General features: G+C 41.7%; 2 protein-coding genes across 2 annotated transcripts in view; both read right to left on the bottom strand.

Moving 5' to 3' along the window:
* Window positions 1–61,332: 61,332 nt before the first annotated feature.
* On the bottom strand, window positions 61,333–127,212 carry LOC137620658 (DDB1- and CUL4-associated factor 10 homolog). The gene is made up of 6 exons (XM_068350995.1): window positions 126,784–127,212; window positions 114,914–115,027; window positions 96,815–97,012; window positions 77,040–77,211; window positions 67,774–67,983; window positions 61,333–64,481 (listed from the first exon to the last, which is right to left on the bottom strand). Exons 1-6 carry the CDS (start codon window positions 127,008–127,010, stop codon window positions 63,267–63,269), a joined length of 2,136 nt encoding a protein of 711 aa, XP_068207096.1. The 5' UTR covers window positions 127,011–127,212; the 3' UTR covers window positions 61,333–63,266.
* A 10,277-nt stretch (window positions 127,213–137,489) lies between these two features.
* LOC137620871 (DNA ligase 1-like) overlaps window positions 137,490–144,179 on the bottom strand; it is a 13,404-nt gene continuing 6,714 nt past the window's right edge. Inside the window, exon 2 of the mRNA XM_068351316.1 lies at window positions 137,490–137,606. Coding sequence (XP_068207417.1) covers window positions 137,490–137,606 — 117 coding nt within the window. The remainder of the gene's footprint in view (window positions 137,607–144,179) is intronic.

Here is a 144,179-nt window from a genome sequence, read left to right as displayed (position 1 = left end):
CATTTTATAACCATAACTTTTTTTCTTTCTACTAATACCTCCAGTTTTTCTCAACAGATGTCAGTGATGTCTGCTCTGACTCAAAAGAGTGTCAAGACATGGTAACATGCCTGTCTCCTCCTTCCTTGCCTAATCAGAAATGGTTTGCTCATTCTTCGCTTGTGATTGGTTGAGAACTGCTAAAAGTATTAACTATTATGGGTCCCTAATGAATCTCCACAGTTCGAGTTTAGTCAGTTCCTGGGTTAACTGCACGAAGGTAAGAAACGAATGTTTTAGTATTTCTGACTTTAGATGGTGTTTATAGTCTGTGTATTTATAACATCTTTATAGTGTTTTGGTTTTGATACGTTTAAAATAGTGATGCAATTAGTGAATATAAATTTATGTAGGCTATAGCCTGTGTCACACCCTCAGCACTTGTCATAGAATCATATTTGTCGGTTAGTCACGTTGAGGAAAGCTTCTTGGCTAAGTATCTTAATTTAAAGTTTATATTGCCTTTTACGCTCGGATCAGTGGAATGTTTGAAAGTGTAGAATCTTTTATTGAATTTTAGGTTTAACTGATTAGTCATTTTTTTTTAGACTCGACAGTGCCGAAGTTATTGCACCTTTGTCTTTTAATATTCTTAGCACTTGTCCAACTTCTGCGATAAAATAAAACTTAACGATAGCTTTCAGCTCTTCTATTGTTATCTGGTTATATTCAGAGGCTCCTTATTAACTGATACTTAGGCAGTATCTCTAAACCGTTTTAGCCAAACCTTTTTCTTCTCTGGCCTTCATTTCCATTTCTTTTCATCTTCCTAGCCAACTCGTTTAAATTTTACTTCTCAGTACAACTGTGATGTTCCCCATCATTAAATTGCCTCCCTTGCACTAATGCCAGAGCATATGCTTAAATTCATAGTAATTTTTATACACATTGCCAGTGGTTACATTCGGTTGCTTTAAATGTGGCACAGTTTGCTATTTTTGAAAAGAGGCCATGAATGTGATAAGAGAAGGGTAATTACCCTGGTGTGGACCTTAGTTTCCACGATGAAATCAAATTGGCCGTGGAAACCGTCCCCACTGTTCACGAACATAATTGAAATTCATTGTGATAATTATATTTATAACTTGGTTGTTGCAATTTTGTGTCTAAAGGTTTCGAAAGTGTTATTGTGTGTTTTTTTTTTAAGTCTAGTTAGATGAAGTCTTGGTAAATGTCTAGGAGAAGGCCGCACCCGTTTTTCAAGTATTAACGACGAAAAACGGCCAAAAACAACCGATTATTGTTGCACAGTGCATAGAAACATGAGGAAAATTAATAAAAAAGAAACTAAGACTTAACTCTTACACACACAATGTAAGCATAAACCTACTACTAGAAGTATTGTTCTTCTGTCTGGTCATCAGCTGCTGATTGTCATCTTTTTTTTTTTCGACAAGAACTAGTCTCTTAAATTTCTTATTATTGACCTAGATATTAATCTGACACTGTCGTTCAATTAGTTTATTATGCATGTTGCATAAGACTTTTCCTAATCATGACCATCCTCTACATTCATATCTTCCAGAAGAGTACCATCCTGTCCGTGATACTAGGTATGCAGTTAAGTTTCTTAAGGCCTGTCCACACACATGGGACTGATCAATGTGCTCCGGGGTTGACGGGCAAATTCTGGCAGGCGTACCTGTGAATGTTGTCCACACGGGCGAGTTGGAGAGGTGGGTGTGTTCAGTAGAAGATATTGTGTAGCATGATCATTTCTTTTGTGTGTGATGATAGAGAATATGGTGCAAAGAATGGCTCGGTTAAAGAAATGTATATATTAACGTACCTCTGCCATCGGTCAATTGGTCAGTTTCCTAATCAAGTGTGCTCGTTAGAAGGAGGGGGGTTCGCTAATCAGGCCTGGTCGTGAGGACAGGCCTTAAGTCATGCTTTCTCCATCATTAGGCTCAATATTACACATTCTTCTAGAAGTTTTACTCCAGCTGTGACCAAGTTGTGGAATGATCTTCCTAATTGGATAGATGAATCGGTAGAACTAAAGTAGTTCAAACTTTCTCCAAATGTTTTTCATGCTGAACAGGCTGACATAAGTCTCTTTATAGTTTATTCATGAAGATTGTTTTAATGTTCTCAAATATTTTATTTTGATTGTTCATTACTCGTATAATTTATTTACTTTCCTCACTCGCCTATTTTTCCCAGTAGTAGCCCTTGGGGTTATAATGTCCTGATTTTCCAACTAGGGTTGTAGTTTAGCTATTAATTAATAATAATAATAATAATCCTCTAGATCTACAAAGGAACAGAAGAGCTTCCAGTTTCCATCTAGCCTTCTTTCGTGTAGCTTCAACACTCCCCCCCCCCAAAAAAAATGGCATCTATAGTTCCTCTCCCCCTCATAAATCCATACTGCTGTTTCCTAGTCTTTATAATCTCTGCCATCTAGTACGCTATCAAAAACTTTTCAAACCATGTTCAGTTAGTTTCATTCCCGTTTGGTAACCACATTCCATGACATTGCCTTACTGTAAATTTAGATACCATTAGACTTGACTCCATCTTCAGACATTATTCAATCTTCCCTATAGTACTCTTCATAAATCCAGCATCCATCTTTTGCCCTTGTTCAATTGCTTTACTGCTCTTCCAATAGTTACACCTGTTTTCCTCTTCTATGTACCATCCCTCTGCACCCTGTGCATGCTCAACTTTCCAGTACTTAAAGGCCTTCAATTTTCTTTTAAATCCTCTGTGCTACCAACATTTTTCTCCTTTCGACAACATATCTGCTGGTTCTTCCCACTACTACTGTTTCCCCAACACAAACTAGTTTCACATCCACCCCATATATTTTTCAGTTGCCCTGTCAAATCTCCAAGTACCTTTCTAGTCATCTCTCACAATCCTTCTAAATTGCTCACTTTTTTCCATCTAAGGTACCAAACCTTAATTCTAGGTATCCTCTTTCTCTTTGGTTTTATAACTCATTTTAAAATTCAACACTATCAGTCTGTTTTTTATTAACACTCTTCCCCCAAAATTACTTTTAGTTCATCATATTTTGTCAACACACTAACTATAACATAATCTATTTGGCTTTCCACTCCTCCACTTTCATAAGTTATCAGATGCTTATCAAATTCTTGAAACCAGGTGTTCATATATATAAATTCAAAACTGAGCCATCTGTAAAATATACTCCCATATCTTATTCCAAACCCATGTACCTCCAAATACCCATCCCTTCCCTTGCCTATTCTACCATTTGTGTCTGCCCCAATGATTAGCTTCTCTTTCACTCTTCTAATAGCTATCTCAAATGCTTTTAAATCATTCTTTCCCTCCTTAGCAACCCATCTGAGTATCATATGCTGAAATTGTATATACTGTCTGATCCCCTTTTATCATTGGAATCTTTAAAAGCCTATCATTTACTCTTTACTTCTACCACTTTTTTCATTTTAGTTAATAGCTACTATAATCTGAACTCTGTTTTTTCCCTCTTGTGACCCATTTTAATGGAGCTTATACAGTTTTCCTATATCCACTTCCTTTCCATCTAATCTCCTTCACACACAGGATATCTATCCTTTTCTCCACCACTTCCACTGTCAAAGTACCTAATCCTAAATATTGTCACTAGCTTTCTTTGGCTACGTGAACGCTGTAGTACCCCGAGTTCATTTATCACACCTTAGACTATATTACATTGTAGTCCAACATTATTCTCTGAATCTCCTATAAATTGTCAGAATATCATCGTTGGAGGCGTTACTTTAAGTCTAGACTGAAAGATGCATGGCCAAGTTAGCAGTGTTCTTGTGGAGTCTAATGAAATGTGGATAAAAATCTAGTTCAAGAGAAGTTTACCAGTAATTTGGAGGGATTTTGATTGTGTACCATGATATTGTATTTCTGATAGGCTAAATTGTAGACATGAATTCCTGTGAAAGGTTAAGTTTTTCGTACGAACTTTGAAATCTGGAGGATGCTTGTCTTCTACTTTAACATTTCAATAATTCCATGACACTAGTTATCTCCTGAAGTGGCCTTTTCTCTTAAAAACTGTACATCCACAATACTCCATGTAGGTCTTGGCATCAAGCTCATTTCCATGAATTGGTCACTGTTCCAAGAGTTTTGTTGTATAGCTAGTTACTTTTATTTGATATTTGTTAAATAAGTTACTGGTACAGGCAGTTTAATCAGCTAGACTAAATAAAATTAGGTTATTCAATTATAATTTGAGCTTAGTTCTTGTTTGGTTAATGAATCTGCTCTTATCAAGTTCCTTTTTTCCTTGTCCATAAGTTGAAGTTGCAAATTGTTGATGTAGGCAGTAACTAATACAGTACAGTTTGGGTAACCAAGCTTTCCAACTAGATAAGGTTTTGTTGCTATTTAGGTTAAAGACTTTTAAAATTGGTTTTTGTAAATTTCTCTTGTATTCTCATCTTGAGTGTCATTACATTGTACTTTTGTATTATGCAGCTACCTCAAAAAATGATTTACATTGGACTCATATGTATATACTATATATAACTCATATGTATATACTATATATATTATTAGATAAAATAAGTATTTTGTCATTTTATGGAATAAGGCTCCCATATGTGAAGAGTAAATTGAGCACATTTATGGAGTAACTTTAATAAAGCTAAACATTACAGTAATTAATCTAGATTGTTTGGTTCAAAATACTGTAATTGCTTATGCAATTCACAGGTAATGTGTAGGCCTATGGAAGTTACCACTAAATCTTATTTTCTTTGTTTTATAGCTTACCCTGACAACATACTATTGGAAAACCTGGAGACCAGTACAGTAAAGGCAAAATATACAAAATCCACTGAGAGATGAGTGGGTAATTTTAACTTCAAAATTTTAGAAATAATGCTTCATATCGGCTCGATTACTTTTGAAAAAGGGAGTTTTCTGTAAAAAAAAACTAGATTCATATCAGTCTAGAACTTCTACTTGATACTATAATGTATTAGTTTTTACTCTCCACAGTCCAGTTTAATAAATTTCATAATTTTTTACTATTAAGTCAAATTCCAAGTTAAAAATATTATACCAATTCTCGTAAATTAACATACCAAAATTAACATTTGAATTCAAATCAATCAATCAATCAAATGTATAAATTCATAACATTTACTCTAGCATCCAAATATTAAATTTAGTTAAAACTACTACATTCACTAAATTACAGAAGTATAATTGATAACAATAAAAGTATGTTTTTTTTTTTCTACTTGAATGTGTATCTAAGAAATCAAATTATTACATTTTCAGGTCTGATTGAGCAAACCCCTCGTGTAGAATGTTAATAGTACACCGTACAAGACTTCATTTTGCATCACACTGTATCAAGAAATTGTAAATTACCTGCATACAAGTACATATACAGAAGCTATTTCCATCATTATAAATAGTTTTATGGAGTACTGCATTTGTTGATCATATATGACCACATACAATGGTCATGACTGACAGCAGGTCAAACTTTGCATATGCTTCTGCATCAGTGGCTTCATATCATCATCCTACTGTGACCATTATCTGCAATAATGACAAAATTATTGTTATATCAACAATACTGCATAATGGATGAAGCTGTCTGCAACATTATAAATAGTTTAACTGTACTATCTACATATACTATAGAGTATTAAAATCTGCTTACAATCGATCCTCCATCAGGCTATTCCCACTATCATCAAATGTGATATAACTTAGTAAATATATAAAAATACTACAATCAAATTCAATCTATAAAAATACTACAATCAAATTCAATCTAGAGTGCCTGAGTTCTGCAGTATATAAATTTATATAAAAAATAAACTGGGAGATATGACTGACTTAAGGAATTCTGAACTGCTTGCATAAAATGACATTAGTATAACTGCATATGTAATAAAATAAATACAGTACTGAAGTGAAGACAGCCCTGAAGTGAAGACAGCCAACTGCATGAAAATACAAGCTACTGCTGTTATGAAGATGACCAACTGCATGAAAATGAAAGCTGCTGCTGCTCTGAGGAATAGCAGACTGAACAAATACAAAAATTTGTTCCTCTAAAGATAGCATACTGCATGATGAAATATAAGCTGCTGCTCTGAAAATAATCTAACTGAAGAAAAAATAAAGGCAACTACTACTCTAAGAATATCTGACTAATATATTTTTATATAAGCTGCTGCTCTAGAGATTGCCAATTGCATTGAAATACATACAAGAAGCTGCTGCTCTGAGAATAATAGCAGACTGATGAAAAAGTACAAGAATCAAGAAGTTGCTCTGAGAAAAAGCGACTGAGTAAAAGACACTGAGAATAAGACTGATGAAGTACAAAGAACCTTCTGCTCTGAGAATCTGAGATTAGCCAATTGATGAAAAAGTACAAGAATCTGCTGCTGCTCTGAGAGTAGCAGACTCATGAAAAATTCCAAGCTGCTACTGTAACAGCTCTGAGAATTGCAGACTGATGAAAAAAACATACAAATACCTGCTGCTTGGAGCAGAATAATAACTTACAAGAATTTGCTACTCAGAATTACCGACTTTTTTTAAGAATGTGCTGCTCCGAGAAGAGTGAAGTGATGAAAAAAAATGATTAAGCTGCTGATTTTGCTCTGGAAATAGGAGGCTGGTTGCTCTGAGGTGACTGAAAAAAAAGTACAAGTACCTGCTGAGAAGAGTAAAGTGATGAAAACAAGCTGCTGCTTCTGCTCCTAAAATTATCTGTGATTGATGAAAAAGTTGAAGTTGCAGCTTTTGCTCTGGAAATAGCAGACTGGTGGAAAGGTATAAAATGCTGCTACTGTTCCGAGCTGACTGACGAAAAAGTACATGAATATGCGACTGAATTTGTGAATAGCATACTGCATGAAAATACAAAAATTCTTTACTACTTTAAAGAGAAAAGATCAAAATTGACGTAAATTATCTATTTGGCTGTCAAGTCAACCTGTGGAGTATTAGCTGCATAGAGATATTGGTAAGAGGGAGATTACAAGATCATTGAAGAAACTAAAATGCCCTATTCATTATTTATAGCAGTTGATTAGCAAACGACTCATGGATGTTCATGTACATGTTAGTTTGAAGAGTGCCACTTGCTGCATCAAGATGATGAATTAACTGCAAATCATTACACCATCACTCCCTACCAAAATTATGCATAATGTATACTAATTTCCTGAATATAATTAAATCATATATCAGAATAGCTAAAAATAGTAGAGTTTCTTGAATGGAATGGCCACCAACTTTAAGAATGGTTCAACATTCAAGTCTTTCATCAATACAACTGGGAAATAGCTACCTGCAAAAAATATTTTATACATCCTACACATATTGCAATGCTGTTAAAGTAATATTATATACATTTTACCTATAGTTATATCCAGTTCATTATATTTGCATATCTCATCTGAATATTCAAATCTCTTCTCTAAACCAAACAAATCCAACAAACTGCCATTTTATACATTGAATAAGTTGCGTTTTATCTCCTCATTCTCATCTTTGGGTACTTACTGTACAAGAGATTATGTTGCATCCAAAATCCAGTCCTATCTTTACGGACCTGGTATGAGTCATAGGTGGGAAATATAAGCCCAGTTTTGCTGAAAGATAAAATAAGATGCCATTGTTAAACATTGTTACAGTTCACAAAAATGTATTGTAAATGACTATGATAGATAATGCTTTTTTATTTATTAAGTATATTAGAACCTTCGACTTAGTTTAACTTAAACGAATGACTAACATTGACCAGATATGAAATGGCTATTTCAGCCAAAATGACTAGGAAACAAAGTTATATTACTGCAAAAACTGCTGTAATAATATAACTAAGAAAATACTACCAAAATAACAGATTAAAAATTCAATTTAGCCAGACTAAAAATATTCCTCATTTCAGTAGATAAATTTCTCTTCTAAATCATGGTTGATCTTTCTGGTTCATCTTTGAACGTTTTTTTTAAGCTATACTAATTTGTTTTTTCATAATGGTAAATGTATTTTTTAAGCTATACTAATTTGTTTTTTTATAATGGTAAATGTATTTTTTAAGCTATACTAATTTGTTTTTTTATAATGGTAAATGTAAAGTTATTTTGAACACCACATTGTTTCTCGGCACCAGACATTTTACTGCCTTTAAAATGGAAGTTACTTTACAAAACACCATGTTGTTTCACTGCAGTAAACCCAAACTTTTTCTGCACTGGAAAACAATCTGACAATTCATTTCGGCAAAGACCATATTATTTTACTGAACTGCAGACAGATACTGTACTGCAAACAAATTGACAAAAAACTTGAAGATGCTATATGTTCAATATAGCAAACTACATTACTGTACCATCCAAATACATACCAAACAACTATAAATATACTACACGATCCAAATACTAAACAACTGTGAAACCACTGTACCATTCATGTTTTTAACCAATAAAAAAGGAACCTGCCAAAAACTGTTTAGTTATTTCCCAACAGAAGAAAGCAATTTAAAAAGTATTACTTACTAGATGCATGACTGAAATAAACATGAAAAAAACTGTCATGGCGTTGAACTTAGACTAGATTGACCCTTACCAAGCAATGTACGAAAAATATAATCAAATTTTCTACCACAATGCATGGCAATTAAAAAGCTTCCAGAATGCATGCCAATTAAAAATCAGCAGAAATGAAAACCTCTGCTATCAGCAAGATGAAATGAAAATGGCAGAGTTTTTCTTGTTATGTGTTAAAGTAACGCAACATTGATATCAGCTAGCATAAAAAAGTAACTCGATGGTGAAATAGGCTAACATAACATGAAAAACTTTGCCATCTACAACACAAAATGAAAATAGCCACCTACAAGATAAAATGAAAATGTTTGACAAAGTAACTCGACGTTGAAATCGGGTAACATAGCATGAAAAACTCATCCATCAGCAAGATATAATGAAAATGTTTGACAACGTAACTCTCCGCCATCAGCAAGATAAAATGAAAATGTTTGACAACATAACTCTCCGCCATCAGCAAGATAAAATGAAAATGTTTGACAACATAACTCTCCACCATCAGCAAGATAAAATGAAAATGTTTGACAAAGTGACTCCGCCATCAGCAAGATAAAAAGAAAATGTTTGACAAAGTAACAACGCTGAAATCTGGTAACAGCATGAAAAACTCCGCCATCAGCAAGATAAAATGAAAATGTTTGATAAAGTAACTTGAATGTTGAAATCAGCTTAACACAAGAAAAACTCTACCATCGGCAAGGTAGAATGAAAATGTTTGACATAGTAACTTGACGTTGATTTCAGCTAACATTACATGAAAAACTCTGCCATCCTCAAGATAAAATGCAACTGTTTGACAAAGTGACACAATGTTGAAATCAAATAGCATAACATGAAAAACTCTGCCATCAGCAAGATAAAATGAAAATGTTTGACAGAGTAACTTGACGTTGAAATCAGCTTACATAACATGAAAAACACTGCCATCCGCATGATAAAATGAAAATGTTTGACAAAGTAACACAAGGTTGAAATCAAATTGCATAACATGAAAAACTCTGCCATCGGCAAGATAAAAAGAAAATGTTTGACAGAGTAACGACGTTGAAATCAGCTTACATAACATTAAAAACTCTGCCATCGGCAAGATAAAATGAAAATGTTTGACATAAGTAACTCAATGTTGAAATGAGCTAAAATAACAAGAAAAACTCTGCCAAAGTAACATAACGTTGAAATCGGCTAACAAAGTAACCCAACGGCGAAACCAGCTAATACAACATGAAAAATTCTGCCATCGGCAAGATAAAATGAAAATGTTTGAGAAAGTAACTTGAACGTTGAAATCAGGTAATATAACATGAAAAACTCTGCCAATATAACTAAATGTTTATATCAGCTAACATAATATGAAAAACTCTGGGACACAAACTGGTATTAAACAATCACAACTTCAACAAAAACCTCATGCTTGGTACTGTAGAGAAATAAATACGTGAAAAAGCAAGTGGAACACACAACCAGAAGCTAACAAAATTGAAAATGAAATACAAAATACTGTACATTAAAGACAATCTGACAGAAACACAGACACCTGGAAATGAAACAACCATTAAGTTTAGCCAAAGATGACTTGACTAATATGTGGAAAGAAAGAACATCAGAGACACCTTGACATTTGGAAGAGGTAACCAAGAGAATCGCCCCCTAAAAAAACAGGAATTTAAAAATATTAACCTGAAAACTGGGCGTCATACAGTAAATGAAATGAGGGTCAAGAAAGTGTGTGCGTATGTGGTAGCAAAAGCAAATTAGTCTCTCCCTATGAAAAAATACATAATCTGATGAACGAATGCCAAAATCGGAAACATAAAAAGCAGTGGGAATTCAGAACACAAAGACCCAAAGGAGTTTCTGGCATTAAATCTTAAAACTCCAGGATTGACTTGCTAGTTAAGTTATCATAACACCACAAAATTAATCAGTGTTAAGCTAATATTGTATTTAAACATCCAAGAGCATAACTGGTCATCCCTCTGTTAAACCTAATTCATTTCCTCTAAGCAAGTGTTTCAAGTGAATTTTATAAACTAACTGGTGATGCTAGATGTATGTTACATACATAGTGCATCAAGCAAGTCAGAACCAACCAGAACAGTAGTGGTAGAATTTAAGGTTTAAACATTATAATATACAAAAGCAATCACAGTATTCTACAGTGAACCAAGCAGGTTCATCATTATGAATTAGTTCCAACCTCCATATAAATGACTCAGAAGTTTGTATCCACATAGGAATAACCTGTAATTGCATACAGCATTGATTGCTAGTGAGATAGTTTCCTACTATCAGAGCTAAGAAAATACCTAATATTATTCCAAAGCACTTTATCGCAGAAGTGAACTTAGAGCTCCCATGAGAATTGAATGAGACATGAGTCTAAGAAAGCCTTCAAAAAGATTTTGAAAACCTCATAAATCTAATATATACTTTTATTAGGCCTATCTTGTGCCATTAAAATTTAGGCTCACAGCTGTTAGAACATTTAAAGGATATAGCAGCCCTATCTCAAAAGGCAAATTGGTCACAAAATATACAGTACAGTGAAATAAAGTACATACTGTATTTAACATTCTACATACAGTACATAGCATCTTCTAGCAATGGTTGTATCAACTCTGATCTAAGTTCCAAGGGTAAGTATAACTAGGAAAATGATCTCATACAGATTTAAGAAATCATCAAAGGCGTACGTATACCGAGATTCAGCCGATGAACACCAACCATTGTTACAAATCATATTAATTCAAGACTACCAAAGTGCAAGTGAAGAAAAAGCTAGAAAAGAATTGGACTTTGCACACCACATAATCTTATAAATAAGGGACAAAAGAGCATATAAACCCAATCATCATCATCATCATCACCACCTCCTGAGCCTACTGACTTAAAGGGTCTCGATTAGGTTTCACCAATCGTCTCTATCTTGAGATTTTAAATCAATACTTTTCCATTCATCATCCTTCATAGTCCTCAACCATGTAGTCCTGGGTCTTTCAAATATTTTAGTGCCTTCTGGAGCCCAGTTGAAAGCTGGTGAACTAATCTCTCTTGGGGTGTGTGAAGAGCATGCCCAAACCATCTCCGTCTACCCCTCATCATGATCTCATCCACACATGGCACTTGAGTAATCACTCATAGTTTCATTTCTAATTCTGTCCTGCCATTTAACTCCCAATATTCTTCTGAGGGCATTGTTCTCAAATCTACAAAATCTTTGATATTGTTTCATTGTCATACCACGACTCGTGTCCATACAGTAACACTGATCTCACTATACTGACATATGGCCTAATTTTTATAAGTAATTTTAGGTTAGATTTTCAAATTTTACTTAACCTAGCCATTGTCTGATTTGCTTTTTTCAATCTTTCATTAAACCCAAATTCTAAAGACCCTGTATTAGAGATCACAGTTCCTAAATACTTAAATGATTCCACTTTCTTAATTCTTTCTTCTGCAAAGAATATTTAATCTTCCATTGTGTATTTCGTTCTCATCATCTCTGTCTTTCTTCTAATTATCTTGAGCTAAATTTCGTGATTTTTCATGCATTCTAGTAAGCAAGCTTTGCAAGTCCAGTGGCGTTTTGCTAATAAAGACAGCATCACCAGCGTAATCTAGGTCAGCTAATTTCCTGTTACCAATCCAGTCCAATTCTTCTCTGCATCCCCAACTGTTCTTTACATTACAAAATCCATGAGGAGGATAAACAACATTGGTGACCACACATTCCCTTAGAGTACTCCACTACTAACTGTTAATTCACTTGAGAACTCCATTAATATTAACTTCTCACTTGCTATGTTCATGAACAGGCAATCAAATATGACAAATTCATAGATAATTTGTATTTATCCTAACTTTACAAATCTTAACTATTTAAAGTGGGTAATTACTTTCGCGTAGCTGAAAGGACGAGCCATAAAATTTTAACGAGGGATTATTACCCCACCGCTGGGGAGGGTAGCTAGCTAGCTACCCTCCCCCCTCACACACCTGTGTTGTAGCTCCACTTTTGCTTAGAGGTAGGACTTCATGGGGGACAGGGGTGGCGGGCAAGTTTGATTAAATAGCTAAGGTTTGTATAGTTAGGAAAAATACAAATTATCTACGAATTTGTCATTTGTTCCGTAACTGGAATGCAAACCATGCTATTCAAAGTGGGTGACTTAACCCTTAGGAAGAGTGGAACAAGTCCCAGCCATACTGGCTTTTGGCTTTGCCCGGGGACTCATTATTCGAGTGTGTCAGCACTCAACAATAAAGTCCCTGCACCTCGCTCGCACCTTGCTATGCAAGGGCTGCGGCCTACGTAAGATGTGTGTGAAGGAATGTGTGACTCGTCCTAGGAAGTTGACCTGAAGTTCTTTAGATGGAAACTTAAGGCTAGGACTCTCCCAATACCACCTCGTCAGGGAATGGGATCGCGACAGTATTAACTTAATACTAGGAACACAAGGGAACATGGTTTACTGCAGAGATTTGAGGTCAGCTGTGCAGAGAACCTAGGATGCTGCTTTCCCCAAGAGAGGGGAGGATGAAGAAAAGATTAAGGGCCAGGCATACCTTTTCATTCATGCAGACTAAAACCGGGTAACAATGCCCTCAACCCTCTGCTACTTGTCCATTAAGGAGCCTGATGTTTAAACCAGCTGTTGTGCAGCCACCACAGGGCCGATAGAAAACGTATCGAGCCTCCTGTGGGTCACGTCTTGCAGGTAGTGGGCTGTGAAGGTCGTTTGATGCTTCCACACCCCTGCTTGAAGGCCAGGGAGGTAGCTACTCCCCTGACATCATGACCTCTAGGGCGACGTGACGGAGGAGGGTCAGGATTCAGGGACACATGGATGGCCTTGCGAATCCATGCCAAGATGGTGTTCTTGGTAACCCTCCTCTTCGTTCTCCCAGTGCTGACAAACAAAGCCTGCACTTGGGGACGAACTGCAGCTGTTCTCTTCAGGTATAGCCTCAGATTCCTTACTGGGCACAGTAGGAGATGGTCTGGGTCATCTGTTATGGAACGAAGACTCGAAATCCGGAAGGAGTCGAAGCGAGGGTCCGGCACTCCCGGATTCTGAGTCTTAGCAATAAACTCAGGGACGAACCTGAACGTTACCTCCCCCCATCCCCTTGAATGGGCAATGTCATACGAGAGACCATAAAGTTTGCTAACTCACTTGGCTAACGCCAAAGCTAGTAGGAACACCGTCTTCCAAGTCAGGTGGCGATCTGAAGCCTGGCGTAATGGTTCGTAGGGAGGTCTCTTAAGAGACCTGAGGACTCAAACCACGTTCCATGGAGGAGGTCTCACTTCCGACTGAGGGCAGGTAAGTTCATAACTACGTATGAGAAAGGAAACTTCTAGCGAAGAAGAAATGTCCACTCCTTTGAGCCTGAAGGCAAGACTTAAGGCTGAGCGATAGCCTTTCACTGCCGAGACTGAAAGGCGCATTTCTTCTCGCAAATACACGAAGAACTCCGCTATTGCTGGAATAGTGGCATCGAGTGGAGAGATACCCCTTCCACGACACCAACCACAGAAAACTCTCCACTTCACCTGGTAGACTCCTGTGGATGACTTAAGCAGGTGTCCAGACATCCTTTCCGCAACTTGTTACGAAAATTCTCTCTCTGCGAGGAGATGCTGGATTGTCTCCAGGCATGAAGCCGAAGTAAAGGTACGGCTTTGTGAAAGATGTTGGCTTGAGGTTGTTTGAGTAGCTCGTGTCACGGAGGGAGTTCTCTCGGAGGCTCCATAAGGAGTTGCAGAAGGTCCGGGAACCATTCCGCGTGATGCCACAGCGGAGCTATGAGAGTCATTGAGAGGTTGACCGATAGTCTGGTCTTGTTGAGTACCCTCCTCATCAGAAAGAACGGAGGAAAGGCGTATACGTCGATGTTGTCCCACCGTTGTTGGAAAGCATCTTGCCAGAGAGCCTTGGGGTCCGGGACTGGGGAACAGTACAGCGGCAGTTTGAAATTCAACGCTGTCACAAACAGATCCACAATCGGGGAACCCCACAAAGTCAGGACTTTGTTGGCTACTTGACGATACAAAGATCACTCGGTACTCACTATCTGAGACGCTCTGCTCAGACTGTTGGCGAGCACATTCCTTTTGCCCGGAATGAAGGGAGGCAAAAGCGGAATCAAGTGGACTTCCGTCCATCTCAGTATCTCTACTGCAAGATGAGATAGCTTTTCTTAAAAGGTACCTCCCTGCTTGTTGATGTAAGCCACTACTGTGGTGTTGTCGCTCATCACCACCACAGAGTGACCTGCCAGGTGCTGTGGAACTGTTGAAGGGCCAGAAAAACGACCTTCATTTCTAGCAGATTTATATGGAGGCACTTTTCTGATTCTGACCACAGGCCTGAGGTCCTGTGGTTCAGAACGTGGGCCCCCCACCCTTTCTTTGAGGCATCCGAAAACAGCATCAAATCCGGAGGACGACGAGAAAATCCACTCCCTTTCGTAGGTTCTCGTATGCCACCCACCACTGAAGGTCCGTCTGTTCTGCGAGAACCATAGGGATCAAGACGTCCGGGGGATCGTGTCCTTGACTCCACCGGGACTTGAGTCGCCATTGCAGAGATCTCATTCTGAGGCGACCGTTGGGAACTAGACGGACCAAGGATGAGAGATGGAGACGTAACCACATTTGGGCTGGGAGTTCGTCTCGTCTGTGGAAAGGACTTACGACCTTCCTCAGCCTTGCTATCCTGTCGTCTGATGGGAAGGCTCTGTGGAGATTGGTGTCCAATATCATGTCTAGATATACCAGTCTTTGGGAAGGAAGCAGAGCAGACTTCTCGAGATTTACCATGATCCCTAGATCTTGGCATATTCCCAGAAGTTTGTCTCGGTGTCGAAGAAGGGTTGACTCCGAGTCTGCTAAGATCAGCCAGTCGTCCGGATAACGGAGGAGACGGATGCCGATCTTGTGTGCCCACAAAGATATCAGGGTGAACACTCTGGTGAAAACCTGAGGTGCAGTGGAGAGACCAAAGCACAGCACCTTGAACTGGGAGATCTTGTTGTCTAGGCTGAATCTTAAGCACTTCCTTGAAGACGGTTGGATTGGGATCTGGAAGTATGCGTCCTTCAGATCCATTGGGATCTGGAAGTATGCGTCCTTCAGATCCAGTGTGCACATGAAGTCTCGCGGTCTCACTGCGAGTCTGACCGTGTCTGCCGTCTCCATGCTGAAAGGGGTCTGCTTGACAAACCTGTTCAGAGCTGAGAGGTCGATGACTAATCTCCAGCCTCCAGACGCCTTCTTTACAAGAAAGAGTCGACTGTAGAAGCCTGGGGACCCGTCGATGACCTCTTGGAGAGCGTCCTTCTTCAACATGGTCTTGACTTTTGCCCAAAGGGCTTGCCCTCTTGCCAATCCCATGGCAAGAGAGCTCAATGACACTGGATTCGCTGTCAGGGGAGGAAGAGATGTCATGAACGGGACGCGATATCCTTGGCTGATCACGGAGATCGTCCAGGAATCGGCCCCGAGTTGCTGCCACCTGTTCGTGCAACTTTGAAGGTATCCCCCCCACTGGTGGACATGCGGGGGACTATCAATCCTAGCGTTTGCGGCCTCGGCCACTCCCCCTAGGATTCTTGCCTCTCCTGTCCTTGACGGGAAAGGGCTGTTTGGACACCGCTGCCTTTGCTGCTATTGCCGGTTTTGTCGTCTTTGCAGGGCGAGGTTGTTGGGGTGCTGGAGGCTTATAGGGCTTTGATGTTAAAGCCCTCTGGAGGAGGGAGTCCTGGTTGGACTTCCTCCACCTCTCAGCTGCCTGCTCTACATCATTCGGCTCAAACAGGCTACTCCTCAAAAGGGAGGAATGTCTGAGTTTACTGACTTCGGTGTTGGGGACCTTCGAGTTGAATCTTTCAGACACCGTATCACGGCGTTTCAGGATAGTGTTAACCCACAAGTTCGAGACTTGGTGGGCCAGAAACTCGATGGTACGAGTATCTGAAAGAAGGAAAATCTCTAAGGCTTTCCTGGTACTCTCCTTAGACAAGTTTTTTGATCGTATTAGGATGCCAAGAGATCCCAGCCAGATATCCAGCCACAAAGTAGCCTGCATGGCACACTTCACTACCTTCTCCTGGCAGAGACTCTACGAGGCCGAGAATGACACTGGCCGGTTGGAGTCTCTCTCGAGAGGGACTCCCCTTGAGAGCTCTTCCACCGAGTGGTGGAGGGGAAGAGCTAAACAGGACTCCTCGATGATTTCAAAGTACAGTGGTACCTCTACATACAAATTTAATTCGTTCCACAACCTACTTCGGATGTAGAAAATGTTCGGATGTAGAAACGAATTTTCCCATAAGAATACATGGTAATTCATTTAATTCGTTCCTCAGCCTAAAAACCCATAATAAATCCTTAATAAATGGCTACACATAACAATAACATAACAGCATAATATGAAAGAAGCATAAAAAAAGATAATTATAAAGAAATAATGAATAAAAAATGTGTTTTATTGCCACTTTACCTTAGAGACAGGCCAACGCAGGTGTAGGATTTGCTACGCCAGGAAGAGACGGAGGATCGGCGAGAAGGTAGACATGGTGTTAACATGTTCTTTAAATAAATACTCTCTCTCTCTCTCTCTCTCTCTCTGTTCTTCACTGTTAGTGTTAGAGACGTCTATTAATTTTTCTTCTGAGAGAGAGAGAGAGAGAGAGAGAGAGAGAGAGAGAGAGAGAGATTAAACAAAAATGTGTTGTGTACATATGATTTTTAACAGCGTTTACGAGTTGAAAGACAGTTAAATTTAACTAAAAAAACAATATCAGCGAATGTGAATTCCTTTATTAACTAAAACAAATACTGATACAAACACACTCATGAGCGTATGCGCAAACACACACACACGCACGAGCAGACACGATCGGCAAGGAGGTAGAGATGGTGACTGCGACAACATACCGTAACTTACACTACGGAAATTTTAATCTAACTTAGCTTATTTATTTGTTTTAATTTTTATAATTCATATTTTTTACATTTTTTTTTCTTTTGATTTTTTATTTTCATTACTTTCAGTGACGAGTTACGGTATGTTATCGTAGTCAACATCTCTACTTCCTCCCCGACCGTCTCTCTTATTGCGTAGCAATTCTTGCACCAGTGTGTGTGTGTTTGTGCATACGCACACGAGTGTGTTTGTATCAATATTAGTTTTAGTTAATAAAGGAATTCAGATTAGCTGTTATTACTTTCTTAGTTTCATTTAATTGTTTTTCAACTCGTTGACGCTGTTAAAAATCATATGTACTCTAAACACATTTTTGTTTAATCTCTCTCTCTCTCTCTCTCTCTCTCTCTCTCTCTCTCTCTCTCTCTCTCTCTCTCTCTCTCTCTCTCGGAAAAAAAATAAGACGTAAACGTATCTAACACTATAACAGCGAAGAAGAACAAGAGAGAGAGAGAGAGAGAGAGAGAGAGAGAGAGAGAGAGAGAGAGAGAGAGAGAGAGAGAGAGAGAGAGAGAGAGAGAATTTTATTTAAAGAACATGTTAATGCTATGTTTAGAGAAACAGAAAAAGAGAGAAGTGTTATTTAAAAAGGCTTGTTAATGCTATCTTGGTTTTTTTTCCTTCACTTTTTTCTTTCTTTCTGTTCATCACGCTGGCCCTTCTCACAAATGATCGTTGCCAACAATCTCTTTGTCCTTTATCCCTATCAACAAAAGGTGTTCTATCTCTTCCAGGGTATTGCTACGATGTCTTGTAATAATGGTGATCCCCTTTGATGGTTATTTGCTTTAATGGCTGCCTTCAGCTTGATGATCCTTGAGATCATAGGCCTATTCCGGCCATATTGTTTAGCCATACGGTATCACTCACATGCACACTGCTCTCATGTTTTTCTATAATTTCTTGCTTCAATTCTAATGAAAGAATTGCCTTCTTCCTGTACTGAAATTTAGCTTCTTAGGCACCATGATTATAGGTAAAATCAAAAAGGAAATGTGAGAAAAGGAAGAAAATAAGCACTGTTAATAACAGACCAAACAGAGGACAACCACACGATACACACAAGAACAGAGAACTGAGCACTCGATGCTCAATGGCGTAATGTTTACTTCGTGTGTCGAAATAAAATTCGGGTGTAGAGTCAAAAATTTGCTCGAATTTTACTTCGGATGTAGATACGTTCGGATGTAGAGGTTCCACTGTACCTCCTTTAATGGACACGACGAGGTGGGAGGAGTTTGTTTCTGGCGCTGGAACGGCTGGAGGAGGCTAACTCGGAGAGCTGGCTCTCGACCTTATCTCTGGCACTCTTGACCCCCTGGGACCAGGGCAAAGCCGCGCTGGTTTTAGGGGGCTTTTGAGTACCAAAGACTCGATCCAGAACCGTGTCCTTGCCCTCTCGAGGAGGTATCTCCGGATCCGAAAATCCGTTAAGGTTCCTCATCAGAGCCAAAACTTGCCAAAAGGCATGATCCGACTCCTGCGGCTCTCCTCCAGATGGACTAGCAGCAAGGTCTCCAGTCCCCAAAGGCTCTTCTTGGGGGACTTGTGGACATTCTCCGCGGGCTTAGCTGGTTCTGGTCTGATATTCAACGAAGATTTCGGAACCGTCTTGGAGTCCTTCGACTCCCTCCTGGGAGGGATGCAGGATTCCAACAAAGATGGAAGGGGGTCTTCTCCACCTCCACCCAATGAGACTTCTCGGCGCGAGGTGGGGTTTCTCCCATTGGTGCGATGGGAGAACGCCTCACCTCACGAGAATCCCGAGGACGGAAAACCCTCGTCCACGGGGGATGGAGAGAAAGTCTGGGGAGGGGAAGGAGCCTTCCTCGACAGCTTCCGAGGAACCAGTTTCGGCCTCGTTGAAGTAACCACGTCGTCCACTCCTCTCTCCCTCTTCAGGGGGGCCGAGATAGTCGCTGATTTGAGGCCTAGTTCAGAGAAGGCGGGCTTGAAAGCCTGCGCAACTGCTCTGATCAAGGGCCCAAACCAGGTCAGCCGACTGACAGCAGCACTGTCAGAGACACCCTCTGGAGGGAAGGGGATCATAAGATCCCTAGGAGAGGAAACTACAACTGGGTCTGCCTGAAAAGAAGAAGCTGTAGAAGAGATCCTGGACCTGTCCGGAGATTTCCCTCTCTCCCACGATGAAGATGACCTGATGTGTACTGCCGGATCCTGTGTGGGCACGCACTGGGCATCGCTCTGGGCATCGCACTAGCTCGTGGGGCGATTGGGCGCGCGGGCAAGCAAGGGCACGCGGGCGAGTGCGAGCGGTGGCGCGTCGGCGAGCAGGCGAGCGTGGGCGCGTAGGAGAGTTCGCGCGTTGGCGCGTGGGCAAATGATGCCGCGCAGGAGAAGGAGCTCGGTGGGCGCGCAGGCGTCAGGGTGCGTAGGCGCGTAGGTGTCAGGGCGCGTGGGCGAGTAGGTGACGGGGCGCGTTGGTGCGCGTTCCGGAGACCTCGGATGGAGTGCAGCCACAGGATGATGAAGGGCCTATAAGGGCGAAGCCGCAGGGCGCGTGTGTACAGGGGGAATATCCCTAGCGAGCGGGCGCGCAGAAGGGCGCTCGTCAGGAACTGACAGTTTACTTGTGAACCTAAGTTCTGGAGAGAAGAGGCGAGGCCTTTCAGACCCACTGGTTTTGCTATGACACACCCCTGGCTCCTCCCCCCGACAGCTGTAAGCGGGCACAAACCACGCCCATCGGGGCGGAGCAACCAGAGACATGTGAGTTGACAGGAACCAACCCACCATATTTGAAGTTGCAAGTTGCTATGAAGTATATCTGTACTTACCATTCCATTTTCCTGTTGTGAGATTTATTTGAGATTGCAAATTACTACAAGTAGTAACTCAAAGTTCCAATTGTGAATTTTAACATTTTCCATTCCCCTTTATATTCTAAGATAATATAATGTGACAGTAGTTCACCTCCCCTTTCCAAGATATTCCTATCTTGTTACCTAAAAGTTGCCTTTCCTCTAAGTGCAAGGATAAAAGTAAATATATCTTAAAGAAATTATGAATAATTGAAAAAATGTTATGGTTGGCCTTCAGAAACATGAAAGCTGTTGACTTTGTATGTAATTACTTTAAAAATCCTTTATTTCCTCCAGAATGGTCTCCTCGGTTACGGGGGAAGGGTCGGAGGGTGAACCAGACCCTGGGTCTGAAAGGCCTCGCCTCTTTTCTCCAGAACTTAGGTTCACAAGTAAACTGTCAGTTCTAGAGAGAGAGAGGCTTCAGCCTTTCAGACCCACTGGTTTTGCTCACCCGATACTTCAGGGGGCATGAAGATGAAGTCCTGCAACGACTGCATCGAACGCTCCCTGTAGACCGAGGAGAGCATAAAATGACCCAAATACAGAGTTGCTTTTCCAATTCATTCTAGTCATTATCTCTTGCAGCGTAACTCCATTATACATCATCCTTGAAGCTGCTTGACCTCTGATAGAGTGGAAATTGGTGGAGTGTTTTCTGGCATTGGGATCAGCTCTGAAAATACATTCCCTGAATAGCTGCCTCATCTTTGGAAGGGATATGATCTTGAAGTTTTCATCCAGCCAAATAAAATATGGTCTTTCCTATCTATGTTTCTTTCTGCACATATTTTATTTGTGTACTCCAGATAAAAGTTTAATTGTCTAACTGGACAAATTTTTGGCTTGGTAGGGTGACACCTAAAGCTGATTCAATAGGAGTGTAATTGTTTCTCTGATTCTTGGCCATGAAGGAAGGGTGGTTCCTTAACACGATGGTTTCTGACGTAAAAGTGCTCCTAGAGATACATAGATGATTAAATTGGTTAGCTCTCAATGGGCAAGCCAAAGCTACGAGGAATAAGGTCTTCTGAATCATGAGCAGCGTAGAATCATCTCTTGTAGTGTTGAGGAAGGAAACCACTTTATCAAGATCCCAGCCTGGAAATTGATGAGAATTGCTGGGTCTTCTTCTATTTACTCCATCAAGCATAGCTTTAATGTACTTAGTCTTCTGCTAGACAATAATTGGGAAAGTATCCCTTCAAAACCAGTCCAAGAGCAGCTCGGTATCCTTTTAGTGTGTTGTATGCTAGGCCCTTGTCTATTAATTCGTTAAAATAGAGTAGCACTGATAAAAGGGGGAACTTGTTGTAACCTCCATATTTATTGTGTATGAACTCTTTAAAGCTGCTGAAGAGATTTTGGTACTTGGCCATGGAACTGTCTCGTAAATTGGAAGTAATTTTGTTGCATATCTCTGGAGGAAATATAGAAGGTAGTTGATCTTTTATATTCTGAAGGCGATCAAATTTAAGTGGTGTTGCGCTAAGGGTAAGGTACAGTCCATATGAAGTATCTGGCAGCCTTCTGCTTTGACTTTGTACTTCTGGTATTCCTTGGAGACTGTCTTGACAAGGGGAATCCATGGTTCCGTTTCCTGGGAAACAGTGCAAAAGAGCATATTGTTATTGCATTCGTTATATATCTTAAAAGCAACTTTATGCAGTAAGAAGCCTGGGGGAAAAGCATAAAGAGGAGAAGAACCTTCCCAGCTAATGTGAAGAGCATTATTACTGATTGCTTTTGTGTTCGGTACGGAAGAACAAAATCTTTTACATTTAGAATTAAAGCCATTGGTGAAAATGATATTTTGATTATAAAATAAATTTTTGAATATACTTACCCTGTGAATATATAATAGCTGACGTCTCCGACGGCTCGACAGATTCCAAAAACTCGCGAGCGATCGCCATGAAGGTTGCGGGTGTGCCCACCAGCGCCGACTATCGGTCAGATACCGCATATAAATGTAAACAGCCTCAGTTCTTCTCTTTCCGCTGGGTCTCTATCGGGGAGGAAGGGAGGGCCTTAATTTATATATTCACCGGGCAAGTATATTCAAAAATTTATTTTATAATCAAAATATCATTTTTAAATATCAAACTTAGCCGGTGAATATATAATAGCTGATTCACACCCATGGTGGTGGGTAGAGACCAGTATTAATACAATAAAGGCGTATATGCTTAGAGTTTTTGACAGTTATATCATAACAAAACCCAAATAAGTATAGGTACCTGGTAAGGAAGCTGACTCTGACGATTACTCTGCCTTGTTAGTCCGCTTTCCTCACGAAGCCCAGCCATCCTCTCAGGATGCTGAAAGACTCCCAGGAGCTGTTATATCCAGGGCAGCAACCCATACAACAGGACCTCATCAAAACCCTTAATCTGGGCGCTCTCAAGAAATGATATTTGACCACCCGCCAAATCAAAAAGGATGCGAAAAGCTTCTTAGCCTTCCGTACAACCCAAAACAAGATTAAAAACATTTCAAGAGAAAGATTAAAAGGATATTGGAATTAAGGGAATGTAGTGGTAGAACCCTCACCCACTACTGCACTCGCTGCAACGAATGGACCTAGTGTGTAGCAGTCCTCATAAAGAGTCTGGACGTCTTTTAAGTAAAATGAAGCGAATACCGACTTGCTTCTCCAAAAGGTCGCGTCCATAATACTTCGCATAGATCTGTTTTGCTTAAAGGCCACGGAAGTTGCTATAGCTCTTACTTCGTGCGTCTTGACCTTAAGCAAGCAACGATCTTTTTCACTCAAGTGAGAGTGAGCCTCTCGGATTAAAAATCTAATAAAATACGACAAAGCATTTTTAGACATAGGCAATGATGGCTTCTTAACTGAGCACCACAAGGCCTCAGATCCACCTCGTAAGTATTTGGTACGAGCTAAATAAAACTTAAGAGCTCTAACTGGACACAGTACTCTTTCAAGCTTGTTGCCTACGATCTCTGACAGGCAAGGTATATCAAACGACTTAGGCCAAGGACGAGAAGGCAGTTCATTTTTGGCCAAGAAACCAAGCTGAAGTGAACATTTAGTTTTATCTATAGAAAAGCCGATGTTCCTACTGAAGGCATGGATCTCACTGACCCTTTTAGCCGAAGCCAAGCAAACTAAGAAAAGCGTCTTGAGGGTGAGATCCTTCAAGGAGGCTGAATGTAATGGCTCAAACCTGTCGGACATTAGGAACCTTAGGACCACGTCTAAGTTCCATCCAGGAGTTGCCATACGACGCTCCTTAGAGGTCTCGAAGGACTTAGGGAGATCTTGGAGATCTTTATTATTGGACAGATCTAAGCCTCTATGTCTGAACACAGAAGCCAACATGCTCCTGTAGCCCTTAATAGTGGGAGCAGAGAGGGAGCAAACATTTCTCAGATGCAGGAGAAAGTCTGCAATTTGGGCTACAGAGGTACTGGAAGAGGAAATGGATGATGACTTGCACCAGTCCCTAAAGACTTCCCACTTCTACTGGTAGACCTTGATGGTAGATGCTCTCCTAGCTCTCGCAATCGCTCTGGCTGCCTCCTTCGAAAATCCTCGAGCTCTTGAGAGTCTTTCGATAGTCTGAAGGCAGTCAGACGAAGCGCGGGGAGGCTTTGATGAAGACTCCTTACGTGGGGCTGCCGTAAGAGATCCATCCTTAAAGGTAGACTCCTTCGAACGTCTACCAGCCATTGAAGTACCTCTGTGAACCACTCTCTCGCGGGCCAGAGTGGAGCAACCAATGTCAACCTGGTCCCTTCATGAGAGGTGAACTTCTGCAACACCTTGTTTAGGATCTTGAAAGGTGGAAAGGCATAAACATCCAGGTGAGACCAGTCCAGCAGGAAAGCGTCTATGTGGGCTGTCTCTGGATCTGGAACTGGAAAGCAGTAAGTCGAGAGCCTCTTTGTCAGAGAAGTCGCAAAAAGATCTATGGTGGGTTGACCCCATGTCATCCATAGCTTCTCGCACACAGTCTTATGCAACGTCCACTCCATGGAGATGACTTGTCCTCTTCTGCTGAGGCCGTCCGCCAAGACATTCATTTTCCTTGCAAAAATCTCGCCAAAGGAGAGATGTTATTTGCCTTAAATGGAGTTCCTTCTGATCCGTGGATCAAAGACCCGAGCATTCCAGACTGTCATTTGGAGCTCCCTAACCCAAATCCGATGCATCTGAAAACAACACATGGTTTGGGTTCTTGATCACAAGAGAATGACCTTCTCGAAGTCTGATGTTGCTGTCCCACCAGGTCAGACATGTCTAGACTGAGTTGGAGATTGGGAAAGAGATACTCTCTAAGCCCTTCTCCTTGTTCCAATGGTTTAGGTGAAAATGGAGAGGGCATAGGTTGAGTCTCCCCAGAGAGATAAACTACTCCAGCGATAAAAGAGTTCCCACGAGGCTAGTTCAAACTCTTACAGAGCAACTGTTTTTCTCTTGCAAGTGAATGACTTTCAACAGAGCTTGTTCCATTCTTGCGGGAGACGAAAAGGGTCGAAAAATCAGATACTGTATCTCCATTCCCAAATAAAGAGTAGTCTGGGATGGGGTACTGTAAGTTACGACTTCTCTACGTTCACTATGAGACCTAGCTCCTTGGTTAGGTCTAATGTCCATTAGAGGCTCTCCAGACAGCGATATAATGATGACGCTCTGATTAGCCAGTTGTCAAAATAAAGGGAGGCTCTGAATCCTCAAAAAATGTAGAAAGCTTGCTACATTTTGCAAGGGCCTTGTAAAAACAAGAGGAGCAGGAATGAGGTCGAAGTACAGTGCTCGACATTGGTACATTACTTCCCCGTCCACAAACCTCAGATGTTGTTGAAAGTTTGGATGAATCGGGATGTGGAAGTATGCATCCTGAAGGTCGAGAGAGACCATCCAGTCGCCTTCCCTTACTGCTGCCAAGACAGATTTGGTAGTCTTCATCGTGAAGTTTGTCTTGACAATGAACACATTGAGCGCACATACATCTTAAGTACTCCTGCAGAGAACGTGGCTGCCAGATCATTGGAGCCATCCCTGATAGCCTTGTTCCTGCAGAGAACGTGGCTGTCAGATCATTGGAGCCATCCCTGATAGCCTTGTTCATGCATGACATAATTGTACAGCAAAACTTCAAACGCTCGAAAAACTCCAAACAGGAGATGGTCTAGCTCTGAAGCCGACCATAAAATCTTGGAGCGTCTCATGGCCAGGCGACGGGGAGAGTCTATGAGGCTTGAGCAGTCTCTCTGGGCAGAGGCAGGAACTCCCAAGCCGAGAACTTCTCTCGTGTCATACCAGACGCTCGCTCTATAAGCCAGTTTAAAAGGAGGGAAAGCAAAGGCTGTCTCCCCCATACTCCTCCTGGTGATCAACCAGTCGCCTAGCAAACGTAAAGCTCTCTTAGAAGAGCGAGAGAGCACTAGCTTAGAAAACAACGGCTTCAAAGTAGCTAGGCCTAGTGTGAACTCTGACGAAGGCGAACGAGGAGCAGCAGTTACAAAATGGTCCGGACAAAGATCCTTAAAAATCAGCATGATTTTTTTAAAGTCCATAGAGGGCTGAGCAGCTTTAGGCTCCTCTCCGTCTGACAAAGTCCCCAAAGGAATATCAGTAGGAGGGGGAACAGCAACTTCCTCATCTGAAGGAACCTCGTCCGACAATTGCCTAGTCTCATGCCTGCCGCGGTGGCAATGCTTGACAGGCAAAGTCCACACGCAAAGGAGCAGCAGTAGCAGTCAAGGAAGCAACGTCATGTCGCTGCTGAAAGGACTGACCAGCAACAACAACAGGAGTTGATGGACGCTCGACGTCAAGTCGAGACTGCCTTGACTGCCTAGACTGAGCAGTCAAAACAACCCTTGACTGCGGTGCTTGACGCTCAACGTCAAAACAAGGCAACTGAGCTGGTTGGCGAACGTCCTGAACGTCAACACGAGACTGCGGCAGCGGCTGAACGTCAACACGAGGCTGCAGCAGCGGCTGAAAGTCAACACGGGACTGCAGCGAGTGAGGATCCAAGTCACGTGACTGATGTGACAAACTACCGACATCACGTTTCATAACGTCAAAAGGACGAGTAAAAGCTCGTTTGGGCGGCTGACGGCCAGAGTCTCGATCAGCATAACGGCGAGGATCATCGTGAACCTGCTCAACGGTATACTCCTCCACAAGAGAGGCAAGCTTAGTCTGCATATCCTGCAGGACAACCCATTTAGGATCAACGGGAGTCGGGACGGGCCGAGACGATGGTAACGTCTGTGTTGGCAAAACATTGCCTTTACTGAGACTCTCGGAGCCCGTGTTACGCTTACGTTTAATCGGCGAAACAGTCTTCCGACGACTGCAAAGGGTCAGAGCTGTCCAAATGGCCACAGCCAGGACGCTGGACCTGTCCTGAAGGGACTGACTTTCGCTTCAAGGGTCTAGAAACCTTGTCGCCAAGGTTTCTTTTGCGAAAAGTCTTCGGATGACGAGGAGAACACAGTCTCACCCGTCTTATGGTAAGGGCGATCTTGACGAGAAACGTCCGATACCAAAGAGGGAACGTCTGTACGTTGGTTAAAGCCTCTCGTGCCCTTAAGTCCTACGACATTACTTCTCCCTGGTGCATGGGAGCCTGAAAGAGGTCTCGGACTAGGGGAGCGACAAGCACGAACAGACGAACCCTCGGTCGCAACACTAAATACACTTTGCGCACTTATCACTTTATCACTACGATTTTCTGCTTTTTTTTGCACTTACTTCACTGATATCGTATTTTTCAATAATTTCACATTAGGCATGAATAAAACTGATTTCTACCTGAAGCACGCAATTTTCCCTTACATCAAAAGGTTATAATAGCGAAATGAGTCGTATAATGTAAGCACATTAGTACAAAATGAAACACACATGCAAAAATCAGTAAACATATATATCGAATAAAACGGAAATATATAAAGTTAAAAAGGATCAGTGACTGGGAAGGAGACTAAACACTAGTTCACTAAAGACTACGTTTTCAATCTCTCACCGTACAGTGCCTTGGGACGAGAGTAAAAAACTGAATCGAGAACAACGTTACTCGCTCCCAAACTCCTTACTTGGGACGAGAATAAAGATCGGATCGTTCTCTCTTTCTCTCTCTCTCTCTCTTGTCACACACAAGAGAATTGCTCATTCACCCTTCGTCAATAAACAGGTTATTTGACCAAAGGAAAAAACTGAAAGGGCTAAGAAATTGAAAATTAACAAGTTCCTTTAAATTAGTATTTAAAACACTTCAGTTTGAAAGAAGAATGAACAAAACGTCAAAATCGATTTACTCTTTCTGCAAAGTGAAACCGTGATTCTCTCTTTCTCTATCGTAACGATAGAGCGCAAACTGCGTAGCATAAATAAACCAAACGTTAGTTCATCTTTGAAAAAAACAGCACGAAGACTATTCAAAGAATATATTTCTTAAAATATTTTCTAAAAAATATTCATTTCATAACTCTTACAGAGCAAATGATTTAACTTAACGAAAATAAAAGTTGAATAGGCTCAACGTTGTTTAACTTCGGTTTCCAAGTTAGGACCACCTACACTCGGACTAGGGGAGGAATAGGTAAAGGCCGCATATAAACAAAACATAAAATTTATCTTGATGTTTAGTATAAATGGAAAGCTAATCGAAGAGGCCTAATAAAGGCGGGTGAGATATAAAATATATAGAGGAAAATCTATAATTATCAACAATAATTTATAACGTGATAAAATAATTACTAAAAGCCTTAAATACACTTCCGTACACTGAGGGAAGGGTCGGCCATCTTTACTCTATGGAAAAACCAGAGATAAAAAAGCAAGGGCAAAACACTTTTCCCCTCCTTTCAAAAGCATTTCTTTTGAAGATAATATTGAATAATCCAACACGGCGAAAGCTATAAAACCAAAACCAAGTACTTCACCAATTCGGTAGAAAACTCGAGGTCATAAAGCGAGTGGAATCAACTTGTCGATGGAACCGACAGAGAAGAACTGAGGCTGTTTACATGTATATGCGGTATCTGACCGATAGTCGGCGCTGGTGGGCACACCCGCAACCTTCATGGCGATCGCTCGCGAGTTTTTGGAATCTGTCGAGCCGTCGGAGACGTCAGCTATTATATATTCACCGGCTAAGTTTAATATTTAAAAAGGTCTATTTCAGGAGAGAAATTCATATCTGTGCAAATTAAATTGAATAGATTGTCGTCAAGAGTGGCTTCTGGATGTATGGAACCAAAGTCTCTCGATAGGGAATCAGCCATCACATTGCATTTCCCTTTAATCCATTTAGTTTGAATGTCTATGTTGTATTTTCCTTTGATGTTTAGTAACACTTTGATGGCCTCCTGTGCCGATTTGTTCCTAATGCTACCATGTTTTTTGATCCAGCAGTTTGTTACTTGTGAATCTATGTGAACTAATACTGTTTTGTTTCTTAGTTTGTCTCTGAAGTGTTTTATACAGTAGATGCATGCAAGTAATTCTCTAATGTTAATGTGCAGAGTATTCTCATTTTGTAGCCATGTATTATTAGTTGAAAGTATGCCATGTTTTCCTACTAATGCTCCACCCCAGCCAAAGTTGGATGCATCTGTGAACAGTTCTAAATCTACTTGATTATTAGGAATGTTTATATCACTATACATGTTAGTCTGTTTCCATTCTCCTAGAAAGGATTTGAAAGAAGGAGGAATGATTCTATATCCCTTAGCAAAATATCTATGAAATCTGTGAAGGAATTTAAGATGGTATCTACCATAAAAGGTGTAGTAGGAACAGAAGTTAAGTGATCCTATCAATCTTTGATATAATTTGAGGTCAGATCTGTTCAAGTTTGATACTGTATTGGCAAGTCTGATACATTTAGCAATATTTTTCTGCATTGGTCTCATTGTTTTGTTTTCCAAGTTATAATGAACTCCCAAGAACTCTATCTTTTGCACTGGATGAATGACAGACTTTTTAATAGATATTTGCCAGCCCAGCTCTGTGAGCACTTCAATGACTATTTGGGTGTGAGCCTCGCATTTGTGAAAGTAATCTGCTAATATGAGTATATCATCTAAGTAGTTCAAGATGAGAATATTATATTCCTTCCTAATGTATTTAACTACTGTGTACATTAGTTTGGAAAAGATGTAGGGAGCTGTCTTTAACCCGAAGGGAACAACCGTCCATTTGAATTTGCGCTTTCCTAATTTGAATGTTAAGAATCTTTGAGCACTTGAATGAAGGGGGACGTGCCAATAAGCGTCCTTTAAATCAAGTCTACATGCCAAATTGTTTAAATGCAAATAAGGGAATAAAGTTTTAGGTTTCAGCATGGAGAAAGAAGGTTTTTTTATCATAGTATAAAGGCATTTCATATCGAAAATTAGGCGAATGCTCCCATCGGGTTTCAGCTTGTAAAATATGTGGTTAGAGTAGTAGAAAGAATTCCTGTTAATTTGTTCTATTACCCCTAGGTCTAGTAATCTGTTACATTCTCTCTCTAGTATTATTCTCTTGCTAGAAGGATAATATCTATCAACCCCCTAATCTTTTCAAAGTCTTTTGAGCCTTATTTTTATTGATAAATGGGAGTCTCACACCCTTACTGATCAAGTTGCATGCAAAAGAAGAATTTGGGAGTTTTTGCCAATTTTTTTATTGATTTGTCAATGACCTACCTATCCCACTTACTGGAGGGGTGTGAGAGGTTTCCTTGGAGCTGGAGGCTTCTGAAGGGAAATTTAACTTTCCAATATCATTGAATTGTTAGTGGGTACATTTGCCAAATTTTTATCTTTACTGTGTAGCTCCAGGTTATTTTCATCTTGGTCCGAGCAGGGCTCGATGGTAATAAGAATTAAAGAATTATTAGTTTTGTTTCTTATCTTTGACGTCTGAATTAATTGCTGTCTGTCCCCCTGTACTCCTTCCCCCTCTTCGGCCACCTCTCTTGATACCTCGCCTGTAGGGATTGAACCTATTCCTGAACCCAAAGCTTCCCCTGAAACCTCTGTAAGAGTTGAATTTCCCTCTGGGGTAGCCCTGATGCTTGCCAAAGTTGAACCTTCCACCTCTAGGGAAAATGTCCCCTCCTCTAGGATGGGGACCGCCTCGAAAGCATGAAGCAATAGCTTTCCTATGATCATCTGATAAGACCCATATATCATTAGTTTCAGCTTTAATAATAGCATCTCTGGTATCTAAATTGAGGTTCCTGGGTAAAGTTCTACTTCTGAATGAGCGGATTAAACTTTTAATTAGATCAATGTGTTTCCTGAAAAGACCAATTATCACTTTAGTAATAAAATCAATATCGTTAATCTTAGAGGGGTAAGCTAGTTGCGCCAGAGCTGCATGCCCTTGAAAAGAAGATATAGCCATTTTAATGTTTTCAATATCAAAGTGAAATTTCTTATTGAAATCTTCATTGAACAACCTGCCACTTGGCCAAAAGTTCAACTTTGGCAAATTTATCAATTTGAAAAGGTCTGCAAGTTCTTTATTATGATTACAAACAAAGAATTGATCATGAGAGTTCTTGTCTCCTTCACTTGATGTTAATGCAATTAGGGAGTCATTTAATTGTATTTTCCCATCTCTATGAATGGAGGGCACAGCATTGAAATTGTTAGATATATAAGTAGGAATAGGTTTGTTAAAAGTAAGTGGGTTAAATTCTTCATAGTCACTACTATCTTCATTATAAGTAGTAAATAATTCTTCATTAGCATTCTCAGGTAAATCTACTTTACGGCGAGGGAGCTTGGAAGGAGGAGTATTGTCATTCCTTTTTGCAGTCGAACCACCTCTGCAATAGGAATGAAAATCTAGACTCAAATTTGATAATAAAAGTTTAACTGATGTCTATAACATGGCTCATGAATTTACGAATCAGGTTGGACAGCAGCAGACCTAGAAGGCTGAAGCCAGGCAATCGGGTTCTAGGCTCAAATGGCCTTCATCGGTTAATTCAGGTCAATCGGCATCCTCTCACTAATATCCCATGCTTAAACTATATAGCCTCTACAGTAATAATCTTATATTATTTATATAGCCGGCCTGTCAGAAATTCTTAAGACGCAGTTCCTCATGGTAAGGGGTAAACCATTATATCGAAAGGAAACTAGTGTGATATAAAATTCTACCCATTAGCTGAGGTAGGCGCAATTATACCGCCTTTGACAGGAACCCCTCCAGTTAAATGTCGACGATAGGATCTCGGTGGGATAGGCGCAAGCAGCGGCTAATAGGTAGCCTAGATTGACGTAGTATATTAAACTTAAAATAAGAAAAAGTTAGGCTAGTTAGGCTACTCAACTCTTTGGAACGAAAGGCAAACCTAGTTAACACCTCACCTTACTGCATAAATTACCTTTGGCACATAAGTATCTAGCCCTAATAATGTTTAGGCTCACTTTACACCTAGTTTAGGATTATATGATAATGTACTTCGGTCTCGAAATTTATCTATTTTCAAACTTTTACGATTATCACTACCGCACGGTCCGTACCGGCTCATTGTTTACCTTTTACTGCCATGCTCGTGACGTCATCAGTCTATATCCGCTGCTATCCAAGACTTTTTTATATAAAAACAGAATATTAAACCTTACCCTTTCTCCACTAGTTTCATTAATGTTTGATTCTGTAATAATAACAATTGAAGAATTTCACCGTTGGAAGGTTCCTGGCTGGTTACTTCCGTTTTGGGACATCTCTTCTTTTTGGGTTGTGCCGGTAGAATATGGTCATCATCGCCAGTTTCGCTAAGATTATGCACATCTGCTGATACTACGACTTTTTTGGACATTTTAATTGGTTGATTAAGGCGTTGTCCCTCGTAACAATAATTAGGGGAGGGTTGTAGTAATGGTGAGGTGTAACAGGTGTTACCTGTGTCCTGTCAACTTCAAATATGGTGGGTTGGTTCCTGTCAACTCACATGTCTCTGGATGCTCCGCCCCGATGGGCGTGGTTTGTGCCCACTTACAGCTGTCGGGGGGAGGAGCCAGGGGTGTGTCATAGCAAAACCAGTGGGTCTGAAAGGCTGAAACCTCTCTCTCTCTAGAACCAAAGTTCTGGCAGTGGGTGCGTGATGGAGACTGCGGGCGATGGCGCGTAGGCAAGGGATGGCAAGCAGACGAGGTCTGATGGCGAGTCGGCGATCGTGGAGGAGAGCGCTGGCGAGCAGGAGAGGAAGAAGATTTCTCCTTGGAGCCCTGATCCGAAGATCGAGGGCAAGCAGGCGAGCGATGACGAGCAGGCGAGCGATGACGAGCAGGCGAGCGATGACGAGCAGGCAAGCGATGACGAGCAAGAGAGCGCTGGCGAGCAGGAGCGCGCTGACGAGCAGGAGAGCGCTGGCGCGCAGGAGAGCGTTGACGAGCAGGAGATCGCTGACGAGCAGGAGACCGAGGGCGTCCATGGCGTGTATCAGGCCGAGGCCGCGCAGAGGTCTGTGGGCGCGTAGTCTCTGGAACTGCAGGGTGAACAGGAGATCGTGGGCGTGCAGGAGCTCGTGGGCGTGCAGTAGGGCGCTGGCGAGATGAGGCAGCAACCGGTGAGCACTTGCGTGCAGGCGAACATTGGCACACAGGGAAAACCTGGTGCTTAAGGGACTTACACACAATGTGAAAGCCCCTTTTGCCCCGAAGGAACAGGTGCCCGATTGAAAACGGGATGAGTGGGCACCCACAGCGCGTCAGCAGCCAGGAAAGGTGAAGGCAGGTCAGCAGTTCTGGCAGGCGTAGGAGATCGCAAACGATCTGCGGAGAGGTTAAGGTCCAAGGAAGTAGCAGGAACGGATAAAGATCCGAAGAGGCGCCTCCAAACACCCTTGTGAGGAGAAGGAAGACATCGGCGAGGAGGAGGAAGGCGAGCCTTACGACGGATGCGTCCTCTGGGAGCAGCAGGCAAACCATCGGCAGTCCTCCGAAGAGGAATCTCTGTCAGTGAACTCCCCCCGGAGGAGGAGGAGGAGGAGGAGGAGGAGGAGGAGGAGGAGGAGAATCACCCGCAGGAGAGACCGTAGGACTTAGATCCTCCCTCGAAGGATGTTTGGAGGGGGGAGCTAAGCCTTCAGCTACTACAGGAGCAGGGGTTTGAACACTCTCATTGGAAGCGTCTGTCACAACAGCCTCGACAATAGACAAGAGGGTCCCCCTCTGCTACCGCCGGTGACTGTTTGACAGCTGCACCCAACCTGATCATGTCAAACAGGGCTTCCTTGGAGGGCGAACCCTGATGCCCCAAGGAAGCCCAAAGCTGCAAAAGATCATCATTAACAGGAGAAATAATTAAATCCTCCCCCGGGGGAGGAGAAGGAGCTGCCTCGCTATGGGAGGCAACTCCCTCTCCCAAACCCCGAGATCAGTCAACAACATTACGGGCTACGCTACCACTCGATGGCCTCTCACAAGAGGCCGACCGAGTGGGAGCTTCGGAGGAGGTTTGGGCTACGGAAGAAGAGTCCTTAGGATTTTCCTTCTTCAAAGCAACCTTTGAAGGAGAAATATCCCATCTGGACTTTTTCTTCCGGCGCCGAGAAAACCTCTCCCACTGGGAGGTAGGCCACTCCCTACATTCCATACAAACATTATCACTATCACACCGCTGACCCCTACAATAAGGGCATAAGGTGTGAGGATCCGTCTCGATGGAAAACATGAAGGTCCCATAAGGGCGGTCAGGTAACCCAGGGCACTTCCGCATTGTAGAGGCCAACTTCACAACACTCTGAGAAAAAGAAAGAAAAGCAATGATTAATGGCTGTCAAAAAGGCGAGGGTGAAGGAGGACATGTCCGATCACCACCCGAGCCAAAGTAAAAGTGGAGCTACAACACAGGTGTGTGAGGGGGAAGGGTAGCTAGCTACCCTCCCTAACCCCCGCTAACTAGCGGTGGGGTAATAATCCCTCGTTAAAATTTTATGGCTCGTCCTTTCAGCTACGCGAAAATAATTACCCACTTTAAATAGCGTGGTTTGTATTCCAGTTACGGAACAATTACATAATTAACAGGGACTCCATAATAACGCAGGACTCTTCACAAAATTGGCCGGTGCACACTATCACAGGCTTTTTCAAAATCCACTACATAATGCCATCAAAAGTGGATTTCTAAGTTCTACAGATTGCTGTACAGCATGTGTTTATATGAAAAGCTGGTCAGTATAGCTTCTACCTTTTCAAAACTGCTCATTCATCTCTTAGCTTTTCATCAATTTTTCTCTCTAGTCTTTTTAGTATGAGCAAACTATATACAGTATTTTCATGACAACTGACTTGAGTGTGATACCTATGTAAGTATTGCAAGCAGTCTGATCTCCTTTTTTTACCATTTTCACCAACATTCTTGACTCGCATTCATCAGGTTTTGCCTCTTCATGCCACATTCTACAAAATAATCTTGTAAGTATTCTGGGAGTCGCTTCACTTTCGACCAAAATCATCTCGGCAGTTATTCCATTGTATCCAGGGGCTTTCCATCTCTTGAGTTTTTCTTAGATAGGTGTAACTTCAAACATACTGAATTTATTCCTGAGGATAAACCAAATAGGTGAAAAAACTTGTGGTTTTCTCTCAACTTTTTTTATGAAGTGGGAGTAGAAAATAGTAAAGGAAAATGCAAGATATTTTGTCTAATTCCAATAAATTCTATCATTAAGAGTATGGATCTTGATGATATAGGCTGACATACCAAGGAAAAACTTTCAGTGCTTACAAAGTTTCTTGCATAAAATTCCCCTTGCCTCAGAAAATTCATTTCAATATACCCTATGCAAAAAAATGGAAGTGCCCAAAGCAGATACTGTATATAATAACAATATAACTGAGAAGAGTAGGGATACAGGTGTACCATCCATCAGTCAAATGTACTGTACGAGCAGATACCAGGAAAACTTAAAACTTACCCGACAAGACATTCCGAGGAGTTCTTGCCAACCACACCTCATGCCCACCCGCTGAAGCAGATTGAACGTTGGGCAAGCAGCAGAGGTAGAGGCCAAAGGCCTCTTGCTACCTTTCTTACACGAGGAACCAGTGTAAGGAAAGCACCTCAAAAGAAACGGACATTTTATTAAGCATTAGGCCTTTTGCTTTTAACAGTAACCAGTTAAAATGGTTTGGCGGGAGAGAAAGACTACGTATTTACTGTACCATGCCGAAACAAAAAGTGACTGTTAATCGCTAGTGCTGGTGTGAGCGGAAGGATTAACCTACCCTGCTCCCCGCCGCTAACTAGCAGTGGGTAGTTGAACTTTGACAAAAAACGCTTATAGGCTGGTTTCAGCTTCGCTGAAATAATACTCCACAGAATAAAGTGGAAGGTTTGTATTTTGCACAGGAATAAAATCTATTTCAGGTATAAATGGATATGAGAATGGTACAAAATCATGAATATCTCTCTTAAAAAGCCATATTTCACCAGCGTTATAACAATTGGTAAAGGCGCACATAATTACCACTCACTTTGCTTAAAAGTTTTAAGGTTTCTCCGACAACTAAAAAATATTAAATACCAAGAAATTTTGGAATATATTCACCACTTAAGATTGAAACATGTTACTCCAACCCCCCACACAGCATAACACTTCCTTACTTACCAATCTTAATAAATGGGGTGGATTTCAACCACCAGCAACCTCTCTTGCCTATGCTGAACTAATACAATCTTATTACAGTACATTGTAGTATCCCAAAGTAATGCAAAACTTATGCTTGATACAATTATATACAGTACTGTATACAGTATAAGAAAATGGGTTACTTCACACAAAGAAAACAAATGTATATGATATCGGTAGGGTATAAAAGACATGGAAATGTGTACGTATTAAATACCACTTTTCACCAGTGTTATTACAACTGATGAAGGCATATATAATAAGGAACCAAAGTCATGACGTCAGTTACCATGGCAACGGCCAAGCTGGTTCAAGCATAAACATTGTTCAGAAGGATAACCGTTTGGGATGGTTGCTTTCTGTATTATGTAGTTGATTTACTACTTATCTGATGACAAAAAACACATCGCATTTTAAAAAAGCCAGTACATTTCAGATCTTATACAGTTCTTTCCCTAAACAAATGGGATAATGATTAGAAAAGTCAAGCTAAAGGGTGTCTGTGTTAGAATACTGTACAGGCAAGTTCCTAGGTCTATGAGCACCTAAATGAGTCATCGTCTACCAGCACGGGGTAATTTGATTTGAGACTTCGGCTCTCATTACCTTTTACTTTACTTATATCATAATTTTAAGAGATCTGAAATAACTAATAAATAGTTGGAGAAATCCTAAAAAAAACATTCACCACTCAAGATTGAAACATGTTACCCCACCCCCATTCAGTCTAGGACTCCCTCACTTTTCCCATCTGGATGGGGGGGGGGCTTCAACTCCCTCTAACCTCGTTTACATAAACTGCCATACAAAACTTTTAAGGCAGCCATATAAATTGGGCAAAAAAATTAGTTTAACAGTCAGATATATAAGAAAATTGGATTCTCTCACCTTACCCATCTGGGTGGGGGGGGGGGGGTTATCAACCATCAGCAACCTCTCTCACCTATGCTGATTTAAGGCATTTATTTAAGTCTATAGAGTCCTTTCATTGTACGTCATCAAACTTCCGGTCCGCCATCTTGGAGGACAAACAAAGACACGTTTAGTGAATAGCTGTGGATGAACTATCGAATAGTTAGCCATCTCATCACATTCACACAATGCCCAGTTTTTGCGCTATTGTTGGCTGTGGGAATCGAGGACAAAGAGATGACAAGAGTTTCTACCGCATACCGGCAGTTATTCAGAATCAGGACAAAGATACAGAAGAATTATCCAAGCGCAGGCGCAGATGTGACTTGTGGTTGACCAGAATATCACGGGCTGATCTACGTGAATCCTCACTACCCTACGCACGTATCTGTTCTGATCATTTCATATCAGGTCAGTCTCGGCTAGGCCCTAAAAGTATCATTATTCCTGTGTAAACATGCTATATCCGATCGCAAGGGTGACTTCACAAGTATCATCGTCAGTTCAGTGAGTAGTGTGTGTGGGGGAGGGGGCATCTCAATTTTTAAACATCAAAAGGGGCATCTCAGATTTTCAAAACAAAAATTAAAAGCACCCATATTGGCTATATTAACAAAAGCTACTTACCTAGGTCTGTATTTCGTCAAGGTGCTCATGCCTATATATAATTAAGTGGGTGCTGTTATAGTATGTGGCCTACCTTTCGAGTGTGGCCTACGGAATTTTGTCTCTGATATAGTATGTGGCCTACATACTGTTATTACAAATATTGATCATGTAAGTACACATGGATTTCAGTATTTAACTATGTAGTTAATGTTAATGTTGTGTAAGGGGGGGTCCGGGGTTTAACCCAAAGGGGTCTTCGGTTTATATATGAAACATCGAAAAAATAAATAAACTTGCACAATTAATTGCAAGGAGGCAAAACAATCATCCAAGAGCATTACAAGAGAGTTTGTCCATCATATGTTTATATGTATTTAAGAAATTATAGCATTTGTAACCAAACACAAACACAATGGTTAGGCATGAACTGATAGAGATTTGACATTAAAATGCAAAACTTTTACATATATTTTGGCAATCAAAAATTATAATACACAAGGTTAGGCTAAATTATCAATATTAGCTTTATAATTATAAACACTCTCTTCATTGGCCCAGTCTTTATCTAATTTTGGACTTAAAAGCATTAAAGGAAAAACAACAAATTCTGGAAGCAGATTATTCAATGGAAATGTATGCCCACTCATGTTCTACCTTCGTAAGTTTAAAAAGCATCTGAATTGCATGCGCCATAAGCTGAATGAATTCTGCATCTGATATGGATCTAGGCCATCAATTAGATAGAGTTTCTGCTTGTAAAAACGCTTATCATCACCCGACAATTGTTTAACAAAGTCGCTCTCATTGTCCATATTCGCTGTAGCAGCCGCTATGATTTCGCTTTGTATGTCCTCCAGCATGGCCGCTGGCGATTCCCAGTGATGTCATTGAAAGGACTCTATTGTGCAGCAATCAGATAGTTATGCTGTAAAAATTTTAGCTTAACATACACAAATATTCAGAAAATTTGGTTAATTTGTGAAAAAAACAATAATTAGTATTAGTAGAGATAACCGAGGAGATGCAAGGGACATGGCCAGGAAGGGCACGCCACTCTAGGTAAGGTTAGGTGGAGCTATTTTTTGCTAGCCCATATTGTTGATCTCTAAAATAAAACAGGATCAAACTTTGCTTTATCTATATCTTAACTGACCAGTGTTTGCAAATCTACCTCCCCTCTAAAAATTTTAATCCCAAGCCCACATAAAATACCAGTGTCCAAGGCTATATTTCTTACCAATGACTCCACAACTAAAAAGATTCATGTAGTTATTTGCTGTCTCCTACCTAATTTTACCCTATTTTATTAGAAATAAAATTGATGAGTGCCCCAAACTTTCAGAAAATGATCTTGCAACCAATTATTCATAGTTTGAATTTATGGTCACCACTTCATGAACTCTGAAACTCCAATTCATTTTCTACAAATGATGAACGGTAAAGTTTTAAGTCTATCGAGTATCATTTCGCCTAACCTAACCTACCCCATAATAAAGTAGAATAATACCGGTTTGCTATGGAATTAGGTGCGTTTGTAGGGTGACGGCCAGATCCCGTAGAAATCGGGAATATTCTGATCTGTGGCCGTCATTCTAAAAACGATTTTGGCGGGAGAAGTTAACTTAAAAAACCCACCTAACCTATGCTAAAAGCCATATCCTTACTCAGGGGGGCTGCGCCCCCCGAACCCCCCCCCCTTTAGACAACATATCTAAGATCCGTAGACCATTTCCAAACGTTTTTATTCTATACAAGATAACAGTCGGAGCGATAATAAGCAAATTAGGACGCTTGGCCGTAGCGCAACAAACTACCCTGGAATTATAAGGGCAGGGAGTTTACAGCAGTCCAGGTCAGGTTAAGAGGAAAGCACCTGACTAAGACATAACACACTGACTTCATTAAACCTTAAGTAAAAATTACATGTATCATAAGCGTTGACATTATTTCACCTCAATAATATCAGCAGACATATAACATACAAAGTACATAAGAGACGGATTTCTATATCCACTTATTATTTCCACAACGGCTAAAAATAATATGCTCGTAAAATCCTATCTGAAATAATGGGATACCCTCAATTCTGCTTGAGAGCCGCAACCCATCTCTGGCAGATGGGTTTTGTTATTTCCGTCATCCAGGTAACATAGTTCATAATAAAACACTTAAAGGACAATTCCACTTACTTTGGTTAGTCTCCGAGAGATCATTTGCTCACATCTGACCTTGCCACGAACACAAAGACCACCTTTACCAGTAATAACAAAAGCAGAAAAGATTTTCTGAAAAGGTGTTATCGTATCATGGGATGATGGGAGTTGCAACTTGCAAGTTACAGCTGCTTCTGATCTTTTGAAGTCTTGGCCTAGCCCCAATTTCATATCAAATAATTATGATGAAGAAATTTTTGCAGACCCTAAAATTAAAAATGAAATAACTTACACTATTCGTGGAAGGACAATATAAATAAGAGTGCATAACACACACGTTAACGGAAACAATATTGCGCCGATGAAATGGGAGCCTGGACTGTCACTAGTAATGGTAGCAGACGAATTGTTAACCAAGACTTCCAAGTTCCAACAATTCCCATGGGTGATTTAAAAAAATATATAATCTCCTTATCTGATTTTCCATTTACTTCAGTAAATTATAATATATAATTCTTATAATATCATGAACAACATGTGGGGGATATTGGTTCAGTATTACATATAAATACATAACAGGCCGAACTGAAAACCCTCAAGATTATATAGCATTATTATATCATTATATATCCAATATACTTTCTTAGAATTTAATAAGATTATTCAATAATTAGCATTTAACACCAAAATAGCTATAATTAACTAGAAGTAGAAATTTATGACTATTCTTTTATCGGCATGGTTGGGTAACAAAACTAAAATATAAAATACCTCAACAAAGTTTATCTCATCATATTGTGTATCCTTACGTATAAGATTTTTTTTTATTATCTTGTATCTATTTCATCTAATAATTTCGTGATATATATTAGTTACTTTAAGCTTGTAATTTCAATTTTTTATGAACCCTACGATAGTATGGACACCTATTAGTAGTAAAAAGAATTATTATAAATAAACTGATTGGTGTTATTTGGCAAACTTATTTTTCTGATAAACATATTTTGCACAATGCAGGCTTAATCTAATCATAGAAATATACAATTTATATAATAATAAACATACTTTCTTTACATTAGAGTCCAATTTTATACATTTTTTTCAACAACAACTGACAGAATATCCAATTTATGAAGATTGCTGGCAACGTCTATAACTTCTAGAATATGGATAAAAATACCCATTGTCCAGAGTTTATCATTTTCTAGTATAAAATATAATTTTAATAAAAACTGAATGAAATTAATTTTTTATTAATATCTATTTTATATAATATACTTTTAATTCCTTGTTTGACTCCTAATCTAGAACATCATAAAGGGTTTTTCTTAATCTTATCTGGTAAAACAAGTGTCAGACGAATTTCTAGGCTTAAAAAGAAAACGAGGTACCACAGAGCAATGTAATTTTATGCAATGCAATAAAGTGGAATTGAATCAAAATAAATCTCTATTGATATGTATACATTCTAAAAGATTATCTTTTTTATCTAAAACCTCCAATGTTATCTGCTGGGTTCCAATTGCATTCATACAGGGGAAACATAAACTGAAAAGAAAACCTCTAAAATCACTTAATATAAAAGTCGTTTTTAACTTAAATGGGCGTCACTAAAATATTTAATATCAGATTTTTTTTTTTATTTTCATGTCTCTTTATTCAAGAGATCTAAATGCTATTTTTCAAAATCTAAGTTTGTCATTTGTTTAATGATAGCAATGATATAGACATCTACTGTTAGTATAACGATTAAACAAAACATAGGGAACAATTTAGATGATTGGGATCTACTTAAGGTCAAAAGGGAGGATAGGATGCTGAACTTAGTAATAGAAAAAAAACTGCATGGGGAAGAGGAGAGAGGTAATAGGAATGGTGTCAAGCTAAAAGTCAATATCTATAGAACAGTAATAAGACCAGCGTTAGTGTATGAATAAAAACGTGGCCTCTAAAAAAAAGAAAGAAAGAAAAAAAAAAGACGCAAGCTTGAGAGAAATTATATCAGAATGCTAAGGTGAGTTATGGGAATCTAACTGCTTGAAAGATTAAAAAAAAATATAAAATAAGTAGAATGGCGATATAAGGTAAAGGATAGTATGGTATGAAGAGAAGAGGTTTGGTGGAAGAGGGTGCCTTTGATAGAAGGGGAACCAGGTAAGCAAATGTCTAATATAGAGACTATGCCTAATGATGGGGGTAGGAAAGAAGAAGAAAACAATTAAAAAAAACAAACAAAATAGTAGTTGGCAGATTTTTCTTACGATGAACTTTGTCCTGTAAATTACAGGTAAATTAAATGAACTTCTATCAAAGTAACATATAAATAGAATTAATAATTACTTTAACTTTATTTCAAGTACAAATATGTTTGATTTCTATTACTTAAGCATAGAAATAAATTGAAAGATATAAAAACTAGCAACCTTTATGTTCGAGTTAGATTAGTAAGTAACTATTGTATTTATATTAAAATTAAGCATGTAAAATATATTTTGAATAGTAAATTCACTGTTATTATAACTAAGATAATATCAAAACAAGTAAATAATGCTACCAATGGTCTATTTGTTCTAATGCTAAGAACATATTTAAGGGGCTCTGCCCATCCAATTTGGTAACATAGGAAGCAGGCAAATTCTGCATTTTGTTTTTACTAAACACCTTAAAATTTCTCATTTTACTATGAAGTACGATATCCATGGTAGAAAATATTTGTCATAAGTATAGTCATTATCATCAACTTAATGACATGAATTTGAATATATTTCATATGCAAATTTCATAATTCAAACAGACTACCTAGTTACCAAGTAGGGGATAGGTAAAAAGTTTTTTTCTATTTCTTTAAAAATATTTCTTTTTTTTTTTACTTAACGTGGTATGTTTAGACTTCAAATTAAATAAGATAAAATTTGCAATTAACATTTTATATTGCAGATGAAATTAATCGTCATTTTTTTAAATTCTAGGTTTGTTTTATATTGCAACTGGTTGTTGCAAGATTGATGAGATTTAATTTTTTCCCCTTGGTATCGTTTCCTCTCTTTATCTAAATAATAAATTGTAATCTTCTGTTACCTGCAAGACTTACTCTTTTCGGTGTTTATCTTGATTCAGTAAAAAGACATCCTGTTCCATCTCTATGGATTTTCTTTAACGTTATATTGTCCTTTCTTACGTCTGTCCGTGTTGAATCAAGAAAATTATCTTGTTTCACGCAATAATATTAATATTAGAAAATGGTTAATTGTACAATACTCTTGTTACACATGCGCGCGCGCACTCACACATACATACACACAAACGCACACATACACACACACGCATATATATATATATATATATATATATATATATATATATATATATATATATATATATATATATATACCATGTCATTTCCCCTAATTTTGGGAAGTAGAAGACAAAAAAAAATAGAAAAGATTTTTTTTTTTATCGTCATTCTTCTTTCCTGACAAGGGAGAGACTGGGCAAAGTTTAGTTGGCATTCACCCTCTTTTTCAGTAGATGACCATTTTCCATCCTCTCTACATGGCCAAACCACCTCAACACATTCATATTCACTCTATCTGCAAAATAATTTCTCACACAAGTTCTCACCCTCACTACTACGTTTCTAACCCTATGCAATCGAGATACACCAGCCATACTCCTCAGACACTTCATCTCAAACACTTTCAATTTCTGTCTCTCCATCACTTTCATTCTCCACAACTCCAATCCATAAACCACCGTTGGTACAATTACTTTCTCATACAAAGATTTCTTTACATGCATCCATAACACTGTTGTTTACCATTCCCTTCACTGTCCCCAACAATTTACATCCTTCATTCACTCTCCGAGGTAGTCTGCATGTTTCCACTTCACCATTTGCAGCAATAACAGAACCAAATGCTTAAACTGATCTACTTTCTCAAGACACCCTCCATTCAACCTAGCTCAACCCTCCGTTCTTGTGTATCTCATTATCTTACTCTTACCCATATTAATTAGTAACTTCATTCTCTCTCACTCACTCTTCAGAACCCTCTTACTAATCAACAAAGTTTCTCCTACAAGCCTATAACCAACACAATATCTTCCATAAACATCTGATTTCCCTCCTTCTCATGATCATGCTAATCTATGTTTCAATCCTTGACAGCGCACTAGAGCATTCATTTACAGCTCCATGAACAAATTGAGCAACCATGGCGACATCAAACATCAACATATACCTCCTCATTTGTACTAAATGTTTCTGGCATATTAGCCTAACTATAAAAAGTTGATCCATGCATCCTATTCCTCTTCTAAAGCCACCCTGCCCTTCTAAGATTACATTCTGTTTTATCTTTAATCCTATTAACACTTTACCAAAAACTTTTCCAATTACACTCTACAAACAATTATTCACTATTGAATATACATACATACATACATATGTATATATATATATATATATATATATATATATATATATATATATATATATATATATATATATATATATATATATATATATATATATATATATATATATATATACTGTATATGATTGATTGAAATAAAATATTTTAATTTTCTTGTGTCAGTAAACAGCCATCACATAAGATTAATGATTTCTATGTAAATATACCCTGAAGGAAAGATACAGAAAACTGGAAGTGTTGTTTTAAAATAGTTAATGACACAAGTGCTGTAGAATTTAATGAAAATTGCCTAAGAGGAAGACTTTGCCCAAAGAGTTTGATGATTTTCTTCCTCAAACGAGTTGCAATCACAGATTTTCAGCTTGGGAACTTATAGGGTTTTGGGTTTATAGGCCATCATGTGTATTCCCTGAACTATTTTAGGATTTTGCAACACAACTTATGTTTTTTTTTTTTTTTTTTTTTTTGAGTTAGTTTTGAGCCTGGGGTACTTGAATTCGATTAAATAACTCCAAAGTCCAGTGGAAAACTATCCCCAGAGTATATATCTTCAATTTTGAAAAGAAACAACTTTGAAGCCGACTTTCTTCACTAAACTACAATTCTGACAACAGAAGAGTTAATTATACAGTAAGCAGTGTTCATTTAATTATTAACCATATGTAGTTTTTAGGTCACTACGTATTAGGCTGCTTGCAATATTTGATATTTTGTGTTACTCCATAATGAATCCCTCGTTAGGCTGGGAGGAGAGGAGAAAGGAAAGGCCCCCTTTTGTTCCTCTGTTTGATGTCGGATAACCCCCCAAAAAACAGATAGACTTCATAATGCAAGTGTGAACAAACTGTTGGCTAACGTTAATGAAATTTCCCTTTGGGACGAAGAGAAAAAAATATTAAGTTCATTGGAATTATATTTAGACGAGAGAGAGAGAGAGAGAGAGAGAGAGAGAGAGAGAGAGAGAGAGAGAGAGAGAGAGAGAGAGAGACTTCAATAGGACATCAGAATATAGTTTCATCTCTGTATATCCCAATATCCTTAGGCTCCTCAGAAAATTCTGATTTTAATATTACTGATACTGGTGTTTATGACCCCTCATTTACCCAAACTTCAAATACCGGTAAGAGCTATTGCTTTATGTAATACTTTCAATCTTGTTGTCCATACAATCCCAATTTTATGTTGTACATACTACAAGTGTATTGAAATATATTGCAACAAATGAGTTCATAAAATATTTCATAAGATATTTCTAATGCACTATACAGTAGCCTACTCATAAAAGTTTATATTTTTAGTCTTGTGTATTATGACTTTCATATTCTTGTTTAACTTATGCTCTTATTTTTCACTTAAAATATGTCTTAAGCCAGGATAGTTTACAAGGTGAATGGGGGTGGTAATATGATGAGTATGGAGGCCTCAATGGGTAGAGGCCATTTTTGCCTAGTAGGACCTATAGAATGCCTAGATCACCAGACTTGTTTGGAGGGTCTAAGGAGAGCTTCTGACCCTGTAAGACTACTAGAAAGAGGAATGGGTATGGGAGATGATGGACAGAGATTGCAACGTCACCATAGCTTCACTACTTTTAATGCCCGAACTCCACTACCACCCATTACACATAGGCATCCAAATCATGGTCTGCAGTTAGATCAGGTCTCAGAAGACGAACCTAATGAAAATGAATTAGTGCTGTCAGATATGGTCGACTATCTCAAACAGGTTAGGAGATTACACATACAAAGGAATAATATATTTGTTTGAAAAGTTTGATGATGATTAAGAATTATTGAAGTACTCATATATCTAGTTATGTCACAATGATACATTAAAAAAAAAATTTCATAGTAAAGTTTAATTTACCAAAATTATTCATCATCCCACTTTTCTTCTCATATAGTAATAAAATGGCACAGTACTGTATAGTAATGTTAGGTAATTTTCCCTCAATCTTTATTCCAATTTTTCTTTCCTCAAAAAGTTGATGGTGAGATGAAGAAATTATTACTATTATTATTATTATTATTACTAGCTAAGCTAGAACCCTAGTTGGAAAAGCAGGATGCTTTAAGCCCAAGGGCTTATAGCATCGTCGTCAAGGAAATACACCAAACCACATTCACAATCAACAGATGTCTTTCACTGCATATAGTGGAAACACTATGCCCAGTCCAGCCTATTCAAATCAACCTATGCTAAGCCTTGCTTACTTCAACCAGTCTATGCCAACTCTAGCCAGCAACTACCAGTACCTACAGCCAACACCTAGGGATTCAGTTCCTTCTACCCATCCCCATGGATATGGTAATCAGTCCAGGACAGGTGGTAGACCCACACAAAAGTTTAATGCCTCAATCCCATCTCTAGCCCCTCCAGCTCCAACTCAGGTGTACAATCAGAAGTCTCCAGCATATCCACAATTGGCTATGGCTTTATCAGTTGCCCTACCAGCCACAGTATACTCAACAATATGACCAACGAGGACAGATGATGAGGCAACATATATATGAACCTAAGATGCAGCAGCAAACAAGCTACTGTATAATGGCATCGTAAGACCCCAGGGAATTATGGCCCTGTTCATGCTTGCGGTCATCTTGCGCCACCTCATCTCCCTCTACGAGCCTACCAAGCGCCATGTGGAGGATGTCACAATGTAAGTGGAAATAACAAGGGACACAACCAATTACAGTACTATGGCCAACAAGGCCCAAGGGGCAATTGGCAAGGTTCTCAAATGAGTGTCAATCAGTATCCGGGACAACAGTATGATTCACAACAGCAGCTCAATATGATGAAGCAAGGTGGACTTATGAGTTACATGGGAATGGGTGCCTCATACCTAAGCCCAATGACCTCATCTGGAGGTATGATGCCAATGTCTTATACAGGAACTATGGGAAATGATGTGTCGTGATGTTAGTCAGTCTTCTCAAACAAAGTGTGGCAAGTCAAAATCTGGAGGAAAGTCAAATACCAGTAGCAATAATACTTCATCAGCAGCAGCTACAATAGCTGGGGGCACTACAAATAATGGTGGTGGTGCAGTTAATAATATTCAACAATGGTCAGCTGCAGTGGATACAGGAACTGCAGTACAGCACCAATGGACACCAAAGCAGGAGAAAGTAAGTCTATGGACACTAGAATTGTAAGAAATTCATGAAACCTGACACACATGAGAACACTGGAGTATGTTCAGCAGTGTCAAAGTTGGAGTTCTACAGTTGTGAAAAAAGTTACCAATACTACAACCCAAAAGTCCATACTAAATCCTAATGGTACAGTGGTTGATTATATTGGCCCAGGGTAACAAGGTACCCATAATGCTTCTGTTACCCAACAACCTGCACCTCAGCTCCTGTCACACAGTACCTCAAGGTTTGCTACACCAATTTCTGTTACTCTAACAGACTTAAAAATATGGTTAAAAATGACTTGACATCGTTTCTTACTTCATTACAGGAAGAAAATAAATACCTCCAAATGATGCAGTGATACCTTTCCTTGGTTAAAAAGAACTTGTGTTCTGTACTGATCTCCAGTCAAGTTAATGTTACGTGACAGCAGAGTAATTAATGTATCAATACGGTTGACTGGGATGAATTAAATTATAGAAATACTGTACGATCTATCATAATACATTTGTACAAACGTCATGTAATGAAGTGTTCTGTATCTGAAATTTCAGTATACCCAAATTTATACCAGTGGTATTCACAAGTGCCTAGGCTGTTTACTACAACTTTTGAAGCCACTTTGGAAATGTGGGGTTATTTTGCAATTGTTGGAAGCCCAAGGCCAATTAGTTGCAAAACTTACTAAAGGACGAAAAGGGAAAATAATATTTTGTTTGGAATAGCTTTCAGTGGCAGTGAACATGAAACTATCTGATGGTAAATGAAGATACCTACAAACGTGTCATCTATTCACTGACTATATTTAAGATGTGTGAACAATCCTTTGAAAACCTTCGATGAGAGTCCACATTACCCTAACAGTTTTACTTAAAAGTGATAATCTTGTTTCCAAAACAACACTAAATCATGAACATATTTTAGTAGGTGTATGTAGTGCCATAAAATGTACCATCATAGTGCCAAACAACAATGAACCCGTCCTTAAAGGTGCCATACAAGAATTCACTAAATGTTTAATAGGAGAATCATCAATATGTGGGAGGTAGCTCCTACAACCATACTGACTGGTTAAAAAGTCTGGAATCTCAAGACACCCCGACCGTAAGAGCTGCAGGTCGTTGACTACTTCTACCATCTAATTTGGTGGGAAGTCTCTCAAGAGCTTAAGTTAGGTTTCTATCTACGGACATATGGTCATGGTAGAACCTAATATCCTTGTAAGGATATGCTGTCAAAGTAGGGCCCATGTAAAGTAATGGGTTCTACAGCATATACAAACCATCCTGGCCCTCCCAAGGAGGATGAGGGAGATATCAGTGCTGTGGAATCTCTCCATAATAAATGGGCTTGGTAGATTAGACCCTAAGGGAAGTTTCCTTGGAAATTCTATCAGGAGCATCAGCAGGTCTAGGTACTACAGTATTCTGCTCGTGGCTAATTTGGAGCCAGTAGGGTCAGCCTGAGATTTCAGGTAATCAGTATCATGTTGATTACTCTTCAAATCAGAAAAAAACCTGGCAGAAAACATAAGCATTGAGGCCATCCCATAGGCATTAAAAGGCATCCTCTAGAGCTCCTGCTGGGTCCAAGATCGGTGAACAGTTGACTAGAAGCTTGTTGTTGAGCTTTGTGGCAAACAAGTCGATTAACAGAGAACCCCACAGTCAGCAGCTTCTTCGCTACTAAAGGATGAAGCAATAACTTAGCTTCTACTACTTGATCCTGGTGACAAAGCTTGTAGGCAATTACATTCCTCTTGCCCAGAAGGAATCTTGCTGACAGCTCCGTACCTCCTTGCTTCTTGACATGGGCCACCATGGAGGTGTTGCCGCTCATCAACAACAAGTAGTGACTTATCAGATGGCGTTAAAATGACTAAATCAAGGGCCAAAATTACTGGTTTCATTTCTAAGACGATATACAGGTGTCTTTCCACCTCGGCCCAACAGCCTGAGGCACCCTTATTTCTCAGGTGGGCACCCCAAGCTTCCTGCGATGGGTCTGAGAATTAATGCATCTCCGGAGGAGGGCATTATCAGGGTGCTCCTTATAGTAACTTCTCATCCCTCAGTGACTATGCTAGATCCTCCCTTACTTCCTAGTCTACTGGAACTAGATGGCTGTCGCCTAGTGTGCCTTAAGGCACCATTGAAAGAAATGCTGATGGAGTTGCCCTTGAGGTACAAGCTCCTCCTAGGACAAAAGGAGTCTGAGTAATTTCTGTATGTTTTACTGTGATAAGTTTTGATGAGGAAGGTCTGCACTACTCTCCCGAGTCTTCTGATCTCACACTCTGAAGGAAAGATCTTTGCCTTCTTAGTATTTATCAGCATACTAGGATACTCCATCCTCTGCTTGGGCCCAAGACTGACTTCTCCCGACTTATCAACAAGCCCAGTGTCAACTAGTCATCGAGGTATATCAGAAGATGAATGTCGTTGGCATGAGTTCAAGCTGAAATATGTGCAAAGACTTGTGTGCAGTCGATAGTTCAAAGTACAGCACTTTGAATTAAAAGACTTTCCTCTTAAAGATGATGCAGAGGATTTCCTACTGGACCAATGGACAGGGATCTGAAATTACACATCCTTCAGATCCAGAGACAAAATGAAATCATTACTCATTACTGCTGATCATACGGCATCTTGAACAGTGTCTGCAATATGAACTTGTCCAAAGGGAAGAGTTTGATGACTGGTCTCCAGACCCAAATGCCTTCTCCACTAGGAAGAGGTGGGTGTAAATGCCTGGATATTCATCCCGCACAATCTGTAGCACACCCTTGTCCAACAACTTCCTTATCTCTAGATGGAGGGAAGGGTATTTTGACAAATTTGGGAGATAAGACATAAATGTCTTCAGTATCTGCGCGAGAGTAAGAAGAAAGCCAATAGCAGAATATGGTACCCATCCTGTAGGACTCTCATCGCCAGTTGGCTGCACTGTGTTGCCACTATATCGCCCATGGTTTGCCAGGCATCTCCCCACTTGTGGTAGTCTGAGAGTTGTACACGATCACTTTGTTAACATTGTGTGGTCTGTCAACATGTTCTATAAGAGTGAATTGGCAAATACAATGCTTGTTAAGAGTACCCATGCGTAGGAGATCACAATGATGCCATGTTGAGTGCCATGATGTGCATCACAGTTACTGGAGAGTGCCATGATGGAGCGCATCGCACATTCACCGTAGAGAGCGATTTGTGTAACTGAGACACATGAATAGTTGAACGCATTACCGTATTTGTCCACGAATGGAGTGCACAGTGACAGCTTGCATTCAAGAGGACACAATAAGCACACCTAGATAAATAACAGTGATGAGCCAGTAAAGGTAAGCTCACAAGTGCTCCAATAAGGGTGAGCGAGATGAATGCAGGAGAGTTTCCGAGTTTGCTAGGCACGTATACATGGAACCAGAAGTGCATGCGAATACAGTACGGGTGACAGGAATGGACATGCGTCTATAGGCAAGTGCGATGGGTGTGCACAAGATGGTTGCGCTCACTCAGTACGTGCTCTTAAGGCATTGTACTCTGGAGTGTGCTCTTTAAGTATTGCACTCAGGAGCAGACTCTTGTGATATTGGTCATTTTTCAGACGTATTTCAGGCAGCAATGGCCTTCCCTTCCCTTCCTATCAATGATGCTTCTATATGGTGCACCTGTTTTTTTTCATCTCTGCTAGGTATGTAGAGATTGGCAAATCCAAAGCAGATGTGGAATAGGTAGGCTAGACTATTTGGGGAAGAAGTACTAGGTCATATCCTCTATTATTTCATTGTCATCGGCGACTCTTTGGGATGCACCCATGACATTACAAAGGAGGGGGATCCACATCAGGTATATCTTCTGCTGGTGCGGCAGATGGGGAGATACTGGCCTGATACCAAGGGCTTGTAGCAATAATGCATGGAGGGGACGCCCTTCAGGTCTAGGGAAGGTCTGAACGTCCATATGGTCATTTCCTTAGCATTATTGGTAATTTCAAGCAGCTCACTATAAATCAATGCCTCCCCTATGGAAGCCGCTATCGTTTCTTTCGTAGCTTACCGAGAGGAATGTCAGCCATAGTCATCCGTCTTTATCACCAGCCACCTTCTAAGGCAGTTATGTACATGATCAGGTACTTCGACATGGAGACATGACACCAGTGGGGGAACCCATATAAAACCAGGTACCCTACCTTATCTTCCATATCTCACTGCATCAGGTATACTTATTCTACAGTAATTTAAACAGGTTACTTTATTACTTCCAAATTTTCTTCTTGCTGTTAGTCTGCTGAATTTCAGGGTAGATGAGATAACTGGAACAATAAAAAAACCAAATTACACAGGATGAGGAGCAAATGACATAATGCAGCTGGTGATGAAAGGGATGCAGTAAGGAATCATAAAACTTACCATGCAGTACAATAAATTTGGCACAATATAATGCACACATTTCCATTCAAGGGAAAGTACGGTGATTAGAGGAAATAGCTGAACACTTGCATTTCCACAATTTAGAAATCTTTTAGGTGAGGCCTGTAAGTCTAGATATAAAACTTGGTCTTAATAAAGTGCTTTAAAATAATAAAAACAACCCTACCACTAATGTGCTAGATACGTGAATGACATCCTACAAACAAAAAGCAGCAAAAGTTGACCAATAACTAAACCAATTCCACATTACTGTATATAAAACCCACCAGTGAATTGTAAGTGCTGCATTTACCTTCATACAAGTATTTGTAGTTCTGATCCTAACTTAAATGAGTAGTGTACTGCAGGAATCATTAATTCAACGAGAATGCCAAGTTGTAGTTTAAATTCGCCAAGCTGACACTAATTAACAAAAAGGCCTCCAAGACATAATCTCTTACATTGTAAATTCCTGTTTTTGGAGTTTGATCATTAATTAAGATTAAAAAAATCTTTTAATGGATTTGTTTCTTAAACTTTGGAGTTTTTAATCATAATAACTGAATAAAATATGTTCCACTATTATCACTAACGGAACTCCTTTTACTGTAAATAAAAGGGAATGTGCATAAAAGGATACAGTACTTCAATTCAAAATATGTTATTTTCATTAGTAAAATAAATTTTTGAATATACTTACCCGGTGATCATATAGCTGTCAGCTCTGCTGCCCGACAGAAAAACCTAAGGACAAAATACGCCAGCGATCGCTATACAGGTGGGGGTGTACATCAACAGCGCCATCTGTCGAGCAGGTACTAAGTACTCCAATGTCAACAAAGAACCAATTTTCTCCTCGGTCCACTGGGTCTCTATTGGGGAGGAAGGGAGGGTCCTTTAATATATGATCACCGGGTAAGTATATTCAAAAATTTATTTTACTAATGAAAATAACATTTTTCAATATTAAACTTAGCCGGTGATCATATAGCTGATTCACACCCAGGGGGGTGGGTAGAGACCAGCATTATACGTTAACATTAAGAGCTAAGTATTTTGTATTTCATTTTAGCAGTTATTCAAAATAACAAACATAAAATTAATAAGTACCTGGTAAGGAAGTCGACTTGAACAATTACTCTGCCTTTTTAAGTACGTCTTCCTTACTGAGCCTCGCGATCCTCATAGGATGCTGAGCGACTCCTAGGAGCTGAAGTATGAAGGGTTGCAACCCATACTAAAGGACCTCATCAAAACCTTTAATCTAGGCGCTTCTCAAGAAAAGAATTTGACCACCCGCCAAATCAACCAGGATGCGAAAGGCTTCTTAGCCTTCCGGACAACCCAAAAAACAACAATAAAAAACATTTCAAGAGAAAGATTAAAAAGGTTATGGGATTAGGGGAATGTAGTGGTTGAGCCCTCACCCACTACTGCACTCGCTGCTACGAATGGTCCCAGGGTGTAGCAGTTCTCGTAAAGAGACTGGCCATCTTTAAGGTAAAATGATGCGAACACTGACTTGCTTCTCCAATAGGTTGCATCCATTACACTCTGCAGAGATCTGTTTTGTTTGAAGGCTACTGAAGTTGCGACAGCTCTAACTTCATGTGTCCTTACCTTCAGCAAAGCATGGTCCTCCTCATTCAGATGGGAATGAGCTTCTCGAATCAAAAGTCTGATATAATAAGAAACTGCATTCTTCGACATAGGTAAAGAAGGTTTCTTAATAGCGCACCATAAAGCTTCTGACTGTCCTCGTAATGGTTTAGTACGTCTAAAATAGTACTTAAGAGCTCTTACAGGGCATAGGACTCTTTCTTGTTCATTTCCAACCAAATTAGACAGGCTTGGAATATCGAACGATTTCGGCCAAGGACGAGAAGGAAGTTCGTTTTTGGCTAAAAAACCAAGCTGTAAAGAACATGTAGCCGTTTCAGATGTAAATCCAATGTTCCTGCTGAAGGCGTGTATCTCACTGACTCTTTTAGCTGTTGCTAAGCAGACGAGGAAAAGGGTCTTCAAAGTGAGATCTTTAAAAGAGGCTGATTGAAGTGGTTCGAACCTTTCTGACATAAGGAATCTTAGTACCACGTCTAAGTTCCAACCTGGTGTGGCCAACCGACGCTCCTTCGAGGTCTCAAAAGACTTAAGGAGGTCCTGTAGATCTTTGTTGTTGGAAAGATCTAAGCCTCTGTGACGGAAGACTGCTGCCAACATGCTTCTGTAACCCTTGATCGTGGGAGCTGAAAGAGATCTTTCCTTCCTTAGGTATAAAAGGAAGTCAGCTATCTGAGTTACAGAGGTACTGGTTGAGGATACTGATACCGACTTGCACCAGCTTCGGAAGACTTCCCACTTCGACTGGTAGACTTTAAGAGTGGATGTCCTCCTTGCTCTAGCAATCGCTCTGGCTGCCTCCTTCGAAAAGCCTCTAGCTCTCGAGAGTCTTTCGATAGTCTGAAGGCAGTCAGACGAAGAGCGTGGAGGCTTGGGTGTACCTTCTTTACGTGCGGCTGACGCAGAAGGTCCACTCTTAGAGGAAGTGTTTTGGGAACGTCTACTAGCCATTGCAGTACCTCGGTGAACCATTCTCTCGCGGGCCAGAGGGGAGCAACCAACGTCAACCTTGTCCCTTCGTGAGAGGCGAACTTCTGCTTTACTCTGTTGACAATCTTGAACGGGGGGAATGCATAAAGGTCTAGATGGGACCAATCCAGAAGAAAGGCATCTATGTGAACTGCTGCTGGGTCCGGAATCGGTGAGCAATAAATTGGGAGCCTCTTGGTCATCGAGGTTGCAAACAGATCTATGGTAGGCTGACCCCACAAGGCCCATAGTCTCTTGCATACATTCTTGTGAAGGGTCCACTCTGTTGGGATGATTTGACCCTTCCGGCTGAGGCGGTCTGCCATGACATTCATGTTGCCTTGAATGAACCTCGTTACTAGCGATATGTTTCGATCTCTTGACCAGGTGAGGAGGTCCCTTGCGATCTCGTACAACGTCCTCGAATGAGTCCCTCCTTGCTTGGAGATGTACGCCAAGGCTGTGGTGTTGTCGAAGTTCACCTCCACCACCTTGCCTAGAAGGAGGGACTTGAAGCTTTTCAAGGCCAGATGAACTGCCAGTAGCTCCTTGCAGTTGATGTGTAACGTTCTTTGATCCGCATTCCACGTGCCCGAGCATTCCCGACCGTCCAATGTCGCACCCCAGCCCGTGTCCGATGCGTCCGAGAAGAGAATGTGGTTGGGGGTCTGAACAGCCAGTGGCAGACCCTCTCTGAGGAGAATGTTGTCCTTCCACCAAGTCAGTGAAGACTTCATCTTCTCGGAAATAGGAACTGAGACCGCTTCTAGCGTCTTGTCCTTTCTCCAGTGAACAGCTAGGTGAAATTGAAGGGGTCGGAGCTGGAGTCTCCCTAACGCGATGAACTGGTCCAGTGACGAAAGCGTCCCTATCAAACTCATCCACTGTCTGACTGAACATCGGTCCTTCTTCAGCATGTTCTGGATGCTTCTTGGGCTTGACTGATTCTGGGGGCCGACGGAAAAGCCCGAAAAGCTTGACTCTTGAATCTCCATTCCTAGGTACACTATAGTTTGGGATGGGACGAGTTGGGACTTTTCCATATTGACCAGGAGACCCAATTCCTTGGTCAGATCCAGAGTCCACTTTAGATTCTCCAGACAGCGACGACTTGACGAAGCTCTTAGAAGCCAGTCGTCCAAATAGAGGGAGGCTCAGATGTCTGCTAAATGCAGGAATTTGGCAATATTCCTCATCAGTTTCGTAAAAACAAGAGGTGCCGTGCTTAGGCCAAAGCACAGGGCTTGAAACTGGTATACAACCTTCCCGAAAACGAACCTTAGAAAAGGTTGGGAATCTGGGTGGATGGGGACGTGAAAGTAAGCGTCCTTTAGGTCTAACGAGACCATCCAGTCTTCCTTCCTGACCGATGCTAGAACCGACTTTGTCGTCTCCATGGCGAACGTCTGCTTTGTGACAAAGACATTCAGGGCACTGACGTCTAGCACCGGCCTCCACCCGCCTGTCTTCTTCGCCACTAAGAAGAGACGGTTGTAGAAGCCCGGGGATTGATGGTCCCGGACTTTGACTACCGCTCCCTTTTGTAGTAAGAGAGACACCTCTTGCTGCAAAGCTAGTCTCTTGTCCTCCTCTCTGTACCTGGGAGAGAGGTCGATGGGAGTTGTTGCTAGAGGGGGCTTGCGCAAGAATGGAATCTTGTACCCCTCTCTGAGTAACTTCACAGATTGTGCGTCTGCGCCCCTGTTCTCCCAGGCCTGCCAGTAGTTCTTGAGCCTGGCTCCCACTGCTGTCTGAAGAAGGTGGCAGTCAGACTCTGCCTTTAAAGGACTTGGAACCCTTCTTCTTGCTCCCGCGTTGACCTTCGGCACGAGCACCTCCTCTGCTGGCGGCTCTGCCACGAAAGGGCGGAATGAATTTTGACGCTGGAGTGTCCATCCTGGGTCTAGGCACGGAGGGCAAAGGGGTGGCTTTGCGTGCGGATGACGCAACCAGGTCATGAGTGTCTTTCTGGATCAAGGAGGCGGCAATCTCCTTGATCAACTCCTCAGGGAAGAGGCACTTCGAGAGAGGAGCAAACATAAGTTCCGACTTTTGACATGGGGTGACTCCAGCTGACAAGAAGGAGCAAAGGTGATCCCGCTTCTTGAGGACCCCGGACACGAAAGAAGCCGCAAGCTCACTAGAACCATCCCGTATGGCTTTGTCCATGCAGGACATAATGAGCATGGAAGTTTCCTTGTCAGAAGGGGAGGTCTTCCTGCTCAACGCTCCCAAACACCAGTCCAAGAAGTTAAAGACTTCGAATGCTCGAAATACTCCTTTCATAAGATGGTCCATATCCGAAGGAGTCCAACAAATCTTGGAGCGTCTCATGGCCAGCCTGCGGGGAGAGTCTACCAGACTTGAGAAGTCGCCCTGGGCAGAGGCAGGAACTCCCAAGCCGAGAACTTCTCCCGTGGCATACCAGACGCTAGATCTGGAAGCAAGCTTGGCCGGGGGAAACATGAAGGCTGTCTTCCCAAGTTGCTTTTTGGACTGCAACCAATCTCCCAGTACTCTTAAAGCTCTCTTGGACGAGCGAGCGAGTACGAGCTTCGTAAAGGCAGGTGCGGATGACTGCATGCCTAAAGCGAACTCAGAGGGAGGCGAGCGTGGTGCTGCAGACACAAACTGATCAGGATATAAATCCTTGAACAGCGCAAGCACTTTCCTAAAGTCTAAGGAGGGAGGCGTGGTCTTGGGTTCGTCGATGTCCGTGTGTTGGTCGTCAAGATGTGCAACGTCGTCATCATCAGAGAGTCCATCGTCTGAATGTTGAGGAGGAAGCGGCAAAGGAGTAGGTAAAAGCTGGTCGGCTGAGTCCGGCAGCACGGGTGCATGCGTGGCTGCACTGGACCCGACGTCATGGAACTGTTGGTCAGTCTGTGAACTGGCAACAACCATAGCTGTGTGGGGACGCAAGGCGTCTACTCCTGACTGCGGTCGAGTAGCGGAAACCACAGTGGGTTGCGGAGGTTGACGCACAGCGTCAAAACACGGCAACTTAACTCCACCCTCCTGTTGTTGTGGTAGCACGCGAACGTCAACGGAGGGTTCCGTGCGTCGGTGAACGTTAACATGCGTCTGGCAGGGTCGACTGCGCATGGGTGGTGGAACTCTCACAGCTGGAGTGCGGGAGCAGGCAGCCTCAGCGTCTACTGGGCGCACAACCGTGGTTGGTTGTAGGCTAACGGGTGCAGCGTCAACCTTCTCCGCACGATACTCCTGCATGAAAGAAGCTAACTGAGTCTGCATAGACTGTAGCAAAGACCACTTAGGGTCTACAGCAGCAGGTGCGGCAACAGACGGAGTTACTGCCTGTTGCGGTACCACTTTGCCTCTCTTAGGAGGTGTGCAGTCGTCGGAGGACTGCAGCGAGTCCGAACTGACCCAGTGGCTACACCTGGGCCGTTGGACTTGCGCGGAAGGGACCTTGCGTTTAAGAGGCCGTGAGACCTTGGTCCATCGTTTCTGGCGTGAAACCTCTTCCGCAGACGAGGAATGAACGGGCTCACTCGTCTTCTTGTGGGTGGGGCGATCTAGGCAAGATACGTCCGAAACCACGGAGGGAACGTCTGTCCGCTGATTAAAGCCTGTCGAACCCTTTGGTCGTACGACATTGCTTCTCCCCTGGGCTTGGGAACTTGCAAGAGGTCCCGGACTGGGAGGACGACAGGCACGAACAGACGCACCCTCATGCGTAACACTGACACTTTTCACTGCACTAACACTCACTTCACTTCCCACTGCACTCTTACCCTTCAACTCCCTGACGTCAGCCATGAGTTGATTGCGGTCACTCGCCAATGACTCGACTCTCTCACCCAGAGCCTGGATGGCACGCATCATATCTGCCATCGAAGGTTGATGAGTGCTAGAAGGGGGGTCGGGAGCAACCACTACAGGGGAAGGAATAGGTTGTGGGGCATGGGGAGAGGAAAAATCAACTGAGCGAGACGAACTCCTCCTGACTCTATCTCTCTCTAGCCTACGTGAATATTTCAGGAATTTTTGAAAATCGAATTCCGAAAGCCCAACGCATTCCTCACATCGATCTTCCAATTGACAGGCTTTACCCCGACAATTGGAACAAATGGTGTGCGGATCGATAGAGGCCTTCGGAAGACGCCTTGAACAGTCCCTAGCGCTACACTTCCTGTACTTGGGGACTTGAGAAGGGTCAGACATCTTGAATTAGTCAAAGGGGGAATTCAAAATCTATCCAAGTCGTCAACAAATAATCCAAAATTCAATAAAAGAATGCAAGGAAGTATTGAAGATAACCTCTGCACAGCGAAAGCTAATAACCAGAAATGAATACTTCACCAAATAACGTGAAAATCAATCCAGAAAGCAACAGCGTATTTAGTAGGTCTTGCCAGTGGCACGACAGAGAGAAAATTGGTTCTTTGTTGACATTGGAGTACTTAGTACCTGCTCGACAGATGGCGCTGTTGATGTACACCCCCACCTGTATAGCGATCGCTGGCGTATTTTGTCCTTAGGTTTTTTTGTCGGGCAGCAGAGCTGACAGCTATATGATCACCGGCTAAGTTTAATATTGAAAAGTTGGGAATATGCATCTGTGGATCAAAACTTTCACAATAAATATACACAGTAGTGGTACAAGGCTAATGAAGTAAACTAACCTTCAAGTATCATTAACAAGACAAAATTTAGACTTATGTTTGATACTTGAATTCTATAAGCAATAACAAAGATTATTTGCAGTTCTCCTACAACTATGGGGTTGCATTGCCTGGTTTTCCCTCAATTCATATGACTGGTCTCTTCTCATACAGCTCTGTACAAAATCTCCTTTTAACCCTTTTACCCCCAGGCTATTTGGAAATTTCCAACCCTTAACCCCCAGGGGGTTATTTTTTTCCCAGCACATTTTGAAGTATATTTTTTTTAAATTGCTCTAACAGCCTTAATTTTTGTCACAGAGAGGTCAGGTTGGTCTCATTCTCTTGGAAAATGCCTGAATTTTCTCAAAAAAAATATAAAAAATATGAAAAAAAAAAATTTTTTATAGCATATTTTGCGAGGACGTACCGGTACGTCCATGGGGATAAAGAGATGGCTTTTGTGAAACTTACCAGTACGTCCTTTGGGGGTCTATCTATCTATATACCAAGGCACTTCCCCCAATTTTGGGGGGTAGCCGACACCAACAATGAAACAAAACAAAAAGGGGACCTCTACTCTCTATGTTCCTTCAGCCTAATCAGGGACTCGACCGAGTTCAGCTGGTACTGCTAGGGTGCCACAGCCCAACCTCCCACATTTCCACCACAGATGAAGCTTCATAATGCTGACTCCCCTACTGCTGCTACCTCCGCGGTCATCTAAGGCACCGGAGGAAGCAGCAGGGCCTACTGGAACTGCGTCACAATCGCTCGCCATTCATTCCTATTTCTAGCACGCTCTCTTGCCTCTCTCACATCTATCCTCCTATCACCCAGAGCTTTCTTCACACCATCCATCCACCCAAACCTTGGCCTTCCTCTTGTACTTCTCCCATCAACTCTTGCATTCATCACCTTCTTTAGCAGACAACCATTTTCCATTCTCTCAACATGGCCAAACCACCTCAACACATTCATATCGACTCTAGCCGCTAACTCATTTCTTACACCCGTTCTCTCCCTCACCACTTCGTTCCTAACCCTATCTACTCGAGATACACCAGCCATACTCCTTAGACACTTCATCTCAAACACATTCAATTTCTGTCTCTCCATCACTTTCCTTCCCCACGACTCCGATCCATACATCACAGTTGGTACAATCACTTTCTCATATAGAACTCTCTTTACATTCATGCCCAACCCTCTATTTTTTACTACTCCCTTAACTGCCCCCAACACTTTGCAACCTTCATTCACTCTCTGACGTACATCTGCTTCCACTCCACCATTTGCTGCAACAATAGACCCCAAGTACTTAAACTGATCCACCTCCTCAAGTAACTCTCCATTCAACATGACATTCAACCTTGCACCACCTTCCCTTCTCGTACATCTCATAACCTTACTCTTACCCACATTAACTCTCAACTTCCTTCTCTCACACACCCTTCCAAATTCTGTCACTAGTCGGTCAAGCTTCTCTTCTGTGTCTGCTACCAGTACAGTATCATCCGCAAACAACAACTGATTTACCTCCCATTCATGGTCATTCTCGCCTACCAGTTTTAATCCTCGTCCAAGCACTCGAGCATTCACCTCTCTCACCACTCCATCAACATACAAGTTAAACAACCACGGCGACATCACACATCCCTGTCTCAGCCCCACTCTCACCGGAAACCAATCACTCACTTCATTTCCTATTCTAACACATGCTTTACTACCTTTGTATAAACTTTTCACTGCTTGCAACAACCTTCCACCAACTCCATATAACCTCATCACATCCCACATTGCTTCCCTATCAACTCTATCATATGCTTTCTCCAGATCCATAAACGCAACATACACCTCCTTTGGGGGTAAAAGGGTTAAAAATATATGTTTGGTGAGGCGCTGCCAGTCTAAAAATGTGACATTTGCATTTGTTGTTAAACTATTTTAAAATGAAATACAATAAAGTAAAATCTTGACCTCGATTCACTTTCCTCAGCAATCAAAACAAAACTTTAATTGTTCTGCTGAAATATAGAAAAAATTCCAAAATGACAGCTTATATATAAACTTATCTTTATGTACAGTATAAATATATTCAGTGTCTTCAGATACTGAAATAAACTTTGAAAGCTCACAAAAAAGGACTAAATTATTCCCACATAACATGATCATTAATACATATACAGTATATTATTTGCAAAGTTCAATTTTATACATATACAGTACTAATATCAATCAAATTATTTTGGCAAAACCAGCAAAATGAAAATGGTAAAAACATAAAAAAATATTTATCCTAATTTTCATTCAGCACTTATAATTTTCTAGACCACTAAAAACACAGCTTCACTTATGCTACTGCTCTGTTTTCCCTCCAAATACTAGTGGCTCATAAAAAAATATAGGATTTTAGATAAAAAGTATTTTTATTAACTATATTACATCCTTTTAATACAAAGTACTTATTACACTACAAAAAAGTTCTAATTTGGCTTGTATGACAATAACCCACTCACACATGAAAGTTCAGTAGTCTGGGTCTAATGTACAGGATAAAGATATATGATAAAATTATTCCAATGACAACTCAAAACCCTCATCTGTGCCTTCACGCAGTGTTACTCTTCATGGTTAACTTGTATAATTCCCTTGGAATTTGGCGGGAAAACTGTCATATCTTAGATTTTCCTCCCAAAAAAGTTTTCATACTACCAACAGATGGATTAAAAGCCTCAAAAATAAGTACCATAAATATACTTTGAAAGGAATAGAAAAGAAAAAGAGAACTCCAAAAAATCAGCAGTAATGGAGCATTTATACCTTATATAACAATTACTTAAATAAAAATGTTTCTTTATGCTCCAAAAAATATATAAAATTACAGGCTGAGTCTGGCTCAAACATGACAGACCTTTGCCCAAAGTAGTGTTAATTGCACCAATATATACTTGATAAAACAAAACAATGCATTACCATAGAGCATCACAACTGCTAATACTGCTATTCAAGGGAACTGTTCTCAATGCAGTCACAAAAATTGTTCTTCACAATATCCATCAAAATATTACAGCAAATTTCTGAATAACCATCAATTTATATCTTATAATAAAATGACATAAAATTAAGTGTTAAAAGTTGGTGTAAATATGACAGATTATGTTAATGTGCAAATTACAAGTTATGAGTCATAAAATTCAAATATTATAGGTCTCTATAAACTGAAAATGAATAGCCTTAAATTCCAAATTTCCAATATTAAAACAGTAAGTTTTACATCTGATCTACCAAACTACAGAAAAGTAGTTATGCAAAAACTACAGTGCCCGACTCATGAAGCTGCAAAAAGCAAAGGCTATACAAGTTTCAATCACAAAAGATATAAATGGTTTTCACCAACAATTCATTTAAAGAAAGATAAGTGCTACCAATATTATATTAGAAATGTGGGCTGGGGTGGTAAAGAGATTGTCTATTTTAAGGCGATTTGCTTAAAGTACAAATAACCGTAAAAGATTTGAAAACTTATGCCAAAATTCTTTAATATTACAAAATGTTATTTTCTCAACATTTAAAAGTACATTAACAAAATTAACAAATGTAAGCTCTGATAATTTACAAATACAGAATTTACTTAATGGTATTCTAACATGGACTGTGAAGACCACCAACAATAAACATTTTCTAATGAGAACAATACAAAAAATACACACAAATTATGTCCTTGGGAAATGCGAAGTTTGCAAGGTTTTGTAATAATAAACAAACAATATAAATGAAAACACTATCACAATTTAGAAAATGCATAAAAAATATTTCACACCTGGTCCTACATCAAACACACCTAGTGGATACTTTCACATACCTATCATCAGCAAGTCGAGCTGAAGACATTTTACAACAAAATTAACTGTACAAAACTAAATCTACTACTCTTGAATTTATCCTTAACAACATGGTAGGGTTCTTTCACTTTCTACATTCACTGTTTTCCCAACAATACACACGGCAACTTGAAAAGGGAAAAGGAAGACCATCTTACTTCTGAAGATAAACTGTTATGAAGTGCAACATCTGGTGTAACATGCAACTCAAAAATAGCATAGCTGCTTTTTTAAAGAGGCATGTTGGAAAAACATTAAGGGATCCACAGTGAACTCCGTTCATATATTTTTTTCTTTCTTTATATAATCTTCTTAGAAAATGTACACTTAAAATGCTTGGTAGTAAAATTTTTGATAATTGCCCTGCAACAAATTACAAAGATGCAGCAGCAGGAATAAAAAACAACACATAAAACGAGACAGCACTACAATATGTTAACTAAAGCTGTTATAACTTGTATTAGAGAACTGGCTGGTGCCAAACTATCTTACCGTTGCGACAGCCAGAGACTAGAAGGCAATGCGTGGGAGAAAACTTTGTGCTCAGAACACAATTGGCATGACATTTACTTGTTGACACATCATACAAAATTTGTGGGTTATCCTGCACACAAGTTGAGAGTTCTGAACAGTTTTGGTCAAACATCATAAGTCTGACACCATGAGCAAACGGAGAACAAATTAATCTACCATCTGAGTTGAAGCATAATTCCTTGATGAAACCTGGCCCAACATTTGGTTCCTGAATGTAGTGTGTTAAACGAGGAATATTTTTTGCTATTTTATGGTTTGGGTCAACAGTTCGAAGATATCTAGGATAATTCTGTCCAGATCGAAGCAACAATATGGCTCGATGGTTACCAGAACCAGGTCTTATATAAAATGCATTTCTAGAGTCAATGACATTACCACTAGTCCTTCCCGAAACAGCATTTTCTCTTGGGGAGTCTCTCTCCCTTCTGTTACGCACACTAAACGTCATATTACGGCCTAAATTTTGTGTGTTAGATGATGACGATGATGAACCTTCACCGCTGTTATTGCCTTGAGAATTTTCATTCTCTTCATTAGCATTGGATTGTTGGGTGGGCCGTCGCTGTCGTGACTGTCGTCGCTGTTGTGCACGACGCTCACGGATATGTTCCAAGGCCTCGAATACATCCATTGATGTGAATCTGAATTGAATATCTATACCACTACCACTACCTCTAGCTTCTCCAACCACTATACCCGTTCCATCAACTAAACCAACATTAGCATTTCCATTCCCACTGCTTCTTGACCCACTAGCACTACTGGTACTTCCGCTACTGCTACTACCACTTCCACTACTACTGCCTGCTCCACTATTTTCACCTTCTCCACCACTATCCACTCCTCCCCCTTCATCTGGATCATCTCTTGAACTCTGTCTTAATCGAATAGCAACTCTAGGGCCAAATGTTAGTGATAAGTGCAAGTTTCCATTAACACTTCCAATTTCATTGTTACTATTCATATTGCTATTTGATGCATTCAATGTCTGAGTTTGGGTAAAAGAGCTCTGCACTTCAGGTTCACTGGTTGAGGGAATGTCATCATAGGGGTCTAAATCTTCATGCTTATCTTCATATTCTTCATCATCATCTTTACAAGCGGTAACTCCTAATTCTTGTATATCATGGACACAACTCCACTGAAATGAAATAAAATTAATAAATTAAGGATAAAAGGAAATTATCAATTAATAAATTCAGACTTACCAATTAGAAAACCCTGGAAAAAGTCAGTTATAAACATGAATTGTACAGAAGCTATTTTATCTATTTTCTAAAATTAATAATTTCAATAGTTTATGATCTACTATGAGATTCAGGGCCTCTGTAACACGGTTTTTTGGACTTTGCTCCTTATCAATGCATCGGATGTAGCAGAAAGTTGACATATGTTTATTTTACAACCACACACAAATTTTGTCAGCATTATCAATAACCTAAACCCGATAGTTTTAATTTTTATAGAGTAAAAATGATCTAGCCGACGCTATGGCCAGTGATAACGAGCCAAGATTTGAAAACATTCATTACGTAAGCAATGTAAACACCTTTGGACAAAATTTTGCCCCGCCCATCCACCAGACACCCATTCACCTTGTTCCATCGGCTCTGAAACCCCTAACAGTCATGAATGGCTAACAGGATTTGGAATTGCCCCCGTGGTTGCAAAACTGCATTTGTCTTACGACTTGCAACTTTATACAGTAAAGAGAAAGCCCGTGGCCATATTTACTATAGCCTGAATAGGTAATTATTCAGTTTCTAGTTTAAATCCAATGTTTATGGTCTGATTTGTATTTAGCGTAACATGATTATAATACTTGTAATGTCATTCAGGCTTTTGAACATTTCCATTAACTATTCACTAAGCCACCAAGAGAGAGAGAAAGAGAGATTGTATGTAAGCAGTCTTTATATAACTATTTTTGTTAAAATAAGAATTTTGTGCTAAACTCTCCATCAGACCAACTGATCATCCGATATAATTTTTTTTCTTCTTCTTAGGCCGTACGACCGTGTTGGCTATGTTTTGGGCATGACTGCATTTTGTAAATAAATCAGGAATAGTTTTAGGAGTTTTATTTGTACATCTAATGGGAATTTATAGAAGTAAAGTGAACATAATTCCTTTATCCTTTAAAATAATTACTACATGTAGCAAAACAAATAGTAGTAAAGATGATAATGCAATGAAGGAATGATACCACCAACATCGGCAATAACATACCCAGTTGCCATAATTTGTCAGTTTAGTGAAATAACCTATCATCTAATGTTAAACTTAATTTCTGAGGAGGCCATGGCTCATTGCACAGTGTAAAAACATTACAAAGACTTTATGAATGGCGGAACGATACATAAATGTGGGTGGGGTATCTATGCTAGCGTAGTAATACTACTGTAGCAGTAGTGCCGCAACAGGAGTATACATGAATTAAATGTTTAGACCAACTGCTGGGATCCTTGAAGATCATTTAGCACTTCTTAAAACTACTCGAGAAATGAGTTTTTATAGCCAGAAATTAAATTTTCTGATCCAACAATGCCCATGAGAGCCTTCAGTGTTATCCTGAATTATAACCAGGCCAAAGTGGGTGGAGCCTCATGAAGTCATCATTCTGACGATAATTATTGGTGAAGGTTTAAAGCCAAAATACGGTACTGGCTATTTTATTTTATTTTATTTTTTTTTACAGTAAATAGGTAGGTAGATATACAATAAATAAAAATTGCTTGACATTGGATATAGCAGTTATCAAAACAAGCTTGTCTACTACATTTTTGAAAATTACCAACTATTCCCTACACCTTGTCAATCTGATTGTGACCTATAAAGTAGACTTTAATATCTTAGGAAACTTATTTTGGGAGTTACAGTAGACTAATAATCGAAGTGTTTTTGTATTTATTAACATATTTTGTTGGTTTGCTCATTATGACAATTATCAGTGGAGAAGTTTTAGAGTTCATATAGGTGTACTGCTTTGCTTTTATTTAAACTTTGTGTCATTGTTGGCAGAGGTATAGCCTTCGTTACGTATAGCCAATCATCGATCGAGAAAGAGAGAAGAAATGCCGTCATAAGTTACGTAACGAGTGCGTTCGAAACCTTTTCTCTGAGTAAGTTGGCCCGTCTTCAAAAAAACGTCACTTTTACATTATAAGTACCAAATTTATTCAACCTACGTAACGCAGAATATAGTCAAAATTTATGTGTAGATATAATGTGTATTCTGAAGAAGCATTATACTTATGAAATTCATAGATAAAAAGTTATTGCGAAAAAACCGTGTTACAGAGGCCCTGAATCTCGTAGAAAAAATAAATTCAATAGCTTTAGTTATCTCTTCTACAATACCCAGTATTATAAAAATCCAAGATACACATTTACTGACATAGTAAAAGGTCCAAAGAAAATTAACACAAAGTAATAGAGAAAAAATTGTTTATTGTATTTATCAAAAGATTTATACAATAAAAATTAAAACTGAAGGAGAGAATTACTGTAGGCTATCAAAACTATTATTAATCCAAGTGGACCTTCACCTAAAATCAGCTTGGGGATTAGGGAATTAACCTTTGCCACAACAATATCACCAATTTTGTCATCTTGTATGGAGATAAACGAGTAATATGACTAAGAGCAAGGACTACGAGGGACTATTTTAAGTAATTGCAAATCCGGTGCATGTCATGTACATTAAATTACATAAAAAACATGCATTGTTCAATTTCTTTTAAAAAGGATGATTGATTTCTTTTAATGCTGCTTTTAATGAAATCCAGGCCACATGGAAAAAAAATCTTTCCAAGGACTAAAATAGATTAAAAACTTACTTTGAATTTGCAATAGCAAAATATTCACACACAAAAAAACATAAATCTCTCGATAATTTTCAGGTTTAAAGAAATATCAAAATATAATTTCTCATTTCAAAAAAGGTCATCTTTAAAATTACCTTCTTACCCACATAAATTAGTGGGAGTAACTGACAAATCTATCCGTTTTTGCTCAGTGAGATACATATAAGGAATAAAAATATAGTATACCATAGAGATGTTACACTCACTCACTCCCTCCCTCCCAGAAAGAAAATTTCTCCAGCTATATAACATAATGGTTATATTCTTAGCAGTAAAAAAATTTTGTGCTATGACGAGTTAAACAAGACATCCTAAAAAAAAGGGGCTTGAAACTTAATGAATTATCTATAAAGAAAAAAACAACAACATTGATATTTTCCCCTATTTTACCCAGACAGGTGAATTACAAATGAGGTAAGCATATTCAAGAAATGCAGCTACAGGTACCAGGAGTTCATGCGTAGGTAAAGTAAGAGGTTTCTTTGTTGTATTAGTGGTTGGTATTTATATGATAAGAACTAATACCTGCAAATACAAATTAACAGGAAAAAATTTACAGTAACATACCTCTGAAGAATCATCCATAGATGTATTTCTAGAAAGCACGCACCACCCCTGAGGATGAACTTGTAAAGAATGGATCACTTCAGCTTCATTACTGTGGGGGAAATCGGAGATGAATTCCACTCGGTTCCGCTGAGCATAAAAGAGCTTTGTAAACATGGCTGCCTGTGGCAGTGGAGTGTTGGACAGTTGCATCAGGCGATACATATTAGGCTGTAGAAAAGTATAGAAAAAAATAAAAAATTATATACATTTTTAAGATATTCAGTATAAAAATATAAAAATACTTGAGATCTCTCTAATGTTAGTCAATGGAACACCACTTACTAAAAAACACATTAAAGTAATAAAATCTGTCCATCATTTAAAACTTTTGATTTGATTATTATGGGCCTGAGGGCAGAGAGGACATTAACGACAGAGCTACAACTCTGAGAAAACCCTGTTGTATCATGAAGCTGAATAAGGAAGGATATGATGAAAGAAATGAAGGAGGAAATGAGTTTATGTAGGAGGCTAAAAAGTGGCTGCAGTTAAGGGATGCTGCATGGACCATTTAGTAATTGGTGCACCGACAAAAAAAGAATTTTGATAATAACCTGGTGTTCATATTGCTTCTTTAGAAACTTGGTTTAATAAACATTTACCCTTAAAAATTTTCCATTTTCTTTCCCTTCAATAGCTATATGACTTTAGTCAAGTAACGGAACATTCTAGCAATAAGTGGTAAAGAGCTGAATACTAACATGCCACAATCTCTGTACTTTTAGTTTCAAAGTCAAAATTACAGTATCCCTTTCCTCTTCATACCACAAGTCAATGGAGGAGGAGGGTGGTCATGTATATGAACAAGTGAGCATAGAAAAAATAAAGAATTTTATTATTAAAATTCCATTTATTTTTATGAACCTCGTCTGATGTTCATAAAGCCGACTCCCACACTCTGCTGGAGGTGCGATACCAGTGAAAGAAAGATATAGGATAATTCTAAGTAAAGGCAATATACCCTGGTTAAGATTTACTAACCTGGTCTAGACTAGTTCAACTAAACCATCTAAAAATACAGTTTGAAATACAGGATTCAATTTTTTATTAAAGGTATTTAATATACCAGAATGTAGTTAGTCTCTAAATTATATTTTATTCTAGAGAGGAAGCAATACGAACACCAATCACGGTTTATCGAAATTGACATGCCTTAATTGTCTACCTGCAAATTATAAGATAAAATTTTACATGTTATTAATAAAAAATTTTCATTGTAGTAAGCACAACAGATTGTGGAATGATCATCCTAATCTTACAGTTGAATTAGTAAACTTCATAAGTTCATCTTTCCAGCAAAATGTTTTAAGTTGAGAAGATTGACGAAAGTCTCTTCATAATTTTCATGACAGATCTTTTTTTTAACATTTTTACAGATCTTGAAAAATTTTTTACTGTATTCATTACTTCTAATATATAGTCTATTCATTTCTTTATTTCTTCTTCTCTTTGGGCTGCTTTTGCTGTTGGAGCCCTAGGACTTGTAACATCCTGCTCTTCAACTAAGGCTGTAGTTTAACCAAGAACAATAATAACGACATAGAGACCAGTCATTTAAATATAAAATTTGAGAAATATCCTTACCAATTTGATTTTCCATAATAGTACATATAAAAAATTACACCAGGTCTTCTATATGAATTAACTCCCATGGGAATTCATTTCTCCAGTCTTTTTATTTTGGTTGCACCTTCACTATAATTGACATCAACTGATTCAGTATTGATCCTTGTCCATTCTGATCCTTGATGAACAATGAAAATTTATTTCAAAATCCTTAAATATACCTACAAGTGTTTTAACTTTAGCCTGGTTCGTATTACAGTAAAGTAACATGCCTATCTAACTGCTCATCTTGGTTCTCTATAGAAAAACATCTACAGATCCACAAATATGTGGTATACCCTATTCCTATTAGCATGGCATTTCAATAGATTTCTTGTTATGAGGATTGACCATTTAGTTGATATCTGACAAAAAAAAAATACTGGGAAGCATCAATTTTAACCATTTTCACTGTATTTGCTCCAAAAACTAGACCGCCTGCAAATTCTATTTGTCCCTCGCCCAGAAATAGATTTTTCCTTTATCAAAATCGTTTTAATTACTAGCCCCATCTGGTTTTACAAATCATGTGCTAAAACCCTTACAATGTCATTCTTTAATCTTCAACTTCAACTTCTCCATTTGGTATCAAAAATATTTCCTGCTTTCCCCCTTTTGCCAAATTTTTTTGATAAATATATATTTGAATTTCCATATATAATTTTCTAAATTGGTATTAAATGGCAAATCATCTATGAGTGAATCTGTGGTTACCAAATCAGCATTTAAGAATGTTGAATTGTATACATTTCATTATTGTTATTATTACTTGATAAGCTACAACCCTAGATGGAAAAGTAGGATGCTATAAGACCAAGGGCTCCAACAGGGAAAATAGCCCAGTGAGGAAATAAAACACCTGTTATATCAATTTGAAAAAATTATAACTACAGAATATGTATTCTATATTTTGGATTATAAAATTGTTGTTTGATCAATTTTACCTCTAACGTATTTTCAGTTATCTATCCTCACAGACTTGGTCAGATAATAATAGTTAAGGGAATTTACATGCAGGTTGAAAAATGATATTTTGATTATAAAATAAATTTTTGAATATACTTAGCCGGTGAATATATAATAGCTGACGTCTCCGGCGGCTCGACAGAAAAACACAAAAATTCGCGAGCGATCGCTATGAAGGTTGCGGGTGTGCCCACCAGCGCCAACTATCGGCCAGATACCGCATATACATGTAAACAGCTCCAGTTCTTCTCATCCCGCTGGGTCTCTATCGGGGAGGAAGGGGGGGGCCTGTAATTTATATATTCACCGGGTAAGTATATTCAAAAATTTATTTTATAATCAAAATATCATTTTTAAATATTTAACTTAGCCGGTGAATATATAATAGCTGATTCACACCCATGGTGGTGGGTAGAGACCAGAAATAATACAGTTTACAGCATATATGCTTAGAGTTTTTGACAGTTATATCATAATAAAACCCAAATATATATAGGTACCTGGTAAGGAAGTTGACTTAGACGATTACTCTGCCTTGTTAGTCTGTCTTCCTCACGAAGCCCAGCCATCCTCTTAGGATGCTGAAAGACTCCCAGGAGCTGAAGTATCAAGGGCGGCAACCCATACAACAGGACCTCATCAAACCCCTAATCTGGGCGCTCTCAAGAAATGACATTTGACCACCCGCCAAATCAACCAGGATGCGAAAGGCTTCATAGCCTTCCGTACAACCCAAAAACAAGATTAAAAACATTTCAAGAGACAGATTAAAAGGATATTGGAATTAAGGGAATGTAGTGGTAGAACCCTCACCCACTACTGCACTCGCTGCAACGAATGGACCCAGTGTGTAGCAGTCCTCATAAAGAGTCTGGACATCTTTTAAGTAAAATGACGCGAATACCGACTTGCTTCTCCAAAAGGTCGCGTCCATAATACTTTGCAGAGATCTATTTTGCTTAAAGGCCACTGAAGGTGCTATAGCTCTTACTTTGTGCGTCTTAACTTTAAGCAAGCATCGGTCTTTTTCATTCAAGTGAGAATGAGCCTCTCGGATTAAAAATCTGATAAAATATGACAAAGCATTCTTTGACATAGGTAATGATGGTTTCTTAACTGAGCACCATAAGGCCTCAGATCCACCTCGTAAGGACTTAGTACGAGCTAAGTAGAACTTAAGAGCTCTAACTGGACACAGTACTCTTTCAAGTTCGTTGCCTACGATCTCTGACAGGCAAGGTATATCAAAAGACTTAGGCCAAGGATGAGAAGGCAGTTCATTTTTGGCCAGGAAACCAAGTTGAAGTGAACATGTGGCTTTCTCTGTGGAAAAGCCGATGTTCTTACTGAAGGCATGAAAGGCTCAAACCTGTCTGACATGAGGAACCTTAGGACCACGTCTAAGTTCCATCCAGGAGTTGCCATACGACGTTCCTTAGAGGTCTCGAAAGACTTAAGGAGATCTTGGAGATCTTTATTGTTGGAAAGATCTAAGCCTCTATGTCGAAAGACCGAAGCCAACATGCTCCTGTAGCCCTTAATAGTGGGTGCTGAGAGGGAGCGAACATTTCTCAGATGTAAAAGAAAATCTGCGATTTGGGCTACAGAGGTACTGGAAGAGGACACAGATGCTGACTTGCACCAGTCTCGAAAGACTTCCCACTTCGACTGGTATACTCTGATGGTAGAAGCTCTCCTAGCTCTCGCAATCGCACTGGCTGCCTCCTTCGAAAAGCCTCGAGCTCTTGAGAGTCTTTCGATAGTCTGAAGGCAGTCAGACGAAGCGCGGGGAGGCTTTGATGAACATTCTTTACGTGGGGCTGACGTAAGAGATCTACCCTTAGAGGAAGACTTCTTGGAATATCTACCAGCCATTGAAGTACCTCGGTGAACCACTCTCTCGCGGGCCAGAGGGGAGCAACCAATGTCAACCTTGTCCCTTCGTGAGAGGCGAACTTCTGCAGTACCTTGTTGACTATCTTGAATGGAGGGAATGCATATAAGTCCAGGTGAGACCAGTCCAATAGAAACGCGTCTATGTGGATCGCCTCTGGATCTGGGACTGGTGAGCAATAGATCGGTAACCTTTTGGTCAACGAGGTGGCAAAGAGGTCTATGGTGGGTTGACCCCAAGTCGCCCAAAGACTCTTGCACACGTCCTTGTGGAGGGTCCATTCCGTGGGTATCACCTGACCCCTCCGACTGAGACAGTCTGCCAAGACGTTCAAGTCCCCCTGGATGAATCTCGTCAACAGGGAGATGCCTCGATTTCTTGACCATATGAGAAGGTCCCTTGCGATCACGTACAGCGTGTGGAAGTGAGTGCCTCCTTGCTTGGAGATGTACGCCAAAGCTGTGGTGTTGTCTGAGTTGACCTCGACCACTTTGTTTCGAAGAATGCTTTCGAATTTCATCAAGGCCAAGTGGACTGCTAATAGCTCCTTGCCATTGATGTGCATGCTCTTCTGAACTGAGGTCCACAGACCCGAGCATTCCCGACCGTCCAGGGTCGCACCCCAACCCAAATCCGACGCGTCTGAGAACAACACGTGGTTTGGGTTCTTGACTGCTAGGGATAGTCCCTCTCTCAGACTGATATTTCTGTCCCACCAGTTCAGGCATGCCTTTACTGGTTAGGAGACTGGGATTGATACCATCTCTAAAGTCTTGCCCTTGTTCCAGTGAGAGGCTAGATTGAACTGGAGAGGCCGAAGGTGTAGTCTCCCTAGCGAGACAAACTGCTCCAGGGATGAGAGAGTCCCTACAAGACTCATCCAACTCCTGACTGAACAACGTTCTCTTTTCAGCAGGGCTTGTTCTATTCGGGTGGCAGACGGAAAAGCCCGAAAAACTGGACTGCGAATCTCCATCCCCAAATATAGAATAGTCTGGGATGGGATCAGTTGGGACTTTTCTAAGTTGACCAAAAGTCCCAACTCCTTGGCCAGACCCAACGTCCAATGTAGATCCTGCAGACAGCGATGACTGGACGATGCTCTGAGAAGCCAGTCGTCCAAGTACAGGGAGGCTCGGATTCCCGATAGATGGAGGAATTTTGCCACATTCCTCATGAGCCTCGTAAACACGAGAGGAGCAGGACTGAGGCCAAAGCACAGGGCTCGAAACTGGTACACCACATTCCTGTAAACAAACCTCAGAAACGGTTGGGAATCCGGGTGTATAGCAATGTTGAAGTACGCATCTCGTAGGTCGAGAGAGACCATCCAGTCTCCCTCTCTGACCGCTGCTAAGACGGACTTCGTGGTCTCCATCGTGAATTTTGTTTTCGTAACAAAAACGTTGAGCGCACTGACGTCTAGCACCGGCCTCCAACCTCCTGTATGCTTTGGGACTAGGAAGAGACGGTTGTAAAATCCCGGTGATTGAAGGTCCGAGACTTTCACCACCGCTCCCTTCTCTAGCAACAGAGACACTTCTTGATTTAGGGCTTGTCTCTTTGACTCCTCTCGGTACCTGGGAGAGAGGTCTATGGGAGTTGTTACTAGAGGAGGTTTGCGTACAAACGGTATTTTGTACCCCTCTTTGAGCAACAGAACAGACTCTTGGTCTGCACCCCTCTTCTCCCAGGCCTGCCAGAAGCTGTTCAATCTGGCCCCTACCGCTGTCTGAGGCTGTGGGCAGTCAGACTCTGCCACGGGAGGACTTGGCTCCTCTCTTCTTACCTCTCTTTCCCTCGGCACGAGAGCCTCCCCTGCTGGGAGCTCTGCCACGAAAGGGCGGGATAAATCTAGACGCAGGAGTCTCGATCCTGGGTCTCACAGCAAAGGATGAAGAAGGAGCCCCTTTGCGAGCAGAGGACGCCATCAGGTCATGTGTGTCCTTCTGCACAAGCGAAGCAGCTATATCCTTAACCAGCTGTTGTGGAAACAAGGCCGCTGATAAGGGAGCAAAGAGCAGTTCCGATCTCTGACAGGGAGTAACTCCTGCCGAAAGGAAAGAGCAAAGGGTTTCTCTCTTCTTCAAGACTCCCGACGTAAAGGTGGAGGCGAGCTCATTGGAGCCATCGCGGATGGCTTTGTCCATACAGGACATGATAAGTAAGGATACATCTTGGTCGGCAGACGAGATCTTCCTACTTAATGCTCCTAATGACCAATCAAGAAAGTTAAACACTTCAAAGGCCCTGTATACGCCTTTAAGTAGATGGTCAAGGTCCGAGGAGGGCCAACAAATCTTCGATTGTCTCATGGCCAGGCGACGGGGAGAGTCTACGAGGCTTGAGAAGTCACCCTGGGCAGAGGCAGGGACTCCCAAGCCGAGAACTTCTCCCGTGTCATACCAGACGCTCGATCTAGAAGCAAGCTTAGAAGGTGGGAAGGCAAAGGCCGTCTTCCCCAAACTCCTCCTGGTATCCAACCAGTCGCCTAGAAGACGTAAAGCTCTCTTAGAAGAGCGAGAAAGCACTAGCTTAGTAAAGGCTGGCTTGGTAGCAGCTAAGCCTAGAGCAAACTCAGACGGAGGCGAACGAGGAGCAACAGCAACAAAGTGATCTGGAAAAAGATCCTTGAAAATCATCATGATCTTCTTAAAATCCATCGAAGGAGGAACCGCCTTAGGTTCATCTACATCTGAAGGATTATCATCAGGATGAGGATCAGCAACGTCCTCATCTGAAGGAGCCTCGTCCGACAACTGATGAGTCTCAAGCAAGGGAGAGACCTGCCTTGGTGGCAATGCTTGACAAGCAGAGTCCACACGCACAGGAGCATCAGTAGCAGTCCAGGACGCTACGTCATGTAACTGCTTAACAGACTGACTAGCAACAACAACAGGAGCGGGAGGACGCTCGACGTCAACTCGAGACTGCCTTGACTGCCTAGACTGAGCAGTCAAAACAACTCTTAACTGTGGTGCTTGACGCTCAATGTCAAAACAAGTCAACTTCGCTGGTTGGCGAACGTCCTGAACGTCAACACGAGCATGCGGCAGCGGCTGAACGTCCACAAGCGGCTGAAAGTCAACACGGGACTGCATCGAGTGAGGCTCTACGACACGTGACTGACGTGACTTTGTAACGTCAACAGGACGAGCAAAAGCTCGTTTGGGCGGCTGACGGCCAGGATCTCGATCAGCTAAGCGGCGAGGATCATCGTGAACCTGCTCAGCAGAATAGTCCTCCATAAGAGAGGCAAGCTTATTCTGCATGTCTTGCAGTACAACCCATTTAGGATCAACGGGAATGGGTGAGGTACGAGACGAGGGTAACGTCTGTGACTGCAAAACATTGCCTACACTAAGACTCTCGGAGCCTGTGTTACGCTTCTGTTTAGGCGGCGAGCAGTCTTCCGATGACTGCACAGGGTCAGAGCTGTCCCAATGGCTACAACCAGGACGCTGGACCTGTCCTGAAGGAACTGACTTTCGCTTTAAGGGTCTCGAAACCTTGCTCCACGGTTTCTTACGTGAGAAGCCTTCGGATGACGAGGAGAAAATCGTCTCGCTCGTCTTATGGTAGGGGCGGTCTTGACAAGACACGCCTGAAACCATAGAGGGAACGTCTGTTCGTTGGTTAAAGCCTCTCGAACCCATAAGTCCTACGACATTACTTCTCACTGGGGCATGGGAGCTTGCAAGAGGTCTCGGACTAGGCGAACGACAGGCACGAACAGACGAACCCTCGGTCGCAACACTGATAACACTTTGCGCACTAATCACTTTCTCCCCACGATTTTCTAATGTGGCACTCTGACACTTTAACTCTTTTACATCCGCCATGAGTTGATTACGGTCCGTAGCTAACGACTCAACTCTCTCGCCCAAAGCTTGAATGGCACGTAACATATCCCGCATTGATGGTTCATGAGTGCTAGTAGAGGGTTCAGGCACAACTACTACTGGGGAAGGATTAGGTTCAGGGGCATGGGAGGAGGAAAATTCTAACGATCTAGAGGAACTTCTCCTCACCCTATCTCTCTCTAGATTACGAGAATACTTATCAAACTCTAGCCAGTCGAATTCCGAAAGTACCACACACTCATCACACCGATCTCCTAATTGACAGGTTTTACCCAGACAATTAGAACACACAGTATGTGAGTCAAGAGAGGCCTTTGGAAGACGTTTGTTACAATCCCTAGCATTACATTTACGAAATTTAGGAATTGGAGAAGGGTCAGCCATTTTGAAAAGTCAAAGAAAGTCCAAAAACAATCCAAAGTCATCAACAATTAAATCTATCCAAAAAAGAGTTCAAGAGTTTATTGAAGATAAAACACCTGCACTGCGAAAGCTCAAACCAAAAAGAAGTACTTCACCAAGACTGTTGAAAAACTCCAGGTTAACAGCGAGTAATGGAATCAACTTGTCGATCAGACCGACAGAGAAGAACTGGAGCTGTTTACATGTATATGCGGTATTTGGCCGATAGTTGGCGCTGGTGGGCACACCCGCAACCTTCATAGCGATCGCTCGCGAGTTTTTGTGTTTTTCTGTCGAGCCGCCGGAGACGTCAGCTATTATATATTCACCGGCTAAGTTAAATATTTAAAATTACACTGACCATGTAATTACAGTAGCTAATAAAGGCATGCAACTCAAAACTAAATATCAAAACCAGTTTCGTCTAATAGTCAGTAATTTTCATATGATTTACTCAAATTCTAGAATTCAAACACCTCTGGAATCAAACTAACCTTAAAATCTAATAAATCCTGGGATAAGTGCTCCAAACTCAAATTGTGAACAAGAACCATGTAACCACCAGTAGTGCACATGATGAGTTTACTGCAATCTGGAGTCAACCGCATTCTCATGAGGCCTTGCATTTTGAAAAGTTCAGTTGGAAGAAGACCTTCCTCTGTGTACCTGAGGAATGAACAGAAAATAAAATAATTCTATTACAGTAATAATCAAACCTTAATGGAAACAACATAAGAACCAATAAACTATCTAATTTGCTGGAAATAATTTCCTGAGGTTATCTTAGCAGTACTGATAAACAATTAGTAAACAATGTAGGAACAATTTTTCCATCATAACATCCAACTACCAGGATTTGCCAGTAATCTACACTGGAAAACAATCTGCAGTAAAAACTTGTAGTTACCCATGAAATATATAAAGTATGCCTAAAGGTAATAGGACTGCCTATCTAAAAACTTGTAGCTACCCATGAAATATATATGCCTATAGGTAATACCCACGAAACATATATGCCTATAGGTAATAAGACTGCCTATCAAATAAAATCCTACAAATCCTGGGCAACCAACACCATCATGTGAATTTATACTCGGTTATTCCTTTCATGAAGATAGGTATGAAATGAGATCCCACACCCCACCCTTTCTACTGTCTCTCTGATCTCTTATTAAGTCTAGGTCTCCATCTATCCATTTTTTCATGAATTCCTAGGTCATCTTCATTAGGTATCGATGGTGTTCCTTCAATGTAGAAGCTCCTTCGGCCTTAGCTTCTTCTAGAGTGACCAAGCCTGCTACAGCAAGTCCAAATCACCTTAAAATATTTACGCTTTATTTTCTGACCAACAATCAAAATCAAATTTGACATATCCAAGTCCTTGAACCAACTTTTAAATAGTCCCAATTACATAATGGAGACATTTTTCCACCAATAATTCTTAATATTTATGCTTTTTATCATCTCCCTGATCCCCTGCCAACTGTTTGTTTTATGGTAAGCAATTCTTTTTTTTTTTAGAAAATTAAAAATCATATAATGAAAGACAATAGTTCTTGTCTAATTTTAACTACTTTATATGCCATCTTTTTCATCTTATTGGCTTCTAGCTTGATAACAAAAACAAGCAAAATAAAAATGCTAGCAAAAATGCAAAGCAAATTTTTCAATACCACAGAATAATTTCTACTTATTTATTAATTTTTACAAAATACAAAAGATGAAAGTCTCTTATGTAAATATCTTTCGGGGCAAAAGTTCCATGTTAATGTAGTATGTTTGGTTTATGGAATTAATGCAGGACTTACAAGGTTATAATTGTCAAGTTCACTGAATAATTTTGCGAGATTTTTGTGGAGAGTATCAAACTTATAAAATTTTGGAAATGCTATTGTATAAGCAATCATTCAAACAATGTTTGCATTTGCCCGGATACTTATATGGCCAGCATCTTTGATTTTACAAAAAGGTTGCTGTAAAAAAAAAGGTTTTAGTCAATATCTCTGCTTCTAAATGGGTTTTCTGTTTGCCTACACTAAAAGGTTTAAAAAATAAAAAAAATGATATTTTAATTATAAAATAATTTTTGAATATACTTACCCGGTGAATATATAATAGCTGAGCCTCCGGTGGCTCGACAGAAAAACACACAAAAACTCGCGAGCGATCGCTATGAAGGTTGCGGGTGTGCCCACTAGCGCCAACTATCGGCCAGATACCGCATATACATGTAAACAGACCCAATTTTTCTCATCCCCCTGGGTCTCTATCAGGGAGGAAGGGGGGGGCCCTTTAATTAATATATTCACCGGGTAAGTATATTCAAAAATTTATTTTATAATTAAAATATCATTTTTAAATATTTAACTTAGCCGGTGAATATATAATAGCTGATTCACACCCATGGTGGTGGGTAGAGACCAGAGTTATGATATTTTAATTATAAAATAAATTTTTGAATACACTTACCCGATGAATATATAGCTGCAACTCTGTTGCTCGACAGACAAATTCTACGGAAAAAACTCGCCAGCGATCGCTACACAGGTTGCGGGTGTGCCCAACAGCGCCATCTGTCGACCAGATACCCAGCTCTTATGTAAACAAAGACTCAATTTTCTCCTCGTCCCACTGCGTCTCTATTGGGGAGGAAGGGAGGGTCATTTAATTTATATATTCAACGGGTAAGTATATTCAAAAATTTATTTTATAATTAAAATATCATTTTTAAATATTTAACTTAGCCGGTGAATATATAGCTGATTCACACCCAGGATGGTGGGTAGAGACCAGTAATATATGTTTACATTTTATGAGCTAAGAGTTTTTTATTTCATTTTAGAAGTTATCAAAATAACAAAAACAAAATAAATAGGTACCTGGTAAGGAAGTCGACTTGAACAATTACTCTGCCTTTTAAGTACGTCTTCCTTACGGAGCCTCGCGATCCTCTTAGGATGCTGATCGACCCCTAGGAGCTGAAGTATCAAGGGTTGCAACCCATACAACAGGACCTCATCAAACCCGTAATCTAGGCGCTCTCAAGAAATGACTTTGACCACCCGCCAAATCAACCAGGATGCGAAAGGCTTCTTAGCCTTCCGGACAACCCATAAAAACAACATTAAAAACATTTCAAGAGAAAGATTAAAAGGGTATGGAATTAGGGAATTGTAGTGGTTGAGCCCTCACCCACTACTGCACTCGCTGCTACGAATGGTCCCAGTGTGTAGCAGTTCTCGTAAAGAGACTGGACATCCTTTAGATAAAAAGACGCGAACACTGACTTGCTTTTCCAATAGGTTGCGTCCATTATACTTCGCAGAGATCTATTTTGCTTAAAGGCCACGGAAGTTGCAACAGCTCTAACTTCGTGCGTCTTCACCTTAAGCAAAGCTTGGTCTTCCTCACTCAGATGTGAATGAGCTTCTCGTATTAACAGTCTGATAAAGTAGGATAAAGCATTCTTTGACATAGGCAAAGATGGTTTCTTAACTGAACACCATAAAGCTTCAGATTGGCCTCGTAAAGGTTTGGTACGCTTTAAATAGAACTTAAGAGCTCTAACAGGGCATAAGACTCTTTCTAGTTCATTGCCTACGATCTCCGATAAGCTGGGAATATCGAAAGATTTAGGCCAAGGCCGAGAAGGCAGCTCATTTTTGGCTAGAAAACCAAGTTGCAGCGAACAGGTGGCTTTGTCTGACGAAAATCCGATGTTCTTGCTGAAGGCATGAATCTCACTAACTCTTTTAGCTGAGGCTAAGCATACCAGGAAAAAGTGTCTTTTGAGTGAGATCTTTCAGGGAGGCTGATTGTAACGGCTCAAACCTGTCTGACAAGAGGAATCTTAGCACCACGTCTAAATTCCATTCAGGGGTAGCCAAACGACGCTCCTTGGTGGTCTCAAAAGACTTAAGGAGGTCTTGAAGATCTTTATTGTTGGAAAGATCTAAGCCTCTATGCCGGAAGACCGATGCCAACATGCTTCTGTAGCCCTTGATAGTGGGAGCTGAAAGGGATCATCCTTTTCTCAGGTATAAGAGAAAATCAGCTATTTGAGCTACAGAGGTACTGGTCGAGGATACAGAAACTGACTTGCACCAGTCTCGGAAGACTTCCCACTTCGATTGGTAGACTCTAATGGTAGACCCTCTCCTTGCTCTAGCAATCGCACTGGCTGCCTCCTTCGAAAAGCCTCTAGCTCTCGAGAGTCTTTCGATAGTCTGAAGGCAGTCAGACGAAGAGCGTGGAGGCTTTGGTGTACCTTCTTTACGTGTGGCTGACGTAGAAGGTCTACCCTTAGAGGAAGACTTCTGGGAACGTCTACTAGCCATCGAAGTACCTCGGTGAACCATTCTCTCGCGGGCCAGAGGGGAGCAACTGACGTCAACCTTGTCCCTTCGTGAGAGGCGAACTTCTGCAGTACCTTGTTGACAATCTTGAACGGTGGGAATGCGTAGAGATCCAGATGTGACCAATCTAGGAGGAAGGCATCTATATGTATTGCTGCTGGGTCCGGGACTGGGGAGAAATAGATTGGAAGCCTCTTGGTCAGCGAGGTTGCAAAGAGATCTATGGTTGGTTGGCCCCAAGTGGCCCAAAGTCTCTTGCACACATCCTTGTGGAGGGTCCATTCTGTTGGAATTACTTGCCCTTTCCGACTGAGACAATCTGATATGACATTCAAGTTGCCTTGGATGAACCTCGTTACTAGGGAGATGTCTTGACCTTTTGACCAGATGAGTAGGTCCCTTGCGATCTCGTACAACGTCAGTGAGTGGGTACCTCCTTGTTTGGAGATGTACGCCAAGGCCGTGGTGTTGTCTGAGTTTACTTCCACCACTTTGCCTCGAAGGAGAGACTTGAAGTTTTTCAAGGCCAGATGTACTGCCAACAGCTCCTTGCAGTTGATATGCATGCTCCTCTGACTCGAGTTCCACAGTCCTGAGCATTCCCGACCGTCTAGTGTCGCGCCCCAGCCCACGTCCGATGCGTCCGAGAAGAGAACGTGGTTGGGAGTCTGAACAGCCAGGGGAAGACCCTCTCTTAGGTTGATATTGTCCTTCCATCAAGTCAGACAAGACTTTAACTTCTTGGAAATCGGGATCGAGACCGCTTCTAGCGTCTTGTCCTTTTCCCAGTGAAAAGCTAGATGGTATTGAAGAGGACGGAGGTGTAGTCTTCCTAGTGACACAAATTGTTCCAGGGATGACAGCGTCCCTACCAGACTCATCCACAGCCTGACTGAGCAGCGTTCCTTCTTCAGCATCTTCTGGATGGATAGCAGGGCTTGATCTATTCTGGGGGCTGATCGTCTTGTTGTTCAGCAACGTCCTCATCAGATAGTTCCTCATCCGGGAACTGATGAGGAAACGGCAACGGAGTGGGCAACGTCTGGCTCGCTGAGTCCGGTCGCACTGGTGCATGCGCGACGGAGCCGGACGCAACATCATGGAACTGCTGCACAGTCTGTGAACTGTCAACAACCATGGGTGCGCGAGGAAGCACAGCGTCCACCCGAGACTGTCTAGACCGTCTGGGTTGTGCAGTCAACACCATACCGGGTCACCTCTGCTGGTTGTTGAACGTCCTGAACGTCAACAACCACCTCCGAGCGTCACTTAACGTCAACATGCGGCTGGCAACCCACACTGGGTCGCCTCGGTGGAGGAACCACCTCAACTGGTAGACGCGAGAAGGTTACCTCAGCGTCAACAGAACGCACAACCGACCGGTTGGAAGGTTGTTGGCCAGAAGGTTCGGCAGCAACCTTCTCCGCATTAAAGTCCTCTATCAAGGACGCAAGCTTGGACTGCATGTCTTGCAGCAAAGCCCATTTAGGGTCTACGGGAGCAGGTGCGGCAACAGACGGGGTTAGCGACTGAGGCGGTAATGCTTTCCATCCCTTAAAGCCTTGTTTATGCATGACATAATTGTACAGCAAAACATCAAACGCTCAAAAAACAGTTGTGAAGTTGACCTGTAAAAAACTTGGAGCATCTCCTGGCCAGGCGCCAGGGAGAGTCTACGAGATTTGAGAAGTCTATCTGGGCAGAGGCATGAACTCCCAAGCCGAGAACTTCTCTCGTGTCATATCAGACTCTCGCTCTATAAGCCAGTTTAAAGGAAGGGAAAGCAAAGGCTGTATCCCCCAAACTCCTCCTGGTGATAAACCAGTCGCCTAGCAAACGTAAAGCTCTCTAGGAGAGCGAGAGAGCACTAGCTTATAAACAACGGCTTTGAAGTAGCTAGGCCTAGTGTAAGCTCTGACGTTTAGGCGAACGAGGAGCAGCAGTTACAAAAAGATCCGGACAAAGATCGTTAAAAAAAAATCATCATGATTTAATTAAAGTCCATAGAGGGATAAGCAGCTTTAGTCTCCTCTCCGTCTGACAGAGTCCTCAAGAGAATATCAGTAGGAGAGGGAACAGCAACTTCCTCATCTACAGGAACCTTGTCCGATAAAAGCTGAGTCTCAAGCAAGGGAGAGACCTACCGTGGTGGCAATGTTCTACAAGCAGAGTCCACACGCACTGGTGCATTAGTAGCGGACCAGGACGCAACGTCATGTAACTGCTTCACAGTCTGTGAACTGTCAACAACTGAACTGTCAACCACAACAGGTGCGTGAGGACGCACAGCGTCCACTCGAGACTGCTTTGACTGCCTAGACTGAGCAGTCAAAACAACTCTAGAATGCGGAGGTTGACGCACAGCGTCAAAACAAGTCAACTCCGATTGTTAGCGAACGTCCTGAACGTCAACAGGAGCATCAGCAAGTGGCCTAACGTCCAAAAGCGGCTGAAAATCCACACGAGACCGCATCGAGTGTGGTTCTAAACAACCCGACTGACGTGACTTAGCTACGCCAACGTCAACAGTAAGCACAAAGGAACGTTAGGTTGGCTGAAAGCCAGGATATCGATGAGATAAACGGCTAGACTCAACGGACTAATCGGCAGAATAGTCTTCCATAAGGGAGTCAAGCATATTCTGCATGTCTTGCCGTACAACCCAATAAGGATCAACGTAAATGGTTGTGGTAAGAGACGAGGTTAACGTCTGTGACCGCAACACTTTGCCAACAAAAAAGACTCTCGGAGTCTGTGTTACGCTTTTGTTAGGCGGCGAGCAGTTATCCGATGACTGTATAGGGTCAGAGCTGTCCTAATGGCTGTAACCAGGACGCTGGACCTGTCCTGAAAGGACTGACTTTCGCTTAAGGGCTTCGAAACCTTGTTACAGGTTTCTTATGCGAAAAGCCTTCGGATGACGAGGAGAAAAAACGTCTCTCTCGCCTTATGGTAGGGGAGATCTTGGTAAGATACACCCGATACCATAGAGGGAAACGTCTGTTCGTTGATCAAGGCCTCTCGAACCCATAAGTCGTTCGACATTACTTCTCCCCTGCTAGGGAGCTTGCAAGAGGTCCCGGACTAGGTGAACGACAGGCACGAACAGACGAACCCTCGGACGCAACACTGTAACACTTTGCGCAATATCACTTTATCACTTCGATTTTCTGTTTTGCACTTATTTCACTGAAATCGAAACTTTTACTGATTTCTACCTGAAGCACGCAATTCTACCCTTAACAAAAGGTAGTAATTGCGAAATCAGTCGTATAATGCAAGCTCATTAATACCAGCAAAAAACAGAAAATGAAAAATTTTAAGTAATTTTTATTTTTCCTAACATACTTACCGAGAATTACCTCTTCGGAGGGTCCTTGATCCTCTCTCAAACTCGACCAAGATTTCCCGCGCTACCCCCCCTATCTCGCTCCCGATAGTTTCTACCCCCGCCGCCAGGATAATTCCTTCGGCCCGGATTAGGGCAGGTCACTGCTTTTCCCGGGTCAGGACATCATTAAGTCCTTGGTCGTGAGATCCGAAGCATCTCACTCTCTCGCTTAAATCTTTCGATCCTTTGGCGCGTTGTGTTCCCACGTGTTCCCAGTGTACGGACTTGTGTTTTTTCTGCGATAGTGCGTTTTCGCAAAGTGTCCTCAGTCCGTTTCCCTTGTGTTATCCAGGGTTTTCTGTAACTCGTTAGTGTTGACCTTCGTGTGCGAACGATGGAGAACGTGCGTCGTTGTCCTGGTCCTAGAGCAGGAAAGTCGTGTGGGGCTTTCCTCTCTAAACCAGAGGTGGACCCGCATTCCCTTTGTTCCACGTGCAGGGGTAAAGTTTGTTCCTCCTCGGACACATGTTCCGAGTGCGTGAGTTGGGACGGAATTCAGTGGGTACGTTATGGTACTAAGAAAAAGAAGTCGTCTAAGCGTTCCCCAAAGAAAGTGAATGGCGTGTCTTCCTTACAGTCGGTCAGTGATCGGTCCGACGAAGCCTCGGCCTCTCCGTCTCCTTCGCAGAGGAGTGGCCAGCAAGCCCCCAGTGTAATTGTGAGCCATAGTGTCCTCCCAAGTGAACCCAGTGTGACGGAGGAACCAAGGGCTGGCCCCTCGGGAGTAAACGGAAGGGCCGCGAGTGTTTCGGGCAGATCGGGCCACGTGGCAGGGGAGCACGCTTCCTCAGAAGACCCGGTATGGGGCAGTGTGGCGTTCTCGGTCTCCCCCCCGCCCTCGTGGGCCGGTGCGTCGGGTTCCCCCCGCCAGAAGAGAACCACTCGAGAATTCGTCGCCCGAGTAGCAACTCCTTCGGCTGGAAGTTACCGAAGACTTTTTCAATTAAAAAGTTCCTTTAAAATAGAATTTAAAACATTTAAGCTTAGAAAGAATGAACAAAACGTCAGAATCGATTTACTCTTTCTGCAAAGTAAAACCGTGATACACTCTCTCTCTATCGTAACGATAGAGCGCATGTTGAACGTCCTGAACGTCAACAACTGCGTAGCATAAATAAACTAAACGTTAGTTCATCTTTGAAAAAGGTACGAAGACTATTCAAAGAAATTCTTTCATAAAATATTTCATTTAAAAAGTTTTAAATCCTTAGCTCTTTTAAAAGCTATTTACGATATAAAGGGCTCAACGTTGATTAACTTCGGTTTCCAAGTTAGGACCGCCTACTCTCAGGAAAGGTTGCATATAAACAAAACATTAAAATTTATTTTTTATGTTTATTATAAATGGAAAGTTAATCGAAGAGGAAAATCTATAATTAATTTATAACGTGATAAGATAATTACTAAAAACCTAAACACACTTCCGTCTAAGGGAAGGGTCGGCCATTTAAAAGTGAAAGAAAGTCCATACTCTCTTTGTCACCAAAATTAAATCTATCCAAAATGAGTTCAAGATTTAAGATGAAGATAAAACACCTGCATTGCGAAAGCTCAAACCAGAATATAGTACTTCACCAAATATGATGGGAAAAACTCCAGGTTTCAACAGCGAGTAAAGTACGTCTTGTCGACACCTCGACAGAGAGAAAATTGAGTCTTTGTTTACATAAGAGCTGGGTATCTGGTTGACAGATGGCGCTGTTGGGCACACCCGCAACCTGTGTAGCGATCGCTGGCGAGTTTTTTCCGTAGAGTTTGTGTGTCGAGCAACAGAGTTGCAGCTATATATTCACCGGCTAAGTTAAATTTTTAAAAAATTAAGTTTACAGCGTATATGCTTACAGTTTTTGACAGTTATATCACAACAAAACCCAAATATATAAAGGTACCTGGTAAGGAAGTTGACTTAGACGATTACTCTGCCTATTAGTCTGTCTTCCTCACGAAGCCCAGCAATCCTCTTAGGATTCTGAAAGACTCCCAGGAGCTGAAGTATTAAGGGCTGCAACCCATACAACAGGACCTCATCAAACCCCTAATCTGGGCGCTCTCAAGAAATGACTTTGACCACCCGCCAAATCAACCAGGATGCGAAAGGCTTCTTAGCCTTCCGTACAACCCAAAAAACAATATTAAAAACATTTCAAGAGACAGATTAAAAAGGATATTGGAATTAGGGTAATGTAGTGGTAGAACCCTCACCCACTACTCCACTCGCTGCAACGAATGGACCCAGTGTGTAGCAGTCCTCGTAAAGAGTCTGGACATCTTTTAAGTAAAATGACGTAAACACTGACTTGCTTCTCCAAAAAGTCGCGTCCATAATACTTTGCAGAGATTTATTTTGCTTGAAGGCCACGGAGGTTGCTATAGCTCTAACTTCGTGCGTCTTAACCTTAAGCAAACATCGGTCTTTCTCATTCAAGTGAGAATGAGCTTCTCGTATTAAAAATCTGATAAAATATGACAAAGCATTCTTTGACATAGGCAATGATGGTTTCTAAACTGAGCACCATAATGCCTCAGATTTACCTCGTAATGACTTAGTACTGACTTAGTACGAGCTAAATAGAACTTAAGAGCTCTAACAGGACATAATACTCTTTCCAGTTCGTTGCCTACGATCTCTGATAAGCAAGGAATATCAAAAGATTTAGGCCAAGGACGAGAAGGCAGTTCATTTTTGGCCAGGAAACCAAGTTGAAGTGAACAAGTGGCTTTTTCTGTAGAAAAGCCGATGTTCTTACTGAAGGCATGAAGTTCACTGACCCTTTTAGCCGAAGCCAAGCACACTAGGAAAAGTGTCTTGAGGGAGAGATCCTTCAGGGAGGCTGAATGTAATGGCTCAAACCTGTCTGACATGAGGAACCTTAGGACCACGTCTAAGTTCCATCCAGGAGTTGCCATACGACGTTCCTTAGAGGTCTCGAAAGACTTGAGGAGATCTTGGAGATCTTTATTGTTGGAAAGATCTAAGCCTCTATGTCGAAAGACCGAAGCCAACATGCTCCTGTAGCCCTTAATCGTGGGAGCTGAAAGGGAGCGAACCTTTCTCAGATGTAAAAGAAAATCTGCGATTTGGGCTACAGAGGTACTGGACGAGGACACAGATGCTGACTTGCACCAGTCTCGAAAGACTTCCCACTTCGACTGGTATACTCTAATGGTGGAAGCTCTCCTCGCTCTTGCAATCACACTGGCTGCCTCCTTCGAAAAGCCTCGAGCTCTTGAGAGTCTTTCGATAGTCTGAAGGAAGTCAGACGAAGAGCGGGGAGGCCTTGATGGACATTCTTTACGTGGGGCTGACGTAACAGATCTACCCTTAGAGGAAGACTTCTTGGAAAGTCTACCAGCCATTGAAGTACCTCGGTGAACCACTCTCTCGCGGGCCAGAGGGTAGCAACCAATGTCAACCTTGTCCCTTCGTGAGAGGCAAACTTCTGCAGTACCTTGTTGACTATCTTGAATGGTGGGAATGCATATAAGTCCAGAAGAGACCAATCCAGTAGAAACGCGTCTATGTGGATTGCTTCTGTATCTAGGACTGGAGAGCAATAGATTGGTAACCTTTTGGTCAACGAGGAGGCAAAGAGGTCTATGGTGGGTTGACCCCAAGTAGCCCAAAGACTCTTGCAAACGTCCTTGTGGAGGGTCCATTCCGTGGGTATCACCTGACCCCTCCGACTGAGACAGTCTGCCAAGACGTTCAAGTCCCCCTGGATGAATCTCGTCAACAGGGAGATGCCTCGATTTCTTGACCATAAGAGAAGGTCCCTTGCGATCTCGAGCAGCGTGAAGGAGTGTGTGCCTCCTTGCTTGGAGATGTACGCCAAAGCTGTGGTGTTGTCTGAGTTGACCTCTACCACTTAGTTTCGAAGAAGCTTTCGAATATCATCAAGGCCAAGTGGACTGCTAATAGCTCCTTGCCGTTGATGTGCATACTCTTCTGACTTGAGGTCCACAGACCCGAGCATTCCCGACCGTCCAGGGTGGCACCCCAACCCAAATCCGACGCGTCTGAGAACAACACGTGGTTTGGGTTCTTGACTGCTAGCGATAGTCCCTCTCTCAGACTGATATTGCTGTCCCACCATTTCAGGCATGCCTTTACTGGTTCGGAGACTGGGAATGATACCGTCTCTAACGTCTTGTCCTAGTTCCAGTGAGAGGCTAGATGGAACCGGAGAGGCAGAAGGTGTAGTCTCCCTAGTGAGACAAACTGCTCCAGGGATGAGAGAGTCCCTACGAGACTGTTCCAACTCCTGACTGAACAAACGTTCTCTTTTCAGCATTAGTTGGACTTCAAGCAGGGCTTGTTCTATTCGGGTGGCAGACGGAAAAGCCCGAAAAAAACTGGACTGCAAATCTCCATCCCCAAATATAGAATAATCTGGGATGGGATCAGTTGGGACTTTTAGGTTGACCAAAAGTCCCAACTCCCTGGCCAGACTCAACGTCCAATGTAGATCCTGCAGACAGCGAAGACTGGACGATGCTCTGAGAAGCCAGTCGTCCAAGTACAGGGAGGCTCGGATCCCCGATAGATGGAGGGATTTTGCCACATTCCTCATGAGCCTCGTAAACACGAGAGGAGCAGGACTGAGGCCAAAGCACAGGGCTCAAAACTGGTACCCCACATTCCTGTAAACAAACCTCAGAAACGGCTGGGAATCCGGGTGTATAGGAATGTGGAAGTATGCCTCCTGAAGGTCGAGAGAGACCATCCAGTCGCCTTCCATTAATGCTGTCAAGACAGCCTGGTAGACTTCATTGTGAAGTTTGTCTTGACAATGAACACATTGAGCGCACTTGCCTCTTACGTACTCCTGCAGTGAACATGGCTGCCAGATCATTGGAGCCATCCCTGAGGGACTTGTTCCTGCAGAGAACGTGGCTGTCAGATCATGGAGCCATACCTGAAAGCCTTGTTTATGCATGACATAATTGTACAGCAAAACTTCAAACGCTTGAAAAAACTCCTAACAGGAGATGGTCTAGCTCTGAAGTCGACCATAAAATCTTGGAGCGTCTCATGGCCAGGCGCCAGGGAGAGTCTATGAAGTTTGAGAAGTCTATCTGGGCAGAGGCAGGAACTCCCAAGCCGAGAACTTCTCCCGTGTCATATCAGACTCTCACTCTATAAGCCAGCTTAAAAGTAGGGAAAGCAAAGGCTGTCTCCCCCAAACTCCTCCTGGTGACTAACCAGTCGCCTAGCAAACGTAAAGCTCTCTTAGAAGAGCGAGAGAGCACTAGCTTATAAAACAACGGCTTCGAAGTAGCTAGGCCTAGTGTAAACTCTGATGTTTAGGCGAACGAGGAGCAGCAGTTACAAAAAGATCCGGACAAAGATCCTTAAAAATCAGCATAATTTATTTAAAGTCCATAGAGGGCTGAGCAGCTTTAGGCTCCTCTCCGTCTGAGAGTCCTCAAGGGAATATCAGTAGGAGGGGGATCAGCAACTTCCTCATCTGAAGGAACCTTGTCCGACAATAGCCGAATCTCAAGCAAGGGAGAGACCTGCCTTGGTGGCAATGCTTGACAAGCAGAGTCCACACGCAAAGGAGCAACAGTAGCAGTCAAGGACGCTATGTCATGTAACTGCTTAAAGGACTGACCAGTAACAACAACAGGTGAGGGAAGACGTTCGACGTCAACTCGAGACTGCCTTGACTGCTTAGACTGAGCAGTCAAAACAACTCTTGACTGCGGTGCTTGACGCTCAACGTCAAAACAAGTCAACTATGCTGGTTGGTGAACGTCCTGAACGTCAACAAGAGCAAGCGGCAGCGGCTGAACGTCCACAAGCGGCTGAGAGTCAACACGGGACTGCATCGAGTGAGGCTCTACTAAACACGATTGACGTGACTTTGTAACGTCAATGTCAACAGGACGAGCAAAGGTTCGTTTGGGCGGCTGACGGCCAAGATCTCGATCAGCTAAGTGGAGAGGATCATCGTGAACCTGCTCAACAGAATAGTCCTCCATAAGAGAGGCAAGCTTATTCTGCATGTCTTGCCGTACAACCCATTTAGGATCAACGGGAATGGTTGCGGTAAGAGACGAGGGTAACGTCTGTGACTGCAAAACCTTGCCTACAAAAAGACTCTCGGAGCCTGTGTTACGCTTTTGTTTAGGCGGCGAGCAGTCTTCCGATGACTGCATAGGGTCAGAGCTGTCCTAATGGCTACAACCAGGACGCTGGACCTGTCCTGAAAGGACTGACTTTCGCTTAAAGGGCCTCGAAACCTTGTTCCACGGGTTCTTATGCGAAAAGCCTTCGGATGACGAGGAGAAAATTGTCTCGCTCGTCTTATGGTAGGGGCGGTGTTGATGAGACACGCCTGAAACCATAGAGGGAACGTCTGTTCGCTGATCAAGTCCTCTCGAACCCATAAGTCGTACGACATTACTTCTCCCCTGGGCTTGGGAGCTTGCAAGAGGTCTCGGACTAGGCGAACGACAGGCACGAACAGACGAACCCTCGGTAGCAACACTGATAACACTTTCCGCAATTATCACTTTATCACTACGATTTTCTGTTTTGCACTTACTTCACTGAAATCGAATTTTTCAACAATTCACATTAGGTATGAATAAAACTGATTTCTACCTGAAGCACGCAATTCTACCCTCATCAAAAGGTTATAATTGCGAAATAAGTCGTATAATGTAAGCACATTAATACAAGCAAAAAACAGTAAACATATATTAAGATAAAAAGATCAGTGGCTGGGAAGGGAGACTAAACACTAGTTCATTCAAAACTACGTTTTCAATCTCTCACCGTACAGTGCCTTGGACGCGAATAAAAACTAAAAACGTTTTATCCTTTCTCCCCGTACAGAGACTAGGGACGAGAGTAAAAAAAACTGACTCGAGAACAACGTTACTCGCTTGGGACGAGAATAAAGATCGGAACACACACACACACACACTCTCTCTCTCTCTCTCTCTCTCTCTCTCTCTCCTCTCTCTCCTCTCTCTCTCTCTCTCTCTCTCTCTCTCTCTCCTCTCTCTCTCCTCCTCTCTCTCTTCTCTCTCTCTCTCTCTCTATTTCGCACCGAAGAGAAGAGCCCACTTACCTTTCGTCAATAAACAGGTTATTTCACCAAAGGAAAAACTGAAAGGTTTTTCAATTAAACAAGTTCCTTTAAAATAGTATTTAAAACATTTAAGTTTTGAAAGAAGAATGAACAAAAACGTCAGAATCAATTTACTCTTTCTGCAAAGTGAAACCGTGATTATCTCTCTCTCTATCGTAACGATAGAGCGCAAACTGCGTAGCATAATTAAAACTAAACGTTAGTTCATCTTTGAAACAGTACGAAGACTATTCAAAGAAAATCTTTCATAACACATCTACTAAAAAATATTCATTTAGTAAGTTTTAAAATCATTTGCCTCTGTAAAAGTTATTTACGATTGAAAGGGCTCAACGTTGTTTAACTTCGGGTTTCCAAGTTAGGACCGCCTACTCTCGGATTAGAGGAGGAATAGGAAAGGTCGCATATAAACAAATCATTAAAATTTATCTTGATGTTTATTATAAATGGAAAGCTAATCGAAGAGGCCTAATAAAGGCGGGTTTGAGATATAAAATATATAGAGGAAAATCTATAATTAACAACAACAATTTATTACGTGATAAGATAATTGCTAAAAAGCCTTAAAACACACTTCCGTACTAAGGGAAGGGTCGGCCATTTAAAAGTCAAAGTAAGTCCAAAAAACAATCCAAAGTCATCAAAAATTAAATCTATCCAAAAACGAGATTTAAGTTGAAGATAAAACACCTGCACTGCGAAAGCTCAAACCAAAAGGAAGTACTTCACCAAATATGTTGAGAAAACTCCAGGTTATACAGCGAGTATTGATACGTCTTGTCGTTAAGGCCGACAGAGAAAAATTGGGTCTGTTTACATGTATATGCGGTATCTGGCCGATAGTTGGCGCTAGTGGGCACACCCGCAACCTTCATAGCGATCGCTCGCGAGTTTTTGTGTGTTTTTCTGTCGAGCCGCCGGAGGCTCAGCTATTATATATTCACCGGCTAAGTTAAATATTTAAAAATGAATAGTTTTCACACACCCCACATAAATCTAACAATAGTTTAAATACAAATGTAGTGAACCTGACTATGCCTTTATGGATGATCCTCACTTATCTTTAGATAGCCATGTTTAATCCTGATATCCAACTTATCCTATGATACAGAACAGTGCAAATCACTTGGCATTGTAATTTCAAAAAAATCTCATAAACAAAAGTATGCAATAATCTGCAAAAAAAAATAACTTGGAATTCTTATTGTTTATAAGTGCTGTTTGATTTTACCCTTAGTATTTCTCCATTTTATACTACATTATGCATAGTGACCTTCTTGATATAAGGGTTAATAATGCCAATAGGAGCACAACACCTAAATTAACCTTCCACTTTATTTAACCTACACTATGCACATAGGAAGTCAGTAAGTCCAATAGAATCCACAAGAGCAAAGTCAACATAGTGTTGATGTACTGTATAAATATATGGTACTTAACTCAGGCTTTCAATTGGTTCTTATACACAAGTCTCTCACATAACAAAGTACTTTAGATTGAAGTAATAAACTGTATTTAGTACTGACTAATAAATGAAAAACAAGACAACAGTTAACACAATAATTTTTTTTAGAAAAACAATCCTTAGTTACTGTCAGTCTTTAGCATAGGCTAATTTCCTATGATCCCTTCCAATTTCCTGTTGCACATGATGTGTAGACTTTCTATTGTGCAATACTGTACCTGAAAACATTGCTTATGGACTATATTATTATTATTAATAATAATCAATTCTTTATTAGTTTCCCAACTTAACTGTGATAAGCTGTCAGGTAAAAAGTTTAAACAATCTTTGGTAAGCTACCAAAAAAATTGAGAAACTTATCTGTGATAAGCTATGTCTGGTAAAAAGTATAAACAATCTTTGGTAAGCTGCAAAAAAAAATTGAGTAACTTGTTTGTGATAAGCTGTCTAGTAAAAAGTTTAAACAATCTTTGGTAAGCTACAAAAAAAAAAAAAAAATGAGTAATGTATTGAAATATGACAAATTTAGAAGTAATTTGAATTTTTCCTAAAGATACAAACCTGTAGCTATTTATAAGGGATATTGCTTTTGGCAAAGCTGAAAGACGAGTAAAGACTTTTAGCGAGGGTTAATCATCCACCCACTAGTTAGTGGTAGGGTGGGGGGTAGTTTGCTGCCCTGCTCAATCACACACTTGGGCTTAGTAACTACTTTTGCTTGCAAGTAGGACTAGGGGGATAGATGCTGGCAGGTCAATCTGTATAAATAGCTGCAGGTTTGTATCGTTAGGTAAAATGCAAATTACTTAAAATTTGTCATTTATTCTGTCACTAATACAAACTAACGCTTAGGAGGGTGTAAGTCCGTGCCAACTGACTTCTTGGCATCAACTCAGGTTTCCCGTGCGTACTCTGCATGTAACTAGTAGAAACCCTACACATCACTAAAACCGTGTAACACACAGTCAGCGCCCTACACAAGTTGTGTGTTTGTAATACTAGCATTGTGACTGTCTAGGTAAGAGTTCTTCGAGTTGTAGGAATCTTATGAGGGTACCAGAGACATTAACCAATCGGCCCTCTTTAGGGGTATGGGGACGCACCAAGTATCATTTTAATACCAGGTTACACAGGAAAAATAGTTTTACCTGTAGAAAGGTCAGACCAGCTTTACAGAGGACCCCCGGGATGCTGATTCCCCAAAAGAGGTGAAGCTGAAAGAAAGAACCAGTCATTCTTACGCATTCATCCCAGACTAACCTCAGCTAAACTTTTCCCTCATCCCTCTGCTACTTGTCCATCAATGAGCCTGAGGTGTTTAAACTGTTTGTTGTGCAGCCACCACAGGACCAATAGAGAACATCTCCATATTCCTGTGGGTCACGTTTTGAAAGTAGTGGGCGGTGAAGGTCATCTGACGCTTCTACACACCCGCTTGTAATACCTTACCTGGTCCAATTGACAACGGCACAATTCCAAGCTCAGGCTTGGATGAGTGAGGCTTAAAAGAGGAAGGTTGCTGGACTTTCGAAGGTTCCCTCTTGGAAAGGAACAAGAATGGACTTCCGCCATGCTGAGGATCCTTGGGAGATAGATAGTTGATTCTCAGCTGGTCTAGCACTGAGGGAACAAGTCTCTCTAGTGTGCGAAGGTTCCGGACTAACCTGTGCACAGGAGGCTCCTCTTGACGGAGCAGAGACTGCCGACATAGGAGAGAGGATCTCTCAGGTGGAGGACGGCAGGAGTCGTCTATGCGGCGATCAAGCCTGCACTGTCCTGCACTGGCAACTGGCGATCAGGAGCTTACCTGTAAGGGTTAGAAGGAGAGTTACAAACTCAATTAGAGAAGTGATGATATAGTTCTGGCGAATGGTGTTTGTGGGCCGGAAGATGACTATGCGAAGCACAGGATCTATTAGAACAGCGAGGAGCTGGGGAACGATGAGTTGGAAAACGGCAAGGAGGAGAGCGCCAAAAGGTCTGCAAACGGCCTGAGAGTGAACACCTGTAAACTGGTGAACAACAAGCAGCTGGCAAACAATAAGCAGCTGACGAACTAAGAACAGCTGGTGAGAGTGACAAGCGACTGGAATGACAAGCAGCTGACAAACCATGAACAGCTGGCAAGTGACGAGCAGTCAGAGAGTAATGAGTGACCGGCGAACAGAGTCAAAGGAGAGTCAAGAGAAGCAAGCGAGTGATGTGAATATGTAGGCTGAAAGCAGGACTGTCAATGACGATCTTGTGAAGGCAAGGGACAAGGCGAGGAGTGATGGTGACGAGTGACGATCTCTAGAAGAAGGATGACAATCTGAGGGTGACGAGTGACGAGCAGCAGACGAATGGTGAGACTCTTAAGCCGAATGTCTAAAGGGTGAGAGATAAGATTGCCGGTTTCTAGAGGAACTGAAGAGATGTCTCATGACAGGAAGGGAAGGAGAACATCTAGAGCGTCAAGAAGGATTACACTTTCTGGGAGCTCGTCGGGGCGGTGAAGTTCCTCCGCAGAGGAGACCTGCTCTGCAGGGAGAGGCATGATGGCATCTGGAAGTTCTCTGAAACGGGGACTCTAAGGGGGACCTCACTCTAGGACAAGAGAAAAAGGCCCACCCGCAGGAGAAACCTGCCTCGGGCTTTGCTCCACCCGACAGAAGAGTCTGCTCAGCATGGGGGGAGCGCAGTCTTCGGCAACAGCAGCAGACGAAGGCGAGGAGCGGGATCCTTTGACAGTCAAGATAGACAACACTCCGGTATCATGCCGTACCACACTCAACAGTAACAAGGGCTCCACCTCCGAGAAAGCTGGTGTACGCTTCCTCTCAACACCAAGTTGAAACAGTTCCAGCAATGGCTCCTTCAACAAGGGACAGGTCATACCCAGTAATGGCCAAACCTGTAACACATCATAGAATGAGAAGGATCTGCTCGAGGGGAGGGGCAGGACTGCTTCTCTGGGGGAAGCAGTCTTGTCCCTCAAAACTCAAGGTTGACCTGATGTTAGCCGGTCTATGTTTCTACTAGATCGTTCTCCTGGGGAGATCGACTGAGCAGAAGCTTTGGGAAAAGATCTGGGGTCCAAGAAGTCCTAGGTTTCTTCAATTTCGAGGAAAACCGTGAAGGCAAAGAATCTCTCTTGAACTTTTTCTTTTGCCAGGGACTAAACCTCTCCCTCTGGGAGGCAGACCACTCTCAGCATTCAGGGAAGGTGTTGTCCTGATCACAACGATGCCCTCAGCAGGACGGACACAACGAATGCGGGTCCGTATCAACAGAGGACATGAAAATCGTGCAAGAGTGGACCTCAGGTTCTAAACAAGTTTGCATGAGGCTGGTTAAGGAGAAAACACACAATCTAAAAACAAAAAACTCAAAAAGCAATTATGTCAAAAAGGGAGGAGGAGAGCGGCAACGTCCGTTCTCCACCGAGCCAAAACCCAAGTGCTTACTCAACCCAGGTGTGTTAGTGAGCGGGGTAGTAAACTACCTCTCAAAACCCTGCTAACTAGCGGGTGGATGGTTAACCTTCGCTAAAAGTCTTATGGCTCGTCTTTCAACTCACCGAAAGAAATATCCCCTATAAATAGCGTTGGTTTGTATTAGTAATGGAGCAATACGTTGTTCAAAAGGACCACTGATTCAATTTAGAACATTTGTTTGCTACACTTCTGTACTCCTTGGTTATGCATTTTAAAATCATAGAACTGTATTGAGTACTTTTTGCTCCTCTAATGTTACACAAATAAAAGACAACAGCACTGGTTCCAAAGTGAGGTGTAGTAACATAAGCACAAACAGTCACAGCACATTGCCCGTGTCTTTTTAAGTGTTAAGAAAAACTAATTGTGCAAGCTGCAAGGAAATATGTTTGGGCCTAGCCTCATATAAATCGGAGCAATTGTATGTTTTAATGAATTAGATAAAAACCTAAACATGTCTACCTGTTACAATAACTTACCCATTAATATCCCAGCCAAGAATTTTTCCATCAAATCCTGAGGTAACAAGAATTCCATCGGCAGCAGAGTATTCAATGTTTTTAACCCAGTTGCTATGGCCCTCAAGAAGACGAATGCGTCTCTTAAGATTTCGTACATCCCAGAGGGCTACATTGTGGTCGTCACTGCATGAGGCAAATACTCTTGTATCTAGGAACCTGTATGAGAGAAAAATTTAGGTAAATATGACAAATTTGTAGATAATTTATATTTTTCCTAACTACACAAACCTTAGCTATTTAATAGGGGTATTACTTTCGGCATAGCTGAAATGACGAGCCATTAATCTTTAACGAGGGTTTACTACCCACACCACTAGTTAGCGGGGGTAGGGGAGGGTAGCTTGCTACCCCGCCCCCCATCTCACACCCCTGTGCTTGAGCTCACGTTGCTTGGAGGTAGGACTTGAAGGGGGATAGGGCTGGCAGGCAAGTTTGGTTAAATAGCTAAGGTTTGTATAGTTAGGAAAAATACAAATTATCTAAGAATTTGTCATTTGTTCCGTAACTGGAAAACAAACCACGCTATTTAATAGGGGTGACTTACCCACTAGGAAGGATGGACGTACCAGCCAGTCTGGCATTTGGCTTTGCCCCGGGGCTCCTTATCTGAGTGTGTTAGCACTCACGAAATAAGGAGTCCCTCCACCTCGCTAAAACCTTGCTACGCAAGGTCTGCGGCCTAAGCAAGCTGTGTGTGAAGGTATGAAGAAGTGTGACTCGTCCTAGAAAGTTGATCTGAAATTCTTTAGATGGAAACTTGCAGACTAGGACTTTCCCAATACCACCTCGTCAAGGTATGGGGACGTAACAGTATTAATATTAACACTAGGAAGACAAGGGAGCATGGTTTACCTGCAGTGGTTTGAGGTCAGCTATGCAGAGAACCCAGGATGCTGCTTTCCCCAAGAGAGGGGATGATGAAGAAAAGAATAAGGGCCAGTCAAACCTTTTCCTTCATGCAGACTAAAACCAGTAACAATGCCCTCAACCTTCTGTTACTTGTCCAAGAAGGAGCTTGAGGTTTTAAACCAGCTGTTGTGCAGCCACCACAGGACCGATAGAGAACGTATCGAGTCTTGTGGGTCACATCTTGCAGGTAGTGGGATGTGAACGTGGTTTGTCATTTCCACACCTAAGCTTGAAGAATCTGCGTCACTGAAAAATTTTTTTTGAAGGCCAGGGTCGTAGCAATGCCCGACACCATGTGCTCTGGGGCGACGTGACGGAGGGGGGTTTGGATTCAGTGCCAGGTCAATGACCCTACGAATCCATGCAGAGATGGTGTTCTTGGTGACCCTGGTGACCCTCCTCTTAGTCCTTCCTGTCCTGACCAATAGTGCTGGCACACGAGGACGGGCTGCAGCTGTTCTTTTGAGGTACAGACTCAAGCTCCTTACTGGGCATAGTAAGAGATGGTCTGGGTCATCTGTTACAGTATGGAGACTAGAAATCCGGAAGGAGTCAAATCAAGGACCCGCTACTCCCTGATTCTGAGTCTTAGCAACGAACTCAGGGACGAAGCTGAACGTTACCTCCCCCCATCCCCTTGAATTGGCGACGTCATACGAGAGACCATGAAGTTCGCTGACTCGCTTGGCCGAGGCCAAAGCTAGCAAGAACACCGTCTTCCAGGTCAGGTGGCGATCTGATGCCTGGCGTAATGGTTCATAGGGAGGTCTCTTAAGAGACCTGAGAACTCGAACCACGTTCCATGGGGGAGGTCTCACTTCCGAGTGAGGGCACGTAAGTTCATAACTCCGTATGAGTAGAGAAAGTTCTAGCGATGAAGAAATGTCCATTCCTTTTAGTCTGAAGGCGAGGCTTAAGGCTGATTGATTTATTGATTGAAAGTTTTCTGGCATCCTGACATCTAAGGTCATTGATGCCAATAGCATTTATTATACTGTATATGAAAAATAAAAGGGAATTTAATTAAAACCATAAAAGTTAAGAAGTCATTATAATAGTTAAATAGTTTTCAGAAGACCTGCTTCTGAAATAAATCTAAAAATTCCGCTCGCATAGTAGGACACATCATGTCCAAGAATCTTGGCAAGGATGAACCTGCCATCCTCACCTCGAGCCTCAAACAGATATCTATTTCTTAAGTTAGTAAAATTAGGGCATTCGGTCAACAAATGCCTCACTGTTGAAGGTATCAAACAATCATCACAATACGGTTGGTGTTGGCCCTTCAGCAGAAACTCGTGTGTCAACCGTGTGTGACCAATACGGACACGACAAAGAGTCGTCTCCCATTTTCGAGGCATCATATTATACCTCCAAGGTGATGTGATATTTGTTACTACCCTCATTTTATTGCCATCTTGACTATCCCAGAGCTGTTGCAATTTATTACAAATCATTTTCTTGATGTAAGGTAGGAAATCATTACAGGGAATGGGATACCTCCTTGGTAGCAACTCAGATGCCGCACTCTTTGCCAGTACAATCTGCCTTCTCATTCCCAGACACACCTACATGTGCTGGAACCCAACAAAATCGAACTGTTATACCTCTCCGTCCAATAATATAAAGCCATTCTAAAATCTTTAAAACTATAGGGTTACTAGAATTAAAAACTTCTAAAGCTTGAAGAACACTCCTTGCATCACTAAAAATTGTAAAATTACCCTCATTTTCCAAAGCTATTTTCTCAATAGCGGTTAGTATGCCACACAGTTCGGCAGTAAATATGGAAGCTGTTATTGGAAGTGCACCTCTACAATTAAAATCATTACTATGTACTCCAAATCCAACGCCAGCATCAGACTTGGAGCCATCAGTATATATAAAGGAGCCATCAGTATATATAAAAGTCGATCCCCTATGTTCTGCAACATGTTCCATAAAAAGAGACCTGGATTCTAAGTCAGTCGTATTCTTCTTAACTCCAATAAAGTATTTACAAAAAGATACGTCAGGTAATTTCCATGGAGGCGCTGATGATACCTTGAAAGGAAGCACCTTAATTCTAATTATATCCAGATTTTTTAATAATTATTTCACCCGAAACCCAAAAGGTTGAGGAGATTTTGGGTGCAACTCAAAGTATGTTGAGTGCCTTACAAGGCTTGCAGTCTGAAAGGCTAAACAATTAGGCTTAAGGCTGAGTGATAGTCTTTCACTGCCGAGACTGATAGGCGCATTTCTTCCCGCAAATACACGAGGAACTCCGCTATTGCTGGAATAGTGGCATCGAGTGGAGAGATACCCCTTCCACGACACCAACCACAGAAGACTTTCCACTTTGCCTGGTAGACTGCTGCTGATGACTTTTGCAGGTGTCCGGACATTCTGATTGCAACTTGTTGTGAAACTCCTCTCTCAGAGAGGAGATGCTGGATAGTCTTTAGGCATGAAGTCGTAGTGAACCTACGGCTTTGTGGAAGACGTTAGCATGTAGTTGTTTGAGTAGATTGTGTCGTGAAGGGAGTTCTCTTGCCGGCTCCGTTAGGAGTTGCACAAGGTCCAGGAACCACTCTACGTGATGCCATAGCGGAGCTTTGAGGGTCATTGAAAGATTGACCGATGTTCTGATCTTGTCGAGTACCCTCCTCATTAGACAGAACGGAGGTAAGGCGTAAATGTCGATGTTGTCCCACTCTTGTTGGAAAGCATCTTGCCAGAGAGCCTTGGGATCTGGGACTGGGGAACAGTACAGCGGGAGCCTGAAGTTCAGGGCCGTTGCAAAGAGGTCCACAGTCGGAGAACCCCACAAAGTCAGGACTTTGTTGGTTACTAGATAATCCAAAGACCACTCGGTACTCACTATCTCAGATGCTCTTCTCAGGATGTCGGCGAGCACATTTATTCCTCTTGCCTGGAATGAAGCGTGCCGATAGTCCTATCAAGTGGATTTCGGCCCATCTCAGTATCTCTACTGCTAGATGGGATAGTTGCTGCGAAAAAGTACCTCCTTGTTTGTTGATGTAGGCCACTACTGTGGTGTTGTGGCTCATCACCACCCCAGAGTGACTTGCCAGGTACTGTTGGAACTGTTGAAGGCTAGAAAAACGGCCTTCATCTCTAGGAGATTTATGTGGAGGTACTTTTCTGACTCTGACCAGAGGCCTGATGTCGTGTGGTGCAACACGTGGGCCCCCACCCTTTTTTTTTGAAGCGTCCGAAAACAGCATAAAAAACGGGGGGAGGACGAGAAGATCCACTCCCTTTCCTAGGTTCTGGTTTGCCACCCATCACTGGAGAGCCTTCAGTTCTGCAGATCCCATGGAGATCTGGATGTCTGGGAGTCGTACGCTTGATTCCACTGGGACTCGAGTCGCCACTGGAGGGATCTCATCCTGAGGCGACCTATAGACGGGCCAGCGATGAAAGGTGACCGAGGAGACGTAAAGACAATTGGGCTGGAAGTTCTTCTCGTCAGAGAAAAGGGCTTGCTACCTTCCTCAGCCTTGCTATCCTGTTGTCTAATGGGAAGGCTTTGTGGAGAGTGGTGTCTATAACCATGCCTAAGTATACTAGTCTTTGAGTGGGAAGCAGGGAAGACTTCTCGAGATTTACCATGATTCCCAGATCTTGGCAAAGTCTCAGAAGTCTGTCTCGATGTTGAAGAAGGGTTGACACCGAGTCTGCTGGGATTAACCAGTCGTCCAGATAACGGAGGAGATGGATGCCAATCCTGTGTGCCCAAGATGATACTAGGGTGAACACTCTGGTGAAGACTTCTGGTGCTGTGGAAAGACCGAAGCACAGCACATTAAACTGGTACATTCTGTAGTCTAGGCTGAATCTTAAGTACTTCCTTGAAGACGCATGGACTGGGATCTGAAAGTACACATCCTTTAGGTCCAGTTAGCACATGAAGTCTTGCGGTCTTACTGCTAGTCTGACCATGTCTGCCGTCTCCATGCCGAACGGAGTTTGTTTGACAAACTTGTTCAGAGCTGAGAGGTCGATGACTGGTCTCCAGCCTCCAGACGCCTTCTTTACAAGATAGAGTCGACCGAAGAAGCCTGGGGGTCAATCAAGGACCTCTTGGGGAGCGGCCTTCTTCAACAGGGTCTGGACTTCTGCCAGAAAGGCTTGCCCTCTTGCCGATCCCACGGCAAGGGAGTTCAATGACACTGGATTTGTCGTCAGGGGAGGTAGAGATGTTATGAACGGGACGCGATATCCTAGACTGATCACGGAGATTGTACAGGAATCGGCCCCGAGTTGCTTCCACCTGTTTGAGCAACTTTGTAGGCATCCCCCCATTGGTGGAAATGCAGGGGGACTGCCAATCCTAACGTTTGCGGCCTCGACTGCTCCCTCTAGAATTATTGCCTCCCCTGAAGGACTTTTTGCCTTTCCTTCTTTGACAGGAAAGGGCTTAGACACCATAGTCTTCGCTGCTGTTGTCGTCGTAGTGGTCTCGACTGGACAGGACTGCTGTGGTGCTGGAGGCTTATAGGGCTTAGATGTTAAAGCCCTATGAAGGAGGGAGTCTTGATGAGACTTCCTCCACCTCTCAGCGGCATGTTGCACATCCTTAGGCTCGAAAAGAACAGACCCCGCTAAGGAATGTCTGAGCCTATTGATCTCGGCGCTAGGGATCTTCTGATGGAATCTCTCAGCTACTGCATCCCGACGTTTCAGGATGGTATTTGCCCACAAGTTCGAGACTTGGTGAGCCAGAAACTCGATCGTGCGAGTACCTGAGAGAAGGAAGGTTTCCATAGCTTTCCTGGTACGTTCCTTGGAGAAATCTTCAGAACGTATCAGGATACCTAAGGTCCCCAACCAAATATCGAGCCACGAAGTGGCTTGCATAGCATACTTAGCGACTTTCTCCTGATTGAGGATCTCGGCTGTCGAGAATGAGACCTGCCGGGTGGAGAGTCTCTCAAGAAGGACTCCCCTGGTTAGCTCTTCCAACGAGTGGTGAAGTGGAAGAGCTAGACAAGGCTCCTCTAGGATCTTGAAGTACCTCCTCTGCTGTACTCTTGGAGGTGGGAGGAGCTTGTTGGTGGTACCAGAACGGTTGGAGGAGGACATCTTGGAGAGCTGTTGCGAGATCTTGTCCTTGGTACTCTTTACCCCTTGAGACCAGGGCAGGGCTGCACTGGTCTTAAGAGGCCTTTTGAGTACCAAAGACACGGTCTAGGACTGTGTCTTTGCCCTCTCAAGGAGGGATCTCCGAGTCGGAAAACTCGTTGAGAGCCCTCATTAGAGTCAAAACTTGCCAAAACACATGTTCTGACTCTTGTTGGTCTCCTCCTGCTGTAGGACTTGCAGCGAAGTCTCCTTCTATTCCCGAAGGCTCTTCTTGTGGAGAGTCGCGGACATTCCCTGAGTGGCTAGCTGGCTCCATCCTAGTCTTCGTGGAGGACTTAGGCAATGTCTTGGAGTCTTTAGATTCCTTCCTGGGAAGGATGTAGGACTCCAACATTGACGAGGGTGGCATGTTCCTTCCAACCCTTCACTGAGTGGACCCCTCAGTGCGATGAGAGGTTTCCTCCATTGGTGCGATAGGGGAAAGTCTCTCCTCGCTTGATTCCCTTGGAGACGGGAAATATTTGTCCGAAAGGGAAGGAGAGGCAGACTGAGCAATAGAAGGAACCTGCCTCGAAGGTCTACGTGGAGGCAGTTTCGCCCTTGGGGAAGTGACCGCGTCTGGAATTCTTCTTTTTCTCTTCAAAGGGGTACAAGAAGTCATGGTTCTGTGTCTCAATTCAGAGAGGACAGGCTTGAAAGCCTGAGCTACGGCTCTGATCAGGGCACCAAACCAGGCCTGTTGGCTGACAGGTGCGCTGTCAGACATACCCCTTGAAGGAAAAGGGATTGAAGGATCCCTGGGAGGAGTCACTATAATTGTTGGGTTCGCCTGTGGTAGCTTTGGGATCCTGGACCCCTCTGGAAGTTTCCCTTCTCCCACAATGCGCGGTGGCATGCACTTGCGGGGAGGGAAATGAGGCAATGGCAATCTTGCCGTACGTCGTTCTTTAGGATGTGTAGTCTCGTGCGAGGGAGAATAATGACGCTCGTGCGATGGAGAATATCAGGGCTCGCAGGCAAGCGGGAGAGTGTTCGCGCACGTCTGTGGCGGCCGTAGGGCACGCGCAGGAGAATTCCCTCGCGCGCAGGCGATTCATAAGGAGCATGCGGGAAAATGTTGGCGCGCATCCCTAGGAAAGGATTGACGAGCTTGCGGATGAGCGCGGGAGAAGGCTGGCACACAGGAGAAGGCTGGCACGCGGGAGAAGGCTGGCACGCGGGAGAAGGCTGGCACGCGGGAGAAGGCTGGCACGCGGGAGAAGGCTGGCACGCGGGAGAAGGCTGGCACGCGGGAGAAGGCTGGCACGCGGGAGAAGGCTGGCACGCGGGAGAAGGCTGGCACGCGGATGAAGGCTGGCACGCAGGTGAGCGCTGACGTGTTGGTAAGGGTTAGCACACGGGAGTAGGCAGCATGGCTAACTTCCCAAGTCCTCCTATCAGTGGAAAGTTGGCAAGCAGGCTTTACCTGGTGCGTAGGATGGTGTGCAAGAGATTGGGATGTTGAGCGTGTATGCGCACATGCAGGAGAATGTTGGCGCACAGGTAGTTTGCGTGCAGGTAAGTGTTGGCGAGCAGATGGGCGCGGACGCGTAGGAGACTGTTGGTGCGTAAGCGCAGGGCACATGGGTGTAGTTTGTGCATGCAAGGCCTGGCGCGCAGGCGATCGTGGGCGCATGTGCGCATGAGGGCGCGCATAGCGCGTGATAGAGCTATGCTTTTATTGGAGCGTATACGCATGTTGGCGCGTACGCCCTTAATGCCCTGTGTTACGGTAAGGATGAATATCAGCACGTAGTGATGGGGCCTGAGGAGCTACTAATGAGCGCTTGTCAGGTTTCGTGGACGCGTAGCGCGTAAGAGCATGTTTGGATAGAGCCTTATTAGGTCCATGCAGGAACGGCGACGGCAGGTCGGCAGATCTGTCGGGTGGAAGGTCGACGTGTCCTTTAAAAGGACGACCTTCCACCGAAGGAGAACGCGAACGATCTGCAGAGAGGTCCAGGACCAATGCAGGTGCAATGACGGATGATTGGTCTAGAGGCTCCTCTGCGGGGGACTGCATCGAAGATGTTGAACCAAGGAAGCGCCTCCTCACCGCAGGTGAAGGAAGGCCTCTATGGCGAAGAGGAAGGCGAGCAGTCCTCCGAAGAGGAATCTCTGTAAGTGAACTCGGGGGGAGAAACACTAGCAGGAGAGACTGACGATGGATATAGTTTCCCCCTTGTAGGTTGATCAGGAACAAGAGAAACTAGGCCATCAGCTACTGTCGAGTTTGGAGTGGAAGAGGAGATGGGTGAGACCACATTGGATACCTCTGACACCACAACGTCGACAAGAGACAGAGGATCAACCTCTGACACCACAACTTCGACAAGAGACAGAGGATCAACCTCTGACACCACAACGTCGACAAGAGACAGAGGATCAACCTCTGACAGTGCCACCGATTGCTTGACAGCAGCACCCAATCGTATGTAATTATGCAAACGCTCCTTGGAGGGCAAACCCGAAAGCCCCAAGGAGGACCAAAGCTGAAATATCACAAATTTTTAAGTAATTTGTATTTTTCCTAACATACTTACCTAGAACTACCTTCATAGGAGTTACTGGTAACTCTACCTAACCGACCAGCTTTTGGTATAGTTTACCCTCTTTCCGTTTTCTACAGGGTCAACCTCAGGCAGTGTGGTATGTGCCCTGAGGCGACCCGGGGTCGGGCAGCGTGCTAGCTCAGGTCGTCGAATCGTCAGAAGTTTCGTTGGAACAGGTACTACTCGACCCTGCAGGTTCTCGGGGAAGGATGGGTGGGCCATAACCCGAAGGTAGTTCTAGGTAAGTATGTTAGGAAAAATACAAATTACTTAAAAATTTGTGATTTGTTCCAACACGGTTACTTACCTAGAACTACCTTCTTAGGAGACTTACACTTTTGGAGGTGGGAGTGTTCTGCAGGGACCAGAATTCGACGGGGAGGCACGCGAGAGAGAGAACCTCTAAGGAGGTCTTGGTTCTACGACCACTAGAAAACTGCACGAAAAGTAGGGGAAACTATCCAAAATACTCACTTAGTGTCTAATGGCTTACCTTTTCAAAACCAACTCCGATACATGTCCTCTTGAAGGGCGTTCCTTCCAGTGACTAAGGTCTTTTTCAACATCTTCCTGGGCCGGACGGTCCGGGGAAGGAAGGAAAGGGGGGTAAGGTTAAGGAAGGAACTAGTGTCTCTTGGTATAACACCCCTGGTTACCCTGGGGCCATGACCTTAGATTTCTTGAAGGGCCGAAATGACTGGGCCAATGGAAAATCTGCTCAAGGATTTTCTCGAGCAATCTTTGAGATAGTGTTCCGTGAAGGTGGACTGTCTAGACCAGGTCCCAGCCTTCAGGATCTTTCCCACAGCCATGTTTTTCTCGAAGGCCAGGGAGGTGCTCAGACCTCTAATATCATGTGGCCTTGGTTTTCCTGGGAGAGGAGTCCCAGAAGCCTCGTAGGCCCTCTTTATCACCTGTCGCAGCAAGAAAGAGATAAGAGTTCTTCGAGACCGGTTTCTTCACCCGGCCTGTTGAGACGATTAATTTTTGATCTGAGGGCGGAATTTTGCGGTCCTCTCTAGGTATTTTCTTACTGCTCTCACGGGACATAAGAGTAGATCCTTTGGGTTGTCAGAGCGAGGGATGGCTGGCACTGAAAAACCATCAAACCGAGGATCCCAACACGCCGGGTTCTGCGTCTTCGCCACACACCTAGGGACGATCCTAAAGGCAACTTCTCTCCACCCTTTGGAGTGTGAGACCTCGTAAGAGAGGCCGTGTAACTCGCTAACTCTTTTCGCCGAGGCCAGGGCTAAAAGAAATGCTGTTTTAAGGGTGAGTTCTCTGTCTAGTACGTCCCTGAGAGGTTCGAAGAGTGGCTCTGACAGAACCTTGAGAACTCTGGCTAGGTCCCACTGCGGAACCCGTACCTCCTTGGGGGGACATGATTGTTCAAAGCTGCGGATGAGCATAGAGATGTGCCTTGAGGCTCTCAAGTCAAATGTCCCTAAGAAGGAAGACTTGACCTAGGGCTGCCCGTACTCCTTTGATGGCCGGAATGGACGAACCCACGTCGTCTCTCAGGTGCACCAGAAAGTCTGCAATGTCCTGGATCGACGCCCTTAAGGGCCTGATGTTCTTGGACGCACACCACTTCAGGAAGACTGCCCACTTTGCCTGGTAAACTACTGCCGAGGAACGCCGTAGATAACCCGACATCCTTGCCGCGGTTCTCGATGAGTATCCTTCTTTTTTCAGGAGCTTCTCGATAACCTCCACGCGTGAAGGCGGAGGGATCGAGGGTTTTCGTGCCACCTGTGAAAGTGAGGTTGACGCAGGAGGTCTGGCCTGTCCGGAAGCGGCCAAGGAGGACGAAGAGCTAATTCTTTTAGGTCTGCGAACCAGTCTCTCTCCGGCCACCAGGGCGCTACCAAAGTCATCGACAGGTTGGACGACTCTCTCACTCTGTTCAACACTTGCCTGATCAAACTGAAGGGAGGGAAGGCGTACACATCGAGGTCGTCCCAGGGATGTTGGAAGGCGTCCTCGAACGCCGCCGACGGGTCTGGGATCGGAGAAGAGAACACGGGGAGTTGGGCGTTCAGACGTGTGGCGAATAAGTCTATCACTGGGGAGTCCCAAATTAGGATGACTGCTCGAGCTACCTCCAGGTGTAGGGTCCACTCTGAACCTATAACTTGACCCGCCCTGCTGAGGCCGTCAGCCATCATGTTCCTCTTTCCTGGGATGAACCTTGCCGTCAGTTCTATCCCTTCTTCTGTCGTCCACTCTAACAGTTCCGTGGCTAGGGCGCATTGAACCCTTGACTTCATGCCTCCCTGTTTCTTTACATACGCCACTACTGTGGCGTTGTTGCACATTAACGCCACAGTGTTTCCTCGCAGGAAGTGTGCGAACTGTCGACACGCCCTCAGAACCGCTATCATTTCCAGGATGTTTATATGGAGAGACGCCTCCTCGCTGGACCACTGCCCTTTTGTCGATTCCCCTAGCAGGTGTGCTCCCCAACCCTCCTCCGGTGCGTCCGTGAACAACAGCATCTCTGAGGGATCCGGGGCGAAGGGCATTCCCTTCTCTATGTTCGACCTGATGTTCCACCAAAGAAGGGTCTCTCTCGTCTTCGGGAGGACTGGGACTATTTTGTGGGGCTCCTTGCCTTGGGTCCACGACTCCTTCAGATTCCACTGTACCGGGCGGTGCCAGAGTCTCCCTTGCGGTACTAATTTCTCCAGCGAAACCAGGTGACCCAGTAACTTCTGCCAGTCCTTGGCCCTCCTGGGTTGGCCCGTCAGGAAGGGTTGAAGGATATGTTCCAGGTTAGCTAACCTCTCCCCCGAGGGGCAGACTCTTACTAACTGGGTGTCCAGGACCATCCCCAAGTAAGTCATTCTGGTGCTGGGGACTAGCTGGGACTTCCCTAGGTTGACCGTGATCCCTAATACCCTGCAGAGGTCGAGCAACATAACGCCTTGCTCCTTCAGTAGTTCCCTTGAGGCAGAAAGAAGCAACCAGTCGTCCAGGTACCTGATCAGTCGTATGCCTTTCTCGTGCGCCCATGCCGAGACTGTGGTGGAAACCCTCGTGAACACCTGCAGGGCCGTCGATAGGCCGAAGCAAAGGGTTTTGAACTGCAGGACACTGGACTCCCACTTGATTCTGAGGAACTTCCTGCTGGAGGGGTGCACGGGGATTTGAAAATAGGCATCCTTGAGGTCGAGAGACATGAGGAAATCCCCCTCCCTCAAGGCTGCTAGCACTGTCTTGGGGGTGTCCATTTTGAAATCCGTCTTTGAGACGAACTTGTTGAGGGCTGAGAGATCTATGACCGGCCTCCACCCTCCTGTCGATTTCTCCACAAGGAAGAGCCTGCTGAAGAAACCTGGGCCGGGGTTCTCCACTGTCTCTAAAGCTCCCTTGGCGATCATGGACGCTACTTCCTCCTGTAGTGCCGACCTCTTCAAGGGGTTCTTTGGAACCAGCCACTCGGCCCGGTGGGCTGGGATGATAGGGGTAGGCTCTTCTAGGAAAGGGAGTTTGTAGCCCTCTTTCAGTGCCATCACCGTCCAGGGATCCGCACCGAGATCCCGCCATGCTTGCCAAAAATGTCTGAGGCATCCCCCTACTAGGGGCTCCTGAAGGAGTAGGGGGCCTCCCTTCCTACCTCCTTCTGGAGGAGAGGCCAGACCTACCTCTCCTAGAGTTACCGTAGAAGGGTCTGTAGACTGACTGAGGGCCTACGGTGGTCCTACGGGTGGGCTGCTGCGAGGCTTGAAGCCAAGGAGCTGAAGGTGGTTCTCTTCGAGGCAGCAAGGGTGTGGCCTGTGAGGAGTGAGGGACGTCCGTTGAGGCTCTTCTAAACGCGGACTTCCTCATGGGGGGGAGGGGGCTAGGATCCGCGTCCCTCACTTTCTTCACTTTCTCCATTGTATCTTCCACCAAATTGATGGGGAAAATGTCATTTCCCCACACGGAGGAATTCCTCAGTCTCCTCGCTTCTCTGTCCAGTAACTTCCGCACCAGTTTGCTCAGTACCGTATCCCTCTTCCTAAGGACCCAGTTCGTAGCCACGGACAGAGACTGGGATGATAAAAACTTAAAGGCCTTGCCCCCCGAACTAACTAGATCCCTCAGCATGGCCCGATTGTCCGGGAGGGAGAGGTCGTGGGATGCCTGAAACCCCACCAAAGCGCAAGACCACCAATCTAACCAGGAGGACACGTAGACCAGGTCCTGTGCCATGTCCTCCATTATAGAGGCTCCTGACGGGGAAAAGCACACGGGGGCAGTGGAAGCCCTGTCTTCCGAGGCTCCCTGGTTCAGTAAGGTCACCGCTGCTTCTACCGCACGGGGTCCACCGCGATGCCCTTCGGGGACGTAAAAACGTTTCTGGGATTTCAGGCCCGGAAGAAGCTTGGAAGAACTCTGGCTTCTGGGGGCCTCCGACAGTCCTGCTAGGTACTCGTCTATTTGTTCCATCCCCAACTTCACGTCCTGAGCGAGAGGGAGAGACAAAGAGGGCTTTTGTTGCACCGGGCTGTTGATCATTCTGGACAGTCCGGAGAGCACGGCCTTTGCAGCTGAGGGCTTGGGTTCATCCAAACGTGATGCCGCCGAATTAAGAGCCAGAACCTTATGGTAGGAGGAGATGTCGTCAGATGAGCACTCCCCTCCTTCCAACAGCTCTTCCGTCACCAGTTCCTCCGTACGAGGGTACTCCGTGACGGTGGGACAGGCAACGCCGGACAAGCCTGCCCGTGGTATGGGCTGCCCCGTGGGGACGAGAGTATCCGTCATGGGAATACCTTGTTCCACGGGGGACTCCGTGGATGGGGGATCCATGCGGACTGACGGGCACCCTTGGTGCTTAAGGAAGGCCTCCAAGGTGCCCGTGGTCGACGCTAAGCCTTCCTTCATACTCCGTACGTCCTTCCTGAGGGAAGAAGGAGCGGAGGCCACCGTTGGGTTAGTCACTACACGGGGGGGCCCGGTTTGACCCCTCTTGCCGGGCGACTGGTCCGAAGGAGGAGGTAGGAGGATGAGACACAGAAGGCGAGGCTCTAGGGAGCCACCCGGAAGCGGCCGCGGCTGTGGTAAACATAAACAGCTCGCTCCGGGGTACTGTGAAATTCACCCACTCCTTGGACTTGCTCCTCTTCGCTTTCTTTTTAGAGGACTTCGATCTTTTCTTACCACGTCTTTTTGCGGGATTTCTCCCTCTTCCTCTTGCTAAGGTTCCTGTCCTCGTCCTCTGACGAAGAAGAAGAAGAGGAGTTCGATGACGAAACCCTCAGACCGCTCGACACGTCCAAGACTGCGGGGGGAAATTCTCGTCGTTTCTCAGGCGTGGGAGGGTGCAGAAACACGGGGGGTAGCGTAGACGAGGGAGCCGGAGGGGACCGAGCGAGTCCTTTACAGAGCCATTGCTCAACATCTTCTTCTCCTCTAACGGGAGACCTGAAGGGAGTCCTAGGGGCCACCCACGTGGTGGGGTCCGAAGATGACGAACTTCCTTTTTCCGTGTCGCCCTCGGCCGTTGATGCATCTAAAACACACCACGAGGCCGGGGAAGTATCTACACTCGGCCTACCACACATAGGATCTTCTGAGGAGACGGGACCTGCGGGCACCAGGCCCTCGCCTCCTAACCACACTTCCGCACTACACTCAGGCCCCACACATGCCTGCCCCACACTGGACACTTCCCCCACAGGAATATCAGACTCTTGGGGAAGGGCAATGGGCTTCTTCCCCGCAACGGACTTACCTCGTCCCCTACGCTGGGTAGGGGAAGAAGGACGGGCGCTACGGTCTGCCGAGACGTCTGGAGAAACCACAGGCGAAGATATACTAGAGTCCTTAGGCGACTTCTTAGCTGCCTTCTTCTTCTTAGTCCTGAATAGCACCCACTGGATCTCAGTCCAGTTAGCACACTCCAGGCACGTAGAGGCAGGGGAACACACTTTCCCCCTACACGTGGAGCACAAGGAGTGGAGATCAACCTCAGGTTTGGAAAGGAAAGCCCCGCAAGACTTCCCCGCCACAGGCCCAGGGTAACGACGAGGATGCTCCATAACGCAACGCTAACACACCAAGAGACATAAGGATGCAAAGGGAAAGGGAAACACGTGAGTAACACGCAGTAAGCACAAAGGATCGGGGGACACAAAGGGTCGCACAAGGTAAGAGAGAGCACGGCGAGATGTTGATCACATCGCGACCAGAAACTTACTGACGATTCGACGACCTGAGCTAGCACGCTGCCCGACCCCGGGTCGCCTCAGGGCACATACCACACTGCCTGAGGTTGACCCCGTAGAAAACGGAAAGAGGGTAAACTATACAAAAAGCTGGTCGGTTAGGTAGAGTTACCAGTAACTCCTAAGAAGGTAGTTCTACGTAAGTAACCGTGTTGGAACAAAAGGAGGTTAGTGACATATCCTCCCCCGGGGAGAGAGGTGGAGCTGCTTCGCTAGGGGGAAGCAACGTCATCTCTCGAGACCCCAGGTTGGTTAACAATAAGTCGGTCTACGCTACCACTCGATGGTCTCTCGAAAGGGACCGACCGAGTGGGAGCGCTGTAGGAGGTTTGGGCAACGGAAGAAGAGGCCTTGGGTTTTTCTCCCTTCGAAGCAACCTTCGAAGGAGAAATATCTCGTTTGGACTTCTTCCGGCGTCGTGAAAACCTCTTCCACTGGGAGGCAGACCACTCCCTACACTCACTACACTTGTTGGTACTATCACACCGTTGGCCCCTACAAGAAAGACAAATGGTGTGAGGATCAGTCTCAACCGCTGACATGAATGTTTCACAGTGGCGGTCGGGAAACCCAGGGCAGGTGAGCATGATCGCAGAGGCCAACTTCACATATACAGAAACTAGAAAAAGAAAGAACAAAAGCAATTAAATGGCTGCCAATATGACGGCGAGGAGGAGAGCGGACACATCCGACCACCATCCGAGCCGAGAGTAAAGTGAGCTCAAGCACAGGTGTGAGAGGGGGGGGTAGCAAGCTACCCTCCCCTACCCCGACTAACTAGCGGTGTAGGTAGTAAACCCTCGTCAAAAATTAATGGCTCGTCATTCCAGCTACGCCGTAAGTAATACCCCTATTAAATAGCATGGTTTGTATTCCAGTTACGGAACAAATGTTGACTTCAATAACTTATAGGAAAGTAAGGATAACTCTAACAATTCAAGGGATTTACAGGAGGTAACAAAACTATAAAATGGAAAAAAGTATCTAAACAATACATCTTAGTCTACATCCTTGATTATAAACAAAATATAAGTCATAACTTTGTCTGTATTAACCAATTACGCTTGCTTTGAATTAACTTGAGTTAGCCTATTCATATCCTTCATCAGTTAACCTGAATAATATTGTACAGAGTAAAACACACTTCGCAAATTCAATTACCCTTTAGATTAAAAGCTTTCAAAAGGAAATTCTTAAGTTTATTATCAAATGTATGACACTGTACTACCCCATTTTTTGTCTATTTCATTTCATCGGATTTATATAATTTTGGGTTAGAGAGACCATTCCAAGCTGACATGCACCTGGGAGAAACCTATGCATTTGAACTACTGTATTATTCAAAAGTTGAAAGACGTTGATCAGCAACATAAAAGAAAGGAAGTAGGAGATTTCTAGTCTCAAAGACTAAAAAGTAGGTGCAGATACTAGTAGGGGCCAAAGGGATGCTGAATAGATCCTTACAGTGCATTACAGTGCATTGCACACTGTACAGTATTGTGCAATGATTGCACTATACCCCAAAGAGGATATCTTTCTTTTATCCCTTGATTTATGCATTGGTTGACGAATGTGTTATAAGTTTCAACAAATATGGAAGTATATTAAGAAGCCAATTTCAATTCTTTGCCTTTTCAAATGATGTAATCACTCTATAAAAAAAAAAGTCCAGAAATGCTTCAGCATTTTACTTTCTAATATCAACAATGCATTGGCGACCTAGGTTAAGAAGACTGAGGTGAATGAAATTTCCAGCCTGCTGAAGTCTAGCCACTGCGAATCTGACATAAGACCCATTTATATCTTCCATCACTTGTTTTATGTGGTCTCTTTTTCAATCATCAACCTCATATTGATGTACAGTGCACAAGTATATTTTCAAGGATAATTATATTTTTTTTTTCCACTATCAATCCTGAATCCTTTAAAACATGGAATATTTTCAGCAGAGCTGTAACGGCCACTGAAATTTTTTACGAAGTAATGAATGACAGGTGGCGAGTGCAGCCTTATGACTCCGGCCACTGTCCTGTCAAAAGCATCTTCAATTTTTACTTACGACTCAAAACTGAGAGGGGTGGTTGAGGTGGCAAATTTAACTTTAAAGGACTCAGGTTTTTAAGGTAGGCAAAATACAAATTACCTTTAAAGTTTAATTATTCCTATGAGTATATCACCCATTCATCTTTTATAACAGGGAGATTCACTTACTGGTGGGTAGGAAGTTCCCCTAGAACCAAACTGGTTAGTTCTTTTTCTTCCTTGGAATGAGCTAATATCTCTGGTTTCAAAAAGGAGCTATGAGACGACTCCAGCAACCTCTCATAAGCGCATCATAGGGAATAATAGGGTCTAACCAGTAATTGGTTATGAACCTGATACTTGGTCAATGAAGGGATCATTCTCCCCTGAAAGGGAGACACAGTCTGAAATGAGATACCTGGTGCAAGATGGTCAATGGGTAGGTATTCATTCCACCATCTTCCCCCTCGTAAAGAAATGACGGAGGAGAACTACAAATAAGAATAGTGCTTAAAAAAATGTAGCTTACCAGGATCAATGTCAGATCCACCATGTAAAGTTATGTACAGTATAAATGCTTCATCACCAAGTGAGGGGAAGGAAAGAAGCAAGAGACAGGAGGGCCAGCCATTCTACCTTTCCTCTTGACTTACACAGAACACATTACCATAGAAAAGATGCTTCCTGTCCCATATATAAGCTAGGTTGGCTACACAACTGCTTGAGCAGCCACCACAGGGTCAAAAACAAATGTGTTGAAGAACTTGTAGGTATACAGTAATTCCTCAACTATACCGCGTGTTCCGTTTTAGGACTCGCCCGAGATGGCTAAAAAAACTGAGTAGTACTTAGTGTTGGTGTATGGTACTGTTTCTTTGTGTTGTGCTTGAAAACCGTGTATCACTGCATATTATTATCATATACATTAATGAAATAAAAACTTGTTTACCTTTGTAAAGTAATCAAGACTACTGCCGAGCTCTCCAAATCAGCTGATTAAAGCAAACCACTGTACCGGCTCAATATAGGCTCCAACCCTCTTTAATATCCACAGCATACAAGTGACGAGTCCGAGTTTAATAACATCCAAAGATTCATATATGCAATCATTTTTGTATTGCTACACAATCGAAAGGAGACTATAGGTTCCACTAGAACATCTTAGAGTACTAAAACAAAACTCTCTTAATACCAATTCTGAGAGTAAAGAGAGAGAGACAACTTACTTGATACAGTTAACACAATTTTCATGTGCATGAGGTATATGATGAACTTGTCTTCTTGACAGTGGGTCAAATACCATGACAGACTTCTGCTCACAAGCTGCTACTAGATGACTTCTGCAAAAAAGAAAAAAAAAGTGAAGGATACAGTTAAATCTTTGCCGTTCATGTAACAATTTCCCAATATCCAATCGTAATAAAGAATCACACCTCACAAGGGATACTGTAATCCAACAAAATTAATTAATTTACATCAGTATTAATCATATTAACAAGATTAACTACTATTTTTCAACAGCAATATAGTAAGACCATAGCCACCCATTTTTCAATTATCCCTGGTAAGCAATTTCCTTTGAATTCTATTTAAAGAGCCTTTCTAGGAAAGGTTAAGTTAATGTTTAATTTTATTTACTTCAATACTGTATTGTTATCCTGCACCTAATTTTTTCAGTTATATGATAGAATATGTCAGGTTTGAAAATGGGGGCAAGGGAGTTGCAGAATGTCACAAGGTCCACCCCTTGAGAAAGAAGTCGACCCTGCACCCTAGGTTAGGTTAGAATGCATCACTACACTTTAATAATTCTGTGATAAGCGATATATCCTCACAGATCTGGTTAGTGAACAGGGTAGAGGTGAAATCACATGGAAATGGTCACCTCTCTTCCCTGGTGAGTAAGGCCAATTGGCATGAATCCCTGTAAAGTATTTGACATGTCATTCAAAGGCTAAAAACATCACAAATTTTAAGTAATTTGTATTTTTTCCTAACATACTTACCTCAAACTACTTTCTTAGGAGTACCTGGAAATCTCCTCTCATCCGACCAGAGTTTTGTGTAGTTTACCCTACTTCCGTTTTCTGTGAAGGCTAACCTCAGGCGGAAGGATACGTGCCCTGAGGCTAGTCCCGGTTCAGGGAGCGTGCTAGCTTGGGTCTCGACCCTCAGTAAGTTCTTGGTTGTTTAATTACTTAAAGGGTCAGGAAGACTCTCGGGGACGGAAGGGCGCGCCATTACCCGAAAGTAGTTCGAGGTAAGTATGTTAGGAAAAATAGAGTTTTTATGATAAAACTAAGTTTTATGAATACTTAACTGGCAGTTATATATACATAGCTAATAATCTATTTCGGCAGAATTTTTCTAAACATGGCAACCGCCTTGTGATGGTTGGGTGGTAACACCCGTTGAAGGGTGGTAAGAGGAATCATTCCCGTTTTCTGTTCTTCCGTTCATCTATGCCCGACCTGTCTCCTGAGGGGAGGTGGGTGGGCCTTCGAATGTATATATAACTGCCAGGTAAGTATTCATAAAACTTTGTTTTATCATAAAAACTCCATTTTTATGAATAGAACTTACCTGGCAGTTATATATACATAGCTGATTAACACACTTGGAGGAGGGTGATAGACAGTAAACATCGTTGGGGAAACAACCAAAAAAGTTGTAGGATAAAAAACACCTTGATTCCTTACCTGCTAAGGTAGCTGACTTCAAAGGTTCCTGCCTCTTGAGTCGCTTCCCTTAGGAGTGTCAGCCAGGATGTGACCTGCAGTGCTGAAAACACTCAATCGAGTCTGTCAACGGGGTGAGACCAACAATCTGACTAGACTTCACGACTACCTATTGCCCAAAATAAAAACTGCAACCTCACCAAAACCAACCACCAAACTTTTGTAAAGTAGATAAAAATCATCTAACTAGATTGAGGTGGCTGTACACAAGTCAAAGTCCTCAGACAACCAATAAAAACACCAACCTACGCACAAGTATACAAAACTAAGGTTGAGGGGAGGTAGTAACTCCTTTGCCTAATACAGAAGCCGTAGCTACGAATGGGCCAAAGGTATAGCATTTCTCATAATCCACTCTCACCTCTCTGAGGTAATGAGAGGCAAACACAGAGTGGCTCCTCTAGTCTAGAATGTCGCATCCATAATTTGTCTGACCGACATGTTCTTGCGGTACGCAAGCGAGGTCGCAATACCTCTCACTTCGTGAGCCTGCACTTTTAAAAGTCCGAAGTGTTCCTCCTCACACAAGAGATGCGCGTCTCTTATAAGTTCCCTCAGGAAAAAAGACAAAGCGTTCTTGGAAAGGGGCTTCTGAGGATCTTTCACAGAACACCACAGGGAGCTAGAAGAGCCTCTCACATTTTTTGTGCGAGACAAGTAGGTCTTGAGGGCTCATACTGGACAGAGGAGCCTCTCTTGCTCTTGACCCACTAGGTTAGTCAAGTTAGGAACCTCAAAGGTCCTTGGCCAGGACTTAGAAGGGTTCTCGTTCTTAGCGAGGAAGTCTAATCTTAAAGCACAAACTACCCCATTCAGATTGAAGCCTACCTGCTTTTCAATTGCATGGACTTCACTGACTCTTTTAGCTGTTGCTAAGGCCAAAAGGAAGAGGGTTTTCTTCGTAACCTCCCTAAGGGGAGCCTGTGAGATGGGCTCAAATATCTTGGTGCACAGAAATTTAAGAACCACATCAAGGTTCCAAGAAGGGGGGCTTAAACTGGACCTGCTCGGTTGTCTCAAAAGACTTCAAGAGGTCATGTAGGCCTAAGTCCTTATCGCGAGACAAGTCCAAGCCTCTATGCCGACAGACTGAAGCGAGCATACTTTTGTACCCCTTGATAGTGGACACAGCTAGCTTAGCGTCCTGCCTGAGGTACAACAAGAAATCCGCAATCTGGCTCACAGAGGTAGTGGATGAGAAAATCTTGTGCTTCCTACACCAAGCCCTAAAAGTCTCCCACTTGGACTGGTAGACGCTCTGTGAAGAGACCCTCCTCGCTCTAGCGATAGCTTTCGCAGCTTGCGCTGAAAATCCTCTCGATCTGACGAGCTTCTCGATAGTCTGAAGGCAGTCAGATTGAGAGCGAGGGGGTTTTGATGATACCTCTCGAAGTGGGGATGTCTGAGCAGCTTTGGACTTGCAGTGAGGCTTCTTGGAAAGTCCATCAACAAGTCCACCACCTCCGTGAACCATTCCCTCCTCGGCCAGAAAGGAGCTATCAGGATCATTCGTCCTGAATCGAGGAGAGCGAATTGCCTGACTACCAGATTGATGATCTTGAACGGGGGAAAGAAATATGTGTCCATCCCCGTCCAATCCATCAAAAAGGCGTCTACTGCTATTGCCTCCTTGTCCGGAACTAGGGAGCAATAGTTGGGGATCCTCTTGGATAAGTTGGAGGCGAAAAGATCGATGAGGGGTCTCCCCCACAGCCTCCAAAGACTCTTGACAGACCTGTTGGTTGAGGATCCATTCTGTGGGAAGGACCTGCCCTTTCCTGCTGAGCATGTCCGCCCTCACATTTCTCTGTCCCTGAACAAACCTCGTCAGCAGACCTATCTTGTGCTCCCTTGCTGTCTCGAACAGAGACAGAGAGTGAGTCCCTCCTTGCTTCCTGATGTAAGCAAGAGCTGTGGTGTTGTCTGAGTTGACCTCCACAATCTTCCTAGACACCAAGTCTTTGGAGGCCTTTAGCCCCAGAAAAATGGCCATCAGCTCCTTGTTGTTGATGTGCCATTCCAGCTGAATTCCTTCCCAATAGCCTGAGACCTCCTTGCTTCCTAGTGTTGCCCCCCAACCTGACTCTGATGCGTCTGAAAACAACACTAGGTCTGGGTTCTTCTTGTGTCAGGAGATCCCTTCCCCTAACAAGGCTGGATCCAGCCACCACTTCAGAACATTCTTGACTTCTGTTGGAATGGGGAAGGAAAAGGAGTCTTCCTGCATCTTTCTGTTCCACGTTTTTGAAAGAAAGTGCTGAAGAGGCCTTAGATGGAGTCTCCTCAGAGAGACAAACTGTTCGAGGGAGGATAGAGTCCCCAGCAAAATCATCCACTCCTTCGCTGAGCACCTCTTCTTGTCCAGGAAAGTTCTGACTTTTACGAGACACTTGGTCTGTCTTTCCTGTGAGGGAGAAGCCCAAAAAAGAACTGAATTCAGAACTATCCCCAAATAGAGAATAGTCTGATTAGGCTTGATCTGAGGCTTCTCCCTGTTGATGACCAGGCCTAGATCTTGAGCCATCATAAAAGTCTTCCGTAAATTCTCCTGACATTTCTCCCTCGATCGTGAACGAATCAGCCAATCGTCCAGATAGAAGGATATCCTTATCCCCTCCTGATGCAGCCAGCCTGACACATTCGCCATTATCCTGGTGAAGACTTGAGGAGCCGTGCTGAGACTGAAGCAAAGACCTCTGATTTGGAAGCACTTGCCCTGCATTACAAATTCAGGTACTTCCTTGAAGTCGGATGGATGGGGACATGGAAATACGCGTCCTGCAAGTCGAGGGACACCATCCAGTCCCCTGGACGTACTGATGCCAGCACTGACTGAGTCGTCTCCATGGAGAACTTTGTCGTCTCCACAAAGACGTTGAGAGAGCTGACATCCAGGACGGGTCTCCATCCGCCCGAGTTCTTGGGGACTAGAAACAGGCGATTGTAAAAGCCTGGGGAGAATAGATCCCGAACCGGTTCTATCACTCCCTTGTCTAGCATTTGGTCAACTAGGTCTATTAGGGCCTTCTGTTTCCCGGGATCTGTGTACCGGGCTACTAAGGCCAGCGGAGCATCTGCGAGAGGAGGTTTTTTCAGAAAGGGGATCTTGTATCCTTCCTTGATGACTGAGAGGGACCAGGTGTCCGCCCCTCTCCTCTTCCAAGACTGCCAAAAACCTGACAGTCTTGCGCCTACTGTCTGGAGGAGACGAACTTCATTTTCTGGAGCGAGGTCTGAAAGAACCCCCTGGTAGATCTTGGTCCTGATTTTTGCCTTCTTCCTCTAAAATCTGGTCTTGAAGAAGTAGTCCTGCCCCGAAAGGGCTGCTGGAATTTCTTTTCCTCCCGTTTCGAAGAAGGAGTGGCTGCCAAGGGCTTACGAGCAGAACGAGATAAAAGGTCTTGGGTGGCTTTTTGGGCCAGTGAAAGCGTAATGTCTCTAACCAGGGACTCGGGAAAAAGATGTTGAGACAGGGGGGCGTAAAGAAGCTCAGACTTTTGTGTAGTGGTAACAGACCTAGAAGCAAAAGAGCAAAGCAGGGCTCTCTTCTTTAAAACCCAGCTGAGAACAGCGCAGCCAACTCATTCGCCCCATCTCTGAGGGCCTTGTCCATACAGGACATAATACTGGTAAGGTCCCTAGTTTCTTCCATCTGGTCAGTTTTCCTTGCCAGAGTCCCAAGCGACCAGTTTAGGAAACTAAAAACCTCAAAGGCTCTAAAAATACCTTTGACGAGATGATCCAGCTCCGACATCGACCACATGACCTTGGCTGAGTTGAGAGCATGCCTTCTAGCAGAGTCCACTAAGTCAGAGAAGTCACCCTTGGAGGAGGAAGGCACTCCCAGACCCAAAGGTTCTCCAGTTGCATACCACATACCCGCTTTTGAAGCAAGACGAGCTGGTGGAAACGAGAAGGAAGACTTAACTGCTTGTCTTAGCTCCTTCATCCAGTCATCAATCTTAGCAAGAGCCTTCTTTGCGGAAATCGACAGTTTCATCTTGATGAAGGCCGACTGTTTCTTGGCCTTCTTTCTGTTAAATTGGGATTGAGGAGATTGAGGGGCAGCAGGTTGGAATTCCTCTCCAAAAAGTTCAAGAAGGGAGCGAGAGAGAACTTTGTAATCTCCAGCAGTGTCGGCAGGTTTATCATCGTCATCAGAAACCTCCTCGAGGTCCTGATCCACATCTGCAACATCCTTCGAACGAGAAGAAGATTCCTTAGGATCCGACAATGGCAAATCAAAGGAATCGTTCTGCAAAAGATGGGTTGCATCCTGGAGCCCAGCGCTAGAAGAATCCTTAGAATGAGAGGCAGTATCGTCCCGAAGAGGCAGGCTGGTATCGCCCTGGCACCGAGAACGAGAGGCAGTATCGTTCTGGTGCCGAGAGCGAGAGGCGGTATCGTCCTGGCGTCAAGAACGAGAGGCGGTATCGTCATGGCGTCGTGAACGAGAGGCGGTATCGTCCAGGTGTCGAGAACTAGGGGCGGTATCGTCGTGGCGTCGTGAACAAGAGGCGGTATCGTCGTGGCGAAGCGAACGAGAGGAGGTATCGTGCTGGTATCGTGAACGGGAGGAGGTATCGTCCTGCCATCGAGAACGAGAAGCAGTATCGTTCGAGATAGTATCGCCCCGGTATCGAGAACGAGAAACCGTATCGTCCTGGTATCGAGAAGAAGTATCGCCTTGCAAAAGCACACATTCCTCATCCTGGTGTAGAGAGGGAGAAGATTTCTTTAGAGAAGAACTCCGTTCTCTCTTAGAAGCAGACTTCTTAATAAGTAAAGAGTCGTCTTTACGTCTATCAGACTGGGCGTGAGGGCGGCTAAATGCTTGCACCAACGTAAAAAGTTGTTCCCGCATGACAGACATAAAGGATTTAGCAACATCAGCTAGGTCTTGCGGCCCCGAAGGGGAGGGTTGACGAATAACACTCTTAGAAGGGGGAGGATCTTCGGCAGTAGGCTTAGGCTTCGCCCTTTTCACAGGCACGGAGTCGAAATCATCCTCCGACGGACAAGGTTCATAACTGCTAGAACCGGGAGAGAAAGAACGAGACAGTTCGTCGCGGTTCCATCTCCTCTTAGTAGGTCTTGACGCTTCACACTTCCATTTACGTCTGGGCGAATTCGGAGAAGAAATTAACACATCTGACACGTCTTTTCCGTGACGGTCAAGAACAGCCTGGGAATCGGCAACAGGGCTGTTTGAGGCGACGGCTGACCGAGGGTACGTACCTCTCACCCCCTTTCGGTCGTCGAAGTACCTTCTCCTTGGTCTTGGGAGCTTGGTAGAGGTCTAAGCCTAGGGTAATGACAGGTTCGGTCACTCGCCACCTCCACTGCACTAACACAAGCACTTTCACTATCCTTACCTTTAAAGGCCTCCAGTTGTTCTTTAATGGCCTTCAACTCGGCCGCCAGGCTAGCGTACCGAGGGTCATCCGCAGATACGGATCCTGTAGGAGGTGCAGGAGTTACTAACTCAAGTGAAGGATCAACTTCCAAAGAGGAATCAATTATAGGTTCAAAAGATAAATCTACACTAAGTTCGTCTTCCTTACCACTAACAGACTTAGACTTAGACCTAGAAGCTCTCCTAACTCTATCGAGCTCTAGTTTACGCACATAGCGCTTCATAATCAACCAATCCTTTACATCCAAAACTTTACATTCCCCGCACCTATTATTAAGGGCACAAACAAAACCCCTACAATTCAAACACACGGTGTGAGGGTCTACCGCCATTTTCGGTAGTCTCACCTTACATTCCTCATTCGCACAGACACGGTAATGACTTTTTTCACTCATAATGAAAACAGCAAAAAAGCAAAGAGATAACAAAAAACACGATTGCCAAAACCCCAAATCAGAGTACTTCACCAAAAAGCAGACTGGTACACCGATACAGGGAAAGCGAAGAAAAACTCTTAATGACGGACCAACGTGTTGTCGATCCGGCCGGCAGAGATGAACTGAAGAACAGAAAATGGGAATGATTCCTCCTACCACCCTTTAACGGGTGTTACCACCCAACCACCACAAGACGGTTGCCACGTTTAGAAAAATTCTCCCGAAATAGAGATTATTAGCTATGTATATATAACTGCCAGGTAAGTTCTATTCATAAAATGCTTCGTTTCTTCATAATGATCAGAGATAAACGTAAACAAAACATTGGTTGTCATTTTTTATTGTGCTTTTTGGCGTGTTTAGGAAACGCATGATATAAAATCACCTTTAATATTTGTGCCTGTTTTAGTTTAGGGTACTGTAGTACATGCATTAAGTGTTCTGTACATTAAAGGGTAGTTTGTTAACAGTACTACGTAAAGGGAAGGTTTTAAAAGTCTGAATACGAAGTTTTTATGATAAAACAAAGTTTTATGAATACTTACCTGGCAGTTATATATACAGAGCTAATAATCTCTATTTCGGCAGAATTTTTCTAAACGAGGCAACCGCCTTGTGGTGGTTGGGTGGTAACACCCGTTGAAGGGTGGTAGGAGGAATCATTCCCGTTTTCTGTTCTTCCGTTCATCTATGCCCGACCTGTCTCCTGAGGGGAGGTGGGTGGGCCTTCGAATGTATATACAGTGAACCCTCGTTTATCGCGGTAAATAGGTTCCAGACCCGGCCGCGATAGGTGAAAATCCGCGAAGTAGTGACACCATATTTACCTAATTATTTAACATGTATATTCAGACTTTTAAAACCTTCCCTTGTACGTAGTACTGTTAACAAACTACCCTTTAATGTACAGAACACTTAATGCATGTACTAACGTACCCTAAACTAAAACAGGCACAAATATTAAGGGCAACTTTATATCATGCGTTTCCTAAACACCCCAAAAAGCACGATAAAAAATGGCAACCAATGTTTTGTTTACGTTTATCTCTGATTATAATGAAGAAACAAACGCATTTACACATGTGTATAGGTTAGTTTCTGCATCGATTATATTGATTATTCAGTACAGTATGTTGATTTGGTTATTACTAATGTTTTACTTAATTTTTCTTAGGACTTCCAAATGAAATGTTTTTCTTTATGACGCCGCCTGAAACGACGGCATCATAAAGTACGCTCAGTAAACAAACTAAGGAATTTAACGCGCATGATGAAAGTGATAAATAATGATATTACAGTAAAAGCTTTAATAAAATATGTTATTACAAATATTATTTACCGTATCTATATAAAATCATACATACGTAGCAAAGCAGGAAAACAATCTACGAGAGAGAGAGAGAGAGAGAGAGAGAGAGAGAGAGAGAGAGAGAGAGAGAGAGAGAGAGAGAGAGTTGTTTTACATACGTAAATGTAAATTTTAAAAAAGAAAAAAAAAATAGCCCCATTTCATATAAAATAGATTACAAATATTTTACTTTATCATATTACAGTAGTCTGTATAATACTGTAAAGTTCAGTACAGTATGTTGTTGTTAAAGTCGTGGCGATGAAATTCTCACGAAACAATAACATGCCATTTGAGTACAACAGCTGATTCTCTCTCTCTCTCTCTCTCTCTCTCTCTCTCTCTCTCTCTCTCTATCTCTCTCTCTCTCTCTCTCTATTCGTGTTATACAATACTTACATTTAGATGAAGAAACTAAAATTAGTTTTCTTAGTGTCAATTAAATACGAAACGAAATAATTAGGCCGAGTCTACATCCATTTCAATCATAGCTAAAAATACGGCATCCGATTTCATCTGCAAACCACTATTTTTTGGGAAATATCATTTTATTCTAGAAAATTGCCACTCTTTAAATACTGTAGTTAATTGCACATTAAGAAAGCGTGTACTTTTGTTTTTAAATTTCGGGTTTGTTTTAAAAATCGAGTATTGTTGACTTCTTTTTTTTTTTACTTTTGGCTGTGATTAGATCAGCTGTCATCTAGCTGCCGCTCTTGAGTGTGTACGAATGCACTAACAAAGTATCATTTATACCATTTCTTAACTTATTCAAACCGTCTACAGTACACAGTTGATATTACATAAGCACCAATGTGTCATAACCTATCAAATTTTTTTGTTTATTACATTTAAACGCCCCCCTCTCTCTCTCTCTCTCTCTCTCTCTGTGGGCTACTTTTCACTACCTCCCATTCCTTACCTCTCTCTATCTCTCTAACAAATGATATCTTTGTTGCTCCTCAAAGTTTCATTTATATTGAAAATCAATCACGATTCAATTTTCCTTACTTTCTCCAATCTCGCACCATCGGTCACATCACGGTATTTTCGATATTTATGGAAAATCCGCGATATATGTATATACATGGGTTATGAAAAAAATCCGCGAAGTGGTGAATCCGCGATGGTCGAACCGCGAAGTAGCGAGGGTTCACTGTATAACTGCCAGGAAAGTATTCATAAAACTTTGTTTTATCATAAAAACTCCATTTTTATGAATACAGTAATAAGGAGATTCTCAATCTTTACTTTTATCCCATTCTACCTTGAAATCAGATATAATAACACTCTGCAATGACATTTGGGTGACATCTTGCTAAGTAGAATACAGTTGATGATGTAATAATGACATAATCTATGTTTTTAACGGACAAACGAGAGCCAAGTCTGAAGAAAAATATGAGTTATGAAGTCGAGGGACTTAGTTTTTTCAGGCAGGTCAAATTTAATGTTGATTTTTACACCACTTCTAGACCTAGCGCAGCTTAGATTTATATATCAAAGAAAACCTTGAACTTCGCTCTTTTTAGTGAAAGTACTTAAATTTGATAACTTGCTGAAGGAGCTATTGTATAGAATTACCCTTTATATTATAGTACCGCATATCAGATCAAAATGAAGAATATTTTCCCCATAAAGAAAAAAGATTTGACAAGTAATGAGAAAGATAGGTTAATATATGATAGTTTAATAGCTAGCGAAAATGAAATTCGCTATAAGACATGGGCGAGTGCTGGCTAGTTTGTTGTTTTTCTCTATATGTTTAATGGGGGCTGGGGCATAACTTACGTATCGGTCGATTTAAATGTGAAGTATGTTTTTCACTCTAAGTACATTGTTTACATTTGAGAGGCTGAAGGGGAATTATTTGTGCATGCATTTTTTCCCATGGATTGTGGAGCTTTTTGTGCATTTACAATGACGTATTTGTCAAGTGGTTTTTTAAACCAATTAACAGCTTACAATTACTTCTTCATAAGTTCCTGGATGCTGTTCTACAACAGCCATTTTTTTCCCACCTTCGCCTTCAGTTTCAATTTAACCACCATCTCGTAAAGATCTCTCGAAGAGTGAACATCAATCTATTTCGAAATTTAGTACTATTTCGTTTATGTCGGCAATTGATTATGATGGAAATGCTCTCCGTTCAGTGTAAAGCTATTGATACATATGTGAAATTAAAAAATAACAGCAAAATAAGGCCTCAAAGGTCCGATTCCGACTTAATTTTCAGGGAAGGCCAGCACATTTTCTACTGCAAAGCTTTTGTACTGATTGCCAAGAAAACAAGAGGCGACGATGTCAATCGTAAGGTAAGGAATTGGTTGTGCTTTACTTTTTCATAATGGAAGGATTTATTTGTGATTTACTTTATCATAATGGAAGGATTTATTTGTGATTTACTTTACCATAATCTAAGGATTTATTTGTGATTTACTTTTAGTTTGTGACCTGGGAAGGGGGGTCCGGGGGTCTTGTCCTCCTACTAGGAGCTGTGACCTGGGAACTACTAGGTTAGGTTAGGTGGGTTTGTTAGGTTCTGTACCCTTTTACAAATCTCAAAAGTTAAATAATCACATTAAGGCCTATTTTCATCCATATATTTTTCCAATTGGTTATCTTGTTCTTATTTTGCATTTCTGACCATTATTATGGCTGCAAATCATTCGGTTATGACATTTTCCCACCTAAAAATAACTGTTTCCTATTGGGGTCCCCCATAATTGTCTTTACATAAGGAGGTCCAAAAACTTATGAACGGGTGATTTGCCCCAATAATCAAGGTCAGAAATGCATACAACACAAGATAGAGAGTAGGAAAGATATATGGTTCATGTATTTGGCTAGAAATTAAAGTATCATATATTTACCGAAAGATATCGCCTGTCTCAACTAACTACATTGTACCCAACCAGGGTTTTCCCTCTCTAAAACTGCTTTCCTTTGTTAGTAAAGTTTTTTACCATGTTTTATTATAATACCGCCTGGGTTCTGCCTGCCATATCAATCAATCAGGGTAAGTGTTCACGACTGCAATTAATGACACACCTAATATAGTATTTGGAGGCAACCTACCAAAGATATTAGGCTACGTCATCACCAAACTTAGCTAGGATAACCTGCACCAAAATGGCACATCGTAGGCATGACTTACCCATCTGGAGAGAACTCGAGATTAAAGATGCCTCCAGGACCAATGTACCCAATCTTTGGATCAGTCTCTTCAGGGTCCCATGAGGTGCAAGGCATCATAGAAGAATACAGAGACTTCTTCAGGCCTGACTCGTAGCCTAGGGTAGCCCTTAATCCCGTCTCCCTTCGACGTATTTCGTAGTCTGGGAACACACTCCCATACCATCTCCCACATTTCACTTTGGGCATTCTGATGACACTTAAACCTCACCTGAGCTAGCCCAAGCCTACAATATATCGCTTAAAATACGCATGCCCACCACGATGGGTCAAATTTATTGTATCTTCCGAGGTAAATGCATCAACAACACATTCGCATTAGGCCACTTTACAACAGTAGCTAAAATCCTTCTTCCAGGCGCAACCCAAACAAACATTTCTTAGAAATATCTAAAAGGTTTCGTAATATTTTTAGTATATTATATATTTTAAACTATCAATTAAATATGAACTATAATACCACACATAATTATAAAATATAATACAAAATGATATAGTACAGGATATAACAAAATTGTATGATTTCTTAATTATAAGATACGCGCGCATTTCGAAATGATCACTCATGATTCTTGGGAATTAGCTACCATAATGGTAGTTTATCTAAGCAAATGGTTAACAGTTTTCTCATTTTATTAACATTAGGAAAATACTGAGTTAGTTTTCAAATAAATAATGTAATAACAATCACTGGATATCACCTAAGAAACGTTTTCGTGAAGATTATCTAGAATGTTTGTAAAGAAACCTGTCATTAACTGTGTTATTATGTGAATTGGCTAATGTAACTCTCTCTATTAAAATCTACCTAAACTTCAACTTAATAAATGGTAAAACATAGTAAACAGAGGAGTAGGATTGATAAAAAAAAAAATGTAGAGCTGGTCTAAACCTAATATGTTTGTGCACTGGGGAGATAGTGCATTTCTCTTCAATATTTATATCAGGTACAATGTTATTCATAACAACACTCAAAACTGGGTCCAACGTATGTCCAGTTAAAGTAGTTGCACAGTCAACACTATTCACAAACTGATATGATTCCATTAACTCACTAAATGCTGAAGTATCAAGATTTCACGCATCATCCATCCAAAGATTGAAGTCTACAAATAACTAATTCATTTTTCTTCATAATAATCATCTCAATAAGTATTTGTTCTCGGAATTTTGTAAACAGTTATAATGGATATTTTTTTTTTTTGCATAAAGTTTATCTCTATATATTCGAAGCTTGTCACATTAGTTTTTTTTTCACATTCTAAGAATGGGACACGTTGTGTGAGAAAATCTTTTTTTAGTCACGATTTCTGTAATTGTCGCATTTATTGTTGTACTGTAATTTGACTTTGACCGTGACAGTTATAATACATTCAATAGATTTTTATTATCCTGTAATACCTGTAGTCCAAAATCAATGAATCTTGTATGCTTTTAAATTGATTTTGGACTGCAATGAATGTAATTTTTTTTTTCATGACAGATCCTGAATGTGTTCCTGTAATACTGAAATGTTTTTGTAAATATAATGAAATTTTTTATATTGTACGTTATTGGAGTATTGTTGAATGGAATAGACGTTAATCTAATTTTGTGTTTTTAAGTACTGTGTTTCCATATTGTCTGATAGTTTGTCTATTCCTATTGCTTTTTGTTAAGAAAAAATGTATTGTATCTAATGTAAATTCATATAATTGGATATATAACTGAAGGAAGGGACGATGAATTAAATCTTTAGTTGATCATCCTACCTTTTTACTGAATTTACTTTTGCAAGGTAATTTTTATTTTCACTTGAATATATGAAGTTGGTGTAGGGCGTTGTTGCAAGTCGTAAGACAATGTTGATGGACCAAAAAATCTAGAGGGGGGAATGTGAAAAAATCAGTCCTATCGTTAGGGAAAATACAACTTAATTTTTTGTTTTTATTAGAATATATTATCATATGTGTTCTCTGTTACATTTTTATTCCTTCCCATTGTCTAACGACATTTTTTTCTTATTGCAGCACACCCTACTCTCTGTAGGGATTGGAGAGGCAACTAGAAGTTGAGTCAAGACGTGGCACAAGTAAAATGATTGGAAGGGTGCTGCATTATTCCTGCAACTGTTTATATGGCTAGTCAGCTCGATAAAAAAAAATGGTGTTATAAATATTTCTGTCCTGCTACATGAGTCATTTCCCAAACTTGTAATTGAAGTTAGTGTTTTCTGGCAGTGACCAGTGACCTACCTAGAGTTTTAGAAAAACATTTTGAGGGGTGTCATAAACATTGATAGTTCACAGGAGTTATTGAAATGGCATATCTGGTCGGAGGCCCAAGAAGTGAATTAAGATGTTAGGAGGAGAGTAACTGTGTTCGAGTTTAGTCTGAATTGGTTCAGACTTATTCAAAACCCCTTCCAAGAATGAGAGATTTAGGCTCTACTGTTGTTGACAAAAATTTCAAGACATTGTTATTGTGGGCCCGCAGGGACCTGCACGGCATCGTATGCGACCGTACTGTTCAGAATTTGATAAATTTTAAGTGACTTTTGCAGCTTAGTAGTGAACTGGATATTGAAGGGACAGTATTGATTCAGGGAAAATTATTATAGTACAGTATTTTCATAGATTTATATTTTCTTATGGGTGGTTGGTTGGTTTGAGAAGGCTCAGGAAACTTGAATGTCCAGCATGTGAATATTTTTTTTTTATTTTTATTCAAAATTTGTTTATTTTATTACACTGATGCTGAAGTGTAAAGGAATACTAATTTTGCCTTTAATTGACAAAACCATGTTAATGTATTCCTAACGGTTTTTCGTTTCATTTTCAAATAAATATTTTTCTTGTTTTTGAAAAGTCTGAATTTAATTACAGAACCTTTCCTCATGGTGTCCTTTCCTCAGCCACTGTTTTTTTAATCTTTCAAATAAGTTATTTATCATAATTTCTTCCTCCCAGACTGTATTCTGTTGTCCGATTTGAAAAATTATAATGTGCATTTCACCTAATGTTCTGACCCTTACTTGAGCTTAAAACCATCTTACCTAAAGAATATAGAGCTATATACAATATTCTACTGATTTCCCAGGAATGAACCAGTGGTCAAGCTACTTGTCAATTCAGCACGTTAAATGAAAGGGAAGATAAAAAGCAAGATTCTAGCTGGGTCTCCTTGCCCAGTATAAACAAAGGAGTGGTGCCCAGAGCTCCGTTCTCTTGACCTGCTACTTAGATTTTTTGGGTATTCCACCGTTGTATGTTTGTTGTGTAGTGAACGTCGGGTTGTGGTCGGCATTCGGACACTAGGCAGTTCGGGTGTTACTTCTGGCCACAGTCCGCAAACCACTACAATAGCATACCTATCAAATATGTTATAAGTACCTCATCGCAACATAACTTTGTCACCATTATTATGAATAGCCTTCCGAACTTCAGGATCACATTTCAACACGTAGTGTGTAGTCCCACCTGCAGCACTTTTCTTCAATGCCACACTCATCTTCTCTTCTTTGTCTTAGATTTGGTTTAGGTAACGATTTCTTTGAATCAAGCATTTGGTACTTCATCTTTATCATTGAATACATTGCATCTCTTTCTTTCTTTTTTTTTTTTTTTTTATTTTCTTGATTTTTCTCGTCTCAGTATTGGCAACCAATGTCCGAATCTTGTTTACTATATCCTCTTTGATCTTTTTGTTAGCAAAGTTTACAACAACATTTCCATTTGGAGTTGGCCTCGTATTAAGAATTGGAATGTGTTTAAGTGCATGTTCTATTTCATTTATTTTCTGAACCTTTAAATAGAGAAATACCCTCAGAGTGGCGTATGTCAAATCTTATTTTTTTTATCTATACTTTAGGCCTCTCAAAAGTACTACAAAGACATGAAGGGTAGTTTGAACTATTTGTGGATGATACATAATTTTACTTCTTAAATGACTTGATAATACCGCTGAAACTTTAAACCAGGTTCTTTCCAGTATTAGGAAATAGATGACAGTTAAACAAACAACCAAAGCAAAAGAAAAATCAAACTGATTTTATGCTAGTAGGAAAGAAAAACAATTTAATAACAATCTACTCCAGATATCCAGCAGAGTTCCTGGCCTAGGTGTATCACTTGACCGTCATTTGTCTTTTAGTGCTCAAAGGAATGATGTAATAAGTAATGCTGGATATCGCTTTAGAAACTTTGCTTTTGTAAAGGGGTATCGGGGTGAATATTCTGTAAAGAAACTTGTAATTAACTGTGCTGTAACCAGGATTGACTACTGTAACTCTGTATATTACAACCTATTCAATGTGCAACTTAAAAGATTGCAAAACATCATACAATAAGCTCCCACTAGACACCCGAAAGACTGAAGATATTAAGACTTACAAGAGGAAATTTAAGACTTTCTTGTTTTCTAGGTGCTTCGATAATGTGGATTTGACAATAAACGAGCAATATGCGGTATTAAATGTTGAATTCCTTGGGATTCATATAATAAAATGACAGTGAAGGTCCTGTAGAGAGTAGGGTTTCCCTGATGTATAGGACAGGAAAAGCAGCCATTGAAATGAAGTAAAAGTAAGCAAACAGCAGAGCAAGACTGATACAAGGTGTCCCACCCGTGAAAGGATTACTCCAATACTAATCATATTGCACAGGCTGCCTATTAAAGCTAGAATGAAGTTCAAGGTATGTGCAATAATTCAAGCCATCAAAACCGGACGTCTAAAATATCTCAGAGAATCGTTACATATTGTGCAGCCAACGAATCTTGTAGACACGAGAATCGTTACAGATGGTTTCAAGGTATTGGAACTCAGATGTATGTCTACAGTAGGTTCTAAACATTTCTAACAAGCTCGAAGCCTTCTTAAGAACAACAAGCTCCACTAGACACCCGCCAAAAGGCTTTCAAGGAGAAACTTAGGACTTTCTTGTTTTCTAAGTGACGCAATGATATGGGTTTGACAATTGACAGGGAATACGCTGTGATAATCTAAATAGATAAGAATGTATATGACAAAACAGATCTTGTAGGTCCTGTAGTGCGTAGGGGTTCCCTGTGTGATACGACTAGGAAAACACCCCTTAAAATAAACTGTATTATTATTATTATTATTATTATTATTATTATTATTATTATTATTATTATTATTATTATTATTATTATTATTATTATTATTATTATTGCAAGCTGAGCTACAACCCTAGTTGGAAAAGCAAGATGTTATAAGCCCAAGGGCTCCAACAGGGAAAAATAACCCATTAAGTAAAGGAAACAAGGAAATAAATAAACAAGAGAAGCAATGACCAATCAAAATAAGGCATTTCAAGAACAGTAACAACATTAAATAAGATCTTTCGTATATAAACTGAAAACTTCAAAAATAAAATAAAAAAAAAGATAAAACGGTGTGCCCGAGCGTAACCTCAAGCAAGAAAACTCTACCCCAAAACAGTGGATGACCATGGTACAGAGACCATGGCACTGTGCAAGATTAGAAAACAATGGTTTTAATTTGGAGCGTCTTTCTCCTAGAAGAACTACTTAACATAGCTAAAGAGTCTCTTCTACCCTTACCAAGAAGGAAGTAGCCACTGAAAAATTAAAGTGCAGTAGTTAACCCCTTGAGCGAAGAAGAGTTGTTTGGCAATCTCGGTGTTGTCAGGTGTATGAGGACAGAGGACACTGTGTAAAGAACAGGCCAGACTATTCGGTGTATGTAGGCAAAGAAAAAATAGGCCTCAGTCAGAGAGAGATGGATCCAATGTAGTACTGTCTGGCTGGTCAAAGGATACAATAACTCGAGGGGTAGTATCTCAACAGGTGGCTGGTGCCCTGGCCAACCTACTACCTCGAAATAGTAACGAGTAGTTTCACAGTATTGGAACCAATAAGTAAGCTACCTCTACCATTAATATTATAGGTTCTAGAGCTTTCAAGTTTGCAGCTCCAATAACATGCTTCTACTAGACACCCGAATGACACGATATTGAGGACCGAGGATTTGTTTGAAGAAGTTGAAGAGTTCTTGTTTCCGAGGTGCTACGATAACGTGGATTTGACAATTAACGCGTATAACGCTGGGTGATGGTATGGCTACTCAAGAATGTATACGACAAAAAATCTTGTGTCTTACGGGGAACACCTGGTCCCCCCCCCCCTTGTGTGACAGGTCTGTGAAGACAGCTGTTAAAGTAAGTAAATAAGGAAATAGAAAATGAAGTATACGACTGACATTTAAAAAATATAATTGTGAACACAGGAACATGATTGATACACGTCTATTCAATGCTCCTACGCTGTTTCCATAACAAATTGATGACGTATTTCTGGCCAAGATGGGGATGGTAAAGAACAAAAATATATAGAGGTATGTTGTACTCTAACTTGGCTTTTGATTCTTACAGAAAATTCTTGAAAGCAAACTTTTTAATTTCCATAGAAAGCCATAATGAAAGGACAGAATACTGATCTAACTCAAATGCCACATTTCATCGTTAGACTTATGAGTAAGTGTGTCATGTGACAAGATACATTGAACAGTAAATGTCAACTAAGGTTGAAACAGCAGCCAAGATCTATCTTTCAGTACAAGGAATTACAGTAGGAATTAGATTGAAACAAGTCCAACCACAGCATATTCAAGCCTCAGTGCTCCCCGAACTAGGATGGTAAGATGAGAGAATAACAAATCTTCCTCCTCTATTTAGGCTAATATGTTATGTAACTTTTTGAGTTGCACTTTTGGCAGGTTGGTATATAGAGAGTCACGTTAGCCAATCCTTGTAGTAACACAGTTAATCACAACTTTTTTTTTTAACATAATATTTATCCAGAAATTCTTTACAATGTTTCTAATGTGATATCCAGTAATTTTTACAACAGTAAATTGAGCAGTGAGAGGTGAATTGCAGGTCACGAACTCCATTAAAATCTAGATCTCGGGGCCAGATTTAAAAATAAATTCCTTTTTGGCATAAGAACGATATATAGCATAAACTAAGTTAAAAAGATAGTAATGTGTGTTTTTTTTTTCAAAGTATTATAATGGTGTAGATTTTACCAATTCAAATTAACTAAGCAGTATGATTTTTCAAATATGTATGATAAATGATTGTAAATAAGAAAAAAAAAAAAAAAAACGTGGAAAAGGACCAGGAAGGTGGACTACAATTAAAAAAGAAAGTGAGATAAGTCAAGTTTGATTAACAGTTTTAAAGCATTATTTCTTTTAGATAGTCTAACAACGACTATAAATCTGATCAGGGTTACATAGTGTAAAAATAAGTGCAAGTCAAGAAAATTCAAATATCTAAATGAAAATAGTTATGTGAATACTTACCCATCGAATTAACATGTTATCAATAAAATCATATTTGTTGTATGGTATAAAATACTTCTATATTAGACACAGGCAGTGAAATAAAGTAAATGTTTAAGCTGGAAACATCTTTATTTTTGTTTGGCTGAATGACAATGGCTTAGGCTTATTTATCGGTAAACTTACCTGAAAATATGTATAGAATTAATATATTTTAAATGAAAGATAAAGTTATAGGGAAGTTTCGTCATATAAAATATAAAGATACTCTATTCAGGGATGAATCAGGAATTTGGATTTTAAAGGAACACTTTCACCGTATTTGGACAAAGCCTTGCTTTGTTTACATTATTGAGACTTTTGTCAAAACTTAGTTCTTAGATTATAAACCAGTGTGGAATGTAAGCTTTCGTCTTCATATTTTCTTAGTGTTCGATGACATATACTGGTCTTTATAATTAACTTGGATTTTACGAACTTTCCGGTAAATGAATGCTTGATCTAGAGCTAACGGTTATAATAATTCAACGCCATTTCTGTGAACAAGGTAAGAATCGTAGAAAACTTTCCACTTCGATGAATTGGAATTGTTGACGTGATTTGATTGTAAAAGAAAGTAGACAAGTGTACGACGAAATGTTTCGATTATTAAATTAAAATTGTATTATTTTACTGTATTACAGGGCAATGTAACCTAGGAAAAAGCTACTTTTTTCTATAGAAAACATTCCGCTCTCTTCGAAAATAACACTCGTTCCCGTCGCAAATGAATAGTTTCACACACACACACACACACACACACACACACACACACACACACATATATATATATATATATATATATATATATATATATATATATATATATATATATATATATATATATATATATATATATATATATATATATATATATATATCCTACGATAATGGGGGACCCCCAGTAGGAACTCGGGGTTTTGGGTGGGGAAAACATACTGGGGAAACGATATATAATGGTAAAACAAGCCTTATTTCTCTATACACTACCTTCTTGGATGTATAATAAACACATCTTATCTATCATTTGAAAAATGATTTATTGTGGGGTACGCTATCCTGACTTCTTTTTCTCATCAGGAAATTAACGTGGAAAATAGAACTAGTTTTGTTATATTTCAACACAACCCGACACCTTCATTTGACAACTATACTGATAATTAACTTTTTAGTTATTTTTAGTTATCTTTTAGAAAGCTTATTCAATTTTAGCATTCATACTAGGGATTACATAATCTAGTTGGTGCAAACACTGTGGCAAACATTTTTCCCTAACTGTTAACGTATCAGAAATTGTAAAATTCTAACCATACTCCCTGGCCAGAAACATCGACCCCTCATAGAGGTGGGAAAAGATGCAGACAAAGAAGTAGGGTTAGAATTTTACAATTTCTGATACGTTAACAGTTAGGGAAAAATGTTTGCCACAGTGTTTGCACCAACTAGATTATGTAATCCCTAGTATGAATTTTAAAATAGAACAAGCTTTCTAAAAGATAACGAAAAAGTTAATTATCAGTATAGTTGTCAAATGAAGGTGTCGGGTTGTGTTGAAATATAACAAAACTAGTTCTATTTTCCACGTTGATTTCCTGATGTGATAAAGAAGTCAAGATAGCGTAGCCCACCATAAAAAATGTTGGAAAATGCTCATCATTTTGGTAGTGTCTGGAAGTATTTGTTGCGAATTTTAACTTGAAAATTATAAAAGTAAAAAGAATAGATTAGTGTGGACGATTTTTTATATGATAAATAAAGCGTATTATGTTTCCCGAGATTCCCGTAGTTTCAAGTTGTTTTAGTGTATATCATCAAGGCTACTTATAAAGTTGGTTTTCCGTCGTGGAAAACATCGGAAAAACTGAACTCTCTCTCTCTCTCTCTCTCTCTCTCTCTCTCTCTCTCTCTCTCTCTCTCTCTCTCTCTCTCTCTCTCTCTCTCTAATAGTCATTACTAAGTGGGAACAAAATCCACATGCCGAACGTTCTCAGCATATTATAATTTTTTATTTATCTTAACTATGGGATATATTTTAATCTTATTTTACCCGCCATCCTACCTGTCAATGGCAATGGAATTATCGGAAATTTAGTTAATTTTGTGTTATTGTTACCACATCTGACCCTTTATATGAATGTTATACTTGTCTTTTATTTATTTATTTATTTATTTATTTATTTATTTATTTATTTATTATTATTATCATTATTATCATTATTTGCTAAGCTGCAGCCCTAGTTGGAAAAGCAGGATGCTATAAGCCCAGGGACCAACAGGAAAAGTAGCCCAGTGATGAAAGGAAACAAGGAAAAATAAAATATTTTAAGAACAGTAACAACATTAAAATAAATATTACCTATATAAACTATAAAAAAACTTCAAGAAAACAAGTGGAAGAAATAAGATAGAATAGTGTGTCCGAGTGTACCCTCAAGCAAGAGAACTCCAACCATTCATGAGCGACCTTTAAACCTTTAATTGCCTCCGGGAGTATCTTCAGCTTTGACCCATTTTCAAATTGGGTCCCTGTTTCGATTCGAACATATTCAACATTTCAAATATTTTTTGTATGGTATTAAAAAATAAAAACCGACATATCAAAATAAATATTTAGTTTCTATTATAGAATGAAAGTAGATGAAAAGATGAATAAATTAACATGAAACACAAAAAACCAGTGATTAAGATGAGGACGAAATGCAACTGCAGTCTAATGAGAGTCTGAATAAACACAATAAGACTTAGCGAACAGTAGCACATTTCGTGACCATTCTAAGGTCAAGTTGACACCAAGGACTCTGTAGACCTTGGTTAATGCTACAATGGAAGAGTCCCAGTCACTGAACACGACAGAACAATCACAGAAGTCTTATAAGGAGAGGTATTGAAACCAGGGCTACTGCTAATTCTGCTGACACAACAAGAAATACTGGTTTGAGTGGTAATAACGTCCCTGACTGGTGATTTCCAGACTGGGGTTCGAGTCCCGCTCATACTCGTTCGTTTATTTGGTCGCTGCCTCACCATCCTTGTGAGCTAAGGATGGGGGTTTTGGAGGAGCCTATGGGTCTATCCTCTAACTCATTAGAAGTCATTGCCTGGCCCTTCTTTGTCCTAACTTGGGGGGGGGGGGGGGAGGGCTTGGGCGCTGGCCATATGTACAGTATATATGGTCATTGGGCATTGTCCTGTTTGATAGGGCAATGTCACTGTCCCTTGTCTCTGCCATTCACGAGTGGCCTTTAAACCTTTAATCCTTTACTGCTAGTTTCACTGATGCTGTCACTGTTGATGATTATATTTATTGACCATTCATTTATTCAAGGATATTTTTTATATGAATCCTCCCCTTCTTCTTCTTCTTCTTCTTCTTCTTCTTCTTCTTCTTCTTCTTCTTCTTCTTCTTCTTCTATATGTGGTCGCTGTTTCGAATGAGCCTTTTCCATTGATTAATATCACATTTTTGATACCAATAACCCTAACAAAATATACAATATTAATTTTCTTGTAAGTACCATTTTTACGGTTTCAAGTATTTTTTTCCCAAGTATATTACCATACCTACCATAGAGATAACCTGTCCACTCCCATGATCCACTCTGCATTTAAATTGAGGTTCCATTGCAAAGCTGAACATTTTGTGAAACCTCCCGCGTTCCAAACTCACGAAACCAAATCTATAAAAGCTGAATAATAATGATTTAAACCAACGCTGAAAACCGTAGTATAATCAGGCGTGTATCCTGTAGGATGCTTGAGCAAGCAGAGAAGGATTTGAAAGAGATACGCAGAGACAAAAAGTCCTTTTAGGATAGGAGGATAAAAATGGCTCTTCTGTGACTGACTTTTCTTTCTTGTTTTTTCGTCCAGTTAGTTGAGTTAGATTATGGGATTTGGGGCCGGGGAGACCAATTAGTTTAAGGACTGACTTTTATTTTCCCTTTTTGTTCTAGTTCTTTGTTGTTCTCTTCTATTTTTAGATGTTGCAATTTCCCCTTGGAAATTACTGCTTGATTTGCATGTTTGAAGGAGATGGTGAATGTGTGCCCAAAATAATTTTTTGATTTCAAAAGAGATGATGAATTTGTGCCATCAAACATATTTCAAGTTTGTGTTTTATGCAATAAAATTTGATAGAAATTGTGAAGGAAATATGAGTTTGTTTAGACTGGAAATAATCCAGAGGAAATCTTCTCATGAGGTGGAAAATATAAGGATAAATTGAAAAGAAGGCAGCGAATTTAGCAGTTGCTGAAGGGCGCCGTTTTCCACATACTTTATCAGGGGATGTTATTACTTTAGATTTTTTTTTTTTTTTATTCAGCATACAGTAAGGTTTCCAATTTTGTTGATATGGGAAAATAAAACCAATAAATTGGTTTAATAGAAACTGGATTACCCTTTTTTGTTTATATATATATATATATATATATATATATATATATATATATATATATATATATATATGTATGTATGTATATGTATATATACACATATATACATATATGTATATATATATATGTATGTATATACATATGTGTATATGTATGTATATATATATATATATATATATATATATATATATATATATATATATATATATATACTTATATACATATATATATATATATATATATATATATATATATATATATATATATATATATATATATATATATATATATATATATATATATATATATATTTACATGTAAAGTCTAAATTAAGGTAAAAGAAATCAAGGAATTCATTTAGAAAACTGAATCTCATTCCAACATCTGTCAAATGTCTCTAGATACAAACAGAAAAGGCGTTTATAGGTTTAAAGGTCACTCATGATGACAGAGGAAAGAGACAGTGACATTGCCCTATCAAGCAGGACAATGCCCTAGAGAGTGACCATATATATGCATATAATCAGCGCCCAAGCCCCCTCCCCACCCAAAGCTAGGACCAAGGAGGGTCAGGCAATGGCTGCTGATGACTCTGCAGATAGACATGTAGGTTAGCCTCCCCAAACCCCCCATCCTTAGCTCACAAGAATGGTGAGGTTACAGGGACCAAAGAAACTAACGAGCTTGAGCGGTACTCTGGCGTTCAGCAGTCAGGGACGTTACCACATCGGCCATCACAATCCTATATCTGATTTAAGGACTTCGATTCTGAAAACTTCTGAATCTTACTCCAACATCTGTCAAATGTTTTCAGAAACTGTACAAGTTTCTCAACTTCCAATCTGAAATTATGAAATACAATCTATCACATAAACCATTCTATGCACTATAGGTTCGCTTGCTGTGAGCGATCAAATGAAAATCTCCCACCATCACCAATCTGCAGTGGCTAGAACATATTGCATAGCTATACTAGTCAGGGTCACCCATACTAGGTTGGTTTGCTGCGAGCGATCAGACAAAAATCTCCCACCATCACCAATCTGCAGATTAATATAAACTTTAGACTCATTTTATGTATGAGGTTCTACAAAAATTATAATTGAATATTTCAAAAATATATTCTATATAAAACTAAAAATTGGAAATTTAAACTACTACAAATTTCAAAAATCCCTAGATTAAGAAGAGGATAATTGTTGATTATTTATTATACACACACTTACACATGTGCATACACACTTAGACACATAAGCAGGCACATACACCACCACAGAGATTATCCATATTGCTTTCATCTTGAAGGGAGTGTATGACTAGAATCCCATTGAATGTTAAGTGTTGGCCTTTAAATGGCGATGCTTACAGCTCCATCTATCATGAGCTGGCCTTCGTTCCTCTCCTTCTGAACAATATGTGTTCCATCAAATCATTCTGTATGAGAGGGTTTCTCTTCATGGATATCAATATAATGTTCATTTGTTGACCCCTGATTTCTGCTGGTTTGCCTACATCAGGGTGTCGTGATTCCATATTTCCTCTGGGTAAACCAACACTATATTGATGTCCACGACCAGAAACCCTCTCATACGGAAGGATTTGATGGAACACACATTGTTCAGAAGGAGAGGAACGAAGGCCAGCTCATGATAGATGAAGCTGTAAGCATCGCCATTTGAAGGCCAACACTTAACCATCAATGGGATTCTAATTATACACTCCCTTCTACCAGAAAGCCATGTGTGTGTGAATATGTCATATATATATATATATATATATATATATATATATATATATATATATATATATATATATATATATATATATATATATATATATATGTATATATATATATATTAAATAAATATATATATATATTAAATAAATATATAAAAATTAATCAATTCATACATGCTACTATCAAAGGGACATACATAAGGGTTTCGCTCTGACCAAAGAGCTCATCAGGTGGGTTTTGCCCACATCCATTATGGCAGGCTTGGTTCCCATGACCCTTTCTTCCTTCCCTATTTTTTTTATTTCCTTTTAATCTGAACTCATAATTCATCAGTACTTCATAAATGTATTATGATAATTCATGGCTTATATTTGAGTCGGAAGAATAAGGGAAGCAATTTGAAACCTACTTCAGTTTTCTGGGCATTGAACTTACGGGTTATTCCGCCGCGCCAGAGGTTGCCCTTCCTTCTGAAATGGCTTTCGGCCAACTTCCCTCACTACAGCTAGCCTATTAGGGGTCAGTCATGACTTGTATTTGAGTTGGATTACATAGAGAAGCAATATGAAACCTACTTCAGTTTTCTGGGCATTGAACTTACGGGTTTTTCCGTCGCGCCAGAGGTTGCCCTTCTTCCTGAAATAGCTTTTGACAAACTTCCCTCACTACAGCTAGCCTATTATGATCAGTCATGACTTGTATTTTTAGTTGGATTACTTAGAGAAGCTATTTGAAACCTACTTCAGTTTTCTGGGCATTGAACTTACGGGTTTTTCCGCCGCGCCAGAGGTTGCCCTTCCTACTGAAATAGCTTTCGGCCAACTTCCCTCACTACAGCTACCCTATTAAGATCAGTCATGACTTGTATTTGAGTTGGATTACTTAGAGAAGCAATTTGAAACCTACTTCAGTTTTCTGGGCATTAAACTTACGGGTTTTTCCGCCGCGCCAGAGGTTGCCCTTCCTACTGAAATAGCTTTTGGCCAACTTCCCTCACTACAGCTAGCCTATTAAGATCAGTCATGACGTGTATTTGAGTTGGATTACTTAGAGAAGCAATTTGAAACCTACTTCAGTTTTCTGGGCATTGAACTTACGGGTTTTTCCGCCGCGCCAGAGGTTGCCCTTCTTACTAAAATAGCTTTCGACAAACTTCCCTCACTACAGCTAGCCTATTAAGATCAGTCATGACTTGTAATTGAGTTGGATTACTTAGAGAAGCAATTTGAAACCTACTTCAGTTTTCTGGGCATTGAACTTACGGGTTTTTCCGCCGCGCCAGAGGTTGCCCTTCTTACTAAAATAGCTTTCGACAAACTTCCCTCACTACAGCTAGCCTATTAAGATCAGTCATGACTTGAATTTGAGTTGGATTACATAGAGAAGCAATTTGAAACCTACTTCAGTTTTTTTGGGCATTGAACTTACGGGTTTTTCCGCCGCGCCAGAGGTTGCCCTTCTTCCTGAAATAGCTTTCGACAAACCTCCCTCACTACAGCTAGCCTATTAAGATCAGTCATGACTTGTATTTGAGTTGGATTACTTAGAGAAGCAATTTGAAACCTACTTCAGTTTTCTGGGCATTGAACTTACGGGTTTTTCCGCCGCGCCAGAGGTTGCCCTTCTTCCTGAAATAGCTTTCAACAAACCTCCCTCACTACAGCTAGCCTATTAAGATCAGTCATGACTTGAATTTGAGTTGGATTACATAGAGAAGCAATTTGAAACCTACTTCAGTTTTTTTGGGCATTGAACTTACGGGTTTTTCCGCCGCGCCAGAGGTTGCCCTTCTTACTAAAATAGCTTTCGACAAACTTCCCTCACTACAGCTAGCCTATTAAGATCAGTCATGACTTGTATTTGAGTTGGATTACTTAGAGAAGCAATTTGAAACCTACTTCAGTTTTCTGGGCATTGAACTTACGGGTTTTTCCGTCAAGCCAGAGGTTGCCCTTCGTACTGAAATAGCTTTCGGCCAACTTCCCTCACTACAGCTAGCCTATTAAGATCAGTCATGACTTGAATTTGAGTTGGATTACATAGAGAAGCAATTTGAAACCTACTTCAGTTTTTTTGGGCATTGAACTTACGGGTTTTTCCGCCGCGCCAGAGGTTGCCCTTCCTACTGAAATAGCTTTTGGCCAACTTCCCTCACTACAGCTAGCCTATTAGGGGTCAGTCTTGACTTGTATTTGAGTTGGGTTACTTAGAGAAGCAATTTGAAACCTACTTCAGTTTTCTGGGCATTGAACTTACGGGTTTTTCCGTCGCGCCAGAGGTTGCCCTTCCTACTGAAATAGCTTTTGGCCAACTTCCCTCACTACAGCTAGCCTATTAAGATCAGTCATGACTTGTATTTGAGTTGGATTACATAGAGAAGCAATTTGAAACCTACTTCAGTTTTCTGGCATTGAACTTACGGGTTTTTCCGCCGCGCCAAAGGTTGCCCTTCCTACTGAAATAGCTTTCGGCCAACTTCCCTCACTACAGCTAGCCTATTAGGGGTCAGTCATGACTTGTATTTGAGTTGGATTACTTAGAGAAGCAATTTGAAACCTACTTCAGTTTTCTGGGCATTGAACTTACGGGTTTTTCCGCCGCGCCAGAGGTTGCCCTTCCTACTGAAATAGCTTTTGGCCAACTTCCCTCACTACAGCTAGCCTATTAAGTTCAGTCATGACGTGTATTTGAGTTGGATTACATAGAGAAGCAATTTGAAACCTACTTCAGTTTTCTGGGCATTGAACTCACGGGTTTTTCCGCCGCGCCAGAGGTTGCCCTTCTTCCTGAAATAGCTTTCGACAAACTTCCCTCACTACAGCTAGCTTATTAGGGGTCAGTCATGACGTGTATTTGAGTTGGATTACTTAGAGAAGCAATTTGAAACCTACTTCAGTTTTCTGGGCATTGAACTTACGGGTTTTTCCGCCGCGCCAGAGGTTGCCCTTCTTCCTGAAATAGCTTTCGACAAACCTCCCTCACTACAGCTAGCCTATTAAGATCAGTCATGACTTGTATTTGAGTTGGATTACTTAGAGAAGCAATTTGAAACCTACTTCAGTTTTCTGGGCATTGAACTTACGGGTTTTTCCGCCGCGCCAGAGGTTGCCCTTCTTCCTGAAATAGCTTTCGGCCAACTTCCCTCACTACAGCTAGCCTATTAGGGGTCAGTCATGACGTGTATTTGAGTTGGATTACTTAGAGAAGCAATTTGAAACCTACTTCAGTTTTTTGGGCATTGAACTTACGGGTTTTTCCGCTGCGCCAGAGGTTGCCCTTCCTACTGAAATAGCTTTTGGCCAACTTCCCTCACTACAGCTAGCCTATTAAGATCAGTCATGACGTGTATTTGAGTTGGATTACTTAGAGAAGCAATTTGAAACCTACTTCAGTTTTCTGGGCATTGAACTTACGGGTTTTTCCGCCGCGCCAGAGGTTGCCCTTCTTCCTGAAATAGCTTTCGACAAACTTCCCTCACTACAGCTAGCCTATTAAGATCAGTCATGACTTGTATTTGAGTTGGATTACTTAGAGAAGCAATTTGAAACCTACTTCAGTTTTCTGGGCATTGAACTTACGGGTTTTTCCGCCGTGCCAGAGGTTGCCTTTCGTGCTGAAATAGATTTCGGCCAACTTCCCTCACTCCAGCTAGCCTATTAGTAGTCAGTCATGACTGATGACATTTGAAATTCAGTGGTGAAGCCAAGGGCCATTGTTTTGCCAGGCGGTGAAGCCAAGCTTCATATTTAGGCCAGGAGGTGAAGCCAAGCGCCATTATTGTGCCGGGCAGTAAAGCCAAGCGGGCCAGGCGGTGAAGTCAAGTGCCATTTTAAGCCGGGCGGTGAAGCCAAGCGGGCCAGGCGGTGAAGCTAAGCGCC

The sequence above is a fragment of the Palaemon carinicauda genome, chromosome 27 (genome assembly GCF_036898095.1).
Source record: "Palaemon carinicauda isolate YSFRI2023 chromosome 27, ASM3689809v2, whole genome shotgun sequence".
Lineage (NCBI taxonomy): Eukaryota > Metazoa > Arthropoda > Malacostraca > Decapoda > Palaemonidae > Palaemon > Palaemon carinicauda.
The sequence above is the reverse complement of the archived record's forward strand: the minus strand, read 5'-3'. Positions and strand labels throughout refer to the sequence as shown.

Coding starts and splice junctions, on each gene's coding strand:
- LOC137620658 (XM_068350995.1), bottom strand. CDS start 127,010: ATGCCCAAAGTGAAATGTGGGAGATGGTATGGGAGTGTGTTCCCAGAC. Junction 115,028..126,783: donor CTCGAGTTCTCTCCAGATGG/GTAAGTCATGCC, acceptor TCTTTTTTGCAG/AAGTCATCTAGTAGCAGCTT. Junction 97,013..114,913: donor AATTGTGTTAACTGTATCAA/GTAAGTTGTCTC, acceptor TCTCTCATACAG/GTTCCTAGATACAAGAGTAT.